Source organism: Triturus cristatus, chromosome 2_1, assembly GCF_964204655.1.
Source record: "Triturus cristatus chromosome 2_1, aTriCri1.1, whole genome shotgun sequence".
NCBI classification, from domain to species: domain Eukaryota; kingdom Metazoa; phylum Chordata; class Amphibia; order Caudata; family Salamandridae; genus Triturus; species Triturus cristatus.
The window spans coordinates 913,455,457-913,599,635 of NC_140581.1; positions in this window are offsets into that span (position 1 = coordinate 913,455,457).

A 144,179-nucleotide genomic window follows, 5' to 3' on the forward strand; every position below is an offset into this window, starting at 1 on the left:
CCCCCTCAGCTGGTTCTGACCATCACGGGTGTGTATGGTGCTCCATGTCTGTCTTGCCTAATAAACTGTGACCCATGTGTCCTGTGCCAGACTCAGGCCCCAGGGTGTGGATGGTTGAAGTGCACAGATGACTCAGGCATGTTTAGACTGTACAAGACACATGTTAGGTAATAATGCTACCAGCAGGCATCTACTCTTAATAGTGTGATTTATTATTGGGGGGGGGGGACAAAGTGAGGGGCTTTCCGGGATTAGGGAATCCAAAGTTCAGTAGGGGAGTTGGTGTCCTTGCCATTGGAAATCCTCAGAGTCCATGCCACAGTCTTTGTCAACATTGGTCAGCCAGTGACCAGCAGGGCCATGTGGCAGAGAATGTCTCTTGATGCTGTGATGCTGTTGCTCCAGTGGGCCAGGTGCCAGGCCAGGTGTCCTGGGAGATGGTGATGTAGCAGCCACCCTCACGGTCCTTTCCGTGGACGACCCGGCTTCCTGCGGGGAACCTCAGCAGCAGGCCGTGACGACGTCTGGGATGCTCCGTCGGATGTTTCCTCCTCCTCCTCATGATCCCTCCCTGTGGGTGGTGATGTTCTCCGCCTTCTGGCACAGGGAGGGTCGGCCATGGTGTCGGCCATCCGACGGAGTGCAGCGTGAATCCCCTGGGACGCCGTCACTTGCTCAGCCTGTCTGTCCTCCATCCTCCGTTGGTGTACCTGTAGACAGGCTATTAGCTCCGCATGTTGCTGGGCCTGCTGGACCTTGATCCCCTCGAGGACGGACACAACCTGGGCCATGCCCGTGGTGTCCTGCCGGTATGAGTCCAGGATGTTACGGACATGGGAAAATACCGGATCCCCAGCCAACTGGTCAGGCTCGCGCCTCCGCCGTCCTCCACTCCCACCACCCCTGCCCTCTTGCGTCTGGCCTGCACTTGTGGGAACATCGGGTCTCCGGGACCCCTGAGGGGTGGCATTGGCGTTGTCGCCTGCCTCCTCCTGGGTGCCCGGGACACCGTGTCCCTCCTGGCGAGCCTGGCTGCATTGTGGTGTTGGGGCAGGGATCCTGGGTGTCTCCTGGGATGTGGCAGGAGTGGGGGTGGTGGTTGGCACGGTTGTACCTGACGCAGGTGCTGCAGGTGGTTGGACACCAGAGGGGCCAGGTCGGTCGGGGTCGTCCGCAGAGTGGTGAGAGTGGTCGCTGCCGGTGGGATCGGTCTCCTGCAGATCCGGGTCCTGTGAGTGTTCCCCCCCAGTGTTGGGGGGTGCAGCACGACGTTGACCTGTGTGTGAGAGAGAAAATGTTAATTTTGATCCATGCAACATCCATGTTTCATCCGTTTCAAAGTTGGCACATTTCCTCTTGGAATTAGGATCTGTCTTGCATTCCACTCACAGTGCACTTGTGCATGGGTGTGTCCCTTGGGCACCAATTTGGCCCCTTTAACTATGTGTGGCACAGTCTTACTTGCTGCGTCAAGTGTGACTGCAGTCAGCAGTGGAGTGTGCAGGTGTGGCGAGCCATGCATTTGCGCCTTCCTTGTAGCACTGTACATGTGCACATGGAGTGGATCCACACACTTATATGATGCAGGTGGCTGTCCTTGTGCTCGTGTACAGGTTGTGACATGGCCCTGCGTTTTGCCATGATGAAGAGGGGGGGTTCTGGCACTGGCCACCCTTGTCTACATGCACGCAGTCCACCTGCTGACGAGCAGACATTCCCACACACCAAAGGACTGATTTGCTCTCCCTGTGTCTCCCTCCTTCTCTGTCCCCCTCTCCCTCCCTCTCTGTCCCCCTCTCCCTCCCTCTGTGTGTCAGCCTCCTCCCTCTGTCCATCTTCCTGTGTCTCCCTCCCTCTCTGTCCCCCTCTCCCTCCCTCTCTGTCCCCCTCTCCCTCCCTCTGTGTGTCAGCCTCCTCCCTCTGTCCATCTTCCTGTGTCTCCCTCCCTCTCTGTCCCCCTCTCCCTCCCTCCGTGTGTCACCCTCTGTCACCTTGGCCCAGCTTCCTGGGCACACACTGTTAGCAGATCTTTGAGTGGCCCTTGGCCTGTTGATGTGAGTTTGTTTCTGATCTCCAGGCACCCATTTTGTCTGCTGTGTGTCTGTGCGCTGCTGCTGTGGTGGTGTGTGCTGCCACTCTTTCACAATGTTGGCTGTTCATTAGCTGCTGTCATGTGCAAAACAGTGCCTTCACCCCCATGTGTTGATGCAAGGCGTCCGCCATTTGCTGGCAAGTCATTCCTGTGTTGGGACACAGTGTTTGTCTGGCTGTGACCTAGGCCATATGGGCAGAGGGCATTGTTGTCTGCTTTGGAGTCGCACTATGTGATTTTTGGTGCCCAGCCTCCCGCCATCCGGGTTACCGTGTCATGTGTTGTTGTCTTCTGTGGCCTGTGACTTGACATTGTCCAGCTGGGTGCATGGGGCATGGTGGCAGCAGTGGCATGTGCCTGCTCATGGAGTGTGGTTGAGTCATGCGATGGCTTGTGGTGGTTGCGTGCCTGTTATTAATTTTGGTTGTGGTTGCAGTTCCCCCCATGTGAGGTGCGTTGTTTGTGTACTCACCCGGGTCTCGGAGTCCTTCTACTCCTTCAACTGCCTCCACCGGCAGTATGGCCATCACCCTCTCCTCCCAGGGATGGTACTGTACGGCTCTGCGGGAGGGCCCTCCTCCGGTGGCGTTGGCCTGGTCGTGTTCCTCCTGCCTCTTGGCTCTGACCCTCCTCCGCAGATCGTACCACCTGTTCTGGCAATCCTGCTTGGTCCTCCTGGTGTCCGCAACAGCATTCACAGCATCGACGATGGTCTGCCACATGGCTGTTTTGGCTGCCTGGCTGGTGCTTCTGACCAATGTTCCAAAGATCTGTGGCTCGACTCTGAGGATTTGATCAACAAGGACCTCCAACTCTCGGTGACTGAACTTTGGATTCTTGGTAGTGGGCATGGTGAGGGGTGTGGGTGGGGATGGTGTGGGTGTGGGGGGTGTGTGGATGTTGGGGGGGGTTGTGGATGGTTGTGTGTGTGTGTGAATGTGATGAGAGGGTGTTTGTGAGGGTGGTCGTGTGAAGGTGTGCAAGTGTAAGATGTGGTGTAGCTTGTAGTCTGGTTCTGTGGTGTCTGGCAGCAGTGAGTCTGTTGCAAAGGCTCATGGTTTGTGTGTGTGGGCCCTTTTCATTGGTCCATGGGTGGGTGTGGCAGTGTTTGAATTTTGGGTGGGTGTGTTATAAGGAGTGGTGGTGTATTGGGCCTCTGTTTGTTTTTGACAGTTGCAGGTCAGTGATTGTGTTATTTTAGTGGTTGTTGGCCATGTTTAGTGGCTGTGTGCCTTTCGAATGGTGTATTCTTGTGTTGTTTTGTTTTGTCCTTGTTGTGTACGTGCGTTTTGAGCGTGTGTACGGTGTGTACATGGGCCATTTGGTTGTACGATTATGTCCTTGTGTGTGGCTTTGTACGACTCGTACATGCGGTTGTGATGTTGGGGCATGGGGTGCGCTCCGTACTTAGGAGGTTGTGTTGGGGGTGCGCCAGGAACGTACTGGGGTGTACATGGACGGTGGTACGACACGTACAGGGGTGGGGGGGTGTACATTGACGTTGGTACGACACGTACAGGGGTGGGGGGGTGTACATTGACGGTGGTACGACACGTACTGGGGTGGGGGGGTGTACATTGACGGTGGTACGACACGTACTGGGGTGGGGGTACGACTGGAATGTACTGGGGTGTACATGGACGGTGGTACGACACGTACAGGGGTGGGGGGGTGTACATTGACGGTGGTACGACACGTACTGGGGTGGGGGTGGGGCTCGAACGTACTGGGGTGTAGGTTCACGGTGGTACGACACGTACTGGGGTGGGGGTACGACTGGAATGTACTGGGGTGTACATGGACGGTGGTACGACATGTACTGGGGTGGGGGGTGTACATTGACGGTGGTACGACACGTACTGGGGTGGGGGTACGACTGGAACGTACTGGGGTGTACATGGACGGTGGTACGACACGTACTGGGGTGGGGGTACGACTGGAACGTACTGGGGTGTACATGGACGGTGGTACGACACGTACTGGGGTGGGGGTGGGGCTCGAACGTACTGGGGTGTAGGTTCACGGTGGTACGACACGTACTGGGGTGGGGGTACGACTGGAACGTACTGGGGTGTACATGGACGGTGGTACGACACGTACTGGGGTGGGGGTGGGGCTCGAACGTACTGGGGTGTAGGTTCACGGTGGTACGACACGTACTGGGGTGGGGGTACGACTGGAACGTACTGGGGTGTACATGGACGGTGGTACGACACGTACTGGGGTGGGGGGGTGTACATTGACGGTGGTACGACACGTACTGGGGTGGGGGTACGACTGGAACGTACTGGGGTGTACATGGACGGTGGTACGACACGTACAGGGGTGGGGGGGTGTACATTGACGGTGGTACGACACGTACTGGGGTGGGGGGTGTACATTGACGGTGGTACGACACGTACTGGGGTGGGGGTACGACTGGAATGTACTGGGGTGTACATGGACGGTGGTACGACACGTACAGGGGTGGGGGGGGTGTACATTGACGGTGGTACGACACGTACTGGGGTGGGGGTACGACTGGAACGTACTGGGGTGTGGGTAGACGGGGCTATGACACGTACTGGGGTGGGGGTGTGGCTCGAACGTACTGGGGTGTAGGTACACGGGGGGGTACGACACGTACTGGGGTGGGGGTACGACTGGAACGTACTGGGGTGTGGGTAGACGGGGCTATGACACGTACTGGGGTGGGGGTGTGGCTCGAACGTACTGGGGTGTAGGTACACGGGGGGTACGACATGTACTGGGGTGGGGGGGTGTACATTGACGGTGGTACGACACGTACTGGGGTGGGGGTGGGGCTCGAACGTACTGGGGTGTAGGTTCACGGTGGTACGACACGTACTGGGGTGGGGGATACGACTGGAACGTACTGGGGTGTACATGGACGGTGGTACGACACGTACTGGGGTGGGGGGGTGTACATTGACGGTGGTACGACACGTACTGGGGTGGGGGTACGACTGGAACGTACTGGGGTGTACATGGACGGTGGTACGACACGTACAGGGGTGGGGGGGTGTACATTGACGGTGGTACGACACGTACTGGGGTGGGGGGGTGTACATTGACGGTGGTACGACACGTACTGGGGTGGGGGTACGACTGGAACGTACTGGGGTGTACATGGACGGTGGTACGACACGTACAGGGGTGGGGGGGTGTACATTGACGGTGGTACGACACGTACTGGGGTGGGGGTACGACTGGAACGTACTGGGGTGTGGGTAGACAGGGCTATGACACGTACTGGGGTGGGGGTGTGGCTCGAACGTACTGGGGTGTAGGTACACGGGGGGTACGACACGTACTGGGGTGGGGGTACGACTGGAACGTACTGGGGTGTGGGTAGACGGGGCTATGACACGTACTGGGGTGGGGCTGTGGCGCGAACGTACTGGGGTGTAGGTACACGGGGGGTACGACACGTACTGGGGTGGGGGTAGAACTGGAACGTACTGGGGTGTAGGTAGACGGGGCTATGACACGTACTGGGGTGGGGGTTCGACTGGAACGTACTGGGGTGTACCTAGACGGGTGGGGGTATACATATACGGGGGGTACGTGTCGGACGTACGGGGGCTGGGGGGAGTGTTGGGCGCGTATGCGGGCACATGTCTCCATGGTTGCTGTAGGAGTTCGGTGCGGACGGTGTTTTTTCCATACGGTTGTAACCTCGGACGCACGGGATGGATCGTGATTCCTCGGTCGGACTTGGCTTTTCACGTTTGTAAGGTAAATCGTCCGAGGACGTGTCGGACACATTTTCCGACCCGAGGACGTGTGGGGAATGATTCCCAGTGCGGTTCGTATGGACTTTTTACCATGCGAATCGTGATTGCCAGTTCGTACGGCACTTGTACGATTCGTACGGTAAAAAGACCCGATACGAGTCGCACGGGGGAATTTTTTACCGGATCGTGATCGGCACCTATATGTCCAATTAGCTTCCGAGCTGAGTTTCTTATTGGCAGGTATGTTTATGCTAAACCCCCCATAGAGAACAACAGGGAGCTGCCAGACGGCAAGTTCACTCTTTACCTGCTCGAATACTCCTGGATCATCCAGGATACTACCATAGATCGAGCAGATAGTAAGCAATTCTCCAGTACTTTTACGGCATTCTGTAATTACCCATCTGCCTAACTGTTCGGCTAGTGTTCGGGTAAATTGCAAAATAGTGTTGCATGTCAAAATCGCCACCCCTCGTGTCCGGGTGTTCTGTGTCGTCGTCCCAACCAGCCTGTATCCTAGTGAGTTCAAAAGGTATAGTTGGGCCCCTTCTATGTGAGTCTCTTGTATACAAATTATATCTGCCTTCAAAAGTCATAGCCCCGCAGCAGTGTTGCGTCTTTTCTTAAGGTCATTCAGGCCACTGATATTAATGGTGACTATATGGATTTTATCCATCAAAGATAAATAGAAAAGCCATTCTTATAGGACACCTCCCCCTCCTTCCAGCCCCACCGACCGAACACCCTCCCACCTCCCACCACCAATAACTGAGATGACCTGGCTCGGACTGAGCCAGGGTGGTGTCATCTAAGTAATCGCAACCTCCTCACTCCTCCAATCTTCCCCCCAGCCACCCTCATAACATTAAATCACGTATTTACTTATTTACTTATTTGCAAAGCAGGTTCTATTGAGTGAGCCACACTATTAAGCTTCTGCATATTGAGAAACCACCATAGCCATAGACCCAAGTGCCTCAATGCTTGATTATGTGATCTGTTAGACCATATTCTCGGATCTACCAGAAATCCCCTTTAGATATGATTGAGCCAGGATTTCTGAAATAAAGCTGTGTGTCGTTCTCCTGAAGACAATTTTTAGTCGGGCTGGATTCTGCAGGTCGACTTCTGCCCCCAGCTGCTGAGAAGGGGAAAAAAGCTGCCTCAGTCTCCACCTCCGCTCAACTGTGGCATGAGCGAAATCCAGTCTGGTGAAAAAACTCACTCCCTCATATTCCTTTTCAGCTGTTGGCTGAGCTACGTCATAGAGAGTCTGTCATAAAAAAATGTTTCCAAAATATATCAGCATAGCCCGTGGTCGTTCAGGGGTATTCAAAGAGGGCTTTGGAAGCATTAAGGGATACCTGTGGGCTCTCTGCATTTCCTTGTCCCAGTCCCAGGTGCTCAGCTCTGGAAAGGCCCCTCTTAGTAGGGAAACCATGTATTTCTTGGGATCATTTCCTTCGACCCCTTCTGGGATTCCTAAAAAGCAAAGATTTTCTTGAGCCTCCATTTTCCATATCAGATCTTTACCAATACCCTCATGCGCATCATTCTGTGTCTTTAGAGCTACAATATACTTTTACAGATTTTCGGTCTGGAATTGTACTGCGGCCATTCTATCCACTATTTCTGCACAGGTTCTGCTGACTTTCTTGACTGCCCTTGCAGTTTTTTGCAGCCAGATGAGCTCTCCGATTATCCATCTTCATCTCCTCCTGGAAGCTCTTGATCGATTGCAGTACCAATGATCAGGAAGGATCATTCTGTTTCCCAGTCCTTGAGATCTCTCTATTGCTTGTCATTGTGGGATTCCCTTCAGATCTGGTTGTTTTATCTGTGAGAGTGGTTAGTTGTGAGGCGGAATAGTCCCATTTCAGTTCCCAGATACAGCCACCGTCGGAGGCCTCATGCAGGTTTTTTCCCTCTTCCTTTTTTTGTTAGGGATTTTCATTGCCCTTGTACCTTTAAAGGGTATTCCGACTGGGAGCCACTGTTCCAGTTGACCCCTTCTCCTTCACTGGAGGCTGATATACTTGCATCTTAGATCTCTGACTCATCGGTTAAAAAGTAAACATTTTTGTGCATGTCAGGAGATCTAGCCCGTAGTGACGGGATGCTTGCTGCTTTACTCCTGACGTCCATACCCCCTGGTGTGCCTGGTTAACTTTAGCCATTTTATCGTCATTCTTGAGGTATTGGATGGGGCCTGCATGGAGAGAATCTTCCTCATCATCATACGGAGCACTTACTGTGATAGGGTTTGGCTGAAGATTAGGTGCAGGTTCCACTGCAAGGGTAAATGTGGCATCAGCAGCGGTTTGCTCCTCAGTTCTCTATTCCTGCTCCAGCGTCCCTTGCGGACCTACCCCAGATGGACTGAAAAGATTAGTGATCAGCTGTTGACTGTCCTCTATATCCCGGGGTGTTTTCAGTGGAGCTTTTTTGATTGTTTCAGTTTTGTTCACTCCCGCCCCTCCCGCCGCAGCGCCCATCGGTCTTTTTGCCACTGTACGATTTTCCAAAGGTAGTTCTCTCCATGTGGGGGGCTGGACAGCTGCCGCAGTTATGGCCATAGTAGGTTGAGTGCTCCTTGTTTTCGCAGCTTTCCCACCTCGTCCTGACACACCTAGCTGTGAGATAGAGATATGCTGCTGTGCTAATATTAAAAATCCGACAAAAAGTTCCCTTTGCAGGCGGTGCTGGTTCCTTGGTGCAGCAGGGACCGACACTTACAGCAGTTGCTGATCGGGAGCGTAGAGAGCGCTCAGAGAAACAGCTGTCCAGGCCTCCGCAGGCAGAAGGACATAGCGAATGCCTGAACGGTTAGCTCGGATGCCGAGAGCCGCCTCTCGTTACTTGCGTTACTCGTCCCAGAGATTCCACGCACATAAAGGTGATGTCTGTGTACCACAGCTATCTTGACTTTCAGGTAACCCAGAGGTGGCATTTTAACGCAGCTTCGGGGTGATTCTTGATGACTGGGGTTCCGACCGGAGGAGCGTCTCGAGTGAAACTTTATATTAGACACCATCTTGCCTCTCCCGCATAATAGAATCTCTGACGACCCCTAACCAGACACATTTAGGGGCTACATATGTACAGTAAGCCTCCCAACAAGGATATCCCACACAACATGTATCCATGTACTCACATGCACATTGCACATGCACTATATACTCAAGATTAATAAAGGGCTGCAGTAATGACTTACCACACAGATTCACCGGAGTAGCCAGTAGCCAATCCCCCTAGTGAAGGAGATGTAAAAAATACAAGTACTCCACTTCCTGAATTTGATGTCAGCAACTGTGTTAGAAGGTGGTTCTGACACTATGGGCCGCCCGCATTTTTTGCTTTTTGAGCACCTAATTGTTGAGCTTTTACTGTGGGGGAACCTCATAATTTGGGACTCACCCACAGTGAACTCAGGATGTGAGAGAGTGCATGGGGATTTTACTGGTGTCCCCCTGGCTTGACCATGCCACTGCACAGCAGCTGGAGTAAGGGACACCGGGCTGGTTACATGCAGACACATGTGTACATGCGTGTGCACACGTGTACGGGCTGCACAGGGGAGATTCCTAGCGTGCGCAGTCCAGGAGCAGCTACAAAGTGAATGGTGTGGCAGGACTTATGCCATATTGGGTGGTGACATGGAATAGGCTTTATACACTGGAAAGAAACATGCCAGGGAAAGTCAGTGTGTTTTAACTTCATTATTCCCCTATGGGTATGTGGGGCCCATGGCTAGATTAACTTCCATTAGGCCTACATATTCCAGACACGCACTTAAATACAAAGTCATATTTGTTATGATTTTGGGTCATCCAGAACTGTCATATTTCTCTGAGCCAGCAATGACCAGACCCAGGCTGAGGGCTGACCTCAGCTGGATGGATTGATAACCTTTCTTCCACAAGCGAGGGCCTCCTCTCCACGAAGAGAAGATGGGTGGGGCTACAGGCCAATCCATCAACCGCTGTCGCTGGGTGCCAGGCACCAGGCTGCACCAAGGAGGTAAGGCAGGGTGGGGGAAGGTGCTTTCGAGACATGTGGCCGAGACCCTGGACGACGCCATTTTGAACAAACCCAGAGGCTGGGCAAGAAGGAGGGAGCAGGGGCAGGAAAGTGATGTGTTGCTGTTTGATAGGACCAACAGGGACTTTCTGCCCGCCCGCTACTCAACTTTTAAAAAGGGCTTGCACAGGAAGAGAAGCTCTCTCTGGGGTGTGGTCTGCTGAGGCTGAAGGTGCTGGAGCCTGGCGCAATGGGCAGTTGGAAGGAGAGACCCCCTGACTGCCCCCAGGTCCCTAACAGCACCAGAAGAAGAGCTCAGGACTGGTGCGCAGGAGCAGAGGCCTCTGCGCAGGGAGAAGAGAGGCCAAGGAGGAGAGCCAGGCGAAAGGCTGGCGCAGGGAGCCAGTGAAGACAGCTCTCTGCTGAATCCACCCTCTCAGAAAAGAGACCCCCTGACTGCCCCCAGGACCCTAACAGCACCAGAAGAAGAGCCCAGGACTGGTGCGCAGGAGCAGTGGCCTCTGCGCAGGGTGAAGAGAGGCCAAGGAGGAGAGCCAGGCGAAAGGCTGGCACAGGGAGCCAGTGAATACAGCAACCTGCTAAATCTACCCTCTCAGAGACCCAGAGCGGGGAGGAAAGTGTTCCCAGTGGCTGGGGCTGGTAAAGAGGAGCATGAAGCACCCCATAATGCCTTGCCAGGCATTTGGAAATCTGCCGTTTTAGTGCTTTGTGTCCCCCAGAGGAGGGGGGTCACCCTCACTTGCGAAAAGGTGCTGGGGAGAGCTGCTGGAGAAGCGCAGTCTTTCCCCCCCAGCACGAAGAAATCTTCCGTTTTGGTGCTTTGTGGCCCCCAGAGGAGGGGGGTCACCGTCACTTGTGGAAAGGTGCTGGGGGAGATGCTGGAGAAGCGCAGCCTTCCCCCCCCCAGCACGAAGAAAAGTCCTACCCTCAGTGTCATGGGGACCTAAAGGAAACTACCCCTCAAGGGCTCAGCTAGCATTTAAACATATTCTAGGCTGGAACTTTTGTTCTACAGCTGAGGGTGTGTGGAGAAGTGCAAAATGAAGTGAAAGGCTGAGTTGGGGATGTGTGAAGAAGTGCATCCCCTGGAGGTGAAGGTGAAGTGGTGTAATTGCACGAAATGCATTTAATAGTGGTTATTTCTTTTTAGGTGGACTGAAAGTCACATGTGTAAAGTGAAGTACCTGTGTAAGGTGATGTTAAGCTAAATGGAGTTATGTTGCTGGACCTTCCTGCTAGGGGGTCTGGCTGTATTTACGTAATCCCATGCTTTTACCTGTGATTCCTTTTAAAGTGAAGAGGTGCACTGCAGGAGAAGTGTAGTTGGCAGGAGTACTTCTTTTGAAGGGACTGTAAGTCACATGTGTAAGGAGATGTCATAAGCCAAGTGGGGTTATGTTGCCAGACAGTCCTGCTAGGGTGTCTGGCTGTATATGCGTAACCCTGTGATTTCATATGTGATGCCTTTAGGGGCTGTAATTGCAATGCATTCAAATGATCAACCAAGGTGATGAGTACTGACATTCTAAAGTGTGCGTAAACATGGATTCTTGCTGCTGCGCTTAGGTGAAGACCCCAGACTGCTAGCCCTTAAGATATAGAGGTGCATACTTTATGGTCAGTAGGAGATGCTCAGTCAGGGTCATGTGTCACCAAGGCAGGTTTACCCCTTTTTAATGCTTGTTGAGGTAATGGGATGGATTGCCACTGGGATGGTGCCAGTGCGCAGGGCCCTCGCTCCAGGTTATGTTCAACTAACTGCATTGGGGGCAAGTTGATGTGCATACATGGGAGTGGTGGTACTAGACCCCACCCCCCTGCGGGAGGGGTGGAGATGTTATGCAATGTCACAAAGTAATTCCAACAGCTTATGTATATTTGTAAATTGGTGCATAGTATTGAGAGGTGTGTGTATTTAATAAATGTACTCTTACTTTTATAAAGCAAAGTACAGACTGGACAATCAATTATTGAGTGTTATTTTGCGCACCTGCAAATGGCGATTACTAGCCCACACCACCTCCCTTGAGTAAGCCTCAGACTGCTCTGCAACGCTACCCTCTGAGAGTCAGGCGCTACAATTGGGTGTTTGGTTCCCAGTGAAGGACAAATGTAGTCATGTTATTTGTGCAGGCCTCACAGATGCTGCCTCGTTTTCCAACAAACTGTAAGTAAGGTCAACCCTAGACATACTCTAAAAGAGTACCACTTTAGGTAGACTCTAGAACCCAAGCAGAGATTAATTAACAACCTGTTAGTGAGCATCATTATATCATAGTGTTGGGATGAACATGTCTCCTGAATAGTGTACATTTAGGTTCCTTGCTCTGCATGCCCAACTGTGAGTATCTTGTATCCTGATTTCTAGATTTTTATGGGACGCAGACTAACTCTAATCTAATATGTGTGTAAAAGCCTAGGTCTGGCTTTGACCTGTAGGTCCTGGGCCAGTCTTGGATCTAGAGGGGGACACCAAGCAAGCCTTTAGTAGTAACAGAGGACTGCTGTCCCTGTCACAGATTTCACATTTGTAGCGCGGTGCTAGTAGCATATCACATTTGAAGTGATCCTAGTGTGAATCAGCCTTTTTAATTGCATCATGAGATTGACAGAGAACTGGTCCACTTGTAGAAGTCTTGGCTGCTAATGATGAGCACAGCAGTGAGATTCTGAGCGCCTTGATGAATGTGTGTAAAAAGGGTTTGTTATGCACTGTGCAAGTCCGAGTGAACCATACTGACACTGGAGTGTGGGTTCTATTTTGGAAGCCCCAGGCCTGTTTATGTCCACAATGTTGTGATAAGGTCGCTTTAACAGACAGTGGAAGTGTATTGCTGAAATTCCTTAGACTGGAGGGAGGGATCGTGGCCACTTAAGTGGAAAGAAAGGAGTCAGGCTTCCGTTTTCAAATTGACATGTATGTCAAGCCCTGTTTGGGGAGCATGGGTCAAGCAAGGGCTACTGGGCCACAGCCATTGGGGCTGAGGTTGTTTGCCTCTACTCTCCCGGAGTTGTAATACTATGGCTTTGCAAAACTGGGCCAAGTACAAACCCTTGAGCATTTGTCAGTGGTAGCAATGGCAAGCAGTTACAGGCTTTTCAGGGAGGTTAGTGTGGGGTATATGACAGGCTCAGAACTCAACAACGCACCCAGAATATTAATAGCATGGCTGTCCAGCCCAGTGCATTCCTTTTAGAGAAGAAATGATTCTACAGTAAGTCACAATACTACACAAATCAGAAAAATGTCCCAGATACTCAATGTACAGGTGTGAGTCCAACATTCTTCAAGATGGGCCCCCATTCAATGTACCCCCTCCCCTTCTCTGACAGTCTGGTGCTGGAAACATAGTTGCTAGTGCAGGTGCAGCTCCCCACCCTTTGTTACTATGTAGATTATTTCTGGCTAGGGTGACCAAACTAATCTTTCACTCACTCCTCTGGTTGTCAGATGGCTGCAGTAGGCCTTCGGCTTATAGTATGGCTCACCAGGGATGTACTGCGCTGCAGTCGGGTGATGCAGCTGACATGCTCAGGTTGGGTGGGTGCCGGATGCTCAGGAAGACCCTGAAGACAGCGGTGGGAGTGACTGGCTTCTGATAGTGGCACTCTACTGAGCTCTGGTGGTGTTCTCAGTGGGCAAGGTTCCTCAACTCTGGTGAGTCACACTGGGAGTTGCACTGGGGACTTCCTGGGATGCGGTGATCTTCCATTCCTCTTCTCCAGGGGTGGGATTCAGGCTGTGACTTACCAGCTTTGAGGTGCTTTGGAGCATGGCAGCCAAGCCCAAATGGGCGCACAGGGTTTCAAGGACCTCTGGAGCCAGGTAATGTTTAAGGCAACAGCTTCATACTTCAAAATGGCATAGTCTGTTCAACTCATCTTTGATCACTGCCGGGCTGGTCACTTGAGCTGGTTGGTGGGCACCACTGGTTGCACAGTTCTTCTTCAGGGTTGGCAGTGACCACTCAGGCACACAGCAGATAGTGATATGGGTTGACCAAACTCAATCTCAGACAAACAGCGGGTGCCACGGGGCAACGTTGAAACCAAATTTAGTTGGACAGGTTGATCAGGAACACTTACATGAGCCATGGATGCAACAATGGGGACAATAGCGGAAACCAGTCAGGTATTCCTCGGGAGTGCCATGATCGATTCTAGGAGTTCAGGAACTAACTACCAGAGTAGAGGACTTCTGTTCACACAGACTGTGAGACTTTGGTGGACGGACCAAAAAACGCAATGTGAACCGCTTCTGGCCACACCAACAATCAGCTCATGCTGCAGGGTTGGCTCAATCCTTCCCGCTCACTCAGGCAGGACTACTTAGGGTTCAAGGACATGACAGACAGTTCTTTCTCCATATTAGACTCCAAGTGATGTCCCGTCACCTATGGGAAGCTGGCTGTCTGGCAGACACCAGCTATGGTTGTGCAGTAGTCCTCTTTGTACTTTAGGTTATGCACCCCCCTCCTTGGTGAGGGAGATATTGAACTGGAAAAACGAATGGGAAGTGGGACAAAAGCTCACAGTCGGATACATAGATTGCAAACTGGGGATATGGATTTTCCATCTGCCCTTTCAGAACTGTGGTGTGTTATTTTTCTTGTGTCCTTTTCACCCAGTCTTCCAAAATCAGCCCTTACCTTAAACCGTACTCTTCACATAAATACATACAATGATGAATAAATAGATGGCTTCTTTTCAGTTTCTTTTATTTTCTTAAAGAAGTGATTATAGATAGAATTGCTTATGAATTGGCAGACATACTTTAGCTCCATAAGTACGATTGTACTGCATTTTTGCAAAATCAAACTTTGCTAAAATTAGGTTGGTTGAAACCCATTGCAGTATGACATTTGGAACAAGACCAGTTACTAAAGTATATATTAGGCATGCATAATTAATATTTTGCCTTATATCTCTCTGAAGAATGAATGCTTGGTTTTTAACTTGTAATGGTGCAACGCTTCCAATGAAGTGAATTTAATTGTATGATTTGCACAGTCCCCTTCCTACGGTTATGAAATTAGAGCCAGAGATATTGAGTCCCTTAGGACATTATCATGCCACAATGCTGGCCTGCTCCCACACCGCCAAAACAGACTGCCCGTCAGATTATGACTTCTTAATACGCTGCTGGGCAGTTCTTTGGCGTTCCCACAGCAATGCCTTTGAAATAGGCACTGCAATGGGAATGTCAAAGCATATTCCAGCACAGGACAAAATGCTAAATCCATGCAGGAAAATAGGGGTACATGCAGACAGGTGGGTACATCATGTGCCCCCCCTGCATACCCGATAGGGCGGAGGCACAAGGCTACCCTGTAGGGTCCCCTTTGTTTCCTCACCACCACACTTTTTATGACAGCCGTACCACCATGAAAAGTGCAGGGATAAGGAAACTCCTAATATGCTTGGCGTTGCAGCAGTGGCACTGCCAACATATTACTGCACCACTGCCAGGGATCATAGAGCCCTGGCAGCAGCAGCGGCCCCATGATGGTTCAACTACCACAGTCCTAATATGGCGGGTGGACCGCCAGTCTGGCAGTTGGACCGGCGAACTCGTAATAAGGCCCTAGACATCATTTTACTACTCTTTAAATTTATGTTTGCCATCTCTATATTGCTCACTGTATTTATGTGATGATTTGATTGACTTTTGGTTTGAAGCTTATATATAATGTATTTTTATTTGATTAATTAAGTCCTCTTTCTATGACCATGCAATCAGGGCATACTCTATTTAATAACACAAGTAAAGCAATACATTTTAAATGTGTAGTTCTTAACTCTAAAATTCATAAATGCGATTGGTCACAAGTGTAAACCAAAGAAAGATAGTTATTAAAACATATCAATCAGATGGAATTTGTCATAATCCCGCCCAATGTGACTGTCTCCTCAGGGGAACAGGCTACTTTTTCTAACATGTATAGGTTCCTAACCTACATTGTTCACTTTAATCCAGTTATTTTTCAAATGTATACAATGTTATTAATTATTTGAAACTTGCTATTAGGAATATTTTGAAGTCAAAGACTAGGTATGAAATGTTTTATTTAATGTATGATATCATCATGAATAAATAGATCTATATATATTTTTTACAAACATTGTTTTCAGATTGTTGATCTTGGGGTTTATATGTATATCTCTCTCATGGGAATGGTGAGAATTCGAATGTAGATGAATGAGGCCAGTATGCGAGTGTATAGATCATAATATCTATTGAGGTTCTATTGCTTTCCAAAGGAAAAACTCTTTTTGCAACTGTGATGTTATTCGGCCAGTCCTGGCCGAGAGGGCTGCACCACCATCATTAAAAGAATCTGGACCGTCTCGCATGGACTGACTGTGTTTGAGGTTGCGGAGGAACAGATGGGAGAAAACTGAACCAGGTTATTTTGTATTACAGGCTCACTGGAGAGGTCAAGATCATGCAACAACATATGTGATTGGGATGGAGTCCACTGGAGGAATTAATTGCAAGAGAAACCGCACTACGAATCCCAGAATGCTGAAGGACATGGAAATTTATCAGGCCCACCAGGGGGCGATAAAAGAATTAATTAAGGGACCCGGCTGTTTACTCTTAGAATAAACGCGCTACCTTATATAATCACATACAACATGACAAACAACATGTACACCTAGCAGACACAACGACACTACGTACTGTGGGAACCGTGGCTAGCCATGCCCACAAACCAAACATGGCATGGCACCTCTGCCACACAATGCAGAATGCGGGGAGAGATGGGAGCAAAGTATGTGCAAAGGTAGCAAGTGATTCTCGATTATGAAAGTATACAATGCAAAGTGTTGAGGGCATGTGCCGGAGAGATTTGAGTATGCAGAGCACAGACATGTACATGTCAACATACAGTGATGGTCTATTGAGTGAAGTCGACAGTGGACGCAACCATGATAGTACAGTCAGTAGGGAAGATTACGAAAACATAGTGGGTACGTGCCCCCTCCCCCCAAATCTTTAGTGTAGTGGGCTGGCTCGGCATACGCAAGGCTAGCGTAGGGGTATGAATAAAAGGCACGTTTCTCTGGGTGTGGTTCTCTTCCGGAATGGCAAACGTGTCTGCCAGATCTGCGCAGCTTACACCGCCACGAGGCTGACGCCGTGAGCGAAGATGGGTGCATGAATGATGCTCTCAGCCTGCTGGTACCCAGAAACCACCATGGTCGCTGCGACACACATATGCCCCACAGTTCACCTTTCGACACCGTCGTATGTGAAAGAGGGCCCACCAGATGTTAGAACTGCATCTGAGAGTGGAGATGAAGGTACTGCCTTCGACCAGGTGCAACCAACTCTAGGTCCCAACAGTGGAACGGTGTCTTGATCCCACAATGGACGATGTTAGAACTGCATCTGAGAGTGGAGATGAAGGTACTCCCTTCGACCAGGTGCAACTAACTCTAGGTCCCAAGAGTGGAACAGTGTCTTGATCCCACAATGGACGATGTCCGATATTACCTGCTGCTTGGTTTTCACAGAACTCCTTCCATTGAGGTGCATCACACTCTGTGCTTCCATAGCTAACTTCTAAACATGATTATTGGGATTGGTTGACTGTAGACGCTGGACTACACCGCGGTACAGCAGGTCCGAACAGTGAAACGGGGTCTTGATTCTATGATTGAGGATGTCAGAAGTTAAAGTCTGTGATGATTTCTGTGTACCCCTTCCGATCAGGTGCAACCAACTCCGTGCTTGTTCGAATCTAATGGCACGTGGCTGTGAAGCGTTAATGACCACTGCCTCTGGCCTACACTGGGGTCAGCAGGGCTCACAATTCAGATCGAGTAGTGATTGTTAAGTTACAGAATCCAGTAGGCAACTAAAAACAACGTCTATTTAAATATACACAATATCCTTTTAGTTTACTTGCTTGAAAAACTTTTTTTAGATGAGTTATAGGTTTAGTACAATGACCAAATTCTTCTTGGTAGTGGAAAAGAACACTGAATGACAGTCTACACTGTGGACAGCAGAGATCGCAATTCGAATTGTTTTGATTTATTTATTGCAGAGTTTTTTGTAAGTTATGTTGTTGTATTTTGTGAAGAGGAAGTGAGAAAAAGTATTCATGGATGTCTGTGCTGACTACTGACTTCAATTTACACTGCAGACAGCAGTGTTCACAATTCAGATCGAGCCGCTATTGTAGATTACGCAGTCCTGTAGGCAAAAGACATTGCTCCAGTGCACTCTGTCCGCACTATGCATACACATCATTGCAGGCTCCGCATACGCTTTTTGTTGCTTCGTGTATTACAAACTGGGCAGCTTAAGTCAAAGCCACGTGGCTTTGGGTCCTTGCTGACCGCTCTCTCTGGCCTACACTGTAGACAGCAGTGTTCACAATTCAGATCGAGTTGCTATTGCAGATGATGCAGTCCTGTAGGCAACAGACATTGCTCCTAGTACAGCCCACCCGCAGCACGCATCATCTCTGGCTGTAAAAAAGCTGAATGCTTTTGATGTGGCTATCTGAGTGCACTAGAACTGATGGACCCTTTATGATATAATCTTTTTGTGTATTATTTCAGATCTACTGCCTGTATCTCAGTATACCACAAGTTATGGTTCTTTTACAATAGAATCTTTTGTGTATTATTTCACATCTACTGTCCCTACCTTACTGCAGCACAAACTATTGACCCTTTTATTATTGAATCTCTGTGTGTAATCAAATGATTACTGTTGTAGTTGATCAACCATTCCCTGAGGGCTGGTTTATACTCACCCCACACGCATTCAGCACAGACGTCACTGGATATGTGACCCTGGTAATAAAAAGGAGTTGAGCGCACGTGCCCGTACCCACTTCCACTATCTATCTGTGTCCGTGTGTTCATTATCTATGCATGATACTGCCCCAGGGCCGTATCACCTTACATTGTGCTGTGGACAGCGTATGCAACCATGTTACCTCTGGCAGTGAGGAAAGCTTTGGCTATGTAACTTTTAGGTGCATGGCTTTCACAGGTGGAAGGCTTCTTTACTGACCATGAAGATGATGTTTGCAAGTTGTGTGTAGTGTAAGATATGTGTACATAGCAAAAGGTTTTTAAAAAAGCTCTCTAAGCAGAAGAGGTGTGTCTTATCAGATGCTGTAGAGAGAATGACTAAAATGGGTGGCGTTCTCCAACTGCTACAATGGGAAATGTTATGAACTAATCAAATGTTTTTTTTTAAGGTCACATGGCAATCGCACACCCAGCGCGCAAGGAGACCGCACCCAACGCGATTTTGAGAAAATATATTAACCGCAATATAAGTTTATTACAGTTAGAATTATATAAATGTTTAAAATATTTTAGATTATCGCTTGCTCTCATATACACTTTAACCCCTTCCATGCTGCGCGAATTCCGCCGCTGTGCTGACGGTTTCTTGCGCGGGCGTGGTCATGACGGAACGGTTCCGTCATGAGCACAGCTCAACCGTGGCTCATGACGGAACCGTTCCGTCATGAGCACCGAAGGGGTTAAAGTTATTTAGATATAGTTTTGAGACATAAAGAAACTAGCACACTGTCAGCGTTTAGGACGTATTTCTTAAAAGAAAGGCAAAAACTGATTTCAACTGCATTAGGAGCGTGTTTACAGCAATCAATAAATGGTTGACCGTCCGTGTTCAAGAGTGTGTCGTACTGCGCTATGAAGCCCCGCTGGGTGGAGTCGATGCTACATAAGATATTACATAAATAAATATAAGGGGGCTGTTAACTTTGTTATTCTGTTCAGAGGTGGGAGTCTGTCCTTTAACCGAAGACCCAATAAGAGATGGCAGCTAACACTTGTTTGAAGAGGCGACCCCTTTCACTGGACCTATTTACCTCTCTTGTCACAAGAGCCAGGCCCCGCTGTCCCCAAACTAACCCCTCCAGCCACCTTTTCAGATCTCTTATCCATCACCAGCAGCCTCCGTCCATGCGAGAGACATTAAACCTCTGTTTGCACAGTCGGGCCGAGTGTCTGGTTTCAACGGACGGCTGGTTATACAGGGGCTCATTCACAGGGCCTCTGCACCCGCTTTGAAGAGAAGTGAGGCAAACACACCTGCATCCTAGTAACACTTTTAGCGCGCATGCGCACGATGTAAAGCATCGCGCGCATGCGAGAGTCTGGACAGGTCAGGTAAAAGAAAGTGCGAATGCAGGCAGCCAATCATATAAAAAAAAGCATTTACAAATGCAATAGGACTCGTATTTACGCGAGTCCTATTGCATTTTAAACAAAAATGCAGGCGCCAAAGAAGGCAGGAACGGGAGTGGGTGGGGGGGTGGTGGTGGTCAGAGAAGTCACGGACTTTGGGAAGGAACAGTGGGAGGCAGGGGAACAAAAGAGTTGCTGAAGTAAAGGGGCTGATAGCCATGGAAGGATAAAAATAATGTCATGGCAGTAAGGAGGCGGGACTAATACGCCGGCAACCAATGAGAATGCAGAATTTCAGAATTGAGCAAATCAAAAGCATGGGCAGAAAGTGGGCGGAGCTTCCCCCACAATACTGTATACAGCATCTCTCGCCGAGACAGCGCATGCGCTGCCTAGGCGAAACCTAAAAATGAGGGAATGGCGTACCCGGCGCAACACCACACATTTATGACGTAACACAGGGCCTGGCAGCGTGCACTTGTCGCATACAGAACGCGCAGCCGGCGCGACCCCACATGTATATGACGTAATGCACGGCTTGGTACCGCGCACCCGTCGCATATAAACTAGCAGCTGGCGCGACCTCATACGTATATGATGTTAGACGGGACGTGGTACCACGAACCCGTCTGATACGAAATGTGCATCCCAGTTTAGCAATATGGCGGATAGGATTCGCGTGCTGATGGAGCTTGGTACACTACCGGTACGGGACTGCAGTTTTCTCAAAAAAAAAAAAAAGATATACATACTTTTTTTTGAAGATATAAAACATTACATAATTTTTTTTTAAAATGATGTCACTGACCATGTCATGAGTGATGTAATATGTGACGTCATCACCAGTGCATTGCGGGCGCGCCAGTTATAGTTAGCTCAACTAACTATAATGGGCAAATTTCTCTGGTTTTATATGAGTCAAATGTCCAACTCAATATAATGTCCCTGAAACCTATGGTTCTTTAGTGAATTTCAAAGGTTTTTACATGCTAATTCCTAAGTATAACGTCTGTAAAACCTATGGTTTTTTCAGTGAATATATATATAACATCAGGGTTTATGATTTGAATATACCCCCTTTTGAATGACCCTTGCATTTTGGTGATTTCTTAAAAGAACTGAGTGTACGACTGGAACTTCGTTCTGTGACTGATATATATATATATTCACTGAAAAAACCATAGGTTTCACACATGTTATAGTTATCGGAAATTTTACTGATAAAAAACCAATGAAATTCCCCCGTTATAGTTAGTGCAGGCAACTATAACTCACGCGACCGCAATCCTCTGCTGATGCTAATACTGTATTTAGACACTTATTTGCCCATGTCTTCTTCCATACATTTTTAGCTATACATATATTACAAATATTTTTTTTTCATAAAGACACATATGTCATCAGCAGAAGATTGCGGTCGCGTGAGTTATAGTTGCCTGCACTAACTATAACGGGGAAATTTCATTGGTTTTTTATCAGTAAAATTTCCGCTAACTATAACATGTGTGAAACCTATGGTTTTTTCAGTGAATTTGCAAGGTTTTTTAAATGCTAATTCCTAACTATAACGTGTGTGAAAACTATCGTTTTTTCAGTGAATTTGTACCGTTTTTTAAATGCTAAGTTACTTTACGCCATTCGTGGCGTGCGCGCCCACTTAACGCAGTTTGGTTCCGTGCGCGCACGGTGCGCTTCGCGCACCGCGCGCCCACTTTACGCAGTTAGTGCCGTGCACGCACGGTGGGCACGCGGTGCGCTACGCGCACCGCGTGCCCACGTTACGCTAGATGGGCCATGTACGCACGATGCGCTTCGCGCACCGTGCGCACATGGAGGACATATGATGCACTTCGTTTTGAAAGGTAATATTTTAATTTTTCGTATATGTTATAAGCCATGCACAAATGGTGCCCTTCGGGCACCATTTGCACACGGGGTGGAGAGAGTGTGGATAATTTTTTTTTTTATTATTTTTTTTTTAAATATTTTAGTTTAACTCATCTTAAATAAGCCATGCACAATTGGTGCACTTCGGGCACCAATTGCACACGGGGTGGGGAGAGTGTGGATAATTTTTTTTTTTTTTATAATTGTTTACCGTACGCGTACGGTAAGCGTAATCGGCGAAATTAGCGAAAAAATAAAAATTCCGTTTTTGGCCTTGGGGGATCTTTGGGGACTCCCTCAACATTGCTATGTGTGTGGGAGCTGTCTAAACAGCCCCTTTACATGTTTTTGGGCTTAATATTTTAAACATCACTCTCAGTGCGAGAGAGAAAATGGCGGCCGCCGCTTCCTGGTTTCGGCCGATTCGAATGTTTACTAAGATCTAAGAGCCAATCAGAATCGCGCTCGCGCACGCCACCGTACGCGTACGGTAAGCGTACCGTAAGCGCACCGTAAGCTGGCTCAGATATATATATTGATTTAAAGGCTATTTTCTCAGAATCTACTGAACAGATTTACACCAATCCTACAAAAGGCACTTCCTTGACCTGAGGACTACCTCTCTGCCAAATTTCTAGTAATTCTGTTCAGCCGTTCAGGCTGTAGCCCTGTCTAAAGGTCCTATGGAAAAATGCATGGGAAAAACGCATTTTGGGACCCCCCTTTTATCTCAGCCCCCGCTTGACGAATCCCCCCGAGACTTTCAGGGAAGGAGCGGAGCGTAGCGCCCCACCTATTTTGAAAAATTCGCGAGGATTCGTCGACCGGCGCCAAAGTTATTCAAAATAGAATGTTGCGGATTTCCTATGGAAACGTGGTCCTAACTATAACTACCTACTGGCGACCGCCAGTAGGTAATATATATATATATTCACAAACGATCTGCTGATTATGTAACTAATAACCACAGTGCCGCAGCTCCAATAAATCAACGTGTTTATTCCAGGCTGGCAACAAACATCCCAAAGCGTTTCCGAGCCTGCGCTCCTTGATCACGGGTTAGGTTTTCCTTTTTCCTTTTCTCTTTTAAAGAGACCACCAAAAGTGCTATCGTGTTAATAATAAACATAGAAAAAAGGTTCATGTTAGTCCTTACATTTTCGTTTTCAATAAAGTTGCATTGAGGATAATTCAATTGGTGTTGGAAATTATTTAAACAATAGTAACTTGATCGGTTTAGTGTGGGAAAATTCACGTTTTTAAAAATGCATAACTTCATGCACTGGTATTTCCCATGACGAAAATAAACAATTCTGCCTCAGTAGGCAAATATCCCAGGAATCCACAATACATTATTGAGAATTTCCATTTCCACTGTCAATACAGTTCCGGCATCATGCACAATTATGCCCTAGTGGGCCATGAATCGTTACTGTAACCTAAATATCTAACCCTTAACTTACTATGATCTACAAGAGGCAATGCATTCTTGCACAACTTTCATTCAGGTTTTGACTGATAATCAATTTGTCATTAAGGCAATGATAATCATTCCTTGGTTCTGCCTCAGTAGGCAAATCTGAACAGTTTAAAGTCCAAAACCACAAACAATATACAAAAAATTAAATTCCTACTGTACAACAGTAGCCAGATATAATAGGTCCTCTGCATTTAAGTATCTTCACATCTGTAAGAAAACAAACATAGACTGGTGATTAAAATATGATTTCACGAAAACTTGATACCATAAAATCTACAAAAACCTTATAAAAAGTGTTACGGGGGAATCACAGATGTATTGTTGCTATTGATTATCCTAAGTGTACTGCCAATTCTTCATACAGGTTTATAACCAGTTGGGTGAAGTATATTATACTTGATGATCATTTTAGATTCTAATCTCCTTAATTCTAAAGTCCTGTTTCCACCTCTTTCTCTCACTGAAATTGTGTCAAGGACATAGCATTTCAGTAGGTTGCAGTTCTAGTTGTGGCTGATCTTAAAATGGAGAGCAATTGGATAGTATTTGTTATTATTTTTAATTGCAGGCAGATGTTCAAGCACACTTTTTTGCCTTATGTACGGTGCTCCCTATATATAATTTATTACAGGGGCACCTAAGGGCATACACCACATACTCGGTATTACAAGTAAGTTGTTTGATACAAACTCCCGGCCACTGCCCAAAAATATTTCCAATGGATTCACCACGGACAACTCCGGAAGACGACACACACAGAGGTAATTGGATTTCTTCAGCTGCGATCTATTATTTGGATTTTTTCATGATTTTCTTCATTAAGCAAAGTGCATGTACAACAGAAAGAAACAGACCTACGCATTTCGGCAAAAGCCTTCAACTGGGTCATAGAGTTCATGTCCAAAGTGTTGTTTTTAAAGGGCAACAGCCCTTCTCCCACCACCTAAATAAAATCAGATATAATTTTTTCAAGGAATTGAACCGCATTTTTAAATGATCCCTTAACATATATATGGTAATGAAGTACATTACAATTTCCAAAGAAATGTATTGGTACAGTACATTTTGCTTTTACTGTTTGTGTAAAGTTTATGATTTGTGCATATGCACATCATTCTACGTACCTAAGGCAGAGCTAAAACTTCATAGTATTTCATAGATACTCTCCTTTGGGACTTATTACCCTTCAAAGGGGTTGAGATCATTCTCATGTGAGGGTAGGTATTCAAGGCCCAAAGGTGTCTATTAGGTGCCTATGCATTGCTTATACTGTGGGCAAAATACATAATATACTTTATGCATGTATGAAAGTGCTAGTGCTCGATATTCAAAATGATCACTTATACAGTCATTTTCTTAATGTGCAAACTCCACAATACCTTGATGGTACAGTCTTATATCCTTTGTATAGTATACCACGCACGACCAAGTTAAACACTGTAAAACTGGAAGTCTGAAAAGTTCTGGGCGTGCTGAAAAGGAGTCGTCCTCTAAACCAAGGCAAAAAGTACAGTCAGCAGTTGCACCACTCAACAATGGGTGGTGTCCCTCGTATAGCACAGCCGTAAATGCGGCGACGATGTCGCAAATAATCAAAACATTTTTTTGAAGAAGTAGAACTTAAAGTTTATAAGGAGATAATATCCATTGTGATCATGAATATTTCAATGATGTAAATATTTCAGCAATTCAAATTGTTGTTTTAAGGCAACTGAAGGACAATCCCCGATGCATTTCGGATTTGAGATACTCTTCGTCAGGAGGAATCCAAAAAAGGTAAAGGTAGGAGTGAGTAACACGACCCATAGAATGAGAATGTTGATTAGTCAAAAAGTGACTCCTAGTTAAAAAAGAACGTGTATTGTTGAAAAAGGAAAAAGCGGAAAGGAACAGCGGAACAGAGGAATGTGACCAGATATCCAGTAGACCAAAAATTAGACGAAAAACTAATTAAATACCCGTGTGTGTAAATACCAATACTACTTTGTGAAGCCACTATGATTAGAAAACATATAACGACAGATAAAATACCCGTGACTGTGTAGGGATCAAAAAGTGCAGCAACTCAAGAAGTAATGCCCGTAAACCATTAAGTTAACACAATTTAACCAACCAAAGGAAAAATACCTTAATCAAGCCGAAGCAAGCATGTAGCGTGCTCTCGTTAGAAGATTTTGTGTGTCGGCCACCAGTTATAAACAGTAAAAGAGGGGGATGCGTGTGACGCCGTACCCAATGGCGGCCATCTTGGAACAGGTAAATAAAGTAACTAAAAAGTTACGAAAATAAGAGTGTGACCGGTAAAAAGTGCAAACAAATGTGCAAAAATAACCGAATAAGTGCTCACGTTGGGAAATGAAATAACATACGGTAACCGTTAGTTACACCCGTGGGCAATGAATGGAGAGTGCGTATAAAACCAGAAAGGGTAAGAGTCACGTAAAAAAGAGTGTCAATAAAGTTTACAAAAAAAAACAAAAGTGTGTGTCCCTCAATGCATAGTATAATGAAATAAAGAAATAAAGAATAAAAAAGGTAAATGCAGGGAACAAGACGGTTAAAGTAGGAGTAAACATGAAAAAACGAAAATGAAGAAATGTACAGTAAGAAAGTGACAAAACGGAATGGTGGAAAGAACAAGAGAAGCGACGATAGTAAAAACAAACTACATGACATGACTGTCAAAAAGCACTGATAATTGCAAGAAAACCAGGTTGGTAAATGATAAGAACACAAGTTCATATACAATGATAAAAACCGAAACGTCAATGGCACCCAGAACATTGTACAGAGCATGGTGGTTGTTTACATAAAACAACTCAGTTCAACACGATCATTGAGTTCATTCGGTACCAAAGAGTTCATTTTGTAAATCCAAGCGGTTTCTCTTTGGATTAGAAATTTTCGGTTATCTCTGCCTTCTTTAATGGGTACTATTTCACAAACGAGGAATCGTAGTTGGCTGATGTTGTGATTGTATTCATTAAAGTGCACCGCCGCTGAGGAATTCAAACTTTTGTTACGGATATTGCTCTTGTGTTCGTTTAAACGAATTTTGATCTTTCTTTCTGTTTTGCCTATATATGCTAGGCCACACGGGCATTTCAACATGTATACTAGATTTTTGGAATCACACGTAGCTGAGACAAGTAGCTTGATGTTATATCCACGTGTAGGATGCTGAACGGTGTTTCCCTTGATGATGTTATTACAATTTCCACAGTTATGGCATGGCATGGTGCCTTTATGTGTCAGTGTTGGTTGAACTCGATTAGGTGGCTTAAGGAGTTCCATGAGGTTCTTGCTTCTTTCATAAGCAAACAGTGGTCTGTCGGAATTTTTTTTGTTGAAATCAGATTCAACCTGTAACATAGGCCAATGTTTTAAGATGGCTTTCTTAAGATTGAAACTTTCTGTAGAAAACTTAGTGACGATGACTGCTCTGGAAGATGCTTTAATGTTTCTTTGTAGATCCAATAACTGAAATCTGGATTTGATAGATGTTCTACTGATGGCCCTGGTGAGGGTTTTTAGAGGGTATCCACGGTCAAGGAAACGACGTTCCATGATGGAAACGTGTTGTGTAAGTTGTGTGGGTTCAGAAATGATGTGTTTATCCTGAGAAGTTGAGAAAATGGTAAATGACTCTTGAGTGTAGGCTGATGAAAACTGGAGAAGTGTAAAAGATTGTTTCTATCAGTGTCCTTTCTGTACAAGTTAGTTAGTTAGTTAGTTAATACTTTATTCGAATTCAAAATTCATGAAGTCATAAAAGCAACAGGTTCATACAAAGACAAAAGTAAACCACAATAAAAGATTGTTAAATAGGACATACAATGATTACCTTAAAATTCATTAAACTTTTCCTTTTCCTTAAAATACTTTTTAAAAAGCCCAGCATAATCGACACACAATATTCATCCTGTAAAGAGACTAAAAACAATAAAGCAGGGCGACAATGTCTCCATGAACCATGTTTTTTTAAAACGGCTTGATCCATCTTGATCTTTCCTTCGAGTAAAATTTACAAAAACAAATTACATGCAGGGTTGATTGGGTAGACAGATTATCACACGGACAATTACATAGATTTCTCGCCCAATCATTAACTGCGGGAAAGGAGACTAAACGGAAAAAGACATCGAACCTAAGTCTAGTTAATAAAAGTCGGTCAAAGGCCACCTGACACCAGGTTAAGTAAGGCTGAATATTATAGGAGACCAGTGTACGTTGATGTTGCAAAACAAGATTCTTATTAAATTCAACGCCTAGTCTAAGTGAATCAACGTGAGACCAACATAGCTCCTTCAAGTCCTTTCTTGTTATCCTGCGCAATGACTCTGGTTGATGATAAAACTCGGGTCTGCCAAGATCCCTAGTGAAATTGCAAATATACTGCAACCAGGGTATCCTGAGGGCCCTATCCAAGCCCATGCCATCCTTGAGGATATTTCTATTTAACGTTAGGTCCGGCGAGGTCCATACTCTATACCATAGCAAAACTGGTTGTATGCTGATCAGGTCACTCACATAACGCACACCTAACTCAGCATGACAGTTAAAGACAGGGGAACTAACAGGGGTTGCCAGAATAAATCTCAAAAATGTATTCTCAACTTTTTGTATAGAGGAAGAATTACAAATCCCCCAAATACCTGCCCCATATGTGGCTATACTGATGCACTTGGCTTGATAAATTTTTAGCAGAATCACAGGTGGTCTCTTCCCCAGCTTTTTCGAGAAAGTCATAAGTGCAGCAGTGGCAGAGCTGGGAGCTGCACAATTTCCCATGGAAGTACCATTGAGTTGTAAAAAGAAACAATTGTTTTGGAAAAATTAACTGTGATATAAAGTGAAATGTAAGAGTTCCAATAAGAAAACTTGTAAATCCTGTGATATTTGTGACTGAAGTAAAAAAAATTCAATGACTTCCATTCCAAGGTTGTGTGGATTGGAAGTGTAAAGAGACGTGACATCTATAGTGCAAAAATACATATCATCTTCCCATTGTGTAGTAAAGTTTAAGAGAGTGTTCAAAAAATCAGTGGTATCTCTCACATATGTTGACATACGTTGTACCAATGGTTGGAGATGTTTGTCAAGGTATTTCCCCACTGGTTCATGAAGAGAACCCCGAGTGGAGACAATCGGTCTCATAGGTGGATCCACTAGATTTTTGTGAATCTTAGGTAACATGCGTAAAGTTGGACACTTCGGAAATTTCTGAATGAGGAATTTGCGTTCCATTTCTCCGATGGTACCGTCTCGGACTGTTTTGTCTATAATGTTCCCAAGAGTTAGCTGAATCTGAGAGGTAGGATTATGTTCAAGAATTGAATAAGTCATGGTGTCAAGTACATGTTCATCCAATTTGCGATTGTAATGTACCGAATCCATTACTACAAGCGCTCCCCATTTGTCAGCATTAAGAAATGTAATGTTAGGATCATTGGCCAAGTGTCTCAATAAAGATTTATCTTTGGATGTCAAGTTGGATTGTTTGATTTTGTTGTGTCTAAAAATGAGTTGAAGGTCATGTTTAACCAAAGTTTCGAAGGTGTCTAAAACTTTGTGGCTCACAGGGGCCATGAACGTACTTTTTGACTTCAAGCCTGCCAGAGTATTAGCTGGTTGTGCAGACGGTTCAGTGAGAACATTGTCGAGAAATGTATAAGTCTAAAGTTGCGCATGAATTTATGAAAGCTTACTTCCGCTTCCAAAAGATTCGAAGAATAGGTAGGAACAAAAGAAGATCCTTTTTGAAGTAATTTGATTTGAAACTTATCCAAGGGCGTTGAAGAAATATTAATATACCTTGACAAACATCTCCAACCATTGGTACAACGTATGTCAACATATGTGAGAGATACCACTGATTTTTTGAACACTCTCTTAAACTTTACTACACAATGGGAAGATGATATGTATTTTTGCACTATAGATGTCACGTCTCTTTACACTTCCATTCCACACAACCTTGGAATGGAAGCCATTGAATTTTTTTTACTTCAGTCACAAATATCACAGGATTTACAAGTTTTCTTATTGGAACTCCTACATTTCACTTTATATCACAGTTATTTTTGCCACAACAATCGTTTCTTTTTACAACTCAATGGTACTTCCATGGGAAATTGTGCAGCTCCCAGCTATGCCAATTTGTTTATGCACAAATTTGAATTGGATAACATTATCAACAATGATCCCTGGAAATCACATTTACTACTTTTTTTACGTTACATTGATGATATTTTTTTGATTTGGCGTGGTGCCCAAATTTTGTTAACAGACGCCATAGACCAACTTAATCATGTTGATGAAAGATTAAAATTCATGTTTAACATTCATGAATCTCAAAATAATTTTTGGGATGTGTTCATATATATCAAAGACAATCGCATTGAAACTAACTTGTACAGAAAGGACACTGATAGAAACAATCTTTTACACTTCTCCAGTTTTCATCAGCCTACACTCAAGAGTCATTTACCATTTTCTCAACTTCTCAGGATAAAACGCATCATTTCTGAACCCACAGAACTTACACAACACGTTTCCATCATGGAACGTCGTTTTCTTGACCGTGGATCCCCTCCAAAAACCCTCACCAGGGCCATCAATAGAACATCTATCAAATCCAGATTTCAGTTATTGGATCTACAAAGAAACATTAAAGCATCTTCCAGAGCAGTCATTGTCACTACGTTTTCTACAGAAAGTTTCAATCTTAAGAAAGCCATCTTAAAACATTGGCCTATGTTACAGGTTGAATCTGATTTCAACAAAAAAATTTCCGACAGACCACTGTTTGCTTATGAAAGAAGCAAGAACCTCATGGAACTCCTTAAGCCACCTAATCGAGTTCAACCAACACTGACACATAAAGGCACCACGCCATGCCATAACTGTGGAAATTGTAATAACATCATCAAGGGAAACACCGTTCAGCATCCTACACGTGGATATAACATCAAGCTACTTGTCTCAGCTACGTGTGATTCCAAAAATCTAGTATACATGTTGAAATGCCCGTGTGGCCTAGCATATATAGGCAAAACAGAAAGAAAGATCAAAATTTGTTTAAACGAACACAAGAGCAATATCCGTAAGAAAAGTTTGAATTCCTCAGTGGCGGTGCACTTTAATGAATACAATCACAACATCAGCCAACTACAATTCCTCGTTTGTGGAATAGTACCCATTAAAGAAGGCATAGATAACCGAAAATTTCTAATCCAAAGAGAAACCGCTTGGATTTACAAAATGAACTCTTTGGTACCGAATGGACTCAATGATCGTGTTGAACTGAGTTGTTTTATGTAAACAACCACCGTGCTCTGTACAATGTTCTGGGTTCCATTGACTTTTCAGTTTTTATCATTGTATATGAACTTGTGTTCTTATCATTTACCAACCTGATTTTCCTGCAATTATCAGTGGTTGTTGACAGTCATGTCATGTAGTTTGTTTTTACTATCGTCGCTTCTCTTGTTCTTTCCACCATTCCGTTTTGTCACTTTCTTACTGTACATTTCTTCATTTTCGTTTTTTCATGTTTACTCCTACTTTAACAGTCTTGTTCCCTGCATTTACCTTTTTTATTCTTTATTTCTTTATTTCATTATACTATGCATTGAGGGACACACACTTTTGGTTTTTTTGTAAACTTTATTGACATTCTTTCTTACGTGACTCTTACCCTTTCTGGTTTTATACGCACTCTCCTTTCATTGCCCATGGGTGTAACTAACGGTTACCGTATGTTATTTCATTTCCCAACGTGAGCACTTATTCGGTTATTTTTGCACATTTGTTTGCACTTTTTACCGGTCACACTCTTATTTTCGTAACTTTTTAGTTACTTTATTTACCTGTTCCAAGATGGCCGCCATTGGGTACGGCGTCACACGCATCCCCCTCTTTTACTGTTTATAACTGGTGGTATCAACGGCCGACACACGAAATCTTCTAACGAGAGCACGCTACATGCTTGCTTCTGCTTGATTAAGGTATTTTTCCTTTGGTTGGTTAAATTGTGTTAACTTAATGGTTTACGGGCATTACTTCTTGAGTTGCTGCACGTTTTGATCACTACACAGTCACGGGTATTTTATCTGTCGTTATATGTTTTCTAATCATAGTGGCTTCATAAAGTAGTATTGGTATTTACACACACGGGTATTTAATTAGTTTTTCGTCTAATTTTTGGTCTACTGGATATCTGGTCACATTCCTTTGTTCCGCTGTTCCTTTCCGCTTTTTCCTTTTTCAATAATGCACGTTCTTTTTTAACTAGGAGTCACTTTTTGACTAATCAACATTCTCATTCTATGGGTCGTGTTACTCACTGCTACCTTTACCTTTTTAGGATTTCTCCTGACGAAGGGTATCTCATACCCAAAATGCATCGGGGATTGTCCTTCAGTTGCCTTAAAACAACAATTTGAATTGCTGAAATATTTACATCATTGAAATATTCATGATTTCAATGGATATTATCTCCTAATAAACTTTAAGTTCTACTTCTTCAAAAAAATTTTTGATTATTTGCGACATCGTCGCCCCATTTACGGCTGTGCTATACGAGAGACACCACCCATTGTTGAGTGGTGCAACTGCCGACAGTCTTCTATCCGACATCAAGTTGTAATATATTCGTTCCCTGTATGAAAGTGCAAGTGCAAACCCTGAGACACTAATTTGTTTACAGTACTTTTGCGATTTGCAAAATTCACAATATCTCCATAATTCATTCCTCAATTTTTTATAATGTGGAAAAAATTTAGGGGCCAATTCACAGAACTAATCTGAGATAAAATCCTAAACTTTCTACTTTTGATATTCACAGAAGGCATTTAGTAGTAGTAAAGTTAGGACTCCTAACTTTACTACTATTAAACAGAGACAAAATCCTAACTTTATGACTTTCGGTATTCACAAAAGGCATTTAGTAGTAGTAACGATAGGAGTCTTAACTTTACTACTACTAAATGCCTTCTGTGAATACCAAAAGTAGTAAGTTTAGGATTTTATCTCAGATTAGTTCTGTGAATTGGCCCCAAAGTGCTTGAGGTTAAGGTGCCAAAAGAGACTGCAAGTCTTACCCCGACATCAAACAGAGGGAGGATACTCCCCACTCCTCATACAGCTCTAAGTGAACAACATTATTCCACCTCCTCACAATCTCACTAATATCTGTACTCATGCCTATAAATTACACAGTATTAGCCCCCTCAAATATCAAAAACCCTGACCTCCATTTTTTCCTCTGTGTGTGTGTGTGTGTGTGTAGGAGGGGAGTAGGTATGGGGGGGTTGTCTTTGCCCTTCTAATGACATACTCTATAGGTGATGACAGAATCACTACTTTAATTTTAAGAACAGCAGATCCTGGAATATATTAGGACCAGATTAAAATGTTTGGCAATCACGACAAATTCTCAAAACTGCAGGAGCATTGACACAGTTTTTCTTCTTGTGTTATGTCCATATATAGGATATCTCCTGGTCTCTAGATAACCTTACAGAAATGTATACAGTTCCGCATCTGTATTTAGGCCCCATGGAATCTCAGTTCCACTTGTTATGATCCACTTTGATTCAGCCTTTCTTAAAGTCATATATTCACTGAAAAAACCATGGATTTCAGGGATGTTATAGTTAGAAATTAGCATTTTAAAAAACCTTAGAAATTCACTGAAAAAACCATAGGTTTCAGGGACGCTATAGTTAGTTGGACATTTCACTCATATAAAACCAGAGAAATGTGGCTGTTAAAGTTAGTAGAGCTAACTATAACTCGCGCCCCCGCAATGCACTGCTGATGACGTCACATATTACATCACTCATGACATGCCCAGTGACATCACTCATGACATCACTGATGACATCTCAAATAACGTCCGTGAAACCTATGGTTTTTTCAGTGAATTTCTAAGGTTTTTTAAATGCTAATTTCTAACTATAACATCCCTAAAACCTATGTTTTTTCAGTGAATTTCTAAGGTTTTTAAATGTTAATTTCTAACTATAGCGTCCCTGAAAGCCATGATTTTTCAGTGAATTTCTAAGGTTTTTTAAATGCTAATTTGTAACTATAACGTCCCTGAAACCTATGGTTTTTTCAGTGAATTTCTGAGGGATTTTAAATGCTAACTTCTAACTATAATGTCCATGAAACCTATGGTTTTTCAGTGAATGTCAAAGGTTTTTTTAAATGCTAATTTCTAACTATGACATAGCAGTCATGTTTGCAGAGTGGTGGAGAAAGGTGAGCGTGACCTCCGAACACCTCTTAGCAATCCCACAGTGTGGGATTTACTGAAGGTAACAGGACGGGTAGTTAGCCCCCATTGTTAACCTTGGGGGCCAACTACCTGCCTATTACCTCAAGTAAGTCCCACACAGCAGGATTGCTAACTTCTTATACCAGGCCACGATCCTTTCTCCACCAATCAGCAAACACACCCCATGGCACGTTGTAAGTTGGGGAATTAATTCCCCTTGAATACTGAGGGGCCCTGGGTGCCAACTAGCCTACCAGGTACCCCCAGTGAGGTCCACAGAGCTGGATTGCAGAGAGGTGGTCTGAGGCCACGCCCCTTTTTACACCACTCTGCAAATGCGGCTCCTAGCGCACTGCTGCTCAGAAGATGAAGTCCACTTGTGTCCTGAGGCCCCATTGTTAGAATGAGCGGTGCAGAAAAATTTACCTTGAACTAGGGTTGTATGTGTTCTGTGAGGTATGAAAATTTGCACTTGGTGCTTTCTATGAGAGAGGAAAGCTGTTTTTGCTACTGCTAAGCTGTACCTGTTCTGTGAGGAAGCAAAGCTTGAACAAGTCCTGTGATGGGGAAAGCCTGTTCTGTTGTTATAGCAATAACAGTTCTCTGAAGGACTGAAGCTTACACCATTTCTGTCCAAGTGTACCTGCTCTTTGAAGAAGTGTCTAAGTGTAACAAAGGGAGAACATAAGTGTTGACTTCAGAGTCATTACCTCACCCAAACCAGGGAATCCATAACTAGGCAACTGCACAGCCAGTGAACAATCCTGCTGTCGGATGCTTCCTAGCGCATGACGTGGAACCCTTTGAAGTAGCATACCACATTAGATTAGTGAAGGTTCATCCTGCCATGCGAGTGCATGAATGTTTGATAATTCCACAAGAGGTTTGGCTTTTTTTCTAGGACTGTTGTATTTTTTGTAGGTTTATATCGGTTTATGGAGAGCGTAATACAGTCTTTTAAACCCTCTCACCTATTTAGTATGTTAGCCACAAATACTGTACCTGTTCTGTATGTGTGAGAGAAATGTGTGATGTCTCGCTTGCTTCTGCAGCCTGTCTTTCACTTATTATGTGTACATTTTTTGTGTTGTGAAGCTTGGTATTAAACGTTCCACTTCGCAAACAACAAAACAATTTGCTTTGCCAATGCTTGTTTTAGTGCATAATATGAATGAAAAAATGAACCCTCACTGCATACTTGAGCAGCATTTACTTTGATTTTAGGTGTGAAACACGCAGTTTTTTAAATGGACTAGATGACTGTAAAAATTTACGACATAGCTGACAGTGTCTCAATGTAACACATAACTGCTTAGGCCAAGTCTGACATTGTATACTGAGGTTTTGAACCCACAAAGGCAGCATTAAAAGTAAAACTGAAAGCCCACAACGCAACATGTTGCTGAGTGAAAAGTTAGGAATTTGATGTTGATAATATATACAGGGCGACTGGAATTATGCAGCAGTGGTTTGCAAAATAAAGTAGTTAAGAAAGGTAAATTATGCGGCATAATTTGGTGCAATCAGTAGCAGTAATAGGTGCTTTTTGTAATTTAAGCAGCTATTAAAGTGTCTGGCCATAGTTTCACCACATTAGCACCAATATAACACCTGAAAAACAGCTGCCAGAACCTGAAAGATAACCGTTTATGCTTTGACATTATTGAACTGGATACAAAAATTTCTTTTTTGATGAAATATTAAAATTATGCAGCAGGTGGTACATTATATAGACATGGAGAAAAATCCATGGTTATGTGGAAAATGCTGCTACCTCAGAAACTCATAATGCAAGTAACTCTGGTTATATGTCACAGTGCCAATTAACAAACTTGTACAATGCAAAATAAATTTCGCTCATGACTTTCAGTCTTTTTTCGTTCTAGGCAATAAAGGGTTAAATATCCCAGTAGGTGAAAGGGCAAAGATAACCTTTCAACTGCAGATGCGAGCAGTTCACTGCTAATCTCACTGCTAATCGGATAACATTAACACACCTTCAATAAACAAATGGGTCTGCTAAAAAGATATTTACCAGAACAATTTGAGCAGCAGCAGCTGAAGTGTCTGAAGAGACATTGAGGAAAGAAAAACTCTGTCCTAGAGGTTGATGCGAGCGCAGAAACGGGCCCTGCCTGGAACTTCAGTCGCACCTCGTGCTGTCGGTGTTGCTCCACAGGGGACACCAGTGTTTAGCTTCATGAATCAAGAGGCCTCATCTTTTACCAAACTCCTCCAATATTTTCAGTTTAATTCTTAACCTTACTTTCAGAGCTATAGGGCACAAAAGGACATAATCTGCATACATGGATATTGCCTGGATGTCCTCACCAAACTGGATACTGCAGCTATTCAGATGTCACTTTATGTGGCACACAAGCGGTTCTATCTCTCTCTAATGTTTGCAGTGACAATGATAGGGGACAAACTTTATGGCTCGCTCCTTCAACTGAAAACCATGAAATATGACCTGCTCAGAATGGACTTTTGCCGTGTGAGTTGAATAGGGAAGGGTTCACACTAGATATAATTTCCTCACCCCTTCCTACTCCTCCTAACACAATAGACAAATACTCCACACTGCAGTAGGAATATTTTTATCAATATGATACCTCACTTGTGTGGGTGTCCAATGCAGAATTGGCTAAACACATATTTAAAAAAAAAATTAGCACTTAGAATTCTCGGTGCTATACCGTTAATCCCTATGTTTTGGCTCTTCCCAGTCACAGGCCCTTGCCCCACCCACACAAGTGAGGTATCATTTTACTCAGGGGACTGAGTGGAACGCTGTGGGGTAGGGCATTTGTGCCGGCACAGTGATTCAACACATAAATATGTGGAAAATATGTTTTTTCAGCTAAATTTGAGGTTTGCAGGGGATTCTGGGTAGGAAAACTTTGGGGGATCCATGCAAGCCATACCTCACCTGCCTACCCCTGGTGTCTAGTTTTCAGAAATGTTTGGGTTTGGTAGTTTTCCAAGATGGCCGCCGAGCCGGGCCCAAAAACCCAGGTGACCCCCCTTGCAAAATCAGGTTGTTTTGTGCTAGGTAATTTGAATGTCTCCTCAATACGTTTTGGGCCCTTGCCTGTCGCGGGCACTTGACCCACCCATGGAAGTGAGGTACCAGTTTTATTGGGAGACCTGGGGGAGCACTGGGTGGTAGGAAATTTGTGGATCCATGCAGATTCCAGTACTTTCCCACACAGAAATTTGGGAAAAAATAGATTTTTTTCTTCAAAATTTGAGGTTTGCAGTGGATTTTGGGAAGGGAAACGTTGGGGAATCCACAAAAGCCATACCTCCCTGAAAGCCACCGGGTCTCTAGTTTTCAGAAATGTGTGGGTTTGGTAGGTTTCCCTAGATGGCCGCTATGCCCGGGACTAAAATCTCATGTGACCCTCCTTGCAAAAGCAGTCTTTTTGTGATAGGTAGTTTTGCTGTCGCCACAATACGTTTTGAGCCCTTGCCTGTCGCGGGTACTTGACCCACCCACGTAAGTGATGTACCATTTTAATCAGGGACCTGGGGGAACGCTCTGTGGTAGGAAATTTGTGTCAGCCCGGTGATCCTACAACTCTCCCACAAAGAAATTTGAAAAAAGTTGATTTTTTCATCAAAATTTGAGGTTTCTGGTTTCCCTACCAAGAATCCCCTGCAAACCTCAAATGTTGATGAAAAAAATCAAATTTTTTTCAAATTTCTTCGTGAGAAAGTACTGGAATCTGCATGGATCCACAAATTTCCTACCACACAGCATTCCCCCAGGTCTCCTGATAAAAATGGTCCCTCACTCCTGTGGGTGGGTCAAGTACCCGCTACAGGCAAGGGCCCAAAATGTATTGAGGAGACATCAAAATTACCTATCACAAAACAACCTGGTTCTGCAAGGGGGGTCACCTGGGTTTTTGGCCCCGGGTTCGGCGGCCATCTTTGGGAAACCTACCAAACCCACACATTTCTGAAAACTAGACATCCGGGGAAGTCCAGCGATGTATGGCTTGCGTGGACCCCCCCACTGTTTTCCTACCCAGAATCTCCTGCAAACCTCACATTTAGCTGATAAAATCAAATTTTTCCCAAAATAGGGCCAGGTATGGGGCTACCTTCCCTATATGCCCCCCAGAGGGGGCAGAAATACCAAATGTACCCAATTATTTATGGGGGAGCAAAGGCCCTTGCCCAAGGGGCCACTCCCCCCTCCCTGGTGTCTAGTGGGTAGATCCCTGCTTTATCTCTCTCTCTCTCTCTCTCTCTCTCTCTCTCTCTCTCTCTCTCTCTCTCTATCTCTCTCTGTCTCTCTCTCACTTCACCCTTCCATTCCACTCTGTAAATGATGTTACCATAAGAAACTAACCTACAGCATTACATAGGTGTGGCTTTTCGATTTGAATGTGTGAGAAAGTCATTCTTTTTGCCTGGATCACCCCCATTTTTCAACTGATACTGGTAGTTACTGACTCTGATTGTGCCCTGGGGCCAGCGCTCTGTGTAAAAGGTATATGTTAATTTGCTTTAATTAGACTTGGTATGACAACCTACCTGTAAGCCCCTAGTATATGATAGGACATGTAGTTTTAGAGGCCCAGCAGATTTAGTGCACGTACATGTGCACTGCTGTGGTGCCTGCTGTCAATTTTAAAAGTGAGCCCACCTTTACAAGCTGCTTTTAAAATAAAAAAATATCCAATTTGTACTTGGCATTAAAGGTACTTCCAAAGTCTTCAACTACCTTAATTTTACATATATGTCACCCGTAAGGTCTACCGTAGGTTTCCCAAGGGTAGGGTGCTATGTTAAAATAAGCAGGGACATTATACAAGATGCTTCATAAGCCCTTGTAAAGGAAAAACGGTATTCCCCATTGAAGTGCATTAGCTCCATAGGCTAACATGGGAAGGCTTTATTAAACTTTAATGAGTGAGCTAAATAAATAATGCAGAGTGTCTTAATAATTTTTAGAATGCATCAAACTGCTTATCAAGGATATATTTATTATAACTATGACAGAAAATAAGGTTTTAGAATTTTCTTTTCTGATGTGCCTGATTCCAGCTCTAGAGCAGCCTCTCCTGATTTGCCAGCCGTTGACAGGCTGAGCCAAACTGCTCTACTGAGGTGTGAAGTGGCCTGTAAAGAAACAAGGAGACATCTGGGGGGAGGGGATCTGCAAGCTACAGAACAAAAAGTCAGGCAGGAGGTAGGAATTGGAGACGTAGTCTCCATTCACTACGGCCCTATTTAGGATGGCTGGGGAGCGGACGCGCTGCAGAAAGTTAGAGTGCTTGTTTTTGGCATTACTATGCATGAGTGCTGGGGTGTTTTAAAAATAACAGTTTTTTAACTGGGGAATTTGTTCAGTGACATTTGAGGGACCCGGGGCCTCTTGTTCCTTTTTAATTTTTTTGGCTCAAGCCAGAGCATCTTTTAAGTGCTGCTTCCATGCCATTGGTGGCTATTTTGGGGGTGCCATCAGACTGCGGCAGTCAGCGGTCTAGCTCCAATCACTATAGCCCTATTTAGGATGGCCAGGGAGCAGATGCGCACAGCTGGCGTGCTGCTGGTGCACCGAAGGTGAGCCTAAGGCACACCAGTCTGCACCTGTCTGCGTTCGACCGGGGCCAGGAACCCTGGTCCTTTTAAGTGAAAAAGATTAATATAATCTTCTGCCCAACTTAAGACACTTCGAACTGACTGACTTGCAAGCTGCCAGACCCCAGAGCTATGTGTGGGCCGACTAACATGTAGCTATTGTGGTTTTTCATTTCAACCATTTGACATAAGTTCCAACAAGGTGATAGGAAATGCTGATCGCTGCCAAATTACAACAATGCTAGGTAGAAGCTATATGAATTAATTTCATATTATCAGTATTAACTGTCGCTCCCTACCTATGCATCAGCAATACCTATTGAATTGTTTTGGGGAAAACAACTCAATTGCCCTGTTGTTAATGGAGACATGGCTCCAGGATGGATAAATGCCGTAGGTGATTGCTACACTTCCACCTAATCACTCTATTGTTGGGAGAGATAGACAGGATCAGACAGGTGGGGGATTGCTATTATCTTTAAGAATGAGTATAAATGCAAAATGGAAGAGCTCCCCTTTCCCGCCTGTGAAGCTTTGCTCTTCTCTCTTTCCCTTTCACACAAATTTACAATGTCTGGGGCATTGATTCATCGGCCTCTGGGGTATGCTGGGAATTGGCGTGCCACCATCCCTGACTTATTAGCCCCACATATTCCTAAATTTGCCAATTTTACATTCCTCTGAGATCTCAACATCCATTTGAAAGACCTCAAGTGCAGTCAGGAAATCACTCTTATTGAGGATTTGTGTGTCCTGAACTTGGCCCTGTGTAACTCGGCTCCCACTCATGAGGCCAGCCAACATTTGAATCCAATTTTTTCTGATTTGAAGGATTTGTCTACAGACCCTCCTTTTCTGTTACTTTGGTCGGACCATTTAGCTGTACCATTTGCCATTAGGATCTCTGTTACTCCTTCAACAGGCCTGGTTAAATCAGCAACCAAGTCTAGGAATTGGTCCAAATTGGATGTGCCGGCCTTGCACTCGCAGAGCACTAAACCTGCTCAACAAACAGTCAACTCTGATCAGGGTCTGATAGATAGTTGGATTACTAATTCCTTAGAGGCAATTTTACCACCCACATTTAATCATTCAGAAAGCATCCATCCCTCTACTCCCAGATTTGATGAAAAACAATGTAAGGGTCTTCAAAGACTTTAGAGAAAGTCTTATTATGAGGAGTCTAAAGTTAAATACAGAACAGCGCTAAAAAACTATTATGGACTCTGTAGAACAGCGCAAGCACAATTTTACTCCGATAAAATCATCAATGCTCAAAATTGTCCTATGATGCTCTTCTATGTGGTTAAATAACTCTTCAACCCCAAGCAAAATGTCCCCAGCACCCTCTCTTTCTCAGACTCAATGAGTGGAGTTGGCTCATTTCTCATCAAAAAGCTTATAGAGATCCATCTTCAGCTGTCCAAGTACCTGGTTGTGGGGAGGGGTGCAGTCTGCTGATTCTGTTGTCTATAGCTGTACTTTGAATTCTATCCAAAAAAGGGCACAATGGCACCTTGAATTCCTCTAAAATGAAGTTGTGGTCCTCGTTGGTTTCTCTACTTTTTTTGGCTATTTTATAGTCAATTAAATCCCCACTGGATCCCTTATCTCCCACCAAGCTCTGCTTTTTGGACCCTAAGTTGCTACATGTGGTGGTGAATCTCCTTAACTCCTCTCTTTGGCAGGGCCATGTTTCACAGAGTTGGAATCATGCAGTGGTTCTTCCACTGCTGAAAAATACCCAATTTGATCCCACCAATTAGTCGAATTACCGACCAATTTCGCTGTTGCCAATTTTCTCCAAGGTCTTGGAGAAGCTTAAGAACGCACTGCTCACATTTTTTGTGGAGGCCCAAACACTTTTGCATACTTTGCAGTGGAAATTCAGGGCTGGGCACAGTACTGAATCCACCTTCCTGGAAGTTATGTTATGTTATGTTAATTTGGATTTGTTGAGCGCTTAATACCAGAAAGGTCTCTAAGCGCTGTAGAAGAAGAGTAGCGTAGAATCTTAGCAGTGCACTGATTGTTAAGCCCAGGCTTCTGTAAACAGGATGGTTTTTAATTGTTTCCTGAAAGGAAGAAGGCGGTTTTCAGCTCGAAGTTGGCTGGGAAGCTTGTTCCAAAGCGTTGGAATGACGGAGGAGAAGGCCCTCCCTCCTTTGGAAACATAGTTGAAACTGGGACAGTAAAGCAGACTCCCTGTGGAGGACCTAAGTACGCGCCCTGGCACGTATTTAGTGAGCCGTTGTTTGATATATGAGGGAGCTTGACCATAAATGGCTTTATGGGCGATGCATAGGCCCTTAAATTTAGCCCTTTGTTTCACTGGGAGCCAATGAAGACGTTAGAGAAGAGTCGAGGCTCGAGTGTGTCTTGGTAGTTTGAAAATAAGCCTGACAGCGTCATTCATTGCTATCTGAAGTCTTCTAACCAAGAAGTCAGGAAGTCCAATATACAGGGAATTGGCGTAGTCGAGATGGGCCAAGATAATGGCAGATACAATAGTTCTCATAGTGGAAAATGAGAGAATGGGGGAGAGCCTCCTTAGCAGTCGGAGAAGTCCTACACAGGTGCCAAAAACCGTGGAAACTTGGTTGGCCAGGGTAAGTTTGTCATCTATTTTGATGCCCAGGCTTTTAACCACCGGGATCGGGCCAGGAGCATCACCCAGCTCCTGGGGCCAGTACAGGGAGTTCCACGGATTGTGGTCATCAGACATTGCCAGGACTTCGGTTTTGTCAGGGTTAATTTTAAGTGAGTTGGCCGTCATCCAGTTGACCGTAAAGCTTAAAATCTCTTTTGCCCTGGATTGTGCTTGGGGAGAGTTCTCAATGTGGAGAATGAGCTGAGTGTCATCTGCGTAGTTAAAAATCTGGCAGTCCATAGCCGACAAAGCCTTGATTAAAGGGCTGAGAAAAATATTGAACAGAAGAGGTGAGAATGCGGATCCTTGCGGGACTCCACAGGTATTAGGGCCTTTCTCTGAGACCCAGTCACCCATCTGGATTCTTTGGGAGCGATCTGTCAGGAAAGAGGTGACCCATTGTAAGACAGATCCCTCCAATCCTAATGAACCTAATCTTTTCAGGAGAATAGCGTGGTTGACCGTGTCGAACGCTGCCGATAGGTCGAGAAGGACCAGCACACAGGGCATCTTATTGTCGGCAGTCAGTCTGATGTCGTCGAGGACAGATAGCATCACCAGTTCGGTGCTATGATGAGCCCGAAAGCCCGCTTGCCTGTCCCCCAAGAGGTGATGATCTTCAAAGAACCTGGAAAGATTTTGCAGCACATGCTGTTCAAGTATTTTTGCGAGGAAGGGAAGTTGGGAGATGGGGCAGTAATTCTTCATATTAGCTGTATCCGCACCAGGTTTTTTAAGAAGGGGGGTAATTCTAGCTTCCTTGAAGCAGCTAGGAACCTTCCCTAAGCGTAGGGAGGCGTTGAGAAGAGCCAAGATGTCGTGCTCAATTTCAGGGAATGCAAGATTGAAGATACTAGGCGGGCAGGGGTCGGCTGGGGAGCCTGATTTTGTCTTTTTGGCCAGGCCTCGAAGGGCATCCATTCCAAGGAGTGAGAAAGAGGAAAGGGGATCGGCCGTAGTGACCTGCGCGTCATCTACTGCTTTGGGAAGTTATTACATTGTTCTTTGCTAGGTGGGGTGGTCTGTGGTTGTTTTTGACTAAGTTCCTTCAGGATTCTAAACGTTTCTTTTTGTTTATTGGGGGCAGACAATATCCTGTTTTCATAGAAGACTGCCTTGCTACGCAGCAGCGCTTTTTTTATATGAGGCTAGTTCTCTTTTGTAATCTGCCAGGGCCTGAGGATTGTAGTTTTTTCGCCAAAGTCATTCATGGTGGCGTAAAACTCGTTTGGAAGTCCTGAGTTCTTCCGTAAACCACGGGGCACATTTGCCTTTATTGCAAATTTTTCTTTTCTTTTCCGGAGCCACTGTGTTAATAGCTGCACAGAGTCGGTCGGAAAAGGCAACGGCCCCACATTCTATGTCATCCTCACATTCTATGTCAGCTGACATCCACTTTGTAGAAGGGAGATCGCGGAGGACGCTTAGAAGCGTCTGGCCTTCTATTTTAGACCAGGTGCGCACGCGTTTCCATGCCGCAGTGGATGGCATTCTGTGTTCAGTAAGGGGAAGTATCAGATGAATACAGGAGTGGTCTGACCAGGGACACGGGGTGACTTCTTTAAGTAGTAAAGAAGGGGTGGAGGACCAAACCAGGTCCAAAGTGTGCCCCTGCACATGAGTGGAAGTGGTAATTAATTAGGAGAAGCCGAGGTCGGCGAGGGTCTCTTCTAGTTGGCGAGCCTGAGCCTCCCTGGGTTGTTGATCCCAGTGGAAGTTAAAATCTCCCATTACTAGGAGATGTTGAAAGCGTGAGCGGAGGTTGGAGATAGATTCGATTAGGAGGTTGGTAGAGTTGGGGGGGCATTTTGGGGGGCGATAGAGCATGGAGATTGTGATACTAGAGGAGTGGTGGCAGACCTTGATTGTCAGCATGTCAGCCCCAGCCAGAGTTTCACCAGATACTTTCTCTATCCTTAGATGCTTTTTGAAAAGGAACGCTACCCCATCTCCTCTTTTACCAACAGGGCGGTTGTGCCAGAGTATGTCGTAGCCGACTGGGAGCGCCGCCAGTATAGTGGGTCCAGATTCTTCATCTAACCAAGTTTCGGACAAGGCCAGGATATCTGGGGCCTCATTTTGTAGAAACGTGAAGATTTCAATGGCGTGCTTTTGGAGGGAGCGTGTATTCAGGACCATTACTTTCAGTGATTGAGGCGTAATAGGGGAGGTCTGGGCCAGGGTGGGGCTGGGGCGGGTGGGCCTATCTTCTGATGGTATGAGGAGACCTTCTCTCATAAGATCACCAATAGTCTCCCTATTTAAAGGGCAGTGGTCCAGGTTAAGGGATCTTAATTCTGCACTGGTGTAGGGTAGAGTTCGGGCAGAGATTTTGGCCCTTGGGCCCGGCCGGGCGCGGACGGGCGCAGACGGGCTTGCCTTAGGCGCTTCTTCGGCGCGCCAGCGTCGCGCCCGCTGCGCGCGTCCACTGCGCGTCCGCTCCAGTGTGCTGAATAAGTGCCCCCGTGACCCCTGGCTCCTCCCCGTCACGGAACATCTTAGACAACTCCTAGATGAGGATGGAACAGCCACACATATTCTATTAGGCCCTTGATACTGTGTCCCATTCCATCCTGATTGGAAGATTGGCAGCACCAGGCATTGAAGGAACAGCTTTCGTTTGGATAGCTTTATTCTTAAAGGATAGGACATTGCAGGTCTTCCCGTCCAACGTCAGGTCAGTGTTGCGGGCCTTAACATCTGGAGAACCACAGGGCTCAAGTTTAAGCCCAATGTTGTTCAATTTCTATGTTCACCCATTGGCAGATGTAGTGGAGAGTTGTGGCTTGGCCCCATTTTCTTATGCAGACATCACTCAAATCATGTTTTGTATGTCATCCACACAGGGTCATGGACCAACCACTCTTAACTTGGGCTTGAGTCAAATCTCCTTATGAATGAATAATAACTCACTCAAACTCCGTGGTTACAAGACTGAAGTCATGATCCCTGGTAAGAATCTTCAAATCTGGGGCCTAAAATGTTGGCCAGAATTGCTACAGGCTCTTCCTGACCTGTCCCACAAGGTTAAGAATCTGGGCTTTCTGTTGGATGACAATCTTTTCATGAAGCCTACAGTGGTTAGGGTCACCTCCATCCGTTTGCTGTGCTCACCAATCAACCCAAATGACTGTGACCCAAGCACTAATCTTAACTAGATTGGACTGCAGCAAAATCCTGCATTTAGCACTGGATAAGGCTTCCATCTGATGACTACAGATAGTCCAGAATTCACTTGCCAAACTTCTGTATCAGCTCCAGAAATACACCTCGTTTCACACCTTTTCCGTGAACTTCATTGTCTCACGATTACTATACATATGCAATTCAAAGTTCTGTGCTGTATGTAATGTACAAAGCCAGAGCCGAAGAAGTTCCTCAATATATCAAGGATCTGGTGGTGCCTTATTAGCCCACACGTGTGCTGAGATCACTGAACCAGGCCTTTTGCACTGTGCCTCGGATTCACTTAGCTCATATGGGATGGTGTTCCCTCCCATTCCTGGGTCTCAAATTGTGGAACTCCCTGAATGTGTCTCTGAGAAATTGCACCTCACTTCTCCCATTCCACAATGGTCAAAAGACCTGGCTGTTTTAAGCTCTCCGTCCGAACTTCTTATTTGTGCTCAGTGCCGGGAACCCCTTTTTGGATAGTTGTGCCCTTTATAAGATTATTATTATTATAATAATAATAGTCAAACTGGTATTCAAAGAGGGAAGGACACTAAGGACAGGACCCAGGCCCACCCCCAGCCAGATGGGAGCCCATGTAATTCAATTAGGACAAGGGCTTGTGCAGGAGTGTTATGGAAAGTTAGCCACACTTGTAGGTTGGGTTAGCCAGACCTGAACTCCAGGAGAGACTTTTTCCATTTTGTTTTTTAAATAACAGTGCTTTCTGGGACAAGAGCATGCCACACTTCAAGGGAAGTGGTCATCATTGAGGGTGGCACCCTGCATCCCATTGGTCATGGGTGCCCCTGCTTGCCAGCCCAGAAGCCTGCATAAATATGAGATAACTACCCAGCAACCCAGAACCCTGCCTGGAAGAAACAAGAAGAAGGACTGCTGCACCAAGGGGACTACACCAAGAAGGACTGCACCTGCTGCATACTTTCAGCTTCAGCAGAAGAAGGACTTTGACTGACTCTAAAAGTTTGAGGAGTGAACTCCAACAGCATTCAGTAGACTTTTAAGGATTTGTCCAGGTGCATTGTGGGTCTTGTAGTCCTAACTTCCCAAGGAGCAACTCAGAAATTCTGGAACATTTGATTGTTGTTGTGGACCCTTCAAGAGCTCAAAAGGTCCTTCTGGAAGAAGATCCAAAAGTTTGGAATCATTTGGAGAACTTTTGTCACAAAGCTCCAGAAGTTGATCGACCTGTCGTCGAGAGTCAAGCCGGCAACATCGAATTTCAACTCCGCCTGAGATCCAGGATTGCTCCACTGAAGCTCCAGAGCTTTTTGTCGTTGATGAGGTTTCCAGGAGTTGACCAAGGCATTACGCTGGGCCAAGCGGCCCTTGTCAAACTGCATGCTGGCCTGACAAAGAGACCCACTCGACGACGAGAGAAAAAGCTCCAAAAAAGTGAATAAATCAGAAGGTATGAACTTGACCGGGACTTACCACTTACTGTATCTGACCCATGCACCATTGTGGTTGGCCTGAAACTTTGACTTAGTCCCGGTCAAGCGTGACCAGATATATCAAGTTAGCAATTTTGGTTTTTAAGCACTAGAAAGTATTTAATCTATGGAAATTCATATGTCTGGTTCCCTAGATTGGACTTTGGTCATTTTGGGATCATATTAATCATAAAACAATTTCCTATTTATATAAATTGGTGTTTGATTTTGATTGTGTTTTATTTATTTAATGTATTGGTGTTTTTAAATGCTTAGCACAATTGTCTCCTAAGCTAAGCCTGTCTCCTCAAAGCCAAGCTACCCAGGGTTGAGAAGGATTAATTTATGAAGAACGTGTTATTACTACTTGTAGGTATCTATCTGCACTTACTTTTTTGTGCACAGTGGTGGGATCTAGTCCTTGTATTTGACCACACAATTAAGTATTTTAGTGAAGGACTTTAAAAATCCATTAAATTGACTAGGAACAAACTTATTTTGGGTATTTTCAAATTTGCACTAAACTGCTTTTAATGTATTTTTCTATCTCTGAGTTGCAAAGTTTGAGGTGACCCAAAACAAGGGATACCATGGAGCTTGATTTGGCTAGCCTGACTGACCTCACAGTAGCAGAGCTTAGGATATAATGTAGGGTCCAGACATTCAGCTCATCGGGGGAGGGGAGTCTCCACCACAGAGAACCCAGAGATTTCACTAAAAGAAAGGGAGCTGGAGGCTCAAATAGCTTACATAGCTGCAGAGAACAAAGTGGACCGAGCTAAGGAGAAGTGGGCAAGGCAGCAGAAAAAGGATGGTGGAAGTGAAAATGAGGAAGATGATGAGATGTCCAGGGGTAGTGGGTTTGATCCCAGGCTACCCAAGGGGATAGTTCCCAAGTACCAAGAGAGGGATGCCATTGATAAATGGCTGAGAGCATTTAAGAGGGTCTTTAGGGTGAGGAGGGTCTGTTCCAGATACTGGGGGTCACACCTTTGGGAGTTTATCCCAGTAGCTGGTAGGGATAGGCTCCTGACCTTAGAGGGAATGAAGCGGAATCCTACGCCCACATGCAGAAAGGTCTAAGGTCTACTCTAGGTGCTGCAAAGGTGTGGTGCTATGTTAAAATAGGGAGGAACAATATAAAAGATGTTTTAGAAGCCCTGGTAAGGGAAAAACAACCGATTTCGGTTTACCCCATTGTAGTGCATTAGCTCCGAAGGCTAACATGAGAAGGCTTACCTGAAAGCAACAGATTATAAGAGATCCACCTGCATCATCTCCACCAAGAAGAACCCAGCTGGATAGTGTTCAGTGGACATTTAAGAATTTGGCCAGGTGCATTGTGGGACTTGTAGTCACTGCTTCCCAAGGAGCAACTCAGAGATTCTGGAACCTTGGATTGGTGTTGTAGGCCCTTTAGGAGCCCAAAAGGACCTTATGTAAGAAGATGCAGAACTTTTGAAACATTTGGAGAATTCTTGTCAAAAAGCTCCAGAAGTTGACTGACCCGTCGTTGAGAGTCAAGCCGGCGACGTCGAACTGCGACTCAGCCAGAGATCCAGGTTTGCTCCACTTAAGCTCAGGAGCTTTTAGTCGACTAGACTTTCAGGAGTTGACCAAGGTAATGCGCTGAGCCAAGCTGCCATTGTCGAACTGCAAGCCAGCCTGATGAAGAGACAAGCTACACGGCAAGAGATAAAACTGCAAAAAAGTGACTAAGTCAGAAGGTAAACACTTGACCGGGCCCTACCGCTCATTGTATCCAACCCAAACTCCCTCAAGGTGGGCCTGAAATGTTGACTTTGTCCCGGTCAAGCACGACCAGATGTCCCAAGTTGGCACTTTTGGCATTTTAAGCACTAGCAAATATTTAATCTTTAAAAATTCATATTTCCAGTTCCCTACATTGCAATTTTCATCCTATCGCATTGTTATTGTGTGTTGTGTCTTTAGCCACTGCTATGGTGCCTTTATGCTGGGAGAGAGCTAAAAGTGTACCTCTATTTAAAAAAATAAGCGCGGATCCGAATGCTTCAGGCAATTACAGTCCAGTCTCCCTCCTTCCTGCGCCTTCCAAGCTAGCTGAAGAATTTGTGAATTCTAAGCTCTCTAATGATTTAGAGGTCAATAGGCTTCCTCATCCAAGGCAATTAGGATTTAGACTGAGGCACAGTGCTTTCGACAAACTTGTTAGAGGTCTTGGATCTTATAAGAAGTACTATTGATGCGGGTGGCAGGGCGATCCTGGTATTGTTGGACCTGTCTGCGGCATTTGACTCAGTCCTTCATGCCAGGCTGCTAGCACTCTTCCTGGAGGTTGGCATTAAGGATAATGCCTGGAAATGGCTGAAATCCTTCCTTGAGGATAGGAGTCAAGAATTCTGGCTACCTATTTACTCCTCCGCTAGCTGAAGGATTTCAGCTGGTGTTCCTCAGGGCTCAGCACTTAGCCCTACTATGTTTAATATCTATCTGTCCCCGCTAGCTAAGGTGGTGAAATCATTTGGGGCTAAGATTATTTCTTATGCAGATGACACCCAGATTTTCTTTGCTTGTAGCAAAGGGGTGCCCATAGATCTGGATGCCATTCAACCCTGTCTCTCGACTGTCTTCCAATGGATGACAAACAACCATTTGAAATGTAACACCGAGAAGAGGTAGGTGCTCAGCTTTGGACATAACTCTGATCTAAACTTAGATGTCCATTGGCTTGTAGAGGTGCTCACACCAGTTACCAAAGCTGTTTCTGTAAAGAACTTAGGGAATAAACTTGATAATAAAATGTCATTCCACAATCAAATTATCTCAGTAGTTGGTGTGTGCTTTGGTATGCTACATATTGCAAAAAAACGCTTTCACCTCCTTTCATTTCCAACTGAGATTACAGTGGTATTGGCCTTGTTTATGTAAAGATTCAACTTCGCCAATGCATTATATGCAGGCCTGCCAAAGTTTCTTTTGAATAGACTCCAGACTGACCAGAACAAAGCAGCTCGGCTGGTTCTTGGTCTCCCTTGATTTTCTTTAAGTCCGCTCTTTTAATGCACACAGATGTCCATCAGTAAGGACCTTATTATCTTTTTGCCAGGACTGCCTACTACAGCCTGGTGAGAGTGTTACGTTCATCCAATAATCATCTAGCCAAAACTCCTAAAGTTCATCTGGCAAAAGCATGTGGTCTTTCTCTCTCGTTTTTTGGGTCAGATTGGTTAGAACAAGCTCCCGCTAGACTTGTGTCAAGCAAAAGCTGAAGCTGTATTTAAGAAAAAGCTCAAGACCCGGTTTGTCTCACAGCAATTTTTTTTTTTTCTTTTGTTTTTCACATAGACCATAAAGCTCCAGGCTAACCTTGAGAAGCTGAGTGTATTTGTGTTTTTAAATGCTTTGCACACCTGTCTCCTAAGTCAAGCCTGTCTGCTTGCAGTCAAGTTAACAAGGGTTGAGCAAGGATTAATTTTCTGAGAACTTGACTGGGCCTTATTTGTGATTGTGGTGATAGACCACCTTCCATGGGGGGCATGTCCAACCACTCAAGATGGATGACGTATGATTCTGCAGCTCCCAGACCCGGGTCCATAAAACCCTGGAATTCAGCAGCCCAGGCTGCCATCCGAATCCCCCGGCGACTGCAAGTGATCCCACACCACCCACTGACTAATCCTACATTTTGTGGCGAGACATTAAGAGGCTTCACGCTCTAAACCTAGCTGCGGGGAGCGGGCCGCATCGGTGATGCAGTTGATGTGGGCCAGCGTTGTCTGTTTGAAAAAGGGCCCTGGGTGATCGCAGAGCACTACTGTGAGGCACCTGCAGTGATTGCCGCTAAGACCATGAAGTACCGGCTACTGGAACTGCTGCACCCCTGAAGCTGTCTGTGCCAGTCTTATGGTGTCCGACGGCACACACGCCAGTTCGTCATCTCGGGATGCTTGCTGCAGTTTTCCTTCACCTACAGCATTGGTTGAGGTCAACCGTAGCTGCTGCCTACAGGTTTAGAGTCTCCTCAAAGACCCAGCTGTCAGCCTGGATCACTTGTGGGCATAAGGTACTACCCGGGGATTGGGGCCTGACTCCTGCGTGCTGCTGTGGCTTGCACTGCCTTTCCTTCTCCCAGGCTGGCCTGCAGCCTGATGCATTTTACAAGCTCGGTGCCCCTGAGATCTGACTCCTGAAATAGCTGTATTTGCCTGTCATACTGTACAGCCTTGCTGACAAGGAATGCTGAGACTTACCTGTATTGCTACTCCCCTTGACTTCTGAGGGCCTTGCTTACACTATAATTTTATGCCCTGCTGTCGCTGTTGGAACTGCATGGGTACGCCTAGGACTACTACACATCTTTCCTGCCTGCCCCCCCAATTCGTCAAGGGCCTGTGAGGTCGGATGGTTTAGGGTGGTGCTGCATATAAGGTCAGAAGGAGATACTGGCCTGCTTTGAGGTTTGGTCTGGTACATGCTCTTGGTGCCCACAGTGACACGCATGGGACTTTTACTACGCAGCTACATCTTCGGCTGCCCATGGACATTGTACTGGCTCTGACACCCTACCTGGGTACCTAGAGCCTCTAGGACACACCACCTGCTTATGGGCAAGTGTCACCATGGGCCCCTTCGCTGCCTATCAGATCCAAGGTAGCTTGAGAGGACAGGGCAATTGAAACTTTTGAGTCCTCCAGCCCACCAGGATCGCAACTGTGTGGCATTACATCCGAAGTGTTGGGGGGCACTGTGGCAAGCAATTGTAATGGGTTACACCAAGCTTGCTTCTGCCGTTCCCCTCCCTCAGACTGTTCATCTATTCTGACACTAGCAGATTGTATACACCCCACAATAGGGCCACCCCAGTGAACAAGCTGGACATTATACTACCAGAGTGCGGGGTGCATCCGTTAATGCATTGTCGAATGCCCGGGGGGAGGTCTTGCGGGAGCTCACTTGAGTTGAGAATAGTTTGGGCCCCCTGGAGCAGGCAGCGGCCCAAATTCTGACTCCCAACTGCAGGAAGCATAAGTGAATTATGCTGAACTCCTTAAATGCCTCCGGCTTATAGACAATAGAACTTACACTCAAAAGACACATAAAGAAGCAGACAAGTCAGTCACACTTCTCGCCCACATAATTAAACCTGAACTGTTGTTCACCCTTATCCTCCTAATACATACACCGTCACCACGTTAATGCCCGGTTACTACCCAATTAGAAATTAATGCCACATTTCGGGAATATTATACTGATTTATATATCACCCCACAGTGGATCCAGCTGCAATAAACACCTACTTAAGTCATATAATGCTCCCCCAGGTAGTAGCATCTGATCAAGAAGCCCTTGAGGCACCCATATCTGCGAATAAGATACGAGGAATCATCAAGGAACTAGCTCGGAATTAAACACCGGGCACTGATGGATTTCCGGTGGAATTTTATTCCACATATGCCACCAGTCTGATTTCCCAGCCTCGTCAAGCTATATGATGTTTCCCTAGAAGAAGGAGCGCTTCCTCTTCGACTCAAGAGGTGCTAATGACAACCCTTCTCAAGCCCGGCAAACCACCTGACGACATGTCCTCTTATAGGCCCCTCTCATTGTTGAATACTGAATATGAAATCCGTAGCAAGGTCTTGGTGCACCAACTTCTCCCACTACTTCCCCATTTGTGGCATGTGGACCAGTGTGGCTATGTTCCCCGTCGCAGTACCTCCTTGAAAATACGCCGACTGATCAACATTATGGACATGGTGAAGGAACGTTGCCCATTTGCTGGATGCCTCTCCCTCAATATCACGCAAGCTTTTGATTCCCTCAGTTTAATGCTGTCAGCGCTCATCACTTACGAGATACCCCCAGAATATGTATGTTGGGTTGCCATATTTAGCCCCTACAGCAAGAGCTAAAATGGGATCCTATATTTCTACCCCGTATCAGGTGTCACGTGGGGCACAACAAGGTTGTTCACTGTCCCCGCTATTGTCTGTCTTAGCAGTGGAACCTCTCGCACAGTATTTCTGTCAGAGGGTTGTGGGATTTCTAAAGAGCAGAGGCCCCATTCAATATCAGTCTATGAGGACGATATGGTCGTTCACTTTAATGACCTACAGGATGACCTGAGTGAGGCAGTCCAGCTGATGTCTGAATTGGTGACCTGTCAGGTCTTCGCATAAATACAGGTAAATCCTAAGTGTTTTCCTTTAATGATACCTATCACAATCCCTCGGTTTCGTTTGGACCTCTGCAGATCCAAGTAGCTGCACAATCATTTAGCTATCTCGGTGTGCTGTGTACCGCTGTTCGGAAGATATATTAGATGGCAATCTTCTCCAGACGAATGCATCGCTCAGATCACAGGTGAGTTTTTGGACTACCTTGCTCCTGTAGGTGGCTGGCAGGCTGGCATTGGCCAAAATGGCTATGCTCCCCCGCCTGTTATACTACTTTGTGAATTTACCGACCCTGGTTCTGCCTCGGTTGTTCTGCACACTAAACTCCTTGCTAATAGATCTGATTTGGGGCACTGGTCATTGCAGTTGCCACCGGACAGGGGTGGCATGGGTCCCCCAGACCTGAAGTCCTACTGTATAGCGGGACAACTATAATGGCTAGCATATTGGCTGGCAGGCCACAACCTGGAGGAGATTGGATTTACCACCTACATGCTCTATAGTGGACAATTGCTTAAACTACTTTGTCCAGGCTCATCTCTGCCCACCAGAACCACCTTTTGCTACGTATTGCTCTTATTGGAAACTCCCCATGAGATACACACACTCACTGGTGCCTTATGCCCCTAATATACCTTTGTGTGGCCTCCCAACTCATTTGGGCACCTTGACAGCTGGAATGTTGTATCCCTGGGATCAAGGGGTGGTGCTGTTGGTTTGGTTACTCTTTGCAGATCGTCATTAATGCCACACCCTGTGTTTATGCAGGCTTACAGATTGCTGGACACACTGTTCTTAACACATGCTAGCATTGTCAGATATATCTGCCAGTACTGGTCTCTGGACGGTACCGAGCCCAAGATGCATGAGTTGTTGCAAGCACTACATACTATGGGATACTGCAGACACCTGATCAGATGGCAGTATCGTGGACTCCATGCTCATCTTGGGTTGCCATTAGATTCACTCAGGTGCTGGTGGGAGGCAGCCTCTAACAGGGTGATCACAGATAAAGAATGGTCCTATCTTTTGCAGTACTCCAAAAAGTTCTATCGCTATTCGCGTTTAAAATTCATACAATTTACTATGTTCTACAGGGCCTACCTCATGCCCCACAAAATTAATGTGATGTTCCCCACTGCCTCCATGGGTTGCCCCAGATTTGGCGTCGCTCCGCGCTCCGACATTTCCATGTACATATGCCTCTTAGTCTGAAATTAAGGGCCTTTATTCCTGTTGTTTAAATTGTTGTGTGTGCTCAATCACAAGAATAGGCAATGTCAATTTCTTTGGTGTAGGATGGAAAATAGTTTTTATTTTCCCTTTGTCTGAATGTATCATTTTTTTTATATGTTTTACCCAGAGAACAATCCCCCCCCCCCTCTCTCGCTCTCACTCTCTCTCTCTCTCTCGCCGTCCTTCCTTTCCACTATTTAAAGAATGTTGCTGTAGGAGTACAGTAATCAACTGCACTTCATAGAGCTGTGTTTTCGATTCGAATGTGATAACTAAGTTTTAAGTCAGATGTGTAAAGAGTCACTGTGGCCTAGTGGTTAAGGTCTTAGGCTTTTACTCTGAAGGTTATGGGTTTTATTCATGATGTTTCAATGCTTGTGAATGCATACTCCCAACATGCCTTCTTGGAATGGTGATTTCTATGATAAAGGTTGGAAAATAATTTTTCTTTTCACTTTGACTGAATATATCTTTTTTAAGTACATTTTATCTCATTTTATTGTAGGAAACTAACATACAGCACTACATAGGCATGGATTTTTTGATTTGAATGTCTTAGGTAAGTTTCGATGTAACACTCTAAAGAATCACTGTGGCCTAGTGTGTCAGATTTTAGACACTTACTCTGAAGGTTATGTGTTTGATTCCTGTTGTTTCAAAGGCTCTGTGCACAGCCTTCCCATTTAGTCAGGAAAGGATGTGGGCTTATTTACCTCATGGGCCTCTGGCTCTCAAAACCACCAATCGACCTTCAATTTGCCAGCCAGAAATCCCTACCTCTCTTTTGCAGATTTTTACCCAAAACATAATGCCGGTTGGGCCGTCACTCATTTTGGCCTGTACCATAGAGGCATGTAAATTTTTTCCCCAGAAATAAAACCCAAAACGTTGGAGTTTACTTCTGAATAATTAGACAAATAACCTTCCCTGACAAACTTGGCATCTTCTCCTAGTCCTTAGTAGATATTTCTAGAATATTAGGGTTTGTGACTAGTAGAAAATAGGAAAAAAACTTAGAAGGCCTCACCGTAAACATTGCAGGTTCTAGAACAGGCTTCTCCAATGACTAGCTTTTGAGCTACTGGTAGCTCTCTTGTGTCCAGCCCAGCCTACTAAATTAGAAGCTTTTTCTTGGCTGAATTAATATAGGTTTATCAAAATTGAAAAGTGTGCACTCAAGAAAAACGTGTGTATTTTCTGAACCCATAATGGTGTTTAGATAAGAATGGTTAAATTCACAAAATGTATTTACAGCTTATTAATAGTACTACCTTGGTACCAGGGCCATTCAAACTATAGCTATTATGTAGGCATTCCAAACAGGCAAAGTCTTTTTTTTACATTACTGCTGAACACCCTGCCTAGTGATCATGGCTAGTAATCTTGAATGGGGTGGCTACTAACATAATCTTAACTGATGTGGTCACCATTAAAATACTGATAATATTAGTAGCTCTGGATGAATTTCATTGATCATAAGTAGCTCTTATTACAGAAAAGGTTGGTGACCCCTGCTCCAGAACGAACAGCCCTGCTGCCAATAGGCCACTACAAAGTAATTCAGCCAGCAGAACCATTAAAACCAAAGTAATTCCTTTAGCTCTAAACGAAGCACAACTGCTCATTTACAGCATATATTCAAATACCCCCACTTCTAAATAGTATTTATATTTCACAATTAATCAAACACATTTTCTACTGCACGTCCCAAATAGTGGCTGTTTAATAGCATTTTACTGTGACTATAGCTTTGCTCTATTACGGCCTGTCTCACGGCATAGGTCAAACTGGTATCCATCAATATGAGAGGTAAGTAAGCATTACTTTACAGATTGATTAATTATATCATTGTTGTTTTGAAACGGTTAATGCTTAGCACCATGCTATCTTACCTTCGGACATTTAGAGGCATATTTACAAGGAGATTGCGCCACCAGAGAGTCACTTTTTACGACGCTCTAGTGGTGCAATGCCCTGTTCCTTATTTACAAAGTGGCTTTAAGCCACTTTGTGTGGCTTAACGCTGCTTTGTTAACATCGTACCCTTTCATCCATGTATCTGTGTGAATGGGGTGTGCCAAGGGTGTTTCTGTGGGCATTCCACTGCAACACCCATGTGTAAATCTGAGCCAGCGCCAAAAACTAGCACCACTGAAAAGCAGGCAGTAGAGATGCGCAACAAGATCTTTCATTTCTGCTTGCAGCACACTTAGGGGCATATTCACAAGAACGTGTGATAACTACCGCAAGAGTAGCTTAACGCAACTCTCAACATCATGGGAAAATAAACCCCATGTCAATGTGGAATTCACTACAAGATGGTACCATGCGATAGTCCTCCGAAAACGTGGCCAATGTCAGCAATACAATCACCCCGACGGAGATAAAAACACAAACCACAACACCAGAAAACATGCGATGAGCCCATCCATGATGAGGAAAGCAGGGATAAGCACCGCCAGGACCGTGAAACACATGGCAGGCGGGAATAAGCACTACAAAAGCCTGAAAAAGTAAGACAGACCAAACAGAAAACAACAGGCAACCACAATGGAGTGACCCGAGCCAGCAGACAACCCCACCAAACCCATTGGCAACAAAACAATGTACAAGACAGGCCAACTTGGACAAGATGAATTCAGCCTGAGAGCAGAGGAGGACAATGGCACAAAACCAGAACTCCAGCAAATATGCGAAAGGCACAAACAAGCAGAAACAAGCCAACAACAAGAAGGCAGCAATGCTCACCGGAGGTGGGAGTCCCGCACCACACAGGAGCTGAATGACATGGAGTAAATGGAGTCCACCACATCAGTCTGGAGATGGTGGCAGGACTCGGGGACTGCAAACTGCACCAAACAACAGACACAACAGCAACAGGGAGAGGAACCAGTAGGGACTAGGGGACAGGGGAGATGGGCACAATGGCACACATGCACAACTAAGCACAGCACTTCTGCAGACAAACCATGCCCATGAGCAACCATACCAACCAGGTGCACAAGTCACACAACCCGGCAATGTCACACCACTGAACAGGCACAGAAGTGAACACAACACCGCCTGAAAGGGAGAAGGGTGAGCCAAATCAGAGCTGAAGGGACATCACACACACAATGCAGCACACACACATAGGAAGCAGAGCACCCCAACATCCAACACAATGTGGAACAAACACCAACTTGTGCACAACCAAACACAGGACACAAGTGCACCCACCTGTGGCTAGTAAACGGCCATAGGCATCTGGCAAAGCACGAAACAGGGACATGATAATGCACATGTACAAACACACAGTCCTGATGGGGTAGCAATGCACGGATGTCCGGAAGCCAGAGAGTCCGTGACACACATTGGCATACAAATCAAGACACAACACAGTTGGAGACAAGTGAAAGTGCGGAAACTTTATCAACAAGTGCGGGTCAGTGCAGCCAAGATAAATGCCACGATATGCAGACCAATGCAGCAGCATGTCTGAATGAGGAACGTAGGAAAGCGCCAATGTCCATCTCGGGGGAGTCCCTCAACAACACAAGTCAGTGCCAACCCTTGTTGGTTGTCCGCGCCTGGAACATGAGTCCTGGCCAATGCAGCCATGTCCACTGTTGTCTCTGGACTTGGGACCATATCCACAACATGCAACCATGTGTCGTGACAAGTGCAATGGCTTACATCCAGTTGTGGCTGCAGGTACGTTGTCACTTGTCCATGAACGCGAGTGCAGCTGCGTAGGCCAACATCTCCAATGAGCGATTGTCATCCACCACATCTGACATATCGTTGACATAATCCATCAGCTGACCAGGACAGATGTGCTGACTCCAACCAGTGGACCCAATGTGTACCAAAGCCCAATCGGGCAGTGGCTCAATGTGCTCACTGCACACGACGATTCATGCAATCTCCCAGGTCCAGTTTCCAGCCTGCATGCCGAACATCCATGCATGCCATAAGCGGTCATCCTGGTGACACTCCTGGTTGTGGTCCAACAGGGGGTGCACACACACATCGTAATCCAGGTCAGCTACCGTTACGTTGGAGAGGCAGACATCCATGGACCACTCGAATATGCATGAACGACAATGCAACACAGGCTGCACGCATGTGACATGCGCAAGGCAGAAGCCCACCCATTAACTGATCCGCAGCACTGCCAACAGCAGTGTGCCCACTACATGCAGCAGACGTGCACGGTACAGCTCCACGTGACTGGAGTAGACCATGTGTCTGGGATGGTCTGCCATTGCGTCAGTGGCTCTGCTTCAAGCGGCACTGGCTTGCCCTGAGACAGTCCGGAGGAGGAAATGGCACAGCTCAGTACAATGAGCAGTGTCTGTGTGCAACGGGTGCAGGCCTTGGGTGGGGTGGGAGTACGTGCGAAGGCCATATCACGCACGCCAACTACGACCAAGGACCACTGCGTGTGGGATGTGTACATGTTGGTCTCACGACGGGCAGTGCGTAGTGTGGGATTCGCAAGTAAACGCCATCGTACCTGTCAGGGGGTGCTGGGCACATGCAAGTTCCTGCTCGGAGCTGCAGATGTGCTACCGCCTTATAGTACAGACAAAGGACCTTTCATCCCTACGTTACCTTCGCCAGCTGCATGCATACAAGAGACGTACAGAGGCCAGTCATGGGTGTGGTGGAACGTCTGCGACCCTGGGAATCATGGATGATATGCCCAGCACGATGTACATGAGCGGACTCACTGTGTGTCCCATTGCCACACAGCTGCTCTGCCATGCCACGGGCACCCACACATGTGTGCGCTGCACGGTTGCATCACGTGCACTCCTACAGGACACCATTCTAATACCTGTCCACGCACGTCCACCGCCATGCCAATGACACCGCAACGCTGGCCTTCGAAGGTGTGCGCCCACTTGGGTATAGGCCAATGGTCCGGGCAGGGCAGACACAGGTGTCCAGCCCATGGTTGGCTGGAACTGCACAGCGAATGAGGACAAGCAACTGACTCATGCATCCACAAGACTGATACACATGACACCTGGCATGCATGTGCCAAGAACCCGAGCGTCCTAGCGCTCCTACATGTCCCCGTACCTGCGGGCCCACCCTCCTGGTACATGCCACTTTGTAACATGGTATACTGTCATGGCCCTGGTGGCGACAACACCCCAATCCAGAGACACATTTACCGTACTTCCTGCACCGGGCCACATCTGGATCACGCCCTGCCCCCCCGCCGAACCAGCACACACAGCCTGTGCATGCCGGGGGGCAGGTGCGGGGCTACATGTCCAGGGTCACTACTAATGCTGAGGTGACATGGCAACGTCCGCAGAAGACAGCACACTGTGATGTTGCAGAGCCCGTGCACATCAAGCTGACACAATGAACACCCGGACACACTTGCTCAGATTGTGTGAATGGCTACGGGCACGTGCGCACGGCCACATTTATTGGCAGGCACACTTACCGAGTGATACCTGTGTTGGATGAGTGTGGGGTGTGTGCACACCAGCCAGCAAGGGCTGCCTGGTGCAGTCAGAAATCAACAACAGTGTACATAGAAAAGGATACAACCATACAACCATAAAGGCCCCATGATTTGTGCTGCACAGAGTTAGTGGACCGGATGCACAACGTGCTCCATGGGCCTGCTGCCATGGGCCGCGGACTTGCGGTGCACTGGGGCAGGTTCATGGGTGCAGAGCAGGTCCACGGGATGACAATGGGCCTTGTCGCGGAGTGTATCTAGGGACAGTGGAAGGTGTACCCCCAGGGCAGGATGAAGAGGGCAGGCCCACACTGATACAATCACTATTGTGGAGATGGATGGAACAGACACATGTCGGACACCAAGTCCGGTCCAGCCAGAAGAACATGCAGAAAACCACCAGGCCATGGGCTCTGATGCCACCAGGGTCGAAACAGATGGTGCTCATGACTCATTGCGAACTGAGTTAGTGGCACCAGTGCAGTTAGGGGATGCTGCCTGCGATGAGGCATGTCCAATGGTGTGGATTCCTCCACATCTTACCCAAAACACAGTTCCACATGTGTGACCTAACGGACCGCAGTGTAGGCCTGAGGTAGCGCTCGGCACGGGCCATTCACAGAGTGTTGCTGGCATAGGTTGGATGGCCCCACCGGCCTGCGTAGTTCAGGTTTAGTGGCACCACGTGACGCGGACTTGAGATGAACAGGGTTGATGGCACCAGGTCAGTTGTCGATAGTGTTCAGTCACCTCCGTGACTGTGACCTGGGTTTCGTCCGAGCGACCATTCATGTGGACTCTGCAATTCGTGATTCACGACTAGGTGCTGGTTGTGGGACCTACTGGTCCGCAGGGTAGTCTTGGTCCCTCATCCATGTGTGGCCGACTGGCATTGAACAAAGTTGGCGGCACTACGTGTGGCTGGCTGGCATTGAACAGGGTTAGTGGCACCATGTGCGGCTGACTGGCATTGAACAACAGGGTTAGTGGCACTGCTGCAGATCGGCACATATAAATTCTCCCTACTTCCACGGACAGAGTAAATCCTCAGTCGCACGCACATACACTCATCATACGCTAGAGCCCATCATACTAAAATTCACGCTATTACTCTATCCACACTGAATATAGGAGAGAAAACCTAAACCAATCTGCATCTGAACGAGGTCAATGCGACCATAAAGAAATTGTCCTGAGTCATGATTTTAAACATAGGAAATACATTTGAAAACTCAATAAATGACAAAGAAATACCCACCCGACACTGGAATTCAAACAAATGCTTATTTATCTAAATTAGTTCAAATGAAAGTCAATCAATAGCAAAATCATTGTTCTCATAGTTACCTATTCTAGCTAAATGGGTCAGGACAGGTCTCTCGGTAAAGTCTCTCGAGCTGCCGTCCTCAGCATAGGTTCAAGAAGAAGTGGCCTCAAAAATCCAAAACGCAATGACCGCAAAGAACACGGACCCTCTCTAGTCTAGTATATTTATAACAAAAATAACAAAAAATAAACTTACAAACAAACTTTGAATATCCGTTGAGCCGCTGAGCAGAGCGAGCAGGAAAGGATGTCACTTGGTAACATTTAGAAAACCTCTGCTCAGGAAAAATCACAAAAATAAAAACACGGAAGAAGGAAACTCGAGTTTGCAAGCGATACAGTTATGAATGCTCTTCCTCGGTGCCATAGCAGAGCCACCGCAGATTTATCATTGTTCATTGTGGCTTTATTCTTCTCCAAGGACAATTGGAATCATGCCCAGAGCTGCTGTCCTCACGGAAACTTTTAATTCAGGCAGAGGCTGTGGTCAGGTGACTTTCAACCATGTTCAGCAAAGCCTCTCGTCAAAATTCAATCACTCGAGCGCAGGCTGTAAATAGCAGCCATCTTTGTTTAGGCCAAAACGGAGCATCTTAATTAAAAGAAACACAAAACAACGTTACCACATCATAATGATTATACAGTGTAAATCCCCACTAATACCCTTATGTGTATGTAATTACCTAGCCGTCTGCAACACAAAGAAGCATTAGCACACATTATTTTTAAAGCGTAAACTCGAAACAAATAGCACTTTTGCAATACTCATTTAATTAAATTGCACATATTATTAAGCAACATATATGCATTCCCACGTGTAGTTTCTCTCATTAGTAATGTTGATTAATTTAGACTTTTAACAAAACAAACTATTATTTAGTGATTACAAATTAGTAATTTTAATCATAACATATAGACAAAACTGGAGCTTAAAACTCGATAAATTATCACCACAAAAACCAACCCCCCAAAAAAAAAAATGTAGTCCCAATTTTTAGGAGAAATTGAAAATGTCTTTTATGACACAACATTAAATACCAGACTCTCTCACATCATCCCTCTTTGACTCCAAGTACACACTCTCCCTCAATTCTTCTAATTCTATTTCTTGTGGGTCTCTCCTTGACCTCTTTTGTTTCTTTTCAACATTTCCTCTAATTATTCTCTTTCTCCCTCCCCTGTTTTTACAACACAAACACCCCCAATCTTAGTATCAATAAAGCAACAATTACACATGTCAATGGAAATAATATTTTACCAATAATGGTACTACCTATCTTAGCAATAAAACTCTTAACAGCAACTATCTTATTAGCTATTTTAGTCCAGATACTTTCAGCTTCCAGTGGTACTAATTCTTCATGCAAATCAGTAATATTTTTGATATAGACCCTTAGATCTTTGCTTTCATCAGGAATGTAAGTGCAACAATGTTGAACTTTCAGCATTCCACAAACTCCACCCTCTTTGGCCAATAGAATATCAAGGGCAAGTCGATTTTGCATAGACATGGCACGTACGGCAATCATCTCCGTATTTACCAAAAGAAACCCTCCAGCGGTACTTGTCGATAAGCGATCCACCACTGTTGACAGTTTCCAAATTCCATATGCATTTAAAGAAATTCCCACTGCTGGAATTAAAGCTCCAAAAATATCACCTACAATTTCTGACCAAGTTTCTCTCTTAAAACGTGTTAGTAAATTAATGTGTTCTACATCTTCTATCCTATCAATATGAAAAATCTTTGGAAAGACCAGGCCCACATAACACGTGCCATACCAATGGTCAGGCAACTTGTAATAAGCCTTGTTCCCACAAACATAATAGACTCCTGGGAAAACTGGATCTTCACCACCTTTAAAACCCCATCCTGTCGCAATGAAGTATGTATCATGACACTCACTAGTCCCAACAAAATAGCTATCATATTGGGATCTCTTTCTGGTAATGCATAGTTTACCCTTCTGTGGTGCATCTAAAGCCAAAGTTGGACTGGCCCCATTCCTCAATTCCTTTCCCATCTCAATATCCCAAATTGTCTCACTCACTTTATATTTCCCTGCCTTTTCATGCATGCTCATTCTCCTTTCCTCTACCATGTCTAGGAAAGCCTTCTCCTCTTCTTTCAGACTGCAAGTTAAATTGTTTCTAAAAATGTAATCTAATGTTAATTCTTCTTTCTCAATAAAAATCTCACCAAAAATGTTAGCTTCTTTAGCTGGATTCAGCCTTTTGTTCATAGGCAATTGCCCAAAAATGTTATCCTTGTTAGAAATCTCGTAATCTATTTTCCCTAACAAATAAAAAACACTACTTAGCACACTACATGAAATCCCATACGTAGCTGGTAAATGGTGATAAGTAACACCCTCCGAAACGGATGCAGGTAATTGCATACATACGTAGCAATCCCTAACTTCCATTGTCTTTACGTATTCGTACAACAACTTTGAAAAAACATTGCTAGAAAAATCATTAATTGACCTATCTTTATGTATGTAAATGTTACTAATTCTAGTTGGAACTACTTTTGTGAACTCTTCTCTGCATTGGTCACATTCTCAGTTTGTATTCCAAAAGTGTCTATTGTAACTCTAAAAGTAACTAACAAAGCTAGTACACCCCATAATAGCATTAATAATCCAGTACAGCAGCAGCACATTCTACACCATCTTTTCAAAAAGGCACATCTACTTTGATTATTCTCTGTGTTAGCCATTTTACTACTTTGGCAGTGTCTTTTGACTTAGCCTCTTCTACTCCACTACTGGGATTTAGAACTCTAGATTATTTCACACAGCTAATTTCAGATTTTCTCTTTTCACTTTTCTCCAAGTGACTCCTTCAGTTCACTCAGTTTGGATTTTCATCACTTTTCACTTCTTCTTCAGCAACATCAAATTGTATCAGATCTTCAACAACATCCTGTGCATCTGACTCTTCTCCAATGTCAGTCAGGATTACTTTCAGGATTCCAACAGTTTTCTCCTCAACCACTTCCCGTACGGTCCCCTTTGGATTTCCTTGACTCTCTGCCTCTTCACCTTCAGACAGTGCCACATACGTCCATTCCGGTGACCTATACTTCTGGTTAGGTTTTCTGATTCTCTTGATCTCCTCTGGTTCTTTTGAGACCTTTTGTTTTTCACCCTTTGCTTGATTCTGACTAGACACCTCCTTCACCTGTTCAGCTTTCGATGAATTTGCTCGTGTCAGTCTGTACCTCAGTCTCTTTATCCTATTGGGCCAAAGATCTCCTCTTACAACCCTTTTTGGTCTCACTTCTTTATTATTTCTTTCTCCGATCCAAGTTCTCTTTCTCAGAACTCGACCCTCTGATTTCTCATTTTCACTCTCATCCGATTCTGTCTCATTTGCCTCTTGTTCTTCAACAATTTTCTTCCGCTCCACAGTCTTTTCCACCACCGATTGAGACTTCCCTAATTCTGTCCCTCCTCGGGTCTCCGACACGCAATCTTCTTGCTGTCTACTTGTCCCTTCACCTAGCTTATCAGGAATGTTCCCTACACCTCCTCGGGGGTCTTCCGCAATCTGTCCCTCTCTATCTTCTTCTGACCCTGCTTCTTCAGGTGTAATCTCAAGTGGATTTTCAACCTCCTCATCTGATTCAGGTGTAGTCTCTGTGGAACTGCTCTTTTCTCTTCTTTCTCCTCCACTGCTTGTTGGAACTTCAGGCACTCTTACAGAATCCGATCTCTCCTCTGAGACTCTCAATGTTTCTCTTGAAGCCTCACTTGGAAAGAAAAAAGAATCACCTGACTCTCTTTCTCCTTCACCCCTTTCAGGATTCTTTTTTCTTCTCACTGGTTCAGTTTCTGCATCATCACTGGAATCTGACTCTTCAAAATACTCCTTACCAGTCCCATCCTTCGGATTTGGAACTCTTAGAGTATGACTCGCATGAACCCAGTTCTTCACACCAGCACACTTCACTGCAGTCGTTGTAGTCAGAATAACTTGTCTTGGCCTTCCCCACCTTGGAACCAAGCAATTTCTTCTTCTGTGCACCTTAATCCTCACCCAGTCCCCTGGACTCAGATCATGGGCTTGCTTCTTCTCAAGTGTGGTAGCGTCTTCTCCAACCTGGTGAAACACAGAATGAACTGCGTCAGCCAGGCCTTTACAGTAATCCAAAATCATGTCATCAGTTATTGTCATCAACTTGTTGACAGGCACAAATGCATGTCTCATCGCACGTCCCATTAATATTTCGTGCGGACTCAAACCTGTGGTTCTATCTGGAGTAGACCTAATAGTCATCAGCACTAGAGGCAAGACATCAGGCCATTTCATTCCAGTGGCTAAACACATCTTACCAATTCGGTTTTTAATTGTGCCATTCATCTGTTCAACGACTCCAGAAGCCTCTGGTCTGTATGCACAATGTAGCTTCTGCTGTATGCTCAATGCTTCACAAATTAACCCATGAGTTCATTGTAGAAGTGTCCACCTCTGTCAGACTCAATTGTCACTGGAAACCCGTACCTAGGAATCAACTCTCTTAACAGTAACTTTGCAACTGTTATTCCATCATTTCTCCTAGTCGGATAGGCCTCCACCCATCTTGAGAACAAACAGACTACAACTAGAACATACCTCAATCTGTTCACTTGGGGCATTTCAATGAAATCTATTTGCATTCTGGTAAAAGGACCTCCTTCTCTGCCTATTGTCCCTAGACTCACCACTGTTTTATTCCCAGTATTGAACTGCTGACAAATCAAACATCTCTGACAGATGCTCTCTGCAATCAACCTGAACTTTGCATTGTACCAGGTCTGCTTAAAAGACCTAATCATTGCATCCCTCCCCAGATGTCCCTGGCCATGATACATCCTTGCCATTGTCGATAACATGGAGTTGGGCATGACTGGTCTACCATCTCTATAGATCCAAACATGATCTGTCTCTCTTGGGGCACAACCTGCCTTGATCCAATCTCTCATTTCCTCATCTCCTGCTTCATCCTGCAACTGTTTCACTTCATCCCACGTTTCTAGGACATTAGAAAACATCACAGAACAAAAAGATATCTCCCTTTCTCGTGCCCTATTAATCGAATGATTGTTCTTTGCACAATACTGTGCTATGTCATTGGCAAAACGATTACCAAGAGTAACAAAATCATCTCCTTGTCCATGAGCAGCACACTTCACAACTGCTAACTCTTTAGGCAGCTGTATCGCCTCAAGCAACTTTCCAATCACTTCAGCATTCTTTATTGGAGTCCCACTCGACGTCAAGAAACCTCTCTGTAGCCAAAGCTGGCCAAAATCATGAACGACTCCAAATCCGTACTGACTATCAGTCATCACAGTCACTCTCAGATTCTTCCCAATCTTGCAAGCTTTTGTCACTGCCACCAATTCAGCCACTTGAGCAGATCTCACTCCTTTCAAAGGCGAAGCTTCCATAACTTCTGAAACCTTGCACACCGCATATGCTGCACTCAGCACACCATCATCAGTTCTCAAACATGATCCATCCACAAACAGCACATGATCACTCTCTGGCAATGGCAAATCTCTTATGTCTGGTCTTGGTTTCGTGCAGTAGTCAAGCACATCCAAACAATCATGATCAACATCATCTCCCACATTCACATTGTCAGCATCTGGTAACAACGTTGCTGGATTCACATTCACACATCTCTCAAGAGTCACATTTGATGCTCCCAGAATGATTTTCTCATATTTAGTCAATCGACTATGTGACATGTACTGAGTCCTGCTTCTTGTCAAAAGAATTGCCACATCATGAGGTACGAATACCCGTACAGGATATCCCATTATTATACCCTCACTCTGTTCCAAGCTTCTGCATGTAGCAGCTACTGCTTTCAGGCAACCTGGCAAACCCACAGCTACGGGATCAAGTGTCGATGAGAAGTACGCAATCGGCCTTCTCAGTTGTCCATGTTTCTGAATTAACACTGAAAGTGCACATCCATTTCTCTCACTGCAATACAACTCAAACTCTTTCTCATAGTCTGGCATTCCCAAAGCAGGGGCTTCACACATTCTGCTCTTTAACTCTTCAAATGCTGCCATTTGTTCTCCATCCAGTTCCAATGGGTCTCTCACTTCACTTTTGGTCAACTTAATCAGTGGCTTTGCTATCAGGGAGAAATTACTTATCCACTGACGACAATAACCCACCATCCCCAGAAACATCCTCACTTCTCTCTGGGTCATCGGGGCTCTCATTCCTCTGATAATTTTGATCCTGTCATCAGTCACTTTTCTCAGACCCTTTTCAATATTGTGTCCAAGATAATGCACCTCTTTTTTGCAAAACTGCAATTTGGCTGGCGATACCTTTAACCCTCCATCTGCCAGATGATTCAGTAAAGCTATGGTATCTACTTCACAAGCTTCACGTGTCTTCTATGCCACAAGTAAGTCATCGATATACTGCATTAGCACTGAGATTTCAGGCATGAGCAAACTCTCCAATTACTTTTTTAACAACTGATTGAAAATCGAAGGACTCTCTGTATACCCCTGTGGGATACGACACCATGCTAAAATACGCTGGCCAAACCGAAATGCAAAAATCGGCTGGCTGTCATGATGCAATGGAATTGAAAAGAAAGCATGACACAAATCAATCACTGTGTACCACTCAGCATCATGAGGAATCTGATACAAAATCACTGAAGGATTTGGCACAATGGGACAACATGCCACCACAATTTTGTTAACTTTTCTCAAATCCTGTACAATCCTGAACTTTCCATTAGGTTTCTTTAGCCCCATTATCGGTGAATTACACGGGCTACTCAGTAACTCTCTCAAAACACCCTGTTGAATCATCTTGTCAATTATAGGAGTTATTCCCTCAATTATTTCCGGTGTCAATCTATACTGAAGAATATTAGGATAAACAATCCCCTCTTTCACTGAAATCTTCACTGGATCTACATTATTCATCAATCCCACATCTTCTCCAGTAAAATCCCAAACTGCTGTTTTCACTGTGTGTCTCAACTCCTGAGGCAAATCATCTGGATTAAACACAGCATATGTACCAACAATCTCACTCTCTCTATTATCTAGAGTCATCCGGTACAAAACAACCTCATCTGGTGTCTCAAAAGCTATTCCATCCAGAGTACAGAAAATTGTGCAGTTCATCTTACACAATAGGTCCCTACCTAACAAGTTCACTGGACTGGTGTCACAGACTACAAATCTGTGCATGTCTGAAAATTTCCCTATTCTTACCCTTACTGGTTCGGTAAGACGAGTCTTAATCTGTGTATTGGCTACACCAACCACTTGGATTGCTTCGTCCGAGAGAGGAAGATTTCTAATATCTGCTGACCTGACAGTTGATCTCGTCGCTCCTGTGTCTACCAAAAAAGTAACACTCTCCCCATTTATTTTCCCATCTACAAATGGTCCTGCCTGGTCTATTTCTAGAGTTGCACCAAGTATGCACTCTTCCTCCTCTCTTCGGCACCGTCAATAGTCCCCTTCAGACTCACTCCCCTCATTCTTTAACCAGTACTGCTGTACCAGGTTAGAACGTCTCGGTTTGTTTACCTGCTCATCATTGTAGAATCCTGATTCCTGGTTATACTTTTGGGACCCTCTATTCTGCGGCAAGGGCGGTTTTGGCTCTTGACTCTGCTGTCTGACAACCTTCTGCTGTTGCTGCTGTTGATTACACCCCTCGTTCTGCACCTGTTGATTTAAGGGTTTATTTTCATTACTCACTAATGGTGGATTGGTACACTCGGATCTCCAATGCCCCAATTGTCCACAGTTGTGACAAGGGAACTTCTTCTTGGCCTCCTCTAAATTCCCCTTTCCTTTCCCCGCATATCTGGGCCTATTTCCTTGATTATTTGCCTGTTCCACCAACTGTGCTTCTTGTCTCTCAGCAACTTTCACCTGTGCCCACATTGCTTTCTCTTTCAGCTTTCTCTGTTTTGCCTCAATCTCATCACTGAAGTACTTTGCATGTCTCAAGATTTCATCAATCTTTTTACTCTGCCAGTCAACTGTATGCTCACGTATTCTTTCACTGATTTCAGGTCTCAGGCCATATACAAATCTGTATACAAAATGACTCAAATCCTTATCACCCAGATGTTCATCTCCACTGAACTGTTTAAAAGCCAGTATCAGCCTTTCGTAAAAAGCATGAACTGATTCTTTTGCTTCCTGATGTGTTCGATCTATCTTAACCCAGTCTGTCTCTTTTGGGGGTACTTTATATTTCAGGAACACAATTACCTGATCATATTTCTTCATAACCTCTGGATCTGGTGCTCCTGTTTTCGGATCTCTTGGATACTCCTTTGCAGGCCAATCTACAACTATTTTACACTCTGCCCACAAGTCTGCTGGAACAATTATATCAAACAGACTATTCAGGTCAATCCACAGCACTTTTGACAATTTCACAAACCTGTCTACCTGCCTATACCACTCGACGGGCTTTTCTCTCAGTCGAGGGAAATCATTCGTAAATGACAAAATATCCTGTCTAGTCCATGGGACATGTACATATCCTCCTCCAAGAATCTCTCTCATAGGATAAGCATCCACTGTTTTCTCTTTTTCTCTCATGGGAAAAGCTGAGTAAGTCCTGTCCACTGAATCTTCCCTTTTCTTGTACCACCTATCCTTCCATTTTTCCACATCACCCCATTTTCGCAATAAGGCAATCATTTCTTTTATCTGTCCTGTTCTGCCAGCACCATTTAGATTCTCAATATCTTTGTCAGAGAAATCCACCCTGTAAGGTTTCTGCAAAGCTTTCACCTTATCCATGTCAACTCCTTGTTCACTAGCTATTGCCTTTAACCTGTCATGTCTACTCTTAGCCCTCCAGGTGATACTCTTGCACATAAATAACAACTCTCCATCATGATGGTTTTTCAGTATATCTGTAGGAATTGTTCCTGCAAAAAGCTCCTCCAATTCTATGCGCAACCTAGCTACATCAATTGCCTGTGAATCTTTATCCTTCTTTTGGAGAACTTTCAACCAATCATTCAAATCTTCAGCTGTTATTTCAGTAGACTTTTTCACTGCACCCACTTGTTCTGCCATCTTCTGTGGTTCCAAAATCGTTCCTCCCAAACAACCAGTATTCAATCCTGAATTAGGCTGTACATTTAACCCTCCACTACATGTGTCATGTCTCAACTGCCTCAAATTATTTTCTCCCGTTCTCATTCTTGATTCCTCCAAAGTACAAGTACCAACCAAACCATTTCCAACATAGGGAACTGTCAAACCATTTTCACCCATTCTTTGTTTATCAAAAATAGGCACAACCGGACCAATGGTTACAGGCACTGTAACTGCTTCAAGATTCTTCGTCAGCTCTCTAATTTTCTCAGTCAGCTCAGATGTGGTTCTGGCTAATTCCCTTGTTTTCTCATCACCGATTCGATTCTCTCTCTCTCGCTCTCTCTCCCTTTCTGTGAAAGAGCTACCACTTTTCAGATCAGGTGTCACAACCTCAGTTTTAATAATTCGCAAAGTATCTCTTACAGGAGTAGCAACTGGCGTGCTCTCTTCTGGTTCTGGTCTATACGGAGGTGGTCTCTTGTAAATCATGTCATCCAAGACCTCATCTTCGTAATCATTAGGCCCATACCTTCTCACTTCCGCATCAGGCACCTTTTCTGCACCTTTCCTCCCTTCCGCTTCTTCAACAGTTCTCATAGGATATAGTCCCTCTGACATACTAGCATCTCGCCATCTCCTCATTCGATCATGATGAGTCTCACAATCATATTTCCTCCCGAACATATACCTATAATTGCCTCCACTCCTCTGCTTTTCTCGCTCATGCACCTCATCTTCCCATTCCACCAACGCCTCGAACTGTGTCGGCCTTGGTCTAGGCTCTAGACACATCATTTTTTCCCGTAAATTTCTCAACACGGCCAAATTAAATGAACCATGTCCTGGGAACACTAAGACACCATCTTCTTTAGTATACTTAGCCCAGTTATCTAACCATATATAGGTATGATATCCATATTTCGCAACCATGAAGGATGCAGGAGTTCTTGTCCGAGGTAGCAATTCACCCTCTCTAGTTATTATGTTTTTATCCTTGTCGAACCACCGTTTAATGTTACCGAACAAGGATTTCTTCTTCTTTTCCTCCGTTTGGTAATACATTTTAACGTTTACCAATATTCTCTAGTCCCTTCCGCAACTGTACGATATTTTGTCCAATAACAGCGCGACTCACACCAACGTACCAATCCTGGAGCGTCTACGTCACCCTGTACTCCTTCCAATCCCTGCACGGCTCACACCAACGCACCAATCCCAGCGCGAGCACTGTTCTGATCCACTACCCAATCACAGCGCGGTCTGTATGACGTCAGCAGTCGCTGCAGACGCTTCTGCTCTGTCTCCTGTCACTCGTCTACCCCTCCTTTACAAAGCCTTCTCAGTAGACTTCGTTTCAGATTCTACAAAATCTATTAGTTACAACATATAAACATCTCCATTGTCTGCTTCGCTAACCACAGAATAGTAAAGAAAAGTCTTTTTCACAAGTATTCCGATTCTCTCTAGAACAGCGCTTACCTCTGCTCTACCACGGAATTATTACTTTCGTTGACACAGTAGCACATCCCTCTACTCTGCCCTTCTAACATGCATCCATTAACTGTTTCCTCTAGGACTGCTCCAAAGAGTCTTACAATCAACTAAATGCTCATACATTCACGCACTTTCACTCCAGAAAATGTAGCACATGCACACAGAATCCTGCCTTTCCCGAGAACAGCGAACAGTCTGTCCCACTACAGAATTATAACACGCGTTAACCAAGCAGCGCTTACCTCTGCCCAGTCCTTCAGACAAGCTCAGAGAATACCTATTACTCCTCCCGCGATAAGCTTTAACGGCGAACCTTACGGATCCCTGGGACTTAAGACCAGAGTTTCACAGATAACCTTCGCTACCATACACACTCCTTTTATACCGAAAATATGTCCCTAATAGTAACAAACGATGATGTCACTGATTCCGAACCCAGACAATGTGACGTGCAACTTCAATTGTCACACGTTTTTCCCCGCATACGTACAGGGCCAACAATCCCGTCTTTCCCGAGAGCAGCACTCACTTCCCTCTGCCCTACTACGGAACCGTCACCAGCTCCCCACGTTCCAGAAGCCGTACACACTACATAGAACTCAATACGACGACCTCAACATATAGTATTAGTACATATACCAACATCAATCAATAAATCAATGAATCAAAAGCCTATGTACAAGCAATCTATCAGATCAAGACAATAATCTAAAACCATCATACTGCTACCAGGAAACTGCTGCAGATCGGCGCATATAAATTCTCCCTACTTCCACGGACAGAGTAAATCCTCAGTCGCACGCACATACACTCATCATACGCTAGGGCCCATCATACTAAAATTCACGCTATTACTCTATCCACACTGAATATAGGAGAGAAAACCTAAACCAATCTGCATCTGAACGAGGTCAATGCGACCATAAAGAAATTGTCCTGAGTCATGATTTTAAACATAGGAAATACATTTGAAAACTCAATAAATGACAAAGAAATAACCACCCAACACTGGAATTCAAACAAATGCTTATTTATCTAAATTAGTTCAAATGAAAGTCAATCAATAGCAAAATCATTGTTCTCATAGTTACCTATTCTAGCTAAATGTGTCAGGACAGGTCTCTCGGTAAAGTCTCTCGAGCTGCCGTCCTCAGCATAAGTTCAAGAAGAAGTGGCCTCAAAAATCCAAAACGCAATGACCGCAAAGAACACAGACCCTCTCTAGTCTAGTATATTTATAACAAAAATAACAAAAAATAAAGTTACAAACAAACTTTGAATATCCGTTGAGCCGCTGAGCAGAGCGAGCAGGAAAGGATGTCACTTGGTTACATTTAGAAAACCTCCGCTCAGGAAAAATCACAAAAATAAAAACACGGAAGAAGGAAACTCGAGTTTGCAAGCGATACGGTTATGAATGCTCTTCCTCGGTGCCATAGCAGAGCCACCGCAGATTTATCATTGTTCATTGTGGCTTTATTCTTCTCCAAGGACAATTGGAATCATGCCCAGAGCTGCTGTCCTCACGGAAACTTTTAATTCAGGCAGAGGCTGTGGTCAGGTGACTTTCAACCATGTTCAGCAAAGCCTCTCGTCAAAATTCAATCACTCGAGCGCAGGCTGTAAATAGCAGCCATCTTTGTTTAGGCCAAAACGGACCATCTTAATTAAAAGAAACACAAAACAACGTTACCACATCATAATGATTATACAGTGTAAATCCCCACTAATACCCTTATGTGTATGTAATTACCTAGCCGTCTGCAACACAAAGAAGCATTAGCACACATTATTTTTAAAGCGCAAACTCGAAACAAATAGCACTTTTGCGATACTCATTTAATTAAATTGCACATATTATTAAGCAACATATATGCATTCCCACGTGTAGTTTCTCTCATTAGTAATGTTGATTAATTTAGACTTTTAACAAAACAAACTATTATTTAGTGATTACAAATTAGTAATTTTAATCATAACATATAGACAAAACTGGAGCTTAAAACACGATAAATTTTCAACAGAAAACTCTGCTCCAGCAGCACCACGTGTGGCCACCTGGTATTGAACAGGGTTAGTGGCACCACGTGTCGCAAGATGCCCATATGGAACTATGCCTCACTGATCGGGGGTCTGGTGCTGTGGCCGCTGCCCAGGCTTGGGGGTAACTGCCATTCAGGACTCAGGACACAGTTTCACATATGGGACCTACTGGGCCAAAGAGGACACTGGTGTAGTATGTGATTGTGGAAGGAGTAATGTGGGTGCCAGCGATGGTCTGCGGAGGCTGCAGAAGTCATGGAACTGGTGCTTGGAGCTTGCACCGGCACGTGGTGGACCCTCCTTGACACACGCCGGTGTCGGCAGGTGATCAATGTGGCCTGTCTGCTGAGGGGCGGACCTGACGGTTTAGGGGTCCAGCAGGCCGGGGTACGGCAGGCGCACAGGATCGCAGGCAACTCCGCTCACGAGGACGGCGTCGGCCTCATGTCATGGTGAGAGGCGCCACCCTGGCAGAGACATTGGGCTTTCCGGAAGTGGACCATGCCCAGGGCTACGTCCTTTTTATTTACACCCCTACACTGGCCTGGTGTGCGCCGGGCAATCCCACTCCGCTCACGCCTACGGGGGGGACGTAACATGCAACATTTGCGCAAACTCCCCCACTGGCCGGGGGGACATGGTTGCGTCCACTGTCCACCACATTCCATACACCAGTGGTGTGTGTCGCATACTGCAGTCTGTCCAGCACATCTCCGCCACTCTTGGCATTGTGTGCTTTCCCAGTCATGGTTCTCCTGCCTCCTTCACACATGCCTAGTTGCCACCTCTCCCCACATTCAGCTAGTGTGTGGCTGAGGTGCCATGCCATTGATGGCTCATGTGCAGGGCTTGCCCAGGTTACCATTGTGAGTTGTTCTGTCGGGTCTGGTGAGTGGGCATGTTGTTTTGCATGTTGGTTTAGATTTTGTGATGTGTGCATTGCCAGAATTGTGAGTTGCATGGTTGTGGAGTTGAGGTGAGTGGGGTGTTCATTTGGAACTTGCCAGGGGGCTGTGCCTTTCCCTAGGTGCCATCCTGGAGACGCTGGTTGCTGATGGACTGTCGGAGGTTGGAGGAATTGTGCACAGTGGCTGCGTATTCGGAGGCGAGATTGATGGAGATTCCACAGTGTTCGGTTGTTGTCTGCACATTGCTGTGAGACATGTGCTTTCTGTTGCGGTGATTGTGTGCTGTGTCGGCAGGGGGCACAGGTAGGACATATGTGCTGTGGATTGCCCCCGACACGTGCGTGCCTCCAGCTATGGCATATGGTCCTTGCTTGGTGTCCAGCGGATCCTGCGCATTGTGTTGGACGTATAGGGACTGGGGTGACAGCCTGATGGTGTTGTCCAGGTCAAGTGTGAGGGACTTAGATGTGGCTGGCTGTATGACTCCTCCAACTGTGGCGGGTGTTGGTTGGGGGGTTCCAGGGTCCAACAGGTGCAGCACAGCCAGCAGCTTTGTGTGGGGTGGGATGTTGGTTGTCTGCTGTGTTTGTGCCGTCGGCCTATTGGTGTTGTTGGTCAGGATGCGTAGGATGGTTGTCCTTTTTGGCCTGTAGTGGGCAATGACATTGTCAGGTGTTGGGTCTGTGAGGTTGGTGCGTTTCCTGGGGGCCTGCTGTCTTTGTCTGTGCTGCCTCTGTGGTGGTCCGGGAGGGGGGGTTCCGGGTGGGGTTTGGGGTCCTTGGGTGTTGGCGGTGGGTGTTGTGGCCCTCTTTGGTGTCCGGGCTGCATGACCAGTGGCTCCATTGCATCTGTTTCCCTTCCGATGTGGCTCTGGGCTGTGCTCCCTTTTGTGGTGCAGGCTGTGGTCCCAACTTAGCACCAGGTCGGAGCAGGTGTTATTTTCCTGCTGCTAACGCGCCTTATCGCTGGTTTTGTGTTCTGATCGCAGTTCTGTCTAGTCGTTGTGAATGTTGTGGAGTTGTGTTATCGCGGCTTTTGGCACGGGAGCGCTTACTCTGCATCTCATTAGCGATAGTTGCGGGGGTCATCCGTGGCGATGTTTTTTGCGGCTGCTATCATGGGTAAACTGGTGCTGTGGGCTGTTAACACCAGCTTGTGAATGGGGCGATTAATTTATCGCAACTTTGGCTGCGATAAAGTGCCATTAACTCGGCGATAGATCCTTGTGAATATGCCCCTTAGAAGGAGAAAATCGCCTTTAATGATTGTTTATGTGCAGGGAGGTGACCCTTCCTGCACTTAAACAATCATCCCTGCAATACAGGCACCCTTGCACCAGGGTGACTGAGTTGCAGGGAACAACCCTGCAATACAGGCCACCCTTGCACCATGGTGCAAGGGTGTCTTTGTTGGCTCTAGGCAGCTTTTTTTGGTGCCAGCGAAAGGGAAAACACAGGGGTGCATCGCATTCTTGTCAATACGATGCATCTCTGCGTTTTTTAAATGACTCAGCACCGTGCTGCTAAATTACTTGCAGCGCCGTTCTGCGCCATTTCTTTGTAAATATGTCCCTTAGTATTTTCCAATTCAATTTACATTTTTGCGTGTTTGTTTTTGGTCTTTCAAATAAAAGCATGTAACATACTGAGCTTAATTGTATACTTTATCTCTAGGCCAACCCAGTCTCCTATGCCAGAAGTATGTACGAAGGGGCTTATTAAAGGAAAACATGGCAACGAATGAGCAAATTTTGCCTGCAAACGATGCAAGAAAAAATAAACTGTAGGCTAAAATGTTACAGGATTCCTCAGTGATCTTGGTCTCATACCATCTGCTTTTTTTCATTGTTGCTCTCCTCATCTGTTTATTGAAACACCAGCACCAGCTGCCCCACAAATCCCAGTTGTCTAGCTCAATCAGTTACCCAACCGATTGAGAGCTTGGCTACAAATTGGCAAACACAAGCAGAATTGTTTTTAATAAGTCCCAGAGTGTTCCTCATTTGTTTTTGTGCTTTTGGTGTTTGTTGGCAGTAACAATAGTTTGATTATCAAACCTTCCATTGTCAAAAGGAAAGGCACGCCAGCTGAAAACGAAGTTTGAAATCATTATGCGGAAATTCTACTTATCTTGTCTAGTGTTCTTTTTAATTAGAAGAACGCGTATATGACTCAATTAATCAAGCCCATCCTCGGGAATTAAGGATTCACTAATGGTTTCTGCACTCATACACATTATTAAGGGATTTATGCTAAGTACCTGACATGAAGCCACCTAATTTGTCTTGCTTTGCTTAATGTATTGAAAAATGATTTGCTGGTAAGATTTAAAAATATCCACACAGTATAATGCTTCATAACTTAAAACGTATAGAAAGTGATCCAAACCTGTAGTCCAACTTTATAATAAATGTAAAGCAAATTCTATGTTGTTAAACAGGGGTGGTGTGTCTGATCTGTGGGCAGTTATTTAACCAATTATAAACCAGAAAATAATTCAAAGAAGGCTGCCAACCACCCGCACTTCCTTGCTAACCACATAAATCAAGCATAAGTGCCTAGAGGGCACGAATGCCTATGTGTAGCAGGTGTACACATTTGATAATAATGTAGTTGGATGTCATGTGTGGATGGATGTGTGGATGTTAAAATTCTTTTTCATTCTGTGATGGAGTGTGGTCAAATTGTTGTTTTTTCAGTAGTAATGAAAACACCAGACGAACAACAAACCAAATAATTGCAGATTCCAAACACCAACTTTTTTAAAATGTTAAAAAAACAAAAAATAAATCTTTTACCTTGATTCCATATTCCAAAGTTTGTAAGTAGGTTTCGTTTCGAGGGTAATTCTTTGGGACCTTATTGAGAGTTTGGAAGGTGTGATACGGTCACAAATGTGGCGGATGACCCATCTGGTGTATTACAAAGGTGCATTATTGCACTTGTAATAGGGTGACGGGATAGTTGTCACGTTTTTGCAGATTATCTTTTCCACCAAACTCTAAATAAGGCCTTTTGTCTATTACTGGTTATGTACATTTAAAAAGCTAACAAATTTACATGTTAAATGATGCAGAAAGGATGTACTGTGATGCTATTTTTAATGTCATTTTCTCCTACTTCCTATGTTCAAGAGGATCAGTGCAATACTGTGCACTTAAAACATAAAGTATTATTAAACAACTTTTACTTAATTTAAAGGATGACAACCCAAGGACCCTTGCATATGTTGTGTGATATGCAAATGTAGGGCCGGAACCTTATAGTAGTGTGTAATCATTTAAGGTCCAGACTTGACTATCTTTATGAAAAAATGAAAGCCTCATCTGCTATTTTATGCAGTGCGTATAATTCCAATGCCAAGCGACCCACTTGAGTACTTTGTGCTGAATGAGTGCTAATATTCAGACAGGTCATAAATACTCCTATTCAGATATAGCCATACTTTGGAGCCTTATTAGCTGCGCGAGCATGGACACTAATGGCATTACTTTTCAACTATTTCAAATGTTTTATTAAGATTTTATTAATGAGAGACATTACGATAAACATACAAACAGGGAGTTCCAAAAATAATGTAAAATTAGAAATTCTATAGATATATGTAATATAAATGAGCAAATTAATTATAAAATAATAAAGAAGATAACGCAAAAGAGAATAAGTTACTTACATAGTCACAATAGCAGGATGAGACATTTCTTTTCTAAAATGCCCTCGGAGGTTTCCAAGACTGAATACTTTATACCGCTCATTATGGACCCGGCATATGACTTTCATTCTAAAAAGTGAGCCTAAATCATTGAGTTTTGGATCTAAACCTCAAGATCTCACACACATGAAATATACAAAAGATTCATTAAGCCAGTAGTGAAATGCACAAAGATCCGATGCCCATTTCCTTGCCATGGTTTTATTTGGTTCATTTTAGTCTAAATAATGTGGGTTGATCTTATGCCTAATTAATTGTACATGAGTGTCAACAGACATGATAGCAAACATGGTATCCTGCCGGTGGTAGAGATGCCAGTGGCTGCAGAACCAGGAACATAAACTGAGCTTACACCGATATTTGATTGGAGGATTGGACCATCTCTGAAGTGAAAGGAGATCAAGATAGCATATACAGATTCTTATTCATTACATTTCATCAAGTAATCCTGCTACCCTCCTGATTTACAAAAGGTTGGAATGCTAAATACAGATCATCTGGGTTATGGAAAAAATTGTTGCCACTGATTTTGCAGAAGTAAATTAAAATTAATTTGCATCTCAGATAAAAGTGGTCTTTCAGACACACTTTTCTTAAAACTGAGGAACTGATTGATACTTTTGAGTAAGTTTTCATTTTTAAATAAGTTGATAGTTTTTCGGTATTCACAAACTGCACTTTTATAGTGACTTACCCTTTTGAAGTTAATCCAGCAGTATGATGGCCAACCACTGGCACTGCAACACCCTCCCTTAGAAAATGATGTCGGTCGGGACTTGTTCCAAAAGTGTAAGTTAATACAAAAGTGTAAGTTACTATAAATAGCATTTTGTGTAAGTAAGTAAGTAAGTAAGTAATTTTTATTAGCATAGTTACTTAAAACCATTGCTGTACAAAGTTGATTAAGAACAGGTATGATAAAAATACAAAAATGACAATTCTAAATAAAAACAGAATATAATTTGCACGCTTCATGTTAGTAAGGTAATTTCTTCTTTCTTTGTTCCCCTCATGAGTTCGTATGGTCAATAATGTCAGTCGACAAGCAGTGTTGAGTCAGTGATACAAGGACCATTATAAGATAATTTTTGGCATCTTTCTTTCCACTGCCTTCATAAATTTTACAAAGCTGCAATTCATGCGAGGATCGTGGGAAGAAAAGCAAGCCAGAATTGCCTTTCTACGTGTACGAATCCCTTGCTGGTTGAAGTGATGTTTCAACAGGAGTTTTCGTTCGTCACGTAGTTTCTCACAGGAGCAGATCAGGTGCAGCATATCCTCTTGCCCTGATCCACATAGCCGACAGAGAGGCTCGGTTTTTTTTTTGATCCAGGTTGGAAGATTTTGAATGCAGGGGAGCAGGCCTAACCTGTACTTTAAAAAGCACATTTTGGTGGATTTAGGATATCCCTCGCCAAAATAGTGCTGTGGTGCCTTCTTTAAATACGAATTTAGGATCATCCATCCATGCGTTCTTTTGGAAAGGGCGGCCTTGTCGTGAGTCCATGAAAGCTGTTTGATCGATTTTTTGACCAGTTTTTTGAAAGTTGTATGATTTGATGGGGTATCCCAAAGCTGCTCTAAACCAGTATTCTTCAGGCTGTCCCGTAGGAACTTGGAGGACGGGCTAACTCCATCCACAAGTATTCATTTAATGATCCTTGTGTCGATTTCCTCACTTTATCCCAGGCTATCATGTAGGCTCCCTGCCTTGCTAGGATCTGTTGGTCAATGCCAAATTCAAGCCTAATTTGAGCTGGTGAGGTTTGCTTGGGCAAGCTGAAGATGATCCTGTAGGCAGCTGTTATAGTGTTATCAAGGGTCTTGGCGTCTCTTCCTCTAAGCACCTCACTCCCGTAGGTAATTGTTGGGAGAAGTTTGGCGCGGATTACTTGCGTCAAGGGCAGGAGAGACGGGCCAGAAAGTTTGTTGTTTAAAGATTTTAGAGAAATTGCCAAAGAAATCCCTTTCCCTCGAATACTTGTTCTTTGGACTGAAAACTGCCCTCCGTTATCAATCTTCACTCCTAGATATTTGTATGTTGGCGTGTCTCCGATTCTTGTTTTATCCCAATACCATGATGTTGATTTATTTCTTTTCTTGCTGATGGTCATTGACTTGGTTTTCTCCAGATTTATTGTGAGATCGTTTTTGCTTGAATAGCATTGTGTTGCGTTCAGGAGGTGCTGAAGTCCCACCTTGGTGTGGCTTATAAGGACGATGTCGTCAGCATAAAGTAGGCAAGGTAGTTGTAGTCCTCCTAGTTTGGGGGCGTGGGAGTTGCAACCATTTAAAATAGGGACAAGGTCACTTAGGAACAGATTGAAAAGGGTGGGGGCCAGGACGCAGCCTTGTTTCAGGCCCTTGTTGGTCGGTATGCGCCTGGACAGGACGGAGCCATCCCCTACCTTTATCTGTATCCAGGTCTCTGTGTGGAGATTAATCAACAGGTTCAAAAGGGGTCTAGGTATCCCCCAATCATTTAGTTTAGACCATAGAAGGTTCCGGTTTATGTTGTCAAAAGCAGCCTTGTAATCAATGAAGCAGAAGTGTATGGGCATTTTGTTGGATTCTGCCTTATCTATTAGCAAGCCCATGCTCAAGATGTTCGTCGTTGTCCCTACTGCTTTGGCAAAACCAGTCTGGTTTGTTGGGATTAAGGATCTCTCTGTTGCCCAAGCCGTCAGCTCTTCTAGTAGAATGCCTGCAAAATATTTTGCCTCAATGTCAATTGGGGCCACCAGTCGATAGTTTTGGGGGGAAGCCTTATCTCCTGCCTTGTGAATTGGGGAGATAATAGAGCCCTTCCAGGAGCTTGGCAAGATGTTATGGTGACTTATCTCCAAAAAAAGGGGTTCGAGGGCTGTTGCCCAGCCTACCACATCTTGTTTGTAGAGGATTGGCGGGATGCCGTTCGGCCCTGGTGCTCCCTCTCTTCTTCCCTTCTTTATTAAACGCTGAATGGTGTTTTGTAAGTTCGGCAGATTCTCTCTGTCATTTTGAGGCTGCCCTTCTGTATAATTTGTGTTGTCCCTCATTAGTGGTTTTTGCGTGTCAAGCTCATGGTCCTGGTTGTGACCCGCAGCCTGTTGAAAGTGGTTGCCAAGATAGTTTGCCCATTTGTCCTCTGGGATGTTAGATGAGACCCCATGGTGCATAGGTCTTGTGAATGTGTTGATTGATTTCCAGAACCTTGCCCCATCGTTCCGTTTGATATCAGAGTGTAGTCTCGCCCATAGGTTGTCTTCAGCGGATTTGTTTGCTTCCCATTTTGATTTTTTCAGTGTTAATTTTAATTTCCGTAGTTGATCACGCTTTACTAGGTTCGTAGGATACTGTTGAAGTTCTCTCATTGTACGATAGATTGAGGTTTTTATGCCTCTGATTTTTCTTTTATGTTCTCGGGAGAATTTGCACGATCTTCCATTGCTTAATTGTGGTTGTGTTTTAGGTCTTGTGGCGTACATGGACATGGTATCAGTAAAATGTTCCCAGTTTGTGATTTTACTGTATCCAGTATAACTACCAAAATGCTGTTTTGCTCTTTCCCCTAAAGCTCCGTCTATTACTGCTGAATACTTGATTTTTTTGAAATTGACAGTATGGGTTGACTCTTTTGATTCTTTCGAAAGTTCGAAGTTGGGTTTTGCAATTTTAAAGATGGTTTCTTGGGGGCAATGATCGCTGTCTCCGCTGCGACCTATCTTATATGATTTTAAAAACTGAAATAAAGGAAGTGAAATGAAGGTATAGTCTAAAATACTGCTTGCTCTTGTTGAATGAAAAGTTGCAGCTGGGGGATTGTCTCCGGATGTCCTTCCATTTAAGGCCCTGATGTTGAAATGGACCAGATCTTCCAGAATCTTATTACCTAGCTTTGTTTGCTTGGAGATCTGTGAAAACGCTTGTGGAGGGATGTCCCAATTTGCATTTTGAATTTGTGGGTCAACTTCTTGCGTGGCGCCCATGAGGTTGAGATTGAAGTCCCCAGTGAGAATAACATTTGTTGTGGGTCTTTCCCTCATGCAAGACTCCATGAAGCTGCAAAGATTTTTAGCTTCTTTTCTTTTCTTTCTCGGGTGAATGTAGACATTGATTAAAGTAATATCATTTTCAGTGGGGCCTGTTGTAAGTTGTGGCAAGTGAATGTTTACCGCCAGCAATGCTGTGAGGGTTGGACCAACTTCTTTTGCTGTCAAAATGCTTGTGGCTGCTATGTAAGTTACTAGACCACCTTGAAGGTGCCCATATTTGGCTGTCCTTTTTGCAGCGGTGAAAAAGCGTAAGTAGCCGTGTAGATGCGGGGGGTCAGCAAGCCATGTCTCTTGGAATGCCACGACGTCGAAGTTCCTGATATATGTCATAAACTCTGAGTCTGATATTTTGGCGGCCAAGCCATTGATATTCCATGAACATGTTCTTAATGAGTCGGGTGCGGCATCCCTTAGCTTGGGCCCGGTTTGTCATTCGTTGATATTTAAGGTTCTGGCTATCCATCTTGGGTCAAGCAGTCCCGATGATTGTGGGTGTTCGTCTACTATGCGACGGGCGCTCTCGTTGTATTGATCAACCTTTTCGCCTTCTGGCCCTGCTGCGCCTCTCAGGACCGAGTTTCTGAGGCTATTAGTAGTAGTTGATTCTGCCTTTTTTCCCACCGGGGCAAGAATTTCAGGGTATCTAGGCTTTACGTATGGTTCTATTGTGATTCCCCAGTTTTTGAAGGTTTCTGCCTCCGCGTATATTTTTTGTGATGTTGCCAAGGTTGTCCAAGTTGCTTTTGTTTTTTCTCTTCCTGTGTGCTCATCGACTACAAATTCAATGGATACCAGGTCTGAGCTTTTAACTTCTGCCAGAGAGGTGACATGAGATAGCAGTCGCAGGATGTTGCCCCTATTCAGTATGTCATGTCTTCCTTGCGAGTTGTAGTTCGGATTGAACCAAACAACGCCAGTTGTGTGACCTTGTTCGCTTGTCTGCTCGCTTTTTGTGTAAGGATTTTCTCCTTACCTTTAATGTGCCACACTTGGACTCGGCTTCTGTTTGTGGTTGGCAGATATGAGCATGGTAGCATTTGCATTATCATTTTCTCTGCTTTCACAAGCTCCAGCATGCCACACTAGCCATTTAGTGGTGATCCTTCTTCCACCAGCACCCATAATGCTGCATGCAGAAGCATCCTTATTATACCGTATTTTTAGCACTTAATATTCGAAATGCATATTTTTGCAATGACATTTCAAGATATTATTATATTACAGTACTAGAAACTCTTGTTTATTCTGCTGAACATTGATTGTTTATTACATTCTTCTCTCCAATGCAAAATGGGTGAACCTTTTCAGTATTATGTCGCTTCCTGGGGGGTGTGGCTAACTGCCAAGCATGGCGGACGTGAGCTAGGAAAGCTCCGTGCCCAACCAGACACTTTGCCAAATTATCCTGATAGAATGGGACTTTTCTGAACTAGAAACACCTGCAAGTAGTAGCGGAGCGGACACAGGGCAAGCGGACTGCACACGAAGACTTCAGGCGGCCCCCCCTCCTGTGTGAAACAAGTCGGGCTGCTGCTGCTGCGTGGTGACCCTGGAGGAAAGTACGGACAGGAGCTCCAGAGCGCGGCCGGGCGTGGGGCCTCGCGGGGCTGAAACAGAAGGAATTTCTCCTTTTTCCTGTCATCCGACACAAGCTGGAGGATTGGGATGGGCAGAGACGGGTGCACGCGGCATGTTGCTGCGGTCGCTGGTGAGCCGCATGGGGCTTGACGGCACTGCAGGGCGGCGATGCTCCAAGATGGTGCCGAAGAGATGGAGGCAGCGATAATAGCAGGCAGCGGAGGTGTTGCGGGACCGTGACTCCCGATCCTGTGGTTCAGAGTACACAAGCGGGGCGCATATGGAGGCATGAACACAGTGGTAGGAAAGCGACAATACGGAGAATTACGGGCATAGTGGGGAGCTACGTTGTGTGGGCTATGCCCTTCCCCCCTTCGCAGACTTTGAGATCCAGGAGCTGCGCGGACCACGGGTGGTGGAGGGGAGTCGACTGCACCACGCTGCTGGTAATGAAACGTATGGCATGAGAGGCCGGTTGCTGGGGCCCATGGCTGCCTAGATACTGATGTGACAGCGAGAGGGCTCTGTAAAAGCGAAGAGGTGTGTGGTGCACTGGAGCCTGGAGGACTGCGAGGCTGGGGCCTTGTGCATGGAAACAACTGCCTAGAGGAACTGGACACATCAGACTACCAATAATATTGCACCAGCCTAACAGATGAGATGCTGCGCTGACTGAAGGGCGTGCTGTCCTGAGAGTGTTACACCCTTCCCCCTCAGTGGTACCAAGCCTCAGACACACGTGCAGCCTGCGGGTTGTGTCTCTGTGTAGACTGCGACGCGGCTGTTTTGGACCCTGGAACTTTGTGGGGCCACGAAGGGACGCGGCTCTGGGGCTTAAGAGGATGAAAACACACTAGCATGTTTCCCTGTCTGGGTGCGTGCTGTGCTGGTGGCCTATGCAGATGACGTGCTGCTGCCGGGGATGACTGAAAGGGATACAAGGGCAGAGTGGGGGTTCGCCTATGACTCCAAACAAGACCCAGGGGACACAGCGGAGCGGAACTATACGGGAGTCCTCCCCTCACGCTCTTGAGTCAGGAATACTGGCGCTACCAATTATCTTCGTGCTCAGAAGAAACGGAGTCCAAGAACACAGACGGCACCCGGTGCCATATGGCGCACTAGGGCAAAGCACCAGGACGCACATGCTGTGGCATCTACTGGTACAGTAATGTTGAGTTGCCGGACACAGGAATCGGACGTGGACGTGGTCCTCCCCCACAGATGAAGCGCAACCTGTAGACAAACTAGACCTCATATTGAAAGAAATAAGAGACTCGCGCTTAGCAATGGAGGCGCAGCTGGGATCCCTCTCTACTAGCTTCAATCTGTTAAAGGCGGATCGCAAGAAACTGGCGGAAAAGGTGAAATGCAATAAAATCACCATCTATGACTTGATTCCACAACAAACGGAGCAAACTACTCAAATGGAACAGGTGCAGCGCCAGCTGGGGAGGCTCCAGGACAGTGTGGATGACGCGGAGGGGAGGTCCCGTAGGAACAATGAACGTATTATGGGAAAACCGGAGAAAAGTGAGGGGCGCAACCCCACACAGTTCATGGAGAACTGGCTAAAAGAACATGTGGCGAAGGAGGGGCTGTCGCCGATGTATAGCATGAAGAGAGCGCATAGAGTGCCGCCTAGGCCTCCTCTCCCTGGAGCACCCCCAAGACCCCTGATTGCCCGTATCCTGAACTACAGGGATCGCTACATGATTCTAAGAGCGGCACGAGAAAATGCTCGTATCCAATTTGAAAATAATACGGTCTCCTTGTACCCGGAACTTTACACTGGCAGTCCAGAAGGCCAGGGCCACGTTCCAGGAGGTTAAGAAGAAACTAAGAGCGCACAACTTGAAGTATGCCTTACTCTTCCCGGCCAGGTTGAAGGTGATTTATGGGCAAAAGTCAATTTTCTTTGAGAACCTGGAGGAGGTCGCGGACTGGCTCGAGATTACTTTCTCCCCCCCGGCCATGCAGGACTCCCTTCTGTGGGGTGGCTCTAGGAGTTCTCCATTGCGACGGGATGCACCATCAGCTCTGGCAGATATGGAACACAGAGAGACGGAACCTGGGATGTCTCCATCGATGTAACAGATTACAAGTAGTCAGAGGGACGCATTACTGATGGCGGCGGCACTGGTGGTACATTATGCCAGGTCCCGAGCTGCTTCTGCTCACTCGTCGGAGGGGGCATCGGCCCGTTTGGAGTCCGAATCTAGTCTAACATTGTTCCCTTTAGTGACTGCCCAAACGGCAAATGATTTCTGAATTGGTGAAGAGGTCCAGACAAGAGTGGTATCATATACTGTACTGCCTAATGGTCTGTTATGCTGCTGATGTAATAAGTTGTTCTGTTCTATATATCATTGCATAGGAGCGTAAAGGGTTTGTGATGGGGCGATGTAAGTATGATACCTGACCATAGTCAATGACAAATAATATTCTGGTGGTTGCCTAACCCCCTTGGCGACTGCACTGTGGTATGATTCCAGTAGATTTCTGGTTGAACGGTTAGTTGTGGTTTGGTCCTCTGCTGTTCATAAGGGGACCCGAGTATTGGGGTGTTTTCTTGTGTTTGTGGGCTCAGCGTTAGTTAATATGTTACTGTCCAGATTCAGTGGTTCCTGGGGTCCTGGGTGGCCACTTTATGCAAGGCCTAATGGCACACCCTGATACCTATAAATGTCACTTCTGGAATGTTCGGGGCCTTGGCTTCATCCAGAAACGACATAGACTGCTCGCCCAATTGAATAGGCGGAAAGTGAGTGTGGCGTTTCTACAAGAGACACACTTAAACCATGATGAGGCAGTGAAGTTAAACAAGAAGTGGAGGGGGCAGTTATTCTTTACATCATATTCGGCCTTCGCTAGGGGGGGCTGCGATATGGATTAGGAATGGCACGCCCTTTAAGCTACTAGAACAAAAGGTTGATAAGGATGGAAGATATGTGTTGATACATGGGTTACTCGATGGGGACCACATTGTACTGGGAAGTATTTACATCCCAAATACGGAGCAGGACAGGTTTTGGGAGGTTTTGAACACGCTGTTGGTTGGCTGGGAGGGATATTCATGGGTGATAGGGGGTGATTTTAATGCGGTGTTAGATATTGGACAAGACAGGTCTCACCCACCGCTGCATAATGCACCCAGTAAGAAACTTGCGGCGGTACTGCGAAACTGGGCACACGGTTGAGGGATAATGGATGCGTGGAGGGAAAAACACCAGGGGATCAAGGAATACTCATTCTACTCCCCAATGCACAAATTACATACCCGAATTGATAGGATATTCTGCTCGGCCATGTTGATGGACACAGTTAGTGACTCCACTCACTAAGGGAAAACATTATCGGATCATAACCCGGTAGAGATCACACTGCAATGGGGCAAAATCCCGGCCATAGTACCGACATGGAGACTACAACCGCAACTACTGGAAGACTCAGTTTTCAAGACAACGCTAGCTATTGCCATATTTATTTATTTATTTTATTTTATTTTATGTAGCTTATAAAGCGCACAGCTACCCCCGGAGGGGTGTCCCGGCGCTAGAACCTGAGTCTTAGAGGGGAGAGAAGGAACAAACAGGGGAGGTGGCATGATAAATCAGAGTCTGGAAAAGAGCCAGGTTTTGAGTCTGGCCCGGAAGATAGATTCGGAAGGGCAGAATCTGAGATCGACTGGCAGGGAGTTCCATAGTTTTGCAGAAATGACACTGAATCCTCTGCCACCCATTCTAGATAGTCTAAAGCGGGGAGAGATCAGAAGGCGTAGGTCATTGGATCTCAGAGATCTGATGGACCGGGATATTGAAACTCGTTTTTTTAGGTAGTTTGGTCCGCGATCATTAATGGCTCGGTGAGTCAGAGTGAGGATCTTAAACTGAATACGGCTGGCCACAGGTAGCCAGTGCAGTTCCTTACGATATGCGGCAACTGACTGACGATAAGAAATATTGCCAATCAGCCTCGCCGCCGCATTCTGGACAATCTGCAGCCGGTCAATCAGGTATTGGGGAGCTCCGGCATAGAGGCTATTAGCATAGTCCAGGTGGGACGTGATGAGAGCGTGGGTAACTGTCCGGCGGGAATCCAAAGGGAGGTAGGGGAGGATTTTCCTGATCATGCGTAGCTTCAGGAAGCAGGCAGAGGTCACTTTATGAATCTGAGTCTTACATGATAGGGAGTCATTGAAATGGAAGCCCAGGTTACGGGCCGAATGGACGGGAGAGGGAGCGGGAACGAGTGCCGTGGGCCACCACCAGGAGGAGGGGATGGAGTTTTTCTGGTTAAAAAACAGCACCTCTGTTTTGTCTGCGTTGAGTCTTAGATGGTTTTCAGACATCCAATCACTGATGTTGTTAAGACACCGGCGGAAGTTAGAGAACGCGGAGTCAGAGTGGCCTCTAAAGGAGAACACTAGCTGAGTATCATCAGCATAAGAGACCACCCTGACTCCGTAGGACTCCACTACGCCGGCCAGTGGGGCAAGATATATGTTGAAAAACAGAGGGCTGAGGGCCGAGCCCTGTGGCACACCGCAAGATAAAGGTTTTTCCTCCGATCTGAAAGGTCGCAACAGCACCCTTTGACTTCTTCCAGAGAGGAAGGACTCGATCCAACTGATGGCAGTGCCGCCAATGCCCATATGCCGTAGTCGGTCAAGGAGGATGGAGTGGGATACCGTATCGAATGCCGCGGACAGGTCGAGGAGGACCAACATGGCCTCCTCGCCTCTGTCCACGCACTCCCGAATGGTCTCCGAGACCTCCAGCAGAGCCGTCTCCGTACTGTATCCCGCCCGAAATCCAGATTGCGAGTCGTGCAGTAGTAAGTTGTTCTCCAAGTACTCCGAGAGTTGCAACTGCACGGCTTTTTCCAAAACCTTAGCAGGTTTGGGGAGGAGGGAAATAGGGCGGTAGTTGGAGAAAACAGTGGGATCGGCATCTGCCTTTTTTAGAATTGGGATCACCAAGGCTTCCTTCCAGGTGGTAGGGAAAAAGCCATGGTGCAGAGAGGCATTCCAGACGGAGAGGAAAGGGTCGGCTAGCAGGGGGGCCAGTTCAGCCATAATTTTGGCCGGAACGGGGTCAGAGGGTGAACCAGACTTGCAATGAATGAGTAGTCTGATAGCATCCTCATGGGCAAGTTTATTGAAGGCAAGGAGGGACGGAGAGGTGGGGGGATCGGTAGAAGGAGGCCGAGGCATTGGCCCTTTATGGAAGGAGACGCAGAGTTTATCGATCTTATCGAGGAAAAAGTCCGAGAGTCCTTCACATAGTTTCTGGCTAGCTGAGACCTGAGTGGTCCTGGCCGGAGGGGTAATGAAATCTTTAACGATGGAGAAGAGGGTTTTTGAAGAGTTTTTGGCTTTGGTAATTTGGAGCGAGAAGTGATCTTTCATGGCTGTTTTTTTATGTTTGAGAAATTTTTTCAAGGCCGCCTTGTAGGCAAGCTTAGCTTCAAGATCGTAATTTAGTCTCCACTTCCGTTCGAGTGCTTTACAGCTACTTTTTTCCTCGCGGAGGGAGGTGGAGAACCAGGGAGCGGAAGGACGGGATCTAGTGGAAGTGATGAGTTTCTGGGGGGCAATGTGGTCAATAGCGTTGATGAGGGCGGAGTTGAGCCTGGCGATATTAGAGTCGATATCCGGGGATAGATGGTCCGTCTGGAAATGAAAGATCGGGTCCAGGGAAGCGCAAGTGACTTTGTGCCACTTCCTTCCCAGCTCTTTCCTGGGTACAGGAGGGATAGATTTACAGTCTAAGGCCAAAGAAAAAGGGATAAGGTAATGATCGGACCATGTAAGAGGAAGGGAGGGGGAGACGGTGATAGTGGGGAAATTAGAGAAAATAAGGTCCAGGGTGTGACCCGCCACATGAGTAGGACCGGTGACAAGTTGAGTAAAATTAAGGCTGTCCATGATTTCCAGTAAATTATTCGCTTTTGCGCAGAGGGAATTATCGACATGAAGATTAAAATCACCTAGAGCTAAAAAGTGTTGATGTTTCAAGGCTAGATCAGCTAACTGATGAGTGAGAGCGGTAAGAGAAAGGGAAGCCGCCGAGGGGGGGTGTAGACTAGAGATCCAGCAAGAATAACAGCCGCGGAATCGGATACTGAGAAATAGAGGGCTTCAATGATACCAATGTTGGTAAGTTTGGTGATGGTCAGCTGAAAATAAGATTTAAAGATGATTGCTAATACGCCTCCCGATTTTCCCCCTGCACGATTAACACATTTTATGTCATAGCCTGATGGAATGGCTAAATAGATGTCCGGAGAGGAGGAGTCAGTCATCCAAGACTCAGTGAGGAATAAAATGTCCCACTCCTCGGAGGAAATCAACAACCAGATGTCGTTGGCATGACGGGGGAGAGACCGGCAGTTGACTAAGCCTGCTTTCAGCGTCCGATGATTAGGGGTTGAGAGCTGCGGCATGGGATAAGGTAGCGAATGGGAAAGGAAGGGCGGGAGAGTGAAGTTGCATTGAGGGCAATGAAATGGAGCTGATTCAAGATGGATAGGGTTGCAGGGGGTAGTGGCCGCGCAGAGGGAGGGATTAAGAGAGTGGAGCTGGGAATTAGTCCAGCACATACGTGCGGAATCAGCAGCATGGACAGGGGGACAGGCCCTGGGCCCGGTCCAGGCCCGGACGGGCCCAGACGGGCTTGCCTTTGGCGCGCCTTCGGCGCGCAGACGGCGCGCCCGCTGCGCCCGTCCGCTGCGCTTCCTAGCGAAGCACATGATTTATACCTAAGAGGGAGGGCGTCACGGGGGCGTGTCCAGCTGAGGTGGGCGTGTCTAAGGACGCGCCTCGCCCTCTGTGATGGCGATGAAGGAATCGTTGCAGCGCTAAGAACGCTGTTCAGGAGCAGGGGTGAGTAGGTCTTTAGTTAAAAACAGAACACAATCAAGTTTTTTAAAAAGCGTAGGGTTCACTCCCGGCTTCCGCCTCAGGAGACTCACAATTCTATAATGCCGCGCTGTCAGCTGTGCGCGCTATTTAAAGTGATATCAGGGGGCGTGGCCAGCTGAGGTGGGCGTGTCTAAGGACGCGCCTCGCCCTCTGTGATGGCGATGAAGGAATCATTGCAGCTCTAAGAACGCTGTTCAGGAGCAGGGGTGAGTAGGTCTTTAGTTAAAAACAGAACACAATCAAGTTTTTTTTAAAAAGCGTAGGGTTCACTCCCGGCTTCCGCCTCAGGAGACTCACAATTCTATAATGCCGCGCTGTCAGCTGTGCGCGCTATTTAAAGTGATATCAGGGGGCGTGGCCAGCTGAGGTGGGCGTGTCTAAGGACGCGCCTCGCCCTCTGTGATGGCGATGAAGGAATCGTTGCAGCGCTAAGAACGCTGTTCAGGAGCAGGGGTGAGTAGGTCTTTAGTTAAAAACAGAACACAATCAAGTTTTTTAAAAAGCGTAGGGTTCACTCCCGGCTTCCGCCTCAGGAGACTCACAATTCTATAATGCCGCGCTGTCAGCTGTGCGCGCTATTTAAAGTGATATCAGGGGGCGTGGCCAGCTGAGGTGGGCGTGTCTAAGGACGCGCCTCGCCCTCTGTGATGGCGATGAAGGAATCGTTGCAGCGCTAAGAACGCTGTTCAGGAGCAGGGGTGAGTAGGTCTTTAGTTAAAAACAGAACACAATCAAGTTTTTTAAAAAGCGTAGGGTTCACTCCCGGCTTCCGCCTCAGGAGACTCACAATTCTATAATGCCGCGCTGTCAGCTGTGCGCGCTATTTAAAGTGATATCAGGGGGCGTGGCCAGCTGAGGTGGGCGTGTCTAAGGACGCGCCTCGCCCTCTGTGATGGCGATGAAGGAATCGTTGCAGCGCTAAGAACGCTGTTCAGGAGCAGGGGTGAGTAGGTCTTTAGTTAAAAACAGAACATAGATACTTACTTCACCGAAAATGCAAATACGGCTTCCTCCAGACAGATAGAGTGGGACACATTCAAGACTGTATTGAGAGGGGTGGTGATCAGTAGAAGAGTGTGACTGAGGCACACCCTAATCACTCAGCTTACCGACATAGAAAATACATTGGGGGGATTAGAACAGATGACTGCATCGGACGAAGCACATAGGGCACAGCTGCAAGACGCTTACATACGTTATGCTGAACTACTGGAAGATCTAAGACTAGTGGACAATAGGCTTTATGCGCAGAAGCAACATGCAGTAGCAGACAGAGCGGGACCGTTACTGGCTAGGATTATTAAAGATGCCCCACCGGTTGTCCCCATACTGGAGGTTAAAAACACGAAAGGTGACATAGTATGTACGCAACACGACATAAATGAGGCCTTTAGGGAGTATTATGAAACTTTATATACTAGACCAGAGAGGACGTAGGAGAAGTGGACTTGGACGTTTTTTTGATGGGCTACCTCTCCCCCAATTACTACAGGCACACAAGGAGGAGCTCCGACTCCCAGTGACCGCGATGGAAATCAAAAAAGCGATACATAGCTTGCCCCGGAATAAATCACCTGGTGGGGATGGACTGCCCGTGGAATTTTATGCAGCGTTTGCCGATCTGTTGGTACACCACCTACAAAGGCTATATCACTCGTCCTTAGAGTTAGGCACCCTTCCGCTTACTACACTGCAGGCCACGGTGGCTTCACTGTTAAAACCAGGGCGGGATAGCACGGACATGGCAGGGTATAGGCCCCTCTCCTTCCTAAATGTAGATTATAAATTCTGAGTAAAATACTGGCGGTTCGGATTTGTCAATATATACCGCAGTTAATACACAACGACCAATGTGGGTTTGTCCCAGGAAGGAGCACGGCCCTTAATATAAGGCGGCTGCATCAGATAATGGCTCATACTCTCCAGCGAGCTGATGCAGTGGGTTGTATCTCATTGGATTTGTGCCAGGCCTTTGATTCCCTACAAGGGGAATATATGTTTTATGCTCTACCCAGATACGGTATCCCTGAAGAATACATAAAATGGGTAATGCTGTTGTATAAAGATCCTACGGCCCGGGCAAGAACGGGTAGGCATATCTCGAGGCAATATGTGGTTGAAAGGGGCACCAGGTAGGGATGCCTGCTGTCGCCTCTGCTGTTTATCCTGGCGTTAGAACCCTTACTATTGAAACTGCGCGCTACTGCGGGTCATAGGGGAATAGTGTTGGGCCCCACCACACATATTGTATCTGCATACGCAGATGATCTAATACTATATTGCAGGGACTTAGATAATGAGTGTGAACCGGTGCCTTCGATCTTTGCAGCATTCCAAAAGCTGTCTGGACTGTCTATTAATGAAAATAAATCCTATGTCTATTATTTTACGGATGCAACACGTACTGGTACGCGGGTGTTTTAGGACTGGTCGTTCCAGATCGCGCCTGGCCCTTTCAAGTACCTAGGAAACAATATGTATAGGGAAAAGGCCCATCTGGGCAATCTGGGCCGTGCCATCACCTCGCTTCGTTCCCAAATAAAGTTCTGGGTCACATTGCCCTTATCTGTGGCAGGCAAAGTAGCAATTGCCAAAATGTTGGTGCTCCCTAGATTGTTGTACTTTTTCACCAATCTACCCATAATGGTACCATCCAAGATGTTTAAATTGCTCTCCTCCATGCTGATTGAACTGATCTGGGGTAGGGGCAGGCGGTTTATAGGGCTTACAAAACTGTACCTAGATACTAAACAAGGGGGAATGGGAGTCCCTGATCTGAAAGCCTACTGCTATGCGAGTCAATTGCAATGGCTGGCGTATTGGCTGGCAGGGCGAAACTTGCAGGAAATAGACATGACACATTCCGACTGGTGAAGGGGTGAAATACATACACTTATGTTGCCTAATAGCAAAATCCCACCATTGGCACCACATCTTTTGAAAATTGCGTTACTCTATTGGAGACATTCCCTTCGATACACAGAGACGGCGACCCCATATGCCCCACTATACCACTGCTGGGGATCCCCACTCGGATGGGCAGGATTACCGTGAGGAAGATAGGAGCATGGGAAGAAGTGGGCGCAACTACAGTGGGTGATTTCTTTAGGGAGGGTATCATGATGCCACACGATGGGTTCGTATGGGAACACGGAGCGTCGGACACACTTTTTCTTTTGCATGCAAGTTTATCTCTCTACATCCGTACTACATGGGCACCTGGGGGGGTAGAACCAGCCACGCATACATTGATCACAATGCAGCATTTGATGGGTAATGGTCGGCACCTTACAAGGTGGCTATACAAAGGCATTCTCACAGTGGCAGCGGTGTTCCTCCAGACTCAGCGTGACAAGTGGGAAACGGACATAGGTCGGGCGCTTAGTGACAAGGAGTGGAGTGTGCTGGTGGAATACCCCAGGAAGGTGTCGAGAAACCCGAAATTCAAGTTAATACAACTCATGCTCCTACACAGAGCCTATTTGACAAAGCGCAGGTTGAAAACCATGTTCCCTGACACATCAGACGTGTGCCCGCGTTGCCAACTACAGGTAGCGGATTTGATACACATGATGTGGAACTGTTCACGATTACGACACTACTGGGTGACAATTTGTGGGATACTGACAAGTATAGCTCCAGTGAGGAATAATGACAGCCTGGAATACTGTCTGCTGGGGCTGGGCCCCACAGGGAAGAAAGGTAGTCCGGTCACCAAATTTAACAACTTGGCGCTCATTCTGGCCAAACGTAATATTACAATGAAATGGAAAGCTACTAGACCACCGGCATTGAAAGATTGGTATGGCGAGCTGTTGAAGTGGGGCAGGGCTGAGGGAGCGGAATTGAAAAGGAAGGAACAGCACGGATTGCGTAGGACGCCTATATCAATGGAATGGAATTTGTTGATGGAGGAGTTTGGCGCTTTGGACATACTAGAATACTGTCCCTAGTGTGTATTCTGAGGAGGCTTGAGTTGGGCAGCAACAAGGAGGAGATAGAACTCTGTGACATGCACAGGAGGGTTGCTGGAGGCCAGCACACTAATGAATGTATATAACAAAGAGACAATGTGCTGAACTGGACTATGTATACCACTTTACAATATCCTATCCGCTAAGCCTCCGGGGGAGGGAGTGGGAGGGGAAGTTAGTAAGATTTTGTTGTTTTTTCTAAAATTCTTATGTTAAGCTATATGTTGATACAGTGCTTACTGGACAGAATAACATGTTCCAGGATGTCTCCTATCAGAGTTCCATGAAAATTAGTTATGGATAATAAGGGATGTTTTTTCTTCATAACGTAACAAAATTAAAGCAGGAATGATGCTGGGTTTGCTTCCAGGTAAACAAATGATAAGGTGTGATAAATGCTGTATGATAATGTTTTATCATAATATGACTTACACCACTATGGCATGACCGTGCGGAATACTTCACCCAAGCGATGTACTGTATTACAATCCTCTAATAAAAATGTGTTTAAAAAAAAAATGTCACTTCCTGTTTTAACACTACATTAGGAGAGTCCATTGGAGTTTAATGGTATCACAATTGCTTCTGCTCCATTGCTCGCTCACTGGACTCTGTGAATTCTCCGCCTACTCCAGTTCCTGCTGTTTTTCCTACACTTCACCTTACTGCTTGGCCGTGGACACCTGGAAGATTTTTTCTGATCACCTGTTTTTCCCTTCCTGCTGGATATTGTTTTTGGAGCTGCTCTAGACATTCGGTCACATTCTGGCACCTGGTAGTGCTTCTGGTGCTAAAAGGCCATACCTTTGTACAAAGAAGACTTTCCAGGCATCACTAAGAAGGCATATTCTTGAAAGGTTGCCACACTAATTTTGTCAAGAAATTGATCATGTCAATGAATTAGTGACTACAGTAAGCAACCTGACTCTTCAGGTCTAAAGTCAGACCACTGAAATTGCATCATTATGTAATCCCTTGCTGCATTAGAAAATGATTGTTTGGATCCACTTCTGGCTGGCTGTGTTGAATTAAAGTTTGACGCAACCCCAGGAAATTCGGAGACATGTGATAGATCCATTTCACCTTTAAGCCCCTATTTATGCTGCAAAAGATCTAAGGAGGGCTTTTTTTCTCAGCAATGCCACAGCTAATGGCTTGGTGTTCGCTATGCCTTTATTTTTAAGATGCAAGTTCATCACTGGACATTTTTTCTGCTTCCCTCACATAATTTAAGAAGATGTTTGACTGCCAAGACCTCAAGTTCTCTGCCTCAAGGGGAAGTATTGAAACTCATGGACCTCCATACTTATATCTTCAGTGTCAAGAGCCTGGGAAATATTGATTAGCCTGATTCAGCTCTATTCACTTTATTTTGGAAAGGTCTAAAGGAAGATTTGAAGGTCCAACTCACAAGAGTAACTATGCCAGCATCCCTACAAGACCTTAATCAACTGACAATTCAGATAATTAATCACATTCAGGAAAGAGGATTTGAACGGCGTAAACTATCCTCATCAAAAACTCCTTCCAGGCCTGCGTTCAAGATACCCCAGAAGCTGCCTGAACAGAAAGATGAGCCCATGGAGGTGCCTTTCACTAGAAGTCCTGTGACTGAGAAGACAAGGTGACGTTAACAAGGACTGTGCCTATATGGTGGTCAAAAAGGTCACCTTCTGAGCTCTTGTCCAGCGTGACCTGTCGGTCAGCCTAAGGATTCGGAAAACTAGTATGTTCATCCGTAGGTCAGGAAGCAGAAGTGAGTGCTAATCAAAACTACTGCATTGTCCTTTACAGGCTTCCAGCTTTGTTTTGTTACAAGGTGAACTACTGGTTCAGTCTCAACATCTTTGGTACCAATGCTTTTTTTGTGCAACCTCCAATGTCTACATGGATTTTCAGTGGTCTACATTCCATCAGATTCCAGTGAAAAAGAAGGATGTTCCAATTGCTGTCGAACCTGTGGATGGAAATTTAGTAGCTTCTGGCTTAGTCACTGAGGGACATTCAGGCCGTAACTCTCAGGATACCTGCTCATTATGAAAACCTCACTTTTGGTATAATCTCCTCGCTTTGTTATCCTATCATTTTGGGAAACAATTGGTTGGCCTGACAAAACCCATGCATAAACAGGTCAGCAAAACCCTGTTCCTGGGCTCAGAATTTTACATCTCGAATATTACAGCCAATCCACCTTCTTCTAACGAAGATTCAGAAATTCCCTCCTGATAGTACAATTTATGGAGATTCCAGAAATTAACCATTAATACCTAGACATATTCCTAGAGTCGATGATTAAGGAGTTACCTCCATATCATCCTTTTGATTATGCTGCTGAAATTCTTCATGATGATATAGTTCCATATGGGCGTATTTGGTCCTTGTACCCGTTGGGAATATTTCAATACAAACCTAGAGAATTACCTGATCACTCCATCTAAATCAGCTGCCGGGGCCAATTTATTTTTTGTATCTAAGATGGTATCTTTGAACTTCGGCATTGATTTTAGGGGCCTTAATATTGTGACTATCAAAGGCTGTTACTTCTTTCTTGCCACTTATTCTAATATTTTAGAGGCTGTCAAAGGTGCTAAACTATTTCTACACTGGATCTGAGAGGAGCTTATCACCTGATCTGGATCAAAACAGGTGAAGAATGGAAAACAGCATTCAGGACACCGTTTAGGCATTTTCAGTACTGAGTGATGCCCTTTGGCCTTTGGAATGCCCCCACTGTTCTTTAACATTTTATGAAATCCATTCTTTTCAGATTTGATCCTCTAAATGATGGTTATCTACTTAGATTCCATCCATTTTTTCTCTAAAAACCCAGCAAATCATGCATCTCCTGTTGAGTAAGCCCTACAGCACCTGAGAGAAAACAAACTGCTGGCCAAGCCTGAAAAGCATATGTTTGGAAAAGACTCTGTAGAATATTTGGGCTATGTTCTCTCCTCTGAAGGAATAAGTGTGGATATTGATAAGGTTTAAGCAATTTTTGATTTGCCCGTTGCTACTTTGGTGAACGAAACATGGAGCTTTTTAGTTCTAGCTAATAATTATCAGAAATTCACTAAGCTTGTCTTTCCAATCACCGATCTGCTTAAAAAGAACAATACTTTTCAATGGGATAACAATGCCACCCTCGATTTCACTTGAGCATCCTCCATATTATAGCAAGTTGATGCCTCAAAGCACTTTATTCTCGAAACTGATGCCTCAGACCAAGTGATGGGAGAAGTTTTAAATAAAATCAGTCACAATGGAGAAGAAGAAACCAAAGTCTTCTTCTCCCAAAACTTTTCCCCAGCAGAAATAAACTATTCTGTCTTGGAGAAATAACCTATGCTATGAAGATAGCCTTTATAGAATTGAGGCATTACTATTGCACTATTTGCACTGGCCACAGAAATCTTCAATGTCGAAATAGCAGATAAGCCTGCTGGGCATTCTTTTTTCAACAGTTTGATTTTTTTTCTTACCTACAATCCCGGCTATGAAAAGGTTATTGCTGATTCTCTGTCTAGACAATATCCTGAATCAGAGAATTCCAGGACCATTGAGAACATATTTTTCCTCGAGTCTTTATTTCTGTATATACCCAAATGTTTTTTTAATCAATTGCCAAACAATTTAATCTCAACAGTTTAGAGAACTATTTCCCACGTTCTTCAGTCACCAGTGTTTCAGTACGTCTCACTTTACAGTAATTGTGAGAACAGTTTCCAAGACCATTGTGAAGATGCCACTGAACATCTCCACCCCTTCGCTACTGCTCTTAAGCAGCTCCCTCTTCTGGGTGCTACACCGAACAGTCCTACAACCCATCTGTTTATTTCAACTGCCCGTAACATCACTGTAGCATGCCACTAGCACCTCATCTCAGAATACTGCAGTTACCTAGCCCTTCTCTGGGCCCGTTCATCTCAGCATGCTGCCACTAAAAAGTGTGCTTTAGGGTGCTGCCACCAAACAGCATTGAAATGGGTCCCCCCATAAAATGCATGCCATTAAACAGCCTTTCACCATGTCTTCTCACCTCAGCATGCTATTACTAAAACAGCCCTGCAGTGGGTGTCCTCATTTTAGAATGCTGCCGCTAAACAGCCCTGAAATGGCTGCCCTCATCCCAGCATGCTGTCACTAAACAGCATATTTCAGGACCTGGCCTGCATAGACCTCATTTGGGTCTGTATCACCTCAGGATGCTTCCACTAAACAACCATGCAGCTGCCATTAAACAGCACTGTTGTGGATTTCACACTCGCATGCTACCTCTAAACAGAGCTGCACTAGGTTTCCTCACTTCAGCATGCAGTTATTAGAGCAGTCCGCAGTGACCACTTCTCAGCACCATGCCACAAGGCACTTTCCTGGATGTAATGTGTTCAGCAATGGGATAACGAACCATGACCCTAACAATAAGTTTGAGGTGCCAAACCGAAGTATCAGTACATTGACCTGAAATGTTGTATTTATTGTGCCTAATGCTTTTATTATGTCTGATTTGGTGAGTGTAGATTTATAATCTGAAATGCGGCTGCACAAAAGCAAAAATCGCTTTCTACTCTCAGGAAGAGAGTTCAGTAGTCTTACACAGAGTAATCGCCTACGGGCTCACTGGTTGAATATTGGGGTCTCAAATCAAGAGCTTGCCACAATTCCAAAATTGTTAAAGAGTGTTAACTTAGCCAGTTGATGAACTGCAAGGATGTGCAAAACCTAACCAGGCATGTTAAAAATGAATACCCTTTTGTGAGAGAAAGGGTCCGTCAGTCCCACTCAGTGTAATGACTAGTGGACCACCACAGAAAAGGAGAGGTCAAAGACCTAGGTTTATGCTATAGTTCTAATGCTATACCCGTTTATAGAGACCACGTATAAAGCAAGCTGGGATTATGTTATCTGTGATTTCATCAATGCTGTCATAAATTATGTCATAGAACGTGTCGAGAGTGATGTAATATGTGAAGGTCATTAGGAATGCATTTCGAGGCTCTGCAACTATAACCTGGGAATTGTTATGCTTTTTTTTTAGTTCAAAACATTAATGTTGGCACTGACATATTCACCTAACTATAATGTTACTTTATCTTTTGTTATTTTTTAGTGAATGTCTAAGATTTTTTTAAAAACAAATTACAGTTCATCACACTTAACTATAACGTTACTTTAATGTTATTTTAACCTTTGTTTTTTAGTATATATATATATCTCACAGCGTGGCACCTCTGACCTCAGAGGTTTGTTGAAAGATGCACTCACTCAGGATCAGTAGTTTGAATTTTCTTTATTTCATGCAAGCAGCAATCGCCATGCCCAACGCGTTTCGGTTCACAACTTGAACCTTGGTCACGGGAATCAAGGTTCAAGTTGTGAACCGAAATGCGTTGGGCATGGCGATTGCTGCTTGCATGAAATAAAAAAAAATCAAAATACTGATCCTGAGTGAGTGCATATTTCAACATGAATACCGGCTGCCCTGCTGGAGAAAACTTGCACCGCTTCAAATGGGGAGCGCTGGTGTTCTAATCAAGGGTGTTAGAGAAGTAATTGTCATAAAATCAATAAAGGTTTTTTAAATTAAGTGAACATGTCTTTGAATCTTTTTTCAAGGCACAAATGCAGCCATAGAAAAACCACTAGATGGCCCTGTGTGCCAGCTGAAGAGCATAAATCAATCTTTTGTTGTATATATATATATATATATATATATATATATATATATATATATATATATATATATATATATATATATATATATATATATATATATATATATATATATTCACTGAAAAAACCATAGGTTTCACAGACGTTATAGTTAGGAATTAACATTTAAGAAACCTTGCAAATTCACAGAAAAAACCATAGGTTTCACACATGTTATAGTTAGCTGGACATTTCTCTCGTAAAAAACCATTGAAATTCCCCCGTTATAGTTAGTTCAGCTAACTATAACTCGTGCACCCGCAATCCACTGCTGATGACGTCACATATTACATCACTCATGACATGGTCAGTGACATCACTCATGACATCACTAATGACATCTAAAATGACATCACTGATGACATCACTAATGACGTCAACAATGTGATAAATTACAACATCTTCTCGCACCCTTAAAAAACCTTTGATATACCAACTCAAAATTACAGAGTTCAATTCTCATATCCATAAATAATGCAATACCAATAACTGCATACCCACATACCAATAACTGCATACCCACATTATAACTTTTAGCAGAACTAACTATAATGCCAGAGTTTCTCTGGTTTTGTACGAGCGAAATATCCAACTCACTATAACGTCCCTGAAACCTATGGATTTTTCAGTGAATTTCTAAGGTTTTTTTAAATGCTAATTTCTAACTATAACGTGCCTGAAACCTATGGTTTTTTCAGTGAATTTAATTGTTTTTTTTTAAAGCTAATTTCTAACTATAACGTCCCTGAAACCTATGGTTTTTTCAGTGAATTTCAAAGGTTTTTTAAATGCTAATTTCTAACTATAACATACCAGTCATGTTTCCAGAGTGGTGGAGAAAGGTGAGCGTGGCCTCCGAAACACCTCTCAGCAATCCCACTGTGTGGGATTTACTGGAGGTAACAGGAGGAGGAGTTAGCCTCCATTGTCAACCTTGGAAACCAACTATCCCTTTTATTACCACCAGTAAGTCCCACACAGCAGGATTCCTAACTTCTTATATCAGGCCCGCACCCTAACTGCACCACTGTACAAACTGCCCCCTAGCACGTTGTAAGTTGGGGGATTAAGTCCCCTTGAATCTTGAGGGTCCCTGTGGGCCAACTAGCACACCAGGTACCTCCAGTAAGCGTCACAGAGCTGGGTTGCAGAGAGGTGTTTTAATAATGACACTGGATTGAAACTGAATCCACTTGGGGAAAACTTCTCGCAGGTATTGAGCTACGAGTTCCAGCATGCCTGAAATATGACTCACCCGTGACGCCCACAAGCGCAGTATTTGTGCATGCAGCTAATGGCGCCCCAGCAAGTTCGTCAGTTTCCACAGCCTCACCCTCTGACGAAGGAGTCCCCAAGCTCTGCAACGCGTAAGGGAATATTGCTGTTGGAGTTTAAATGCCGGTCTCGAAAATAAAAGCTTTGGTGAAAGCACTCATCTGCGTAGGGCGTCCCTGCTTCAGGGCAATCTTTTGATGTATTTATATATATATATATATATATATATATATATATATATATATATATATATATATATATTCACTCTAAAAACCATAGGCGTCAGGAACGTTATAGTTAGTTGGACATTTCCCTTGTACAAAACCAGAGAAATTCCGCCGTTATAGTCAGTTCAGCTAACTATAACTCGAGCCCCCGCAATGCACAGCTGATGACGTCACATATTACATCATTGATGACATGGTCCATGACATCACTGATGACATCTCAAATGACATCACTGATGACATCATCCAGTGACTGTGTGTTTCTTTAAAGTTTAAGTATGTTTTATATATATGCCAAGGTGTATTGAAGAATGAGTGGGTATATAAGTGTAAGTGCCACAGGGCTGCGTTGCAGATAGGTGGTCCAAGACCACGCCCCCTTTCTACACCACTCTGCAACGCAGCTCTGTGGCGCTTACTGGAGGTACCTGGTAGGCTAGTTGGTCCCCAGGGACCCTCAGAATTCAAGGGGACTTAATCCCCCAACTTAAAACGTGCCACAGGGCGTGTTTGCACACTTGTCACATCAAGCCATGCCCTCTCCCTGCACCACTGTGCAAACACGCCCCCTGGTGCATTGTAAATTGGGGGATTAAGTCCCCTTGAGTCCTGAGGGTCGCTGTGCCTCCCCGTGAATATTTTAGAAAAACGCCGGGGGTGGTGGTCCCTGGGGCTTGGGGGGGCCTTGGAGGCTCCCCCACACTTTAAAAAACAAGCCCCGGGGGTGGCGGTCCCCAGGGTTGCGGGGGCCCCCACGGGCCCCCGCATCTATAAATTTTAAATTGGACAATGCCCCCGAGACTTGGCCCACCCGGGGGCCTAATTTAAATGAAGCGTGGGTGCCCGCACTTCATTTTTAGGTCTCGCCTGAGCCAGCACACATGCGCTGCTCTGCAAGACATTTAGTTAGGGCTTTCAAATTCCAAAACACACACTTGTGCTTTTTTTTAATCTCTCCCTATTGGCCTTTGCGTGCGTCTTTCTAAGAAAGACAAAACCAAAGTAAATGATGGATGGAGTGTTGAACATTGCAAGCACTCACCCCCAGTCAACTGATCTGGGTTTAAATCATCACCGTTCTTTAGCCCACTCTGCCACCTCAGTTCAGACATGGCCATATGCAAATCAGTCTGACCCTGTGCCTCATGGGAACAGTCCAGCCCGAACTGCCAAGCCATGTCTTCCCTGGACCGGAAACAAGCTTCCTAGGACCGGTTTCTGGCATTTCAGCCGTCTTCCGCCAGGCTTGCTTGAATCCAGTGGCAAAGTGAGCAAGAGACTCACGTAAAAAACCATTGAAATTCCCCTGTTATAGTTAGTTCAGATAACTATAACTCGCGCGCCCGCAATCCACTGCTCATGACATCACATATTACATCACTGATGACATGGTCAGTGGCATCACTCATGACATCACTGATGACATCATCATTGTGATAGAGTGGCGGTCGCGTGAGTTATAGTTATCTGAACTAACTATAACGGGGGAATTTCAATGGTTTTTTACGAGTGAAATGTCCAGCTAACTATAAAATGTGTGAAACCTATGGTTTTTTAAGTGAATTTGCAAGGTTTTTTAAATGCTAATTCCTAACTATAACGTGTGTGAAACCTATGGTTTTTTAAGTGAAAATGCATGGGGAAAACGCGTTTTGGGACCCCCCTTTGTTCTCAGCCCCCGCTTGACGAATCACCCCGAGACTTTCAGGGTAGGAGCTGAGCGGAGCGCCCCATTAGTTTTAAAAATTTCGCGAGGATTCGTCAACCGGCGCCAAAGTTATTCAAAATAGAATTTTCAGATTTCCTATGGAAACTCGGTCCTAACTATAACTATCTACTGGCAACCGCCAGTAGATAATATACATATATATATATATATATATATATATATATATATATATATATATATATATATATATATATATATATATATATATATATATATATATATATATATATATATATATATATCTCAATATATATCAGAGAAGGAAATCTTCCAGTTGAAAGAATATGAGCCACACCGATCCAGTTCACGAGAATAATATATTATTCACGGGCACAGAGGAAGACGAGATTTCGAGCTATCCAGCTCTTGGTCACATGACCACAGTTCCGGTACAAAGGATTAAATGCTTTTTTTAATAACAAAAATAAAGAAAAGACTCTGGATTTCACCGCCATCCAGAGGCTAAGTGAGTATCATAGTGCATTACTATTACAAATTAATTTAATAGTAGCGCAAATAACAAATATCATATATGGACTTGCTCAGATTTCATCCTGTAATCATGTTTAAGCCTTATTGTCACAAAATCTAGGTTTTAGTACCCTAATCTATAACATGATGCATTGTATTGACATGTGAAATATATATGGAAACAAAAATGTGCAGCACACGGCTGTCATAGGTCAAATTAACTCTTTGTACCTAACTATGTATGTAGCTAGAAAGTATTATCTCGGGTCTAGTACCCTGACTAAATCTCAAATTTGTAAAGTGTGAGAAAGAGAGGAGTGACAAAAGTATATGTATAACGACATCAACTTGACCATAGATGTTCATATCTGGTTCTACATCGAACACTTAATTTCTAAAGAATCCCACAAACTGATGCCTTAATTTTATTGTTATTTCGTCTATTAGAGAAGAGTGTGTTTGTAAGTACAAACACCTAAACTCTGTGCACGTAGCTTTATCAGTAGTCGGTGACATACTCACTCCATCAGGTCCAATCTATAAAGGGGCAAACAGAAATAGAAATATAATTAGTTAAAATTATCACACTTAATAATCTAAGCATACTAGATCAATGGTATAGGCAGCTTGATCATGCACATTCCCTCATATAATGTAATTGTTTCATAATAAAATACATCAAAGAAAGTATTTAACCACGAAAACATGAGTAAGTCAAAAAGAAAAAAGTGAAAATATTAAAAAACAATTCGGAACAGAAGTTCCCATCAGGTATCAGGAGGTTTACAGATAGATAAAATCAGAGATGCACATGCATGTATTCGTCAATATTCATCCCAATAGGGGCGACACTACCGGCTTGAAGAATGAACTTGGATTCTGATCTGCGCAAGGCCAAAATTCTATTGCCACCTCTAGGATTTTTTGGGACAGTATCCAATGCAAAGTATTTGGCCTTTGTCCAGTCACCGTCATGGTGCTGGTTGAAGTGTCTCGCAGAACTGTAAGTAAAATCTTTGTTGGTGATGGCTCGCCAATGTTCGAGTATTCTTTTCTTTACAGGGAAGGTAGTTGAGCCTATGTACCACTTGTCACATGGACAAGTGATAACATAAACCACAAATTCTGTATTGCACTGTATGTTTTTCTTGTATGCACCATTTCATTTTCTGTTAGTTCTTTGCAATGTCACCTCCCTTACATTGTCACTGTGACTACAGGCTTTACATTTTCCACATTTGTGGAATCCTCACCTCTTCGTCAGCCAGGTCAGTTGCTTGTTTTCCATATGGCTCCTTACTATTTGATCTTTTATAGATTTACCTTTCCTATATGTTATTGTAGGGTGGGGGCCTAGTTTTTCTTTAAGTGTTTTGTCTTGAAGTAGTATATCCCATCTTTTCCTGACTATTTGGCTGAATTGATTGGATTGTGAGTTGTAGGTGGTGATAAGTCTGATAGTGGAATCAGATTTGGTTAAGTTAGTCTTGGGTGCTTTATAGAGTGCCTCCTCCCTTCTTACTGTGTCTGCTTTCCTCTCTCCCATTCTCAGCATCTTACTTGGATATCACCTAGCTCGAAATCTTTTGCTCATTTCAGTTTTGTTTTTCTTATATGCTCCTTCCGAGCTGCAATTTCTCTTGACACGGAGAAATTTATTAAACGGGATACTCCACCTAAAGTTCGGTGGATGGCAACTAGCAGCATATAGCACTGAGTTGCCAGCTGTTTTTTACCTAATACGTCAGTTTCAAGTTTGTCCTTCTTAGCTGTGACTCTAATGTCGAAGAAATCTACACTCTCTTGACTGTATTGCATGGAGAATTTGAGATTCACTGAGTTATTATTAAGTTCTTTGACAAAGTTGAGGAGATCTTTTTCCTTACCTTCCCAGATAAAAAAGATATCGTCTATATACCAGAGCCAAATGTTGACCTTATTGGTCCTTTACTCTAAGGTTTCACTCCAGAGCACCTGCTTCTCCCACCAGCCTACCAAAAGATTGGCATAGCTGGGAGCAAAGCAGGTGCCCATCGAAGTTCCCTGTATTTGTTTGTAGAGAACTCCATTGAAGATAAAGATGTTCTCCACGAGACACAATTCAATCCCCTGTAACAGCATTTATAAGATGTATGCTTCTGGTTTTAAGGAAATGCTCGCATGCTTTTTAACTCATCATTGTGTCTGATGCTGGTATATAGACTTTCGACATCTAAACATACCAACCAGAAGTGCTTTTCCCAATGTATACTCTCAATTTTTTGGAGAAAATCTTTGGTGTCTCTGATATATGATGTGAGGTCCTTAACATAGTCCGCTAGAAAATAGTCCACATAACGTGAGACATTCTCCAGCAGACTATTCTTAAAGGATACTATGGGTCTTCCTGGTAGCTGTATAGGATCTTTGTGTACTTTAGGGAGGAGACAAAAGGTTGGTACAGTTGGTGTTTCATTTCTGAGAAATTTGGCTTCATTCCAGTTAAGTAGGTTATCATCGGACCATTCTTTGAGGTGATCAAAGAGTCTGGTCTGCAGTTTCAAAATATAAGATTGATCTACCCTGGTGTAGCAGGTAGTATTGGTCCGTTGCCTCATAGCCTCTTGGATATAGCTCTTCTTTTCCCAAAGCACAATATTTCCGCCTTTATCAGACGGTTTAATGATAATGGTATCATCAATTTGGAGGTGCTTTAAGGCTTCTCTTTGTGCTCTAGTCAGATTAGATCTCATGATGGGCTTTTTTAAGAGTTGTAAAATATCCTGATTCACCAACTCATAAAAGACATCAAAATTGTCTCTAGGGAGTTGGGGTCGATATTTAGATTTAGCTCTAAAGGGTGTAATAGCTGGTGTCATGGGATCAAATCCTACATTTTCTACCGTAGTGATAATATTAGGATCCGATAAAGCTATGGTTTGAGTCGTGTGTGCTTGCTGTGCATTCATAAGGCTATCAAGCGTTTGAAGGATTTCTATGTCACCGATGGAGGGTGTGATATTAGTGATGTTGTCTCCCTGTACTCTACCCCCTAGCTGCCTATTCTTGTGGATGGGCAAAATGTCAAGCCAAGTTTGAGAACCTGTTCTTCACTTTCAGTTAAATGTCTATTAGAAAGGCTCATTACCGTTAGTTCTTGTCCTTGTTCTTCCATTATTTGCCGCTCTGGGTCTGGCCTTTGGTTCCCACACCAGTGCTGTTGTTCTTTGCTCCGCCGCTCTCGACGTCTTTTGCTTTTGTTCTTCCTCCTCGGCCTTGATACCTTGTTCTTCCACGTATTGACTGTTCGTTTGTCTCTAACATGAGGCGCATTTCCTCGGAAAAAAACGTTACATCTATGGGGTGGGAGGTATTGCTGTCAATTGAGCCGACTTCAGAACTCAGGCTCGTACCGGATTCCCATCTATCTTTATCAGCAGCCCCCAATGCTCGATCCTTAATGAGAGTTGTATGTAGTTTGTCTAATTTTTTAGCAAAAGTTAAGATTCTTCCGGATTTGTAATCCCTTTCATCTCTCTCAAATTTCCTTTGTTTTCTGGCAATAATATCCTTTTCAAAGTTGGTGACACGTTCATTTACTGCGGACAAGACCTTCTTCACCTCATTCTGGTTCGAATCTTTTGCCAAATCATCTAGGACTTTTTGTATCTCTTCCACCAATTCTTTATGCTCCTCCCATGCATTCTTAATCTCTCTATATATATATAAACATTTTAGATGATTTACTTGAAAGCAAATTCCTAAATTGATAGATCAAGCAAAGCTGCTAAGTGCACCAAGTGCCATTAAAATGGCTTACCCAGTTCTCATTTTTTTTTTTGCATTCGGCAACATGTAGTTTGGGTTTTTCTAGTACTAACTTACCTGAACAGAAGAGAAAAGAAACAAGCACTGTCATATCCAATAGGTCTCACTTTTGGGACCTTATAAGTATTTAGTTATGCAGCAGAATATCCTTGGAGCAACAACATCAACTGTTGCATGGCTAAACACTTATAAGGTCCCATAGGCGAGACCTATTGGCTATGCCAATGCTTGTTCTTAATACTTTCAGAGGGATTCACGACCCCAGAGCACATCCCGCAAAAATAATTTAAAAAATGCTTTGTTTGGCCCTGGGGGTCTTTGTGGAACCCCCTGAGCAGGCTTAGGGGGTCAGGGTGTTTCTACCCTGCCCCCTTTTCTTGTTTTTTATGTTTGTTTCACTGATTGCTGCCAACACTTCCTGGTTTGGAGTGTTGGCAGCCAATCACAGTGAAGCTCATGGTCGTGGCAGTCAATCACAGTGAAGCGCGTGGTCGGAAGTGTGCGCGAACCCACCGCTGCCTCAGATATCGAAACTTTTATTTTTAATTTTTTTTTAATGGAGTCGTTGAGCCGTGGCGGGAGACATTGATGCATGATGATCGCCAGTACCTGGTGGTAAAGTCTGGCAGGTCGCATGGAGCCACGAAGTTGACGTGTGTGAGAAGACCACCTTGCGATCCTTGGAGCAGTTAATGGTAGAGGCGCTCCTGCGCACCAACGTTGTGAGGTCCGCATCGTATACTACAATCCACTACTACACTGGGGTGCATGGAAGGGATTTCCAATGGTGTGTGCCGTCTCCCTGCATCACAGGCCGGATGATGTTGGGCTGGCTGTACGCTGTGGTGGCTGAGCGCCCTGCGCTACAGTGAACTTGTGTGGACTGAGAGCTGTGCCTTCACAGCTAAGGGGACCCTGCTGCATCAAATGCATCGGGAGGTCCACCAGCGTACTAGGCGACGACTGCTGAACCCAGCCGAGTGAAATCACACCTGGCTGAGGCTCCTGCTTGCTGAGTCACAGATTTGGAGCGAGTGCAGTGGATTGTGCCACGGTGTCAATGTCCAGGTAAGGAGAAGGTAGGACGCGTAGGGCAAAGGGGCCGGGGGGTGAGTCGCTCATGCCTAACACACGTAGATGACAAACCCCCAGTGGCGGCTCTTCCGCTATGGGGGAAGAGTGTTGCCCAACCACCTCAAGCAGTGCAGAAGAGGAACAATCATCACATGATCACAACTCAATCAATGAATCAGTCAGGGGAATTGTAAGCGCGCTACTTACCCGTGAGGTTATCAAGGCGCTGAGGGGGATGCAGAAATGTTATCCGAAGAGTCAGGTCTTGAGGGTCTTCCTGAAGGTGTTCAGGGAGGGGGCACGTCTGATGTCTGCCGGCAGCTCGTTCTAGGTCTTGGATGCAATGTGAGAGATGGATCTGCTCTGGCTCTGTGGATGCACAGGGTTTCTGCCAATGCGAGTTTGGAAGATCGGATGTCTCTTTTGGGTACGTGAAAGTTGATTCTGTCATTGAGATATTTGGGTCCATTGTTGTGAATGCCTTTGTTGGCGTGAGTGAGGATTTTGAAGGTGACTCTTTTCTCCATGGGGAGCCATTGGAGTCTACGTAGGTGTTTGCGGATGTGTTCGTGCCGGGGATGCTGAGGATGAGTCTGGCGGCGGTGTTCTGTAATGTCTGGAGTTTGTGGAGAAGTGACTTGTAAATGCCGGCGTAGTATGCGTTTCATTAGCCCGCTCTGCTGGTGATGAGTGCATGGGTGACTGTCTTCCTTGACATGGGGGGCTCCATTTGAAGGTCTTGCGGAAGATGCGGATGGTGTTGAAGCAGCTGGAGGCAACGGTGTAGACCTGTCGGCTCATGGTGAGTGATGGGTCGAGTACGATGCCGAGGTTTTTGCCGTGGTCCGAGGGGGCAGGTGGGCTTCTGAGGGCAGTGGACACCAGTTGTTGTCCCATGCTGAAGGGGTGGTTCCAAGGACGAGGACAACTGTCTTCTCGGTGTTGAGCTACAGGCAGCTAGTGGTCATCCAGACTTCGAGGTCATGCATTCCTTTCTGGAAGTTGAGTCTGGCGGTGGTAGGGTCTTTGGTGAGGGAGAGGATGAGCTGGGTGTCATCAGCGTAGGATACGATGTTAAGGCAGTGTTGTCGAAAAATGGCGGTGAGGAGGGCCATGTAGATGTTGAAGAGGGTTGGGCTCAGAGATCACCCCTGTGGGACTCCACAGGTGATTTACGTGGGATCGGAAAGGAAGGGTGGCAGTCTGATCCTTTGGCTTCTTCCGGCGAGGAATGATCGGATCCAGTCTAGGGCTGTTCCTTGTATGCCGGTGTCATGTAGTCTGGCGACTAGTGTGCAGTGGGAGACGGTGTCGAAGGCCGCTGAAAGGTTGAGTAGGATGAGGGCTGCAGAGTGGCCATGGTCCAGGACGGTGCGGATGTCACCTGTGGTGGCGAGTAGAGCGATCTCAGTGCTGTGGTAGATGCAAGGAGGGCAGGGGTCGATGGGGGCCCCCAAGTGGATGCCTTTCATGGTCGAGGCGGTGTATTCGGTTGTGACCGGCTTCCAGGTGGAGATGGTGGGTTGGCTGGTGTGTCGGGGGGCTGGGGGCCGGCTGTGGCGTCTGGTGGATGGTCGGCGAAGTTGTTGTAGAGTTTTTTGATCTTGAGGTGGAAGTAGGTTCCGCGCTTATCGCAGAGGTCTTGGGACGGGGTGATGTCTGTGGCTTTGCTGCGTGGGTTGGTGAATTCATGAATGACCTTGAAGAGTTGCTTGTAGTTGGTGGAGTTGTTGAGTATTTGGTTGTGGTAGTCCGTCATGGCGTCCTTGGAGGTGGTGTAGATTTCGGGTGTCTTGGTGTTTCTCCAGTTCTTCTCCAGGCATCTGCAGGTGAATCTTGCTTCTTGGAGATTGGTGGTGAATCAGGTGACTTTCCTGGGGCGCTGTTTGTTGGACTTGCGTAGCGGGGCGAGCTTGTATGCGCAGTTGGAGATCCATGTGTGGAGTTCGCTGGCTGCGACACTGGCGTCAGATGTGTTGGAGACTGGGTGGTGGTGAAGGTCTGGCGGCAGTGTAGTCAGGAGAACTGGCCGTGGGTCGTGTTTGGTGAGGCCTGTTGTCAGTCGCTGAGTTTTCCGTGGATGAGTGCGTGGAAGGTTGCTGAGCTGTAGCAGTGGCTGGCTCGAGATCCAGGGTTCCTGGCGCTGGTCGCGTTCAGGTCACGGCCGTCCGTGACCTGAACGCTGACGGCTTGGCTTAGGCGTGCCTTCTGGCCACCAGCGGCACATGTCCACTGCATAACCGTACAGCGTCCGCCATTTAAGAGGGGGGAGGAACGATCAGCTGGGAGGCGGCAATGGGCGAGGACAGGGGTGCGGGGCCACAGGAGCAGCAGCAGCAGCAGGAAGCGGGAAGTGCGGGTTCCTCGAAGCCCAAAAAACAGATCACAAGTTAAAAACAAGGGATAACTAACTGATGTAATCATGCTATGTATCCTAAGGGGGTGGGAGGGTGGATAGGATGGCTCCAAACACAGAGCAGGGCATGGGCGGATTGGCATGCCCACTCCATTGCGCAATGACTGTTTGGTCAGCCCGCTCAGGCCGTCCAAAGCAGTCATGCGCACTTCCCTGTTCACAATGCAGGCAGCATTACAGCCTGCATGGAGAACATGGCCACCCCTCCAGCCCCTGGCTGCATGACTTGTCCCGTAGCCGATTACCAATCCCACATCTGCATCGCCGCATTGTGATTGACTCAGGGGAGGGAGCCTGGCTGTCTACTTCCTTTTCATGGAAGCAGACGCAGGAGGGAAGGAGCTACAAAGACACAGGACACAGCTTCGAGGTAAGACTTCCCTCAATACATTTTTAACAACATACGCTCACACACACATTTACCACCTCACAGCTGTCCAGCACACCCCGCACTTCTCAATGGTGGCCGCTGTGCATGAACAGCGGGCGTACCACTCATGTGCTAAAGGCACATACATAGTTGCGACGCATGCCATCACCTCGCATTCCATTCCAATACATACTAATACTTGGCACATTGCAACAGTAGAGTGGGTGTTGCATAGCGGAGACATAAAGATCACTGTTCCCACTTCAGTGAGTACAACCCAAAACTAACCTTTGCACCACAATCCCAACCGTGAAAACTGGAATTACGTTTTTGAGCCCCCAATACACACACAAAAATCACATTTGAGACAAATGCACACCCCATTTTTCATATTTTATCACAACCCACACCCCATTTGTCATATTTTACCCCCAAACACACCAGAATTTTTATATTTTACCCAATAAAAAACAGATTTTTCATATTTTACTCCAGAAAACACACAATTTTTTATATTTTACCCCAACAAACAGCCCATTTTCATTTTTTACCCCAAGACAAACGTACATTTTCAAATTTTAGCCCAAAACCCTTACACACCTGAGAAACTTTAAATTACCCCATTACTGACCTCACAATGCATTGTGATCAAATGCGATGTTAAGGCACCCGCATTGTCGGAGTTACGTTGTTAACCATGTACTGCCTGCATTGTAATGGTCGTCTCCCGTGCCAAAGGCAACCCATAGGCTACGCTGTTTGCATCCCTCTGCCCCTGGACCTCGATCAGCACTAAAGAGCATTCCTCTTGGACACTCCACCGCTACGATGCCAGCTCCCTCCTCGCCATCAACCCTAGACGCCACCTCACCTGCCAGGACCAACCTCTGATCAATGCCGGACATTGCCTTCGCCATCACTTATGGCTGCAGTATCACCAGCAAGGAGCACCACAACCGTCAAGGAGGAGGCATTGCCATCACCTACAGAGGCACACACCGACTGACAACGCACTCTAATGTGCCATGCGTGACCATGGACCACGTCAACTCCCAGACCCGGACCAAGCCCAAAAAGATCCTCTGTGGCACCCTCATGTGGAGGCCCCCTGGGCCATGGCCCCCCATTCCCAGATACCATTGTAGACCTCAGTGCACCCCATGGTCTCCCATACACCGACGACATCCAACTCGGTGAACTGAAGTTCCACCTGGACAACCCCAGTGACCAGAGCACCACCCCTTCCTGGGGAGGGTCACCAACATCAGACGCCAGCAGCAAGTCACCTCAACAGGCCACATAGCAGGACACACGATCGAGCACGTCACCGCCGCCAGTGGGTACTTCAACTACAGCCAAAATACCGGACTCTCCTGGACGGCCATTATTGGTAACATCACGTCTTCACCTTGCCCACCGGACGCCACCACCATAATTGCACTCCCTCGCAGCTGGATCAAGGCCAGCGAAGAACATCTCGTTAACTCCCTCAGCACCAACACTCCACCAATGCTTCCAAACGATGACACCGCAGCGCGCAACCACCACCCATGGATCTCCCACAGCACCGACATTCGGGCACCCCTCATGAACAGCACTGCGTCTGTACCTTCCAACTGCCTGATGGCAGGCATGAGGGTGAGGTAGTGCAACAGGGATAGGCTGGCCCCATGCATTGCTGGAGTTGGTCATGGTTGTGACACGACTGCAGCAATGCGTGAATTTAGTACAGGCAGATACGTCAGGATTCCTGACGTATCTTTCATTACTTGCATCCTGGAGCGCTGTCCAGTGATTACAGCGCATCCATTCTGTCACAAGAAGGGTGTTGTGAGCAGTGTTGCAACACTGTCTTGTCGCAACGCAGCAACACTTTTCGTGACTGTGGCACAGGAATGCACACTATCTTATTGATTGTGTGCATTCCTGCACTGTAGTTTTGTCGCAGGGCAGCGCTGCAACATTGCTTGCAGTGCTGGCCAGCGCCAAAACCTGCAGAGATATGGGCCCAAGTTTTATCACCATTTTTGAGACCAGCTATTTTCTGATCTTAAGTAACTGGCTCTAACTGCAGTTAGATCAAGTTTTTTGGCTCTTCAGAATTTCAAGGAGCCTCTTGATAATATGGAGTAGTGGTGTTTGCGTGCCTTTTTGCACGGGAATGCCTACTTTGCATGTCATTAGCAATAAATATCGCTAACATGCTTTGAGATAAAAAAACGGGCCCCTATCGCCCAAAAACTCGCGTTAAGGCCCGTTAGCTACAGCTTGCTAATAGGGCGATAAAATTATCGCCGCTTTAGCGGTAAAAAAGTGCCGCGTGGCAATAGGCCCTTGATTATATGCCCCACAGTCTTTATTCAAGTGTAACTGTTGTGTAACCGTCATTTTTCACACACAGAGCACCATTATGGACCATTATTTGTACAATGACATATGCAGGCATAGACAAGGAGAAAACACTGCTGTGTCGGTGCCCACTACAAGTGTGTCTTCACAATGTGCTAGCCAACCATCATTGAAAAAGTACCTTTAGTCCAAATTGCATGTCTACTTTTTAAAATGTTGAAGATTATGGTAAAATACCTGCCAACAAGAAGTGTTGAATCCTCAAAATTAAATTGCAACAATGCAAGTTGGCTTTGCAGAGCACATGCATAATGTGATATCACAATATCATGGTGAATCCCATTGGCATACATTATAATACACTGTCTAGAATACAAAGTCACATGTAGGGCAAAAATCACAAAATCAGTCTAATTACACGTTCTAACAGTAACAAGCCAGGGTGGGCTACGTGTACATGTTAGAAATGGGATTTCTGGTTGGCTAGGGCTTGCGCCAAAGCCAGGCAGAAACCACCACTCTAGTCAGGGCAAGGAAGGTACACGCCAAAGATAACCCCTGCTCACCCCCTTGGTAGCTTGGCACGAGCAGTCAGGCTTATCTCTGAGGCGATGTGTAAAGCGTTTGCGCGCGCACCCAGCAACAACACCCAAGGCCCACCACAAAGGAAACTCCACACAAGGTATTCTATAAAAATAGCCTTTGTATTATACCAAACACATTAGATAAAAACACACACTTTACAATGTGCCAACAGGCACGGGCAGAATTTACAAGGGATTATATGTACAGGGGACAGGGCCACATGGACCACTGTCAGGAATTAGCACTTAGAACATAGCACAAATCACCAATAGTAAACATAGGACATAACACAAAGTAACTGTAGAGCACAACCAGTCTCTACTGGCGCAATAATGACCTCAGCGTCATCACACTAGCATCAGGTATAAAACCTATCCTGCATCTATCACAGGGGCATAAATCACCTTATGCAATTCTCATTAGTCTAACGCATTAGACCTAACCACCTAAGTATCACTATACTAGGGGCGCACATCGCACAGGGAAGTACCTTCTCCCTACCATCAACCTAAGCAGGTAAGACAACCTTCTAGGCAGAAATAACCACATTTAGAGGTATGGAATACAGGGTGCGCAAAACATACTATACACAGTACATTTTCTAGCACCAAAAGCATGAACACAGGGTGCGCAAAACATACTACACTGTACATTTCCTAGCACCAAAATCACATTAGAGTCCAGGTCGCACCAGAACCTAAACGTAGCAGCTGCCCACTACTTGCTGGGCAGCTGAGGACAAGAACAGGGCCTAAACGCTGCAGCTGGCACTAAGTGCTGCGCAGCTGGGGGAGGCAAATAGGCGCAGGGGGGCTCTCATTAGCCCTTCAGAACAAACTGAACAAACTGCGCCAATCCTTGGCGCCCTCTAGGCTCTAGAACAATGTGCCAAACGTGGGAGCCATCTGGCTCTGGAAATCATGTCCCCTGGAGCACACTGGCTCCTGAAATAATGGTGCGCCAATATGCTGGAGCCCCCTTGGGCTCTATAAACAACTATGCCCCCTATGGAGCCACGCAGGCTCCAGAAATAATTATGCTCACGTTGGAGCCACAGGGCTCTTAAGAAGACACATACCCCCGATGGAGCGGCCCTCTGCCATGTGGGGCCGCTCAAGCAGTAGGTACTGATCTCACCTCCCCTCTTGGGACGCACGGGAGCTTGGGCCTCGATCCGGCAACCAGGGGGCCCCTCCACTCACCGGGATTCTTCTTGACACGGACTTCTCGGGACACCGCCGGCGGGAGCAGCCGCACTCTTCTCGTGGTGCGGGGAGCGGGCGGGACTCCCTCTCAAACACGGGAGCCCTGCCCAGGCATCGGCGGCTTCTCCACTTCTGTAGCGGTCATGGTGGGGCTCTCTCACTTCATGGGAGCCCTGTCCTCTTGACGCGCCGGCCTTCTCTCGGGACCGGGATTTCTCCTCCAGGAAATGGCAGTGCTAGCGCTTCCGCTTCCGTCCCGCGGCCCCGCCCACAAGCAGGCGGGCCGCGGACTCGGCGGAGACTTCCACAATAGAACGCGGGGTGAGCACCCGTATTCACTAAAAGCCGTCGGCGGCATTTTCAGCGGGGTGGGCACCCGCAAAGACATCGAACAGGCGCTATGAGGGGTAGGCTCCCTCGGAGTTGGAATATAAAGCAGGGTGGGCACCTGCTCTTAAAACCTCAACAATAGGCGGCCATAAGCGGGGTGGGCACCCACAATTGGAGGCAAAGATAAGCGGCACCAACGCGGGGTGGGCACCCGCCAATTCGGCATCCAGAGGGGAATCCCTACGTCGGGGATTCCCTCTTCCTCATGCAGCGCAGCGCTGCTAAGGCCCACAGGTTCCTCCTTCCTGGGGGGGAAAGATAGCGCTTCCCAGGTGCTAGGGACAACAGAAAGTCCTGGAGGCATCAAGGGGGCAATGTAGGGCCCAGGGGCCAGCACATAGGGCCCTCCAGCAGGGAGGCAGCCCCCATGGCGGCCCCTCCTGGGCCCCACCAGCAGCAAGCCCCCTCCTGTCAGGATCCAAAGCAGAACCAGCAATAAAGCGCTCACCAGGGGCTAGAAGTACAGTCCTCCAATATCCAGGACATCCAGGGGCTGGGCAGGGCTCAGGGAGGCAAGCCTTCCCCTGGGCCCCAGCAGCAGCACGCCCCTGGTAGATTCAAGACAGAAAAAGAACATTTTCATGGGGTCACAGCCCCTCTTTTATACACCAAATCCCTTTGTTCTGGGTTCAGGGTGAGGGGGAAAACCAGTCGCAGCTGGTTGGGGAGCACCCTTGATGTGCTCAGCCCCTCACTCTATTCACTAGCAGGGCTAGGGTCGTCAGTCGCACCACAGGGGGCGGAGCCAGCACTGTGTGGGGAAAACCCTGCCCTATTCAGGTCCAAGGTGCACTCCTCCCCAGCCATCAGCATGCTAATCTCACACTCACCACTGGGGCAGACCCAACCAGACTCCTGGAGCCAGGCTCACCAGCCAGCTCCAGCCAATCACACGCCAGACACACTGCACACAGAAGTGCCCACTTCTAGAAGTGGCACTTCCACACTAGGTACATGCACGCCGCACACATCATCGCGCAGCATTCAATCACACGAGTCCGCACATACCAAACTCGGGCCTGCACACCCCACGCATCAGGAACTACTAGGGACACATACATTCCCCATGCATTCCTATGGGAGGGCAGGCCTATCTCACCACATGCACTCAGAGCGCGCACGCACTTTACCCTGGGACACAGGGAAAGTGCGCAGAAACCAAAAATCACCACACCAAGTCACCAATAAAAAGCAAAAAGTTCAGGGGTGAACCTGCCAGAAGGGCCAAGTCCAACACAACATGTTCTAATAACACATTTGAAATATCATTAACTAGATCATGTGTTGCCCACGTCCAAATGTAATAATGCCTGCATGCCCCCATCATCAGAAACTTGTGGACACCAATTGACTTTTCATCATGAAATAGAAAATATTAACCCAAACTCTGGCATCTTGTGCCACATGAAAGCATAATTGGCACAACTAAAGTTAGTACACAAACCTTGTCCAGTGCTTCTCCCCCATTAGAATTCCACTAAACCAGAACAAAAATTGAAATTAAAACCAGCGTGAATTCCTTTGACATCCTGATCTGAATATGACTGGACAACTGAATGAAAATGTAAAGTGTGTACTTTAACAGATGCTTCTGCGATCTTCAACCCAAAATATTTTTTTGCTATAGAGGTTGAAAATGTATGCAGGATTCACGTCACCTCAGTTAATGTTATGGATACCGTCGAAAATACATTTTCGTTATGATATGCGGCCCATTCCACCATTAAGTAATTATGACTCTCTTTGAATTTCTATAGTCACTTCAATTAGTACGCACACCTATCAATTAGTGTATTCCACATCGAAATCCACCTACATCAGTGCAATCAGGTGTGAGACTGGCCTCACGGCGTATGCCCTCCCGATCATCCAGCCAACCTGCAACCACCCCCAAGACACGGCATCTCTGACTCCGGCCGCCCCAGCCACACAGACCCGAGGGCCGGCCAGAGTCCCCGACAGACTCGACACCCTACCACGCATGTCCGACCGAGGGAGCGGGAACCCCCGAGCCAGACCAAGAGGCGCCAGCCCAGTCGCACCTCGGATCGCCTTCCCCCGGGAGGGCTCGATCGGCCACCAGGCCCCTGGGGAGCAGGCGCCTCGTCTGCCGAGCGTCTGGGGACCCTCCCAGACCCACCTGAAAAGACCAAAGAAACGAGCGGCAGAAAATCCCGCCGAACCCCCTCAGTCACCAAAGACCCCTCTCTGCGAGGACTCCGGACTTCAAAGGGCAGGGGGAGTATATTAGGGGGTGCCGGAGGGACGAATGGCAGAGAAGACCTGGAACCATCGAAGCCTGCTGACGCTGTCGCGGCTCCCGAACACCGAACCACCTAGGCATGCTGAGTGACTCGCGGCCCCCAGCCATTGAACCATCTGAGCCCTGCTGACGAGGTTGCGGCTCCCGAACACCGAACCACCTAGGCTGCTTAGTATAATCCATTTCTTTCATACATACAGCAGCCATATTGCTTTGAATTCAGTTCAGTGTCTATCTATCTATCTATCTATCTATCTATCTATCTATCTATCTATCTATCTATCTATCTATCTATCTATCTATCTATCTATCTATCTATCTATCTATCTATCTATCTATCTATCTATCTATCTATCTATCTATCTATCTATCTATCTATCTATCTATCTATCTATCTATATATGTACAGTACAGTAGGTAGTTATAGTTTGGACCTAGTTGCCATAGGAAAAGCGTTTTTTGATTTGCCAATATCTGTGGCGCCGTTTGACAAATCTTCACGAACTTGCTAAAACTAATGTCCCGCTCTGGTCAGCTCCTGTCTTGAGAGTTTTGGGGTGATTCATCAAGCGGGGGCCGAGAAAAAAGGGGGGTCCCAAAACGCGTTTTTTCCATGTTAATTTCCATAGGAACTTTTGTCGCAGCTACAGCCTGAAGTGCTGAACGGAATTACACCAAATTTGGCAGAGAGGAAGCTCTTGGTCCAGAGTGCACTCTTTGCTTCAGATGGTGTAAATCCGTTCCGTAGTTCCTGAGAAATCTAAAAATAAGAAAGTTGCAATATCTGGTGACTGAGGAGGATTCACGAACCCTCCTGATCAAGAGCTTCATTCTGATTGGCTGCCAACACTTCAAACCAAGAAGTGTTGGCAGTCATCTTGCACAAGAAAAGGGGGCAGGGTAGAGACACCCTGCTCAGGAAAAAGCACTTTTTTTAAACAAATTTGTCAGAATCTTTTTAAAGGGTGGGCCAGGTCCCCGGGGCAAGCCAAATTTATGTAGTGGTGGCCCACAGGGGCCGCCGCAGTGCCTGGGACTGCCACCTCCATGGGGCATTGCTCATTACATGCTGGAGCACGTGGCCCCCGCATCCCCGGGGACCGCCACCTCCTCGGGGCTTTTTTTGAAAAACTACATGGGGGGCTCCTGCCCCACACTGCCCCGGGGACCGCCACCTCCCTGGGGCATTAGTTAAATTATGTGCGGGCCTCCCACCAAGTCCTGGGGACCGCCACCTCTCCTGGGCTTCAATTTAAATTAAGAAGTGTGGGGGCACCTGGCCCCCCCACACTGCCCCAGGGACCACCACCTCCCCGGGGCAATTTTCACATTGGGAGGGGGGCCGTGTGGCCCCCCTCCTGGAGCCCTAGATGGCCCTGGGATCTGCCATCCCCCAGGGCCGGCTCCAGCAATGTCCTTTGGTGCCCACCCCTTTTTATACCACTCTGCAAAAACACTTCTTGGTGCACTGCTGCTGGAGCAATGACGTCCTCTTGTGTCCTGAGTACCCCAGGACTAAAGTGGACTTCATCCCCGAGCAGCAGTGTGCCAAGAGGCATGTTTGCAGAATGGTGTAAAAAGGGGCGTAGCCTCGGACCACCTTTCAGCAATCCCAGTGTGTGGGGCATAGTGGAGATACCTGGTGGGCTAGGTGGCCCCCAGGGACCCACAGGAGACAATAGGACTTCATCACCCAACCAAGAGTGCACCAGGAGGTGCTTTTACAGAGTGGTGGAGAAAGGGGGCATGACTTATGTCCAACTCTCAGCAATCCCACTACCTGAGGCCTCCTGGAGGTATCAGGTAGGCTAGTTGGCCCCTACAGACCCCAGCAGCGAAGGGGACTTTAATCCCCATCCAAGAGCATGCCAGGGAGCGCGTTTGCAGAGTGGTTTGTAAAGGGGGTGAGGCCTGCTATGATAACTTACCAATCCTGCTGTGTGGGACTTACTGGAGGTAATAGGAGGAGGAGTTGGCCCCCAAGGTTGTCCTTGGGGACCAACTGCCACTCCTGTTACCTCCAGTAAATCCCACACAGTGGGATTGCTAAGAGGTCTCCGGAACGCGCCTCCTGGCACAATAGTGGTTGGGGGATGAAGTCCACTTTACTCCTGAGGGATTTGGGGGGTGAAGTAGCCCTCCTGGTACCTCCTGTAAGTTCTATGCAGCAGAATTCCTGAGTGCTGGTCAGAGGCCCAGCCCCATTTCTCCACCACTCTGCAAATGCGACTACTAGTTGTAATAGGTCTCAGATTTGCAAGAGTTAGAGTTATTGGCATTGTAAATGTAATTGTTTTTTACTAATGTTTTTTGGAGTGGAGGTACGTTGTGTGTAGTGAAATTATGTGGTCTGTTGTGCAGTGAAATTATGTGGATAGAAAGTATGTGTTATTTAGTGTATAGGAATTATGTAGAGTGGAATTATGTGTTATGGAGACTAATTATGTGGTATGGTAGTCTGTGTTGTGGAGTGGTAACCTCAGGTTTAGTCTTCCTCTTTCTCGCTTGCTTCTTTCTGCACTTCACTTGCTTCTTTCTGCACCTCTCTTGGTTCATTTTGCACCCCTCTTTCCTCTTTCTTCATCCCTGTTCTCTCTTTCAGCATCTCTCTTGCCTGTTTCTGCACCTTTCTTGCCTCTTCCTGCACTTCTCTTGCCTCTTTCTGCACTTCTCTTGCCTATTTCTGTACCTCACTTACTTCTTTCTGCACCTCTTTTGTAGGGGAGGGTGACAATTTCCGTTCCGCTCCCGGAAATTGCAACAATTCGACATTTCCGCGTTCCGACCGGAACGCGGAAATGCCGAATTGTGGCAATTTCCGGGAGGGAACGGAAATTGTTGCCTGGCCAAGCACTTACAGATATAAATAAAGCAGGGGCCCGAGTGGAAGCTCAAATTCAGTAACGCTTTAATCAGCACAAAACATTCGGGAGCTAGGTCGAGGCTGGGCAGGTGTGCTTTTCTCCCCATATCTACCGTCAAAAATTAGCTGTGGTCCTTACCTGTCCTTGATGAAGCTCTGTGCAGCCATGACTTTATCGAGCACAATCCCCGTGTAGTTCCTGACACCAGGAGGTTCTGTCTCCTCGTCTGCTGCTTTGATCGGTCTCTGGCCCGCGGCGTCTCTGGCCCACGGCATGTGAACTGCATTGGAAGCCCCGCCCCACACACCAGCGGTGGGCAACGTCTTCCGCCCTTTCCCCCACTACGATGGACAGCTGACTCGAGGGACCCCAGGGACGTCGGCGCCGTGGCTGGCAACGTACACAAACTGTAGCATGCGGCAGCGGCAGGCCGGAAGCACCAATTTCCGCGATCACGGAAATATCACGTGATCGCGGAAATTGCGTGCATTCTCGCGAGAATTGGCGGAAGTGCCTTCCGCCAATTCCGCCCACCCCTACTCTTTTGTCTGTTTATTCCCATCTCTTCCCTCTTTCTGCACCACTCTTGCCTCTTTCTGAACCTCTATTGGTTCTTTCTGCACTGCTCTTGCTTCTTTCTGCACCTCTCTTGCAAAGTTCTGTACCCCTCTTGCCTCTTTCTGCACTCCTCTTCCCTCTTTCTGCACTTCACTTGCATCTGTCTGCACCCCTGTGCCCTCTTTCTGCACCTCTTTTGCCAGTTTCTGCACCGCTCCTGCCTCTTTCTGCAGTTCTCTTGCCTCCTTGTGCTCCTCTGTTGCTTCTTTCTGCACTCCTTTTGCCTCTTTCTGGACCCCTGTTGTTTCATTCTTCACTTCTCTTGCTTCTTTCTGCACCTGTCTTGCTTCTTTCTGCACCCCTCTTGCCTCTTTCTGCATCCTTGTTCCCTCTTTGTGCACCTCTGTTGCCTCTTTGTGCACCTCTCTTGCCTCTTTCTGCAGTTCTCTTGCCTCCTTCTGCTCCTCTGTTGTTTCTTTCTGCGTTCCTTTTGCCTATTTCTGCAACTCTCTTGCTTCTTTCAGCACCCCTTTTGCCACTTTCTGCACCTCTGTTGCTTCTTTCTGCACTTCTTTTGTCTCTTTCTGCACCCCTCTTGCCTCTTTCTGCACCTCTGCTGCTTCTTTCTGCACTTCTGTTGCTTTTTTCTCAACCTTTCTTCCTCTTTCAGGACTTCACTTGCCTCTTTCGGCATTTTTCTTGCTTCTTTCTGCACCTTTCTTCCTCTTTCTGTACCTCTCTTCCCCCTTTCTGCACTACTCTTGCTTCTTTCTGTGCCTTTCTTCCTCTTTCTGTACATGTACTACCTATGTAGGCATAGTTAGAAATTAGGATTGAAGAAATCTTAGAAACTCACTGAAAAAAACACAGGTTTCAGTGATGTTATATTTATGGATTAGCATTTAAAAAACCTTAGAAATTCATTGAAAAAACCACAGGTTTCAGGGATGTTATAGCTAGGACTTGTCATTTTAAAAAACCTTAGAAATGCACTGAAAAAAACACAGGTATCAGGGACGTTATAGTTAGGCTGGCATTTCACTCATACAAAACCAGAGAAATTTGGCCGTTATAGTTAGCTAGGAAAAATATAACTCATGCCCCACAATGCACTACTGATGATGTCACATATTACATCACTCATGACATGGTCAGTGACAGTAACACATACTTACACTCTTCTACAATCACTGACACAAGCACACACTCACCCATATAGCCACTCTCACACTCACTCACTCACACAGTCACTTATATATTCCAACACTCATATATACTGCCTTTCACATTTGCAGCTACTCACCCATATACCACTGAGACATCCATATACTCACCGACACAGCCATACGCACACTCACTCAACCATACCGTACCTCATAGATATACTCATGAACCCATATACCCAGTGATTCATCCACTCACATATCCATACAGGGAGTCATACAGCCCCTCACCCACCCACACAGACACTCAGGCACCCACACAGGTACTCAGACAACCAATCAATAACCCATATAGACACTCATACAGCTACTCACCAACCCATGCAGCCAGTTACATACTAACTGACAGACTGATATACACATTTACACAGATTAGTCACTCACCCATACATTCACTAAGAAATGTTTAATCACTTACTCATACAGTCAGTCACGAACCAGGAGCTCATCCATACAGACACTCATACACCCACTCATTCTTTGAATACTCCTTCGAGTATATATATATATATATATATGATTCTTAAACTTTTAGCAACACTGACACTCACTTGATGATGTAATCAGTGATGTCATCAGTGATGTCACCGACCATGTCATGAGTGATGTAATATGTGACATCATCAGCAGTGCATAGTGGGGGCGCGAGTTATAGTTAGCTCGGCCAAATTTCTCTGGTTTTGTACAAGTGAAATGTTAGCCTAACTATAACGTCCCTGAAACCTGTGTTTTTTTCAGTGACTATATATGAAAACAATAATGGTTTTAAATCTTATTAGTAGTCCATCTTCAATGTTTTAAGGCCTGTGGATTTAAAAAGCAGATCAACTAGCCATGTCACATGATGCATATGATTAAGGCCTGAATGAGGCTGAAACGAGTTATGCTTTAACCTTCTACAAATAAAAGAGAAAAGGGATATACTACTATACCGCTTGGTGGGTTTCTATTTTTACTCTGGATGTAGAGGCTCTTTTCGTTTGGAATATATATATATATATATATATATATATATATATATATATATATATATATATCTATTACCATTTTAGCGCAATTTTGGGCTACAAACGGATGCACTCACAGGTTAAGGTTATCAGCAATTCTTTAATGTGCGGACCCCCCACACCGACAGGCGCTTTTTGGCGTAGAAGCCTTTCTCGACATCAAGAACGGCTTTTACGCCGAAAAGCGTTTGACGGTGCGGGGGATCAGCACATTTAAGAATTGCTGAACATCCACCCCGTGAGTACGTCCGTTTTTAGCCCGAAATTGCACTAAAGTGGTAAAATATAATAGCGGCTCACCACCGGGTGGACGGCACCCGGGACGAGTGGTGCAGTGGCGGTGACTCCAGTGTTTCAAAATATATATAAATATAAATATATACATACATACATATATATATATATATTCACTAAAAAAAACATAGGTCTCAGGGGCGTTATAGTTAGTGACTGTAAGTATGAGTGACTGTAGAGGTGAGTGAGTGGACATGTATGTAGACCTAAAACTCAATGAGTGGGTGAGTAGGTATTGGTATTGGAGTATCTATGGTTGTCAAAATGGCCGTCTGAAATTTTGAGTCGGTGTATCAAAGGTTATATTAGGGTGTGAGAAGATGCACTAATTTATCACATGGATGACGTCATCAGTGATGTCATCAGTGATGTCATCAGTGATTTCACTGACCATGTCATGAGTGATGTAATATGTGACGTCATCAGCAGTGCATTGCGGGGGCGCGAGTTATAGTTAGCTGAACTAACTATAACAGGGGAATTTCTAGGGTTTTGTACGAGGGAAATGTCCAGCTAACTATAACGCCCCTGAAACCTATGGTTTTTTCAGTGAATATATATATATATATATATATTCACTTAAAAAACCATAGGTTTCACACATGTTATAGTTAGGTGGATATTTCACTCGTAAAAAACTCAATGAAATTCCACCATTATAGTTAGTTCAGCTAACTATAACTCGCGCGCCCGCAATCCTCTGCTCATGACGTCACATTTTACATCACTCATGACATGGTCAGTGGCATCACTCTTGACATCACTGATGACATCATCCTTTTGATAGAGTGGCGGTCGCGCGATTTATAGTTATCTGAACTAACTATAACGGTGGAATTTCATTGGTTTTTTATGAGTGAAATATCCACCTAACTATGTGTGAAACCTATGTTTTTTTAAGTGAATTTGTAAGGTTTTTTAAATGCTAATTCCTAACTATAACGTGTGTGAAACCTATGGTTTTTCAGTGAATTTTTTAAATGCTAAGTTATGTATGTTTTTTTTATGGTTTTTCACCGTGCGCGCACGGTGCGCGCACCCCTGCGATTTAAAAAAAAAAAAGTTTAAATGTTTTTTTTTGCCTTCGGGGTCCTTCAGGGACCCCCTGACAATGGCTAGGGGGTCAGGAACTCTCTACCCTGCCCCCTTTTCACGTTTGCCACCTTCCTTTTCCACTTTCGCACTGAAAACAAACAAAATGGCGGCCGACACTTCCTGATTTCGACCGATTCGAACCTTGACTGACATGTAACAACCAATCAGAATTCCGCTCGCGCACGTTAGGGTCCACGCACGGTGCGCGCACCGTGCGTGCACGGTGCGCGGCTATAGATATGTATGTGCTTTTAACTGCAATTTTCTCAGGAACTACTGAACAGATTGACTAAATATATGACCTGAGGACTACCTCTCTGCCAAATTTCAAGTAATTCTGTTCAGCCGTTCGGGCTGTACCTTCGACTAAAGGTCCTATGGGAAAATGCATGGGGAAAACGCGTTTTGGGACCCCCCTTTTTTCTCGGCCCCCGCTTGACGAATCCCCCCCCCCGAGACTTTCAGGGTAGGAGCTGAGCGGAGCGCCCCATTAGTTTTGAAAATTTCGCAAAGATTCGTCAACCGCCGCCAAAGTTATTCAAAATAGAATTTTGAGATTTCCTATGGAAACACGGTCCTAACTATAACTATCTACTGGCGACCGCCAGTTGATAATATATATACATATACATATGTCACACAGGATATCCCTTCTGCGCTTTATATAGAAAGGATACCAGCCGCACCAACGGAGCTCGTTATCGCATTGGTATTTTTATTTGGCTAATGAAACAATAGGCGTTTCGACCTGCCGTTCTTGTTCACACCTATATATATATTCACAGAAAAAACCATAGGTTTCAGGCACGTTATAGTTAGGAATTAGCATTTAAAAAAACCTCAGAAATTCACTGAAAAAACCATAGGTTTCAGGGGTGTTATAGTTAGCTGGACTTTTCACTTGTACAAAACCATTGAAATTCCCCCGTTATAGTTAGTTCAGCTAACTATAACTCGCGCGCCCGCAATGCACTGCTGATGACGTCACATATTACATCACTCATGACATGGTCAGTGACATCACTCATGACATCACTGATGACATCTCAAATGACATCACTGATGACATCACTGATGACATCATCCAGTGAATGTGTTTTTTTCTGAAAATTAAATATGTTTTATTTATGTATATCTCAAGGTCGATGGAAGAATAAATGGGTATATAAGTGTCTAAATGGATGATTTGTTTTTGAAAAATTGATTGTGTAACTGACTGATTAAGTGTATCATAGTGAATACATGGCTTAGTGAGTAATGTTTAAATATGTAAATATCTGTATCAGTCTCTCACTTTGTGTATAAGTGGCTGCATGGGTTGGTGAGTAGCTACATGGGTGTCTATATAGGTTATTAGTTGTTTTTTTGAGTATCAGTCTGAGTGTCTGCATGGTTCGGTGGGGGGTATTACGTAGTGCATAGGTGCATGAATGAGTGACTCACTGTTTGTATGTGTTGAACACAGCATGTGTGCAGGACTGTATGGGTGGATGAGTGTGTGTATGGGTGTGTTAGTGAGTGAATGACTGTCTCAATAGTGTCTTTATGAGTAACTACATATGTTTTAAACTAGTATATGTGACTATTGGTGTATATATGTGAGTATATGTGAGAGTGAGAGATTGAAAGAGTTCCTGTATGAATAAGTATGTGTTTCTATAAGTGATTGTTTAAAAGACTAAGTATGTGTAAGTTTCCGTAGAAGTAAGTATGGTGGTGTGTGTATAACTGTATATGCAAGTAAATGTATGTTTGATTCTTTATTAGCATGAGTGACTATGTGTGTGAGTAACTCTATGGATGAGTGGCATTGTGTAACAGGATGTATAGGTGTATGAGTACATATGATGAGTGAGTACATGTATGAGTGACTGTATAGGACTGTTGGTGAATGAGTGGATGTGTATGTGGATCTTAGAATTACTGAAGAGGTTGTTGTAACTGGTATTGGTATATCCATTGTTTTGAATATTTTAGTCTCTATTTTTGAATGTGTGTATCAAAGGTTATATTAGGGTGAGAGGAGGTCTGCCACTCTATCACAAGGATGATGTCATCAGTGATGTCATCAGTGATGTCATTTGAGATGTCATCAGTGATGTCATGAGTGATGTCACTGACCATGTCATGAGTGATGTAATATGTGACGTCATCAGCAGTGCATTGCGGGCGCGCGAGTTATAGTTAGCTGAACTAACTATAACGGGGGAATTTCAATGGTTTTGTACAAGTGAAAAGTCCAGCTAACTATAACACCCCTGAAACCTATGGTTTTTTCAGTGAATTTCTGAGGTTTTTTAAATGCTAATTCCTAACTATAACGTGCCTGAAACCTATGGTTTTTTCTGTGAATTTCAAAGGTTTTTTAAATGCTAATTTCTAACTATGCCTACAGAGATAGGACATGTGAAGAAAGAAGAAAAAATGCACAGAAAGAAACAAAAGAAGTGCAAAAAGAAGCAACAGAAGTCCTCAAATACGAAGATAAGTGCAGGAAGAAGGATAACGTGCAGAAAGAACAAAAAGAAGAGCAGAAAGAAGCCTTGTTGCAAAATCATCCTGTACCCTCAACTTTTTCAGACGGATACTGGTGGTAACTGAGTCTGACTAACCAGTCCTAGAGCCAGTGCTATGTTAAAAGACACTTAGAATACAGTGAAAACACCTACATACACTAGGGAACATTATGCGTTGGGGTCCCCCTGTGATTAGCATGACCTCCTCTGTAAGCCCCTAGTGTATAATAGGGCATGGGGATTAAAACTACCTCTTAAAACAGGCCACAGGGCGTTTTTGCACACGTTAACTCAGGCCCCGTCCCCTCCCTTCACCACTGTGTAAACACGCCCTGTGTCCATTTTTAGTTAGGAGATTAAGTTCATTTGAATCCTGAGGGTCCCTAGGGTCCAACTAGCCCACTAGGTACCTCCAGTAAGTGCCACAGAGCTGCGTTGCAGAGAGGTGTAAAAAGTGGCACGGCCTGGACCACCTCTCTGCAATGCAGCTCAGTGGCGCTTACTGGAAGCACTTGGTGGGCTAGTTAGCCCCCAGGGGCCCTCAGTATTGAAGGGAAATTATATCCCCAATTTAAAACGTGCCATAGTGCGTGTTTGCACACGTCACCTCAGGCCCCGTCCCCTCCCTTCACCACTGTGTAAACGCGCCCTGTGGCTGTTCTAAGTTGAGAGATTAAGTCCCCTTGAATCCTAAGGGTCCCTAGGGTCAAACTAGACCACTAGGTACCTCCAGTAAGCGCCACAGAGCTGCGTTGCAGAGAGGTGTAAAAAGGGGCTTGGCCTCAGAACACCTGGCTGCAGCGCAGCTCCCTGGCGCATACTGGAGATGCCTGTTGGGGGCGCGTTTGCAGAGTGCTGCACGGAGGGGGCATGGCCTCCGGCACGATGCCAGTCTTTTATTTATTTTAGTTTTTTAAGAAGGGGGGCTGTTTGGTTCCCCTTCTTATTCTAATTTATTGGCCCTGATGACCCCATTCCCCAGGGCCGGTCTCCTAATTATATTTTTTTGACCCCAATCCCCAGGGCCGGCCACTGTTTTTTATTATTCTTAAAAAATATATATTTATAGACACACCTAGGACATGCTGGACAAACCGTACGTACCTATCACCATGACGATTTGCGTGATATTCATTAAAAGGCGACTATGCATGCAATGAATCCACGTGGAATGTATTTACACCACTAGTGAAGCTCTGACATGTCTGATGCCCTACCGTGCCTAATCCTGGTAGACACCCTTGTCGTTTATTTATACAAACATGGGTAGCTATTGACGGGCACATTTAATACACATGCACACCAAGCCATTCAAAGGGGATTCGACAAAAATTCGACCAAAACTATGCAAGAAACCCCCCTCACGGTTAATAAAACACACATCCACTGCCGGATGTGTAATACTTTTTATTTTACTCTCTGGAAAGGGGACGAACATCACTTGAGAGTCACAGCGTGCTCCTGACAGAGCCCAATGCTGTGTTACACCCACCATTGCCTGCCGAGTGCCTCACACCTCTGTGTTGTATTCCACTAGCTAGTGCATATGCTATGACACTCTCTAGCCCATGTGCACTGTAACACCACCCCGTGAATATGTCATGCCACACTTGTCTTCGCACGGGTTATATTGCCCCATCTAACGTGCCTTTCTCGATGCCTATGTTATAACGCACAGTGCTATGCCATACATATTACAATCTGGGATCCATATCTTTGTCACAGTGCATATGCAACGTTACACTCCCCAGCACATATTTTATATTACAACTTTAGAGACTAGTTAGGTTACACAACACTGCCCTGTGCATATTACACTCCAAGGCGCATATCGCATAGCACGCGCTAGTGCCTGTGCTATCTCGCGCTCTCCAATGAATCTGTCATTGCGCACAATGTATTGCATATTATATTTCACGCCCGGTTCATCTTATATCACACTTTTTGGTGCATAGTTTATACCATACACTATATCTAGTTTTAATTTTCAATCGTGCTCTCAGGACTATGTTCTATATAACACTGTGTTCACCTACCCTTTTCACGGGCATTACATTTTGCGATAGGGGGTGGAGGGTCAGGGGGTGTTTCTGCCAAGTGAGCCCGGAGTCACAGTCACAAACGTCCTCTTCTTCCTGAATAAAAGTGAGATTATGCTGCATACTTGTTCATATTTTAAGTAGTTCGCACAGACACAATGTTTTAAAAACAATAAAGTTCCTAATACCCGCCTTCTCTGAACAGTTAGCTTGCTGCCCCATCCCCTTCCTCCCTATCCTCTGTTGTGTGAATCCATGGACTAGCCTCCTCCCTCCTGCCATGCATGGTCTGATGTGCTGCCACTGCCCTCAATTTAGTATGATGTACCAGTCCACTCCTCCTGCCCTCCATTGCCCAATTCTATGCCCCATAATTGACCTCCTGCTTAAACTCTGTGCTTAGCTTGCTGCCCCTATTCTCCTTCCCCCTGCCCTCCGATGTCTTTGTGCATGCCCCTGCTCCATCCTTTTTGCCCACCATGTCCCATGGACCTGCCACTCCTATCTACTCTGAGTGTTCTGTTGAGCTGCCACTCCCCTCCCACCTGCCTAGCATTGTCAGATGACTGTAACCTGTCCCTGCCACCTCCACCCTGCCTGTCCACATGCCATGCCCCTATCCTCTTCCTCCTGTCCTACATGGTCCATTGTACTGCCACACCCTTCTGCCCTCCCTGGTCTGTTGTGCTGCAACTGCTCCTCCTGCCTGCCCCGTGTGGTCTGTTGTGAGGTCCCTTCCCCTGAACTTTCTTGTCTGTGCACAGGTCCTGACCCTCCCTTCTATCCTCCATCGTCCTTTGTGCATGCCCCTCCACCCTCCTTCTTGCCCATCATAGCCATTGTGCTGCCACTAACCCTCCCACTTGCCATGTATGGTCTTCTGTGCTGCCATGGCCCCTCCCACCTTCCCTGTGTGGTCAGTTAGCTGCCCCTGACCCCCTCCCACCTTCCCTCCATGGTCTGTGTGTATGCCATCACAGTCTCACTGTTGCTCTTCATGGTGTGTCTTGCTTCTAGTGCCCATCCTGCCTGACCTCCATGGCTATCTTGCTGCTCCTGCCCTGCCCCCTTGCCCCCAGCCCTACTCCCTCCCTCCTGGCTTGTCTGTTCCATTGTAATGCCCCTGATCCGTCCCTCCTGCCCTTTATGGTCTGTTATGCTGCAGCTTTCTCTCCTGTCTGTCCATTATGGTCAGCTAGCTACCATTGCCTCTTGCCCCTCTGTTCTCTGTTGTCCATGTGCATGGTCCTGTCCCCTCCCTCTTGCTTTCTATGGATTGTTGTGCTGCACTCCCGTCCTGCATGCCCTGTGTGGTGTATTGTGCTGCTGCAAACCCTGATGCCTGCCCTGCAGGGTCAGTTTGGTGCACCTCTCCATGTCCCTCCTGTCCTCTGTTATCCAAGTCCATGTCCCTATCCCATTTCCTTCCATGATCCAATGTACCATACTTGCGAACATTTTGAACTTGGTAAGAGGGAGATTTTGAAAAAAAACTGGGGTATTGATTTTCCCCTTTGAGTTACATTGAAAAAGAGGATATTGTAGACAGGAGACAGATCAAATAAAGCCCATTTGAGCTTAAAAACATTGGACGTTTCCTGGCTGAATCGGGTCTGTTGGCATGTATGGTTGTACTACCCTTGCCTCTTCCTTCTGCCCATAATGGTCTATTACATTGCCACAGCCTTGAAGGAGGGTAGATTTTGTATCACAGGGGGCCCCTGGCCCGTTCTGTCCACACCTGAAGTATGAGACCCTTGTCCTTGCCCTGCCAGCTGCATTTGTAGGCCGTATTAAATTGACCAGCGGGTCCTGTGTTGCTATATAATTATCCTGAGACATCCTTACCACTCAGCCAGCATAAAACCCCTGTGTAGGCCCTTCTGTTCAATATGTAGGCCTCTTTGTTAAATTGACCATAGCTTTGCAATTTTAGTGTATAGCAGTCTGAAGGCAGGTCTGCGAGGCCTTCTGATCCAAACTAGTAGCCCCCACCCTACCCGAGTGCTCCGTGCTCGGTATCAAAGTTCAACATCCCCCTGAAGCTGTCGACATACAGTAGGCTGCATCCTGGACTGGTACTTGCTTCCTGGGCAGGTTTCCCACTTTTAAGGAAGTGGCAACCGCAGAGCGTCAAGTTAGGAGAACTGAGGAGATTTTATACATGAATATATTGAATTCCCGTACAATACCCATTATTTTCTGCTTGCTCTATGGAACTTACGATAAGCGATTGGCCTGAGAGACTGACCTTTTCACCCAGTCTATTGTCAGCATTAAGTGGGTAAATGACGAAATGTCTGGTAAAATCTGCAGACGAAGCTTTTGGGTAGCATACGTAGGTAGATGTAGCGTGCAAAGGAGCCCACAAAATGATATAAAAAGGGAGCACCCACAGATATCGACGGACTACCTCGCCGTCTGTATGTAGGTTAACAGGCAGTGCAGGTTTTCCCCAAGAGCTGGGAGCTCTTGTCTTCCTTTGCTTAAAATGTCTTGCTCTGCTTTGCTTGAAGTATCTTATTCTATTTTACCTATATGAAATGTCATGTTATGTTTAACCATTGTTCTCTTTACTTTTGCATTTAAAAGATTTTGTATTGTAATTGCAGGAATGCTTGCTCTAAGAGTAAACGTGAGTGTTCCTAGGTAACATTTTCCTTGGTGTAACTTGTTTCTCATGATGCATTTATAGATGTGTTTTCTCTCTCTCTCTGTCAGTACATTAATTGAGATACAGAGAATATTATGACAGCTGTATGATTATCTGGATTCTGTATTTTGTACTTTATGTCTCTATTCTGTGGTTTCTTTGAAGTTGCATCTTCTCATTAAACTGCCATTGTATTCTGCCTCCAATTCCATGTCTCATATGTCTGTTTTCTTCATTTTTGGAGCAAGCGTTCCTAGGCACCCCGGCTCAAATTAAGGTGCCCCTTTTGTCCCTGGCTCACTCTCCTGCTCAGTTCTGTGGTGGCTCCCGGGGATCTGGGGACTGCCCCTAGCTTCCTTGACCCGTAATAGATCTTCCCTCCAACAGCCTCTCTTGCAAGTCCTGTATTGTTGGTTTGTTGCCCCTGCCCCCCTTTCCACTGCCCTCCATAGTCTGTTGTGCTTCCACGGCCCTTCCTGCCTGCTCAGTGTGGTTAAATTGTTGCCTTTGCACCCTCCTACCTGCCTTCAATTTTCAGAGTCCGTGCCCCTGGCCTCTGCCTCTCAACAGTATCCTAATGAACAACTAGATTGCTAACATTCTATATTTATTACAAAAGTGTGGAACGCCTGACATCATCTTGATGTAATCAAAACTGTAATACCTAGAGCATTTCCTTTAGAAATTACATATATGAGAGGGTCTTATTGGCATCAAAATTATGGTTAGTGCTCTAAAAGACTAAAATAAGGACATATTTTCTGAGTTTTCAAATAGCGACAAAGCACTTTTAAATTATTTGTTATCTTTATGTTTTTTTTATCCAGTTGACCACTTGATTAAATGTTGCACTTAGGGGAGAGGATGTGGTGTTACTTCCAGAACTGCAGACTTTGCAACTGGGGAACCAGGTTGAAGTTTCTGCTTCAGCTCGACATTCTGTGATTCTGGTCAAATCACTTAGTCTCCCCATGTCTACAACCAAAATGAATTTGTTCTTGTGTGATGTAACCAATGCTCATGTAAAGCACTCCAATACCTGACAAGTCTGCACTATATAACACTGCAAAAAACACAAAATAATAAGTGTTTTGCACACTTCTGTCATTGGGCTATATTTGGGCTACATCTGGGTGATTTTGGGCTACATTTGGGCTCTTTTGTCTCCGGTGGCCATCTTGGGAGATTTATTTGTTATGAAGTTTCCTAATTTCCTCATGTACTGCAGTCTCCTCAGTAGGAAATGCTTTCAGTTTTGTACTTTGATTCCATCATGAAGGTATTCAGATATGTCACACATTTGCCATAAATTCTGAATGTTAGCACTCTAGTTGCTCATTAGATCACTGTAGTAAAACTACTGCACCATGGAAGTCTGCTCCTGGTATTAAAAGTGCATGTTTCAGTCTGCATGTCAGAATTTTTTAATGAAATAGAAGAGGATTTGAGAAGTCACTCAAAATGTGCCCTCATTTTCTTTCTTCAGCATTAATCATAATTTCTATGGCAAAATGAACCTCCTCATTGTGTTCCTTTTTAAATTAAATGTTTTAAGTGTTACCAGTTTATTCCAATCAAGATGGCTTCAGGTGTGCCATACTTTTGTCATAATGAAGACAGTAAGCGCTCTAGTTGTTTTTAAGAACATTCTGGGACATTCTGTCATTGGGCTATACTTGGGCTACATCTGGGTGATATTTGGGCTACATTTGGGCTCTTTTGTCTCTGGTGGCCATCTTGGGAGACTTATTTGTTATGAAGTTTCCTAATTTCCTCATTTACTGCAGTCTCCTCAGTAGGAAATACTTTCAGTTTTTTACTTTGATTCCATCAAGAAGGCATTAAGATGTGTCACACATTTGCCATAAATTCAGAATGTTAGCACTCTTTTTGCTCATTAGATCACTGTAGTAAAGCTACTGCTCACCAGGGAAAACTGCTGCTGGTATTGAAAGTGCATGTTTCAGTCTGCATGTCAGAATTTTTTAATGAAATAGAAGAGGATTTAAAAAGTCACTCAAAATGTGCCCTAATTTTTCTTTCTGCAGCACTAATCATACTTTTTATGGAAAAATGAACCCCCTCATTTTGTTCCTTTTTAAATTAAATGTTTTAAGAGTTACCACTTTAATCCAAGCAAGATGGCTTCAGGTGTGCCATACGTTTATCATAAGTAGGACTGTTAGCGCTCTAGTAGTTCTTTGGAACACTCTGGGAAGCTGCAGTAGAACACAAAGGAATCAACTGACAGTCTCTGCCCTTGTTGGATGTACATGTTTTACTGAGAATGTCAGACTTCATTCTCACATGACTGAGAAAGATAATGTGAATTTACAGAAAATAAGCTCTCAGTTTAGCCTATAGATCACCTTCCAAACCTCTGTGGTAAAAGCATGAGAAAATATTTTTCTCTCAATCATGATATCCCAGCAGAAGGCTTTTTCACATGGTGAAATCACCTTAGAACATACCACAATTCCTAAAATGAGTATGGTACCATCAACAAATGATTTATAATGTAACTAAAATCTTAAAACCTTCTATTAACTGCAATGCTTTTTAATGAGGTGCTATCATGTATATTGGTCCCAAGATGGCTGCCAACACTTCTTGGATGAAGTGCTGACAGCCAATCAGATCTCAGGATGAGATGTGTGGTTAGGCTCCGCCCACATATATATATGCTTTTAAATGCTATTTTCTCAGGAAATACTGAACAGATTTACACCAGACCTGCAAAAGGCACTTCCTTGACCTTATGGCTACCTCTCTGCCAAATATCAAGTAATTCTGTTCAGCCGTTCGGGCTGTAGCTGTGTCTAAAGGTCCTATGGAAAAATGCATGGGGAAAACGCGTTTTGGGACCCCCCTTTTTTCTCGGCCCCTGCTTGACGAATCCCCCCGAGACTTTCAGGGTAGGAGCGGAGCGTAGCGCCCCACCTATTTTGAAAATTTCGCGAGGATTCGTCGACCGGCGCCAAAGTTATTCCAAATAGAATGTTGCGGATTTCCTATGGAAACAGGGTCCTAACTATAACTACCTACTGGCGACCGCCAGTAGGTAATATATATATATATATATATATATATATATATATATATATATATATATTCACTGAAAAAACCATAGGTTTCAGGAGCGTTATAGTTAGCTGGACTTTTCACTCGTACAAAACCATTGAAATTCCCCCGTTATAGTTAGTTTAGCTAACTATAACTCGCGCCCGCAATGCACTGCTGATGACGTCACATATTACATCACTCCTGACATGGTCAGTGACATCACTCATGACATATAATGGGGGAATTTCAATGGTTTTGTACGAGTGAAAAGTCCAGCTAACTATAACGCCCCTGAAACCTATGGTTTTTTCAGTGAATTTCTAAGGTTTTTTAAATGCTAATTCCTAACTATAACGTGCCTGAAACCTATGGTTTTTTTCAGTGAGTTTCAAAGGTTTTTTAAATGCTAATTTCTAACTATGCCTACAGAGATAGGACATGTGAAGAAAGAAGAAAAAACGCACAGAAAGAAAAAAAAGAAATGCAGAAAGAAGCAACAGAAGTCCTCAAAGGCGAAGAAAAGTGCAGGACGAAGGATAACGTGCAGAAAGAACAAACAGAAGAGCAGAAAGAAGCCTTGTTGCAAAATCATCCTGTACCCTCAACTTTTTCAGATGGATATTGGTGGTAACTGAGTCTGACTAACCAGTCCTAGAGCCAGTGCTATGTTAAAAGACACTCAGAATACAGTGAAAACACCTACATACACTAGGGAACACTATGCGTTGGGGTCCCCCTGTGATCAGCATGACCTCCTCTGTAAGCCTCATGTATATAATAGGGCAGGGGATTAAAACTACCTCTTAAAACGCGCCACAGGGTATGTTTGCACATGTCACCTCAGGCCCCGTCCCCTCACTTCCTCACTGTGTAAACACGCCCTGTGGCCGTTTTAAGTTGGGAGATTAAGTCCCCTTGAATCCTGAGGGTCCCTAGGGTCCAACTAGACCACTAGGTACCTCCAGTAAGCGCCACAGAGCTGAGATGTAAAAAGGGGCACGGCCTAGACCACCTCTCTGCAACGCAGCAGAGTGGTGCTTACTGGAAGCACCTGGTGGGCTAGTTGGCCCCTAGGGTCCCTCAGGATTGAAGGGGAATTATTTCCCCAACTTAAAATGCGCCACAGGGCTTGTTTGCACACGTTAACTCAGGCCCTGTCCCCTCCCTTCACCACTGTGTAAACACGCCCTGTGGCCGTTTTTAGTTGGGAGATTAAGTTCATTTGAATCCTGAGGGTCCCTAGGGTCCAACTAGCCCACTAGGTACCTCCAGTATGCGCCACAGAGCTGCGTTGCAGAGAGGTGTAAAAAGTGGCACGGCCTGGACCACCTCTCTGCAACGCAGCTCAGTGGCGCTTACTGGAAGCACGTGGTGGGCTAGTTAGCCCCCAGGGTCCCTCAGGATTGAAGGGGAATTATTTCCCCAACTTAAAACGCGCCACAGGGCTTGTTTGCACACGTTAACTCAGGCCCCGTCCCCTCCCTTCACCACTGTGTAAACACACCCTGTGGCCGTTTTTAGTTGGGAGATTAATTCATTTGAATCCTGAGGGTCCCTAGGGTCCAACTAGCCCACTAGGTACCTCCAGTATGCGCCACAGAGCTGCGTTGCAGAGAGGTGTAAAAAGTGGCACAGCCTGGACCACCTCTCTGCAACGCAGCTCAGTGGCGCTTACTGGAAGCACCTGGTGGGCTAGTTAGCCCCCAGGGGCCCTCAAGATTGAAGGGGAATTATTTCCCCAACTTAAAACGCGCCACAGGGCTTGTTTGCACACGTTAACTCAGGCCCCGTCCCCTCCCTTCACCACTGTGTAAACAAGCCCTGTGGCCGTTTTTAGTTGGGAGATTAAGTTAATTTGAATCCTGAGGGTCCCTAGGGTCCAACAAGTCCACTAGGTACCGCCAGTATGCGCAACAGAGCTGCGTTGCAGAGAGGTGTAAAAAGTGGCACGGCCTGGACCACCTCTCTGCAACGCAGCTCAGTGGCGCTTACTGGAAGCACCTGGTGAGCTAGTTAGCCCCCAGGGGCCCTCAGGATTGAAGGGGAATTATTTCCCCAACTTAAAACGCGCCATAGGGCGTGTTTGCACACGTCACCTCAGGCCCCGTCCCCTTCCTTCCCCACTGTGTAAACATGCCCTGTGGCCGTTTTTTAAGTTGGGAGATTAAGTCCCCTTGAATCCTGAGGATCCCTAGGGGCAAAATAGCCCACTAGGTACGTCCAGTAAGCGCCATTGCAGAGAGGTGTAAAAAGGGTCACGGCCTGCACCACCTCTCTGCAACGCAGAGCAGTGGCACTTACTGGAAGCACCTGGTGGGCTAGTTGGCCCCCAGGGTCCCTCAGGATTGAAAGGGAATTATTTCCCCAACTTAAAACGCGCCACAGGGCGTGTTTGCACATGTCTCCTCAGGCCCCGTCCCCTCCCTTCACCACTGTGTAAACGCGCCCTGTGGCCATTCTAAGTTGAGAGATTAAGTCCCCTTGAATCCTAAGGGTCCCTAGGGTCAAACTAGCCCACTAGGTACCTCCAGTAAGCGCCACAGACCTGCGTTGCATAGAGGTGTAAAAAGGGGCGTGGCCTCAGAACACCTGTCTGCAGCGCAGCACCCTGGCGCACACTGGAGATACCTGTTGGGCTAGTTGTCCCTCAGGGACCCTCAGTATTGAAGGGGAATTAATTCCCTAACTTACAACTGGCCAGGGGGCGCGTTTGCAGAGTGCTGCAAGGAGGGGGCGTGGCCTCCAGCGCGATGCCGGTTTTTTATTTATTTTATTTTTTTAAGAAGGAGGGCTGTGTGGCCCCCCTTCTTTTTCTAATTTACTGGCCCTGGGGACCCCATCTCCCAGGGCCTGCACCCTCATTTTTTTTGTTGAAAAAAATTAATTTGGCCCTCCCAAGGCCTTAATCGGCCCCGGGGACCCCAACCCCCGGGTCATGGCCTTTTTTTAATTTAAATTCTTTAGGAGGGGGCTGCATTGCCCCCCTCCTCAGGCCACTTATGGCTCCGGGGACCCCATCCCCCGGGGCCGGCCTTTGTTTTTTATTATTTTAAAAATATATATATTTATAGAAACACCTAGGACATGCTGGACAAACTGTATGTACCTATCACCATGACGATTTGCGTGATATTCATTAAAAGGCAACTATGCATAGAATGAATCCACATGGAATGTATTTACACCGCTAGTGAAGCTCTGACGTGTCTGACGCCCTACCGTGCCTAATCCCGGCACCCCCGCCGGTGGGTACTCTCCAAGTAGACACCCTTGTCGTTTATTTATACAAACATGGGTAGCTATTGACGGGCACATTTAATATACACGCACACCAAGCCATTCAAAGGGGATTCGACAAAAATTCGACCAAACTATGCAAGAAACACCCCTCACGGTTAATAAAAAACACATCCACCGCCGGATGTGTAATACTTTTTATTTTACTCTCTGGAAAGGAGACGAACCTCACTTGAGAGTCACAGCGTGCTCCTGGCTGAGCCCAATGCTGCGTTACACCCACCAGTGCCTGCCGATTGCCTCACACCTCTGTGTTGTATTCCACCAGCTAGTGCATATGCTATGACACTCTCTACTAGCCCATGTGCACTGTAACACCACCCCGTGAATATGTCATGCCACACTTGCCTTCGCACGGGTTACATTGCCCCATCTAACGTGCCTTCCTCGATGTGTATGTTATAACGCACAGCGCTATGCCATACATATTACAATCTGGGATCCATATCTTTGTCACAATGCATATGCAACGTTACACTCCCCAGCACATATTTTATATTACAGCTTTAGAGACTACTTATGTTACACAACACTGCCCTGTGCATATTATACTCAAAGGCGCATATCGCATAGCACGCGCTAGTGCCTGTGCTATCTCGCGCTCTCCAATGAATCTGTCATTGCGCACAATGTATTGCATATTATATTTCACGCCCCGGTTCATCTTCTATCACACTTTTTGGTGCATAGTTTATACCATATACTACATCTAGTTTTCATTTTCAATCGTGCTCTCAGGACTATGTTCTATATAACACTGCGTCCACCTACCCTTTTCACGGGCATTACATTTTGCGATGGGGGTGGAGGGTCAGAGGGTGTTTCTGCCAAGTGAGCCTGGAGTCACAGTCACAAACGTCCTCTTCTTCCTGAATAAAAGTGAGATTATGCTGCATACTTGTTCATATTTTAAGTAGTTCGCACAGACACACATTTTAAAAACAATAAAGTTCCTAATACCCTCCTTCTCTGAACAGTTAGCTTGCTGCCCCATCCACCTCCTCCCTATCCTCTGTTGTCTGAATCCATGGACTAGCCTCCTCCCTCCTGCCATGCATGGTCTGATGTGCTGCCACTGCCCTCCATTTAGCATGATGTACCAGTCCACTCCTCCTGTCCTCCATTGCCCAATTCTATGGCCCATCATTGACCTCCTGCTTAGCCTCTGTGCTTAGCTTGCTGCCCCTATTCTCCTTCCCCCTGCCGTCCGATGTCTTTGTGCATGCCCCTGCTCCATCCTTTTTGCCCACCATGTTCCATGGACCTGCCACTCCTATCTACTCTGAGTGTTCTGTTGAGCTGCCACTCCCCTCCCGCCTGCCTAGCATTGTCAGATGACTGTGACCTGTCCCTGCCACCTCCACCCTGCCTGTCCACATGCCATGCCCCTATCCCCTTCCTCCTGTCCTCCATGGTCCATTTTACTGCCACACCCTTCTGCCCTCCCTGATCTGTTGTGCTGCAACTGCTCCTCCTGCCTGCCCGCGCGTTCTGTTGTGAGGCCCCTTCCCCTGAACTCTCTTGTCTGTGCCCAGGTCCTGACCCTCCCTTCTATCCTCCATGGTCCTTTGTGCATGCCCCTGCACCCTCCTTCTTGCACATCATAGCCATTGTGCTGCCACTAACCCTCCCACTTGCCATGCATGGTCTTCTGTGCTGCCATGGCCCCTCCCACCTTCCCTGTGTGGTCATCTAGCTGCCCCTGACCCCCTCCCACCTTCCCTCCATGGTCTGTGTTTATGCCACCATAGTCTCATTGTTGCTCTCCATGGTGTGTCTTGTTTCTAGTGCCCATCCTGCCTGACCTCCATGGTCATCTTGCTGCTCCTGCCCTGCCACCTTGCCCCCAGCCCTCTGTTTCCATGTGCAGACCCCCTATTCCCTCCCTCCTGGCTTGTCTGTTCCATTGTAATGCCCCTGATCCGTCCCTCCTGCCCTTTATGGTCTGTTATGCTGCAGCTTTCTCTCCTGTCTGTCCATTATGGTCAGCTAGCTACCATTGCCTCTTTCCCATCTGTTCTCTGTTGTCCATGTGCATGGTCCTGTCCCCTCCCTATTGCTTTCTATGGATTGTTGTGCTGCACTCCCGTCCCACATGCGCTGTGTGGTGTATTGTGCTGCTGCAAACCCTGATGCCTGCCCTGTAGGGTCAGTTTGGTGCACCTCTCCATGTCCCTCCTGTCCTCTGTTATCCGAGTCCATGTCCCTACCCCAATTCCTCCTGCCTACCATGATTCAATGTACCATACTTGCGAACATTTTGAACTTGGTAAGAGGGAGATTTTGAAAAAAACTGGGGTATTGATTTTCCCCTTTGAGTTACATTGAAAAAGAGGAGATTGTAGACAGGAGACAGATCAAATAAAGCCCATTTGAGCTTAAAAACATTGGACGTTTCCTGGCTGAAACGGGTCTGTTGGCATGTATGGTTGTACTACCACTGCCTCTTCCTTCTGCCCACAATGGTCTATTATATTGCCACAGCCTCTCTTGCCAGTCCTGTATTGTTGGTTTGTTGCCCCTGCCCCCCTTTCCACTGCCCTCCATAGTCTGTTGTGCTGCCACTGCCCTTCCTGCCTGCCCAGTGTGGTCAAATTGTTGCCTCTGCACTCTCCTACCTGCCTTCAATTTTCAGAGTCCGTGCCCCTGGCCTCTGCCTCTCAACAGTATCCCAATGAACAACTAGATTGCTAACATTCTATATTTATTACAAAAGTGTGGAACGCCTGACGTCATCTTGATGTAATCAAAACTGTAATACCTAGAGTATTTCCTTTAGAAATTACATATATGAGAGGGTCTTATTTGCATCAAAATTATGGTTAGTGCTCTAAAAAACTAAAATGAGGACATATTTTCTGAGTTTTCAAAGAGCGACAAAGAACTTTTAAATTATTTGTAATCTTTATGTTTTTTTATCCAGTTGACCACTTGATTAAATGTTGCACCTTGGCGAGAGGATGTGGTGTTACTTCCAGAGCTGCAGACTTTGCAACTGGGGAACCAGGTCGGAGTTTCTGCTTCAGCTCAACATTCTGTGTTTGTGGTCAAATCACTTAATCTCCCCATGTCTACAACCAAAATGAATTTGATCTTGTTTGATGTAACCAATGCTCATATAAAGCATTCCAATACCTGACAAGTCTGCACTATATAAAACTGCAAATACACAAAAAATAAGTGTTTTGCACACTTCTGTCATTGGGCTACATGTGGGCTACATCTGGGTGATATTTGTGCTGCATTTAGGCTCTTTTGTGTCTGGTGGCCATCTTGGGAGATTTATTTGTTATGAAGTTTCCTAATTTCCTCATTTACTGCAGTCTCCACAGTAGGAAATGCTTTCAGTCTTTTATTTTGATTCCATCAAGAAGGTATTCAGATATGTCACACATTTGCCATAAATTCTGAATGTTAGCACTCTAGTTGCTCATTAGATCACTGTAGTAAAGCTACTGCTCACCACGGAAGTCTGCTGCTGGTATTAAAAGTGCATGTTTCAGTCTGCATATCAGAATGTTTTAATGAAATAGAAGAGGATTTGAGAAGTCACTCAAAATGTGCCCTAATTTTTCTTTCTTCAGCATTAATCATAATTTCTATGGCAAAATGAACCCCCTCATTGTGTTCCTTTTTAAATTAAATGTTTTAAGTGTTACCAGTTTATTCCAATCAAGATGGCTTCAGGTGTGCCATACTTTTGTCATAAGTAAGACTGTTAGCGCTCTAGTTGTTCGTTAGAACACTCTGGGACATTCTGTCATTGGGCTATACTTGGGCTACATCTGATTGATATTTGGGCTACATTTAGGCTCTTTTGTCTCTGGTGGCCATCTTGGGAGATTTATTTGTTATGAAGTTTCCTAATTTCCTCATTTACTGCAGTCTCCTCAGTAGGAAATACTTTCAGTTTTTTACTTGGTTCCATCAAGAAGGCATTCAGATGTGTCACACATTTGCCATAAATTCTGAATGTTAGCACTCTAGTTGCTCATTAGATCACTGTAGTAAAGCTACTGCTAACCAGGGAAGTCTGCTGCTGGTATTCAAAGTGCATGTTTCAGTCTGCATGTCAGAATTTTTTTATGACATAGAAGAGGATTTGAGAAGTCAAAATGTGCCCTAATCTTTCTTTCTGCAGCACTAATCATAATTTCTATGGCAAAATGAATACCCTCATTGTATTCCTTTGTAAATTAAATGTTTTAAGTGTTATCACTTTATTCCATTCAAGATTGCTTCAGGTGTGCCATACTTTTGTCATAAGTAAGACTGTTAGCGCTCTAGTTGTTCGTTAGAACACTCTGGGACATTCTGTCATTGGGCTATACTTGGGCTACATATGGGTGATATTTGGGCTACATTTGGTCTCTTTTGTCTCTGGTGGCCATTTTGGGAGACTTATTTGTTATGATGTTTCCTAATTTACTACAGTCTCCTCAGTAGGAAATACTTTCAGTTTTTTACTTTGATTCCATCAAGAAGGCATTCAGATGTGCCACAAATTTGCCATAAATTCAGAATGTTAGCACTCTAGTTGCTTATTAGATCACTGCAGTAAAGCTACTGCTCACTAGGGAAGTCTGCTGCTGGTATTGAAAGTGCATGTTTCAGTCTGCATGTCAGAATTTTTTCATGAAATAGAAGAGGATTTGAGAAGTCACTCAAAATGTGCCCTAATTTTTCTTTCTGCAGCACTAATCATACTTTCTATGGCAAAATGAACCCCCTCATTTTGTTCCTTTTTAAATTAAATGTTTTAAGAATTACCACTTTATTCCAACCAAGATGGCTTAAGGTGTGCCATACGTTTGTCATAAGTAGGACTGTTAGCGCTCTAGTTGCTCCTTAGAACACTCTGGGAAGCTGCAGTAGAACACAAAGTAATCAACTGATAGTCTCTGCCCTTGTTGGATGTACATGTTTTACTGAGAATGTCAGACTTCATTCTCACATGACTGAGAAAGATAATGTGAACTTAGAGAAAATATGCTCTCAGGTAGCTTATAGATCACCTTCCAAACATCTGAGGGAAAAGCATGAGAAAATAGTTTTCTCTCAAACATGATTCATGATATCACAGCAGAAGGCTTTTTCAAATGGTAAAATCACCTTAGAACACACCACAATTCCTAAAATGAGTATGGTACCAT